This window comes from Hylobates moloch, unplaced genomic scaffold, assembly GCF_009828535.3.
Source record: "Hylobates moloch isolate HMO894 unplaced genomic scaffold, HMol_V3 SCAFFOLD_2, whole genome shotgun sequence".
Classification (NCBI taxonomy): domain Eukaryota; kingdom Metazoa; phylum Chordata; class Mammalia; order Primates; family Hylobatidae; genus Hylobates; species Hylobates moloch.
In genome coordinates this window covers 45031117-45152846 of record NW_026652277.1, presented here as the reverse complement: position 1 = coordinate 45152846, position 121730 = coordinate 45031117, and the positions used below count along the sequence as shown (strand labels likewise).

The 121730-nt window shown below is 39.5% G+C and overlaps 2 protein-coding genes and 1 long non-coding RNA gene across 3 annotated transcripts in view; 2 read left to right on the top strand and 1 right to left on the bottom strand.

Moving 5' to 3' along the window:
• Positions 1-6963, top strand: part of NUDT9 (nudix hydrolase 9) — a 41819-nt gene extending 34856 nt beyond the window's left edge. Inside the window, exons 4-5 of the mRNA XM_032166530.2 lie at positions 2008-2092; positions 5495-6963. Of these exons, the coding sequence (XP_032022421.1) occupies positions 2008-2092; positions 5495-5673 (264 nt within the window). The 3' untranslated portion in view covers positions 5674-6963. The remainder of the gene's footprint in view (positions 1-2007; positions 2093-5494) is intronic.
• Positions 6964-21259: 14296 nt separating this feature from the next.
• Positions 21260-77741, bottom strand: SPARCL1 (SPARC like 1). The gene is made up of 11 exons (XM_032144000.2): positions 77336-77741; positions 47743-47807; positions 43163-43309; positions 41768-42781; positions 39788-39860; positions 38926-39044; positions 38444-38564; positions 30613-30749; positions 28235-28383; positions 27293-27441; positions 21260-21724 (listed from the first exon to the last, which is right to left on the bottom strand). The coding sequence occupies exons 2-11, from the start codon at positions 47794-47796 to the stop codon at positions 21696-21698; spliced, it is 1992 nt and encodes a 663-aa protein (XP_031999891.1). The 5' UTR covers positions 47797-47807; positions 77336-77741; the 3' UTR covers positions 21260-21695.
• LOC131382217 (uncharacterized) lies at positions 56264-76059 on the top strand. Its single transcript, XR_009211492.1, has 3 exons — positions 56264-56838; positions 57724-57781; positions 73675-76059. It is a non-coding gene; the product is annotated as an uncharacterized LOC131382217 (long non-coding RNA).
• Positions 77742-121730: the final 43989 nt, after the last annotated feature.

Here is a 121730-nt window from a genome sequence, read left to right as displayed (position 1 = left end):
CATGAATTCAGCTCTCTCTGAAAGAACATTTACATTTTAAATTATGTCATACAGAGATTTTTCTGGTTGATAATCATTTAAGTCTTGTGTCTATTTTGTCCATATACCCTCTGTGATAGGGTCTTGCTCTGATGTTCGGGCTGGAGTGCAGTGGTGTTATCATGGCTCTGCAGTTTCAACCTCTTGGGCTCCTGTGGTCCTCCCACCTCAGTCTTCTGGGTAGCTGGGACCACAGGCAAACACCACCGCACTGGGCTAATTTTTTGTTTTTTGTTTTATAGAAATGGGGTTTTACCATGTTGTCCAGGCTGGTCTTGAACTCCTGGGCTCAAGGATCCCCCCACCTAGACCTCCCAAAGTGCTAGGATTACAGGCGTGAGCCTGGCCTTCCATGCTTTTAAAAAAATACCTTACAAGGTATATGCACACTAATAATAAGAAAATAATAGAGTTTTTTTTTGTTTGTTTTTTGAGATGAAGTCTCGCCCTTGTCCCCAGGCTGGAGTGCAATGGTGCAGTCTCGGCTCACTGCAGCTTCTGCTTCCCGGGTTCAAGCGATTCTCCTGCCTCAGCCTCCAGAGTAGCTGGGATTATAGGCGTGTGCCACCATGCCTGGCTAATTTTTGTATTTTTAGTAGAGACGGGGTTTCACCATATTGGCCAGGCAGGTCTTGAACTCTTGACCTCAGGTGATCCGCCTGCCTCCGCCTCCCAAAGTCCTGGGATTACAGGCGTGAGCCACCGTGCCCGGCCTTTTTTTTGTCAGTTTTTATTTGGATTGCTTGTTTTCTTTTCAGAATTGGGATTTAGTTATTCATGTTGTCCAGATTTTTTTGAGTTACGTTTGTGCTAGATGAATAGATGCAAATATTTTCATATATTAATAGCTTAAGTAGTAATCATTAGTTTTACTTATAGATCTCCTTTGTTTAACTAGAAGAATCTACCTTTGTATTTCAGAAACTATAATCACAGAAAAATACTTAAGTCATGGACTCTTAAAAAATCATATTGCCCAAATCTGACTATTCTCAGATTCTGAAATTAGAGTTTGAGGTGTTGAGGGTTTCATGATTTATTTATTTATTTTGAAACAGTGTCTGGCTCTGTCACCAGGCTGGAGTGCAGTGACGCAATCTCGGCTCACTGCAACCTCTGCCTCACGGGTTCATGTGATTCTCCTGTCTCAGCCTCCTGAGTAGCTGGGACTACAGGTGTGCTCCACCATGCCCAGCTAATTTTTGTGTTTTTAGTAGAGACGAGGTTTCACCATGTTAGCTAGGATGGTCTTGCTCTCTTGACCTCATGATCCGCCTACCTCCGCCTCCCAAAGTGCTGGGATTACAGGCATGAGCCACCACACCCGGCCTGAGGGTTTCATGATTTTTAAAGTTGCCTCAAAAGAGAATATTGTTCTTTGGGAAATTTGAAACAAGCACATGAAGTACTACATTAAAAGTTTTATGATATTTACATTTCTTTCTTTTTTTCTTTCTTTTTTTTTTTTTTTTGAGACGGAGTCTTGCTCTGTTGCCCAGGCTGGAGTGCAGTGGCATGATCTTGGCTCACTGCTACCTCCACCTCCTGGGTTCAAGTATTTCTCCTGTGTCAGCCTCCTGAGTAGCTGGGACTACAGGCACCTACCACCATGCGTGGCTAATTTTTTTTGTATTTTTAGTAGAGACAGGGTTTCACCTTGTTGGTCAGGCTGGTCTCGAACTCCTGACCTCAGGTGATCCACCCACCTCGGCCTCCCAAAGTGCTGAGATTACAGGCGTGAGCCACCGTGCCCGGCTGATATTTATATTTCTTAAAAAAAATTTTGATAGAAACACATAATGTCAAATTTACCATCTAAACTGTTGAATGTACAGCTCAGTAGCATTAAGTATGTTCATGTTGTTGGGCAACAGGATATTTACATTTCTGATGCTAGTGAAGGTAACATGCTCTGCTGTACTCACTACACCTTGGACTTTTAAAAAATTTGTCTTCTTTTGAAAATAGATATATAAGGGATATGTTGATGATCCTCGAAACACTGATAATGCATGGATGGAGACAGAAGCTGTGAACTACCATGACGAAACAGGTAACTTTATATTTATTAAACTGACTGGGATTAAAGGATCAATTTAAGCCAGTAGCCCACTAAGGCATGATTAAATCTGGACTATTTTAGCATCTTAAACCAATTAACTGTTGATGGTAGGATTGTAGTTATATGAAAGCAAAATTGTTGGTATTAAAGGAATACGTAGAAAAAATCTTCAAAACTGTTATCACCAGTGGCTAAATTTTCTTTAATCCATTGGTAACATTTGAAATTAAGGTTGAAATTATAGGCTAAAATGATATGCTTTAAAGATGTCAGATTATTTATTGAGTATGGTTCCCTTTTTTTGCAAAACAAAAGCAACTTGGATTTGGGTAGGAAGTATGGCAATGATAAAGGAAATGGGATTTATATCTTACTATTTCAAATATTTTTGTAATAATCTTGGATTGTTAATACACAAAACAATAACAAAAAATTCCAAGTACTGAAAAAATTTTAAATGAATGCTGTTTCTGGTCCATGGAATTTAAAATTTTATGAGGAGGGTCAAACCTGTTGTTACAGAAGGAGAAAGGAAAAATCTGCTGTCTTAAAAATTAATTTGATCTTAATGTACACATTGAATGGCTCCCTTGAAACATATTTTATTGCTAAATTTGATTTGTTTTTATTTGTAGCATAAAAGTGGGGGCACCATGCTAGAGAAATGAAATGAATGTTCCACTCATAGTTCTTTCTGAGCTGTGTAACCTTGTACAAATCACTTGTCCTCTTGGACTCAGTTTTTTCACTTACAAAATGGGCTAGAACTAGAAGATCTGTTATTTCCATATCCTGTGCTTTTGCTTGTTGAACTTGGAGGAAACTCCTGGGACCATTCTCCATTCCTTCTGTATTTCCTCTAAGGTGTATTAGAAGAGTTTATCCTCCTAGTTTGAAAACTTAGAAGAAATATGCAGATGTAAATTAGAAGCAGGTCTGTACAACTTTAGTACTGATAAATTTGTTAACTACTTTAAATTTTTGGAGTTAAAAACAATGACTGATCCTCCAGAAGTTGATTATAGAGTTTATGGATTGTTCACTGTTTTTACCCTATCTTTTTCTCTCTTTAAACTTAAAAAATTTTGTTTTGATAATTCCAAAATCTCTGCCATATTTGAGTTTGGTTTTAATATTTGCTTTGTTTCTTTAGGCTATGTTTCTTGCCTTTTAGCATGCTTTTAGTGCTTTTTTTTTTTTTTTTTAACTCCGAGATGGAGTCTTGCTCTGTCGCCCATGCTGGAGTGCAGTGGCATGATCTCGGCTCACTGCAGCCTCTGCCTCTCGGGTTCAAGCGATTCTCCTGCCTCAGACTCCCAAGTAGCTGGTACTACAGGCGTGCACCACCATGCCTGGCTAATTTTTGTATTTTTAGTAGAGATGGGGTTTCACCATATTGGCCAGGCTGGTCTCAAACTCCTTACTTAAGTGATCCACCCACCTTGGCCTCCCAAAGTGCTGAGATTACAGGCATGAGCCACTGCGCCTGGCTGTAGTGCTTTTTTGAAAATTGACCATAATATAGCTTATAAGGGAACTAGGGCAAATAGTTCTTTAGTGTGAGGTTTTGTTTATCTGGCTAGGAGTTAGGCTGTGTTTTTTGTTTGCTGTCATTGTATGTGTCAGAGGCTAAAATTTCCTCTAGTTTTGGGTTTCCCTGGAGACTTCTTAAATAAGGTCTGAAGCATGCCCTTCTTTCAGCTGTCTTCCCCTTTTGTTAAACAGGAGTCCTATTGATAGATATGGTGGTAAATTCTAGAGGAAGGGGAATCATAGGAGAATATATGGTTAGATGTCAGTCTTTTAATGAGCCTGTGGCCCTGGGCTGTGACCCTTCATAAGTTCTTCTCAGCTTCCCTCCTACCTCCCTGATCCTTGGGAAAGACAGGAAATCCAGCGGGGGCTGGAGTTGGGTATTTCCTTTCCCTCAGGTTGCTTAGGGCTTGGTAAAATAGTTTTCCTTGAGGGCAGAGTGATCTGGGTGTATTTGAAAATGGTTACCTTTCCCCTCTCTATGTTGGAAGGGAAAGAGGATTTTTCTCCGGTCTTCACCTGGTGGCTTTCTTGGAGGTAAAGCTCACTAAAATGTAGGCCCCCTCTTCATACTGGTATGGCTGACCCCCTAGGAGATTTTATCTTTCAAGCTAGTCCAAAGGTCAGCTTTCAGCAGTTAGTTACCCTTTAAGTGTTCCTACCAGGTGCCGACTCCAGCGGTAGGCTTCTCTCCCTGGTCAGTTGTGATTCTCTGTATTTGCTTGTCTCTCCAGTTTTTGGTATGGCAGTGTGCTCTCTACTAAGAATACAAAAAAATTAGCTGGGCGTGGTGGCAGGTGCCTGTAATCCCAGGTACTCGGGGGGCTGAGGCAGGAGAATCGCTTGTACTCAGGAGGTGGAGGTTGCAGTGAGCCGTGATTGTGCCACTGCACTTCAGCCTGGTCAACAAGAGCGAGACTCCGTCTAAAAATAAATAAAATAAAATAAAATAAAATAAAATATTTAAGTAATGTTGCCTTGAATACTTTAATAGGCTTGTCTCTATTTCATTAGAATAAATTCTTCAAAGAGGAATTACTGGATTGCTTATTGTATCTTCAGTGCCTAGTACAGAGTCTGGTACACAAGATGCACTCTGGTATTTACAGAATGAGTGCTTGTCAAAGAAAACTTACTTTGTAAAAGTTCTTGATAAACATTGCCAAATTTCCTACAAAAATATGCCATTTATATTCCCAGCAGTGATTGGGAGCACTTATTTTTTATTTTTTTGATAATTTAAATTTAATTTTTTTTTTTTTTTGAGGTGGAGTCTCGCCCTGTCGCCAGGCTGGCGTGCAGTGGTGTGATCTTGGCTCACTGCAACCTCCGCCTCATGGATTCAAACAATTCTCTTGCCTCAGACTCCCAAGTAAGCTGGGACTACAGGCATGTGCCACCACTCCTGGCTAATTTTTGTATTTTTAGTAGAGATGGGGTTTCACCATGTTGGCCAGGCTGGTCTCGAACTCCTGACCACAGGTGATCCACCCGCCTCAGCTTTGTTTTATTTTTTTACATTTAAATCTCTCATCCCTCTTGGATTGATTTTGATGTAAAGTTTCATATTCGTATAATATAATCTCTTTTTTAAGGATAATCTTTTTAGAGAAAAGTCTTTGTATTGTGTGTTTATCTATAATTTAGGGACTTGGTTAAAATTTGGGCATTTTGGAATACTCTATTTTTTTTTTCTTTTATTCATTCTGCTGACCAGGGATGGAATAGTCTAGTTTTTAATTTACTTGGCCAGCTAGTACAATGATGATTTAAGATTATTTTAAATAAGAATACTTGATGATATAGATATGCTAAAACAGAAATGAATTTTTCTTGGTGATGGTTTTTCTTTTCAACCAGGTGAGATAATGGATAATCTTACGCTAGAAGCTGGAGATGATGCTGGAAAAGTGAAATGGGTGGACATCAATGATAAACTGAAGCTTTATGCCAGTCACTCTCAATTCATCAAACTTGTGGCTGAGAAACGAGATGCACACTGGAGCGAGGACTCTGAAGCTGACTGCCATGCGTTGTAGCTGATGGTCTCCGTGTAAGCCAAAGACCCACAGAGGAGCATATACTGAAAAGAAGGCAGTATCACATAATTTATACTATAAAATGGGCAGGGTAGGCCACTTGGCCTATTTACTTTCAAAACGATTTGCATTTAGAGTGTTTCGCATCAGAATAAAAAGAGTAAGATGAACTGGAACACAGAATTTTCAGCTCTTTGGTCAAAAGGAATATAAGTAATCATATTTTGTATGTATTCTATTTAAGCATGGCTTAAATTAAATTTAAACAACTAATGCTCTTTGAAGAATCATAATCAGAATAAAGATAAGTTCTTGATCAGCTGTATCTTCTGTTTTCCATCTAGTTCTTATTTGTCAATGGCCTTCGCTCCCGCTGCCCATCTTCTGAGGCCTGAAGGATGTTCCTGCCACATCAAGCTCCTTTAGGCAGAGTACCACCATTGGATGTATAGTTTAGTGTTTCATCTGATTTTTATTTAAATTATTTCCTTCACATTTTGCTTCACATGATCTTGTTGAAGCTAATTTTGAAAATGGAAACTATGTTTTCTTGACTTTAGAAGCGTTAGTTTTAAGAGGAAATTTCAGCCACTAGTCAATAGAGATCGGAATCAGTGAACAAGAGCTGATATTCTCATTTTCAAAAATTCTGAATTAAAAAAAGTCCAGGAAGTTAGTAATTTAAATCAATATGTTCATTAAATCAATATGTTCATTTCACTCTAGTGAAACTATTATATGTTGTAAATCAGTTAAAAATGGATGTTCAGAAAAGAATTGAAATCAGGACAAAAAATTACAGATGCTGGTGAGGTTGTAGAGAAAAAGGAATGCTTATACGCTATTAGTGGGAGTATAAATTGGTCCAACCATTGTGGAAGAGAGTGTAGAGAGTCCTCAAATATTTAAAGATATTTGACCCAGTAATCCATTACTGGATATATACCCGAAGGAATACAGATTGTTCTATTATAAACACTTATTCATGTGTATGTTCATTGCTGCACTTTTCACAATAGCAAAGACATGAAATCAACTTAAGTGCTCATCAGTGATAGACTGGATAAAGACAATGTGGTATATATACACTATGGAATACTATGCAGCCGTAAAACAGAATAAGATCATGTCCTCTGAAAAGACATGGGTGGAGCTGGAGGCCATTATCCTTAGCAAACTAAAACAAGAACAGAAAACCAAACACTGCATGTTCTCTTATAAGTGAGAGCTAAATGGTGAGAACACATGGACACGGGAACAACACATTCTGGGGTCTATTGGAGGGTGGGAGGAGGGAGAGGATCAGGAAAAATAACTAATGAGTACCAGGCTTAATACCTGGGTGATGAAATAATCTGTACAACAAAGCCTCATGACACAAGTTTACCTATATAACAAACCTGCACATGTACCCCTGTACTTAACAACAAAACAAACACAAAGGAAAATGTTAGCCATGTGTGAATTTTAAACTTGGTAGTCGCATTAAAAATAATAAGTAAAATGGTTTGTAATTATTTAATCCATTATATCCAAAATAATATGTGATCAATATATAATTATTAAGTAATTATTTTGGTTCTATAAAAACAGGAACGGAGGTGGAGGTTTCTGTGGGTTAGTGTTTTTTGTTAGGAAAGAAATGTTAAAGATTGAAATAGGTTTTTGAGAAAAGCATGGTTAATGTTATAAATCCCAGAGGAAAGGAGGGGTTGGTGCTTTGGGGGTTTTTGGAAGCAAGGAAGAGGAAAGAAAAGTAGTACTGCCTTGTCTTAGTGGACGTGTTTATCTCATTCTGGCTAAGGATCTCAGTTGGAAAGCCCTGTGATAGGAACTCCTATCCACCTAAGTAGGGTTGGGCTATAGCTGGAGCGTCTCAAGAAAAGCTTTAGGGGAGAGAGACATGATTGTTTTCTTTCCTTCAGATGTTTGAAAAAGATATTAGGCTTACTCTGTAGCTAGAGAGCAGAATTAGGGTTAAGGTAAAACAAAGTGTTTTTCTGTTTTTTGTTTCGTTTATTTGATGTCAGAACTTTTGGTGGTAAACCTGAGTTGAACTGACAGGAGGCTTTTTTCCCCTTAGTTATGACTGTAGGTTTTCCTGAAAAGCATTAGAATGTTTGATTTCAGGATACCTGGAACCCTTCTGGAATAGTTATAAATAGGGCTTATGTATGTATCAACTTCTAAAAATCCATAAAATCCTGGTCCCTACGGTGAGTAATAAGGGATTGATACTTGATGAGGATGACCTGCTCAAGAGGTTAGATGGCCTTCCTGCATGGAAGAGTCGGCTTCTACTTTCACCATTTGGCAGGAGGAAATTGCTTCTTCCTATCACTGAATGGAGTTCTCCAAAATTAAAGCTACTTGTTTACAGAAGCTCTTTTAACAGTTTGAGCAATTTTCTGAAAATTTTGCCATTTACTTGTGTTTCATAGTATTTTGAGACAGGGTCTCATTCTGTTGCCCGTGATAGCACCACTGAAGTGCAATGGTGCTCTTATGGCTCACTGCAGCCTCAGCCTCCTGGGCTCAAGCAATCCTCCCACCTCAGCCTCCTAATTAGTTGGGACCACATGTATGCACCACCACTACCTAGCTAATTTTTTAATTTTTTTTTTGTAGAGACGGGAATTTCCCTATGTTGCCCAGGCTGGTCTTGGACTCCTGGGCTCAAGAGATCCTCCCACCTCAGCCTCCCAAAGTGTTGGGATTACAGGTGTGAGCCACCATGCCCAGCCTGTTTAATAGTTTTGATACATTTGAACTGCCATTAATAAAGACATTTGGTTATATTAAAGGTTTATTTAAAGTATGACTAAAGCCCATGGTCTAGATAAATTCTTTATGGTTTTTTGGAGTTTTCACTGGAACATGTACAGAGTATGCAAAATTATAAAACTACCATCCACTATAGATAGAAGTAGATAATCTTCTGATAACTGTAAATATCCAGTACCATCTATAATAGGGAAAAAACAAAATGTTAGTTTCAGATATTCCTAGAGGAAGATCTATCTGCTATATCACTAGGTAATGCTCCCTTCATACTTATTTTCCTTATGTCATGTAAAATGAATGTTTTTTATTTTAGAGACATTAAGTAAAATAAGTAATATTTGCCATTTACTGAGTATCTGTATTATATTACTTAATTCTCAGCACATCCTGTTAGGTAGTAGTATTCCCATTTCACAAATGAATACATTGATATTTAGAAAGGTTGCCCTCGGTTTTATTTGCTAGTGGAGTTGGGATTTGAATCACGGTCTGACTGGGTTGCAAACCTATTGTGTCTATTGTATTCCCTACTAAGGTTAAGAGTCTTTTATGATACATTATTTAACTATGCAGCTTGGAAGATTATATGTTACATAAATAGTACTCATGTTATTCATAGTATTGCAGTTATGATTTGTGAGTTGAAATTTAAGGGCCACACCTGATTCGGCTAGCATTGTTGAAGTTGTTTGTTTAATTTTGGCCCAAAGATAGTTTATTTGATGATAATCTAAGGATAAAGGGCCACAGTCAGTATTTGTTTTGTCAGCAGGTGTTCTTGAGCTTTTGAAAGCATTTCAAACTCAAATAGAAGGATATGCAAAGTTTCCTTAAGATCATAACTACTTTAAAAACTATATTTGGTGGCTAAAGGGGGAACTTGAGAATTCTGAGCACTTCGAGAGGCTATTCTTATTTAACAGTACGTTTACTTATGCTTAGGACTTCTGGTGGTGGTTATTTTCTAAAATATTTCTGGAGTTTTAATAAATAAACTGACTTTAAAATACATCCTTTGAAGAAAGCATTTGTAATTAATTGGTCTTGTTTATACCTGTTTTCATCATATTATTAATTTACCATTGTGGACACAATCAGAGGCAATTAAACTCATGATAAAAATATTTAAAAGGATATAAATGCTTGAAAGAATTTGGAGATTTTACTAACCATATGTAACTTCTGGCATAGTAGTGGGAGAATTATTTCTGTCAAAATAGATCATACAGATTATAGTTATAATTTATTATATGAAGATATTTTCACCACAATTCCATCTTCACCCATGCCTCCCATTTTATGGTTATTTTATTGCTGATGTGTTAATATTGGTATAATTATGTATGCTGGAGGTGGAAAATAATGTGGAACCGTTAAATGCTGATAAATTGAATCCTTAACTGTTTATAGCATAGAGCTTAATCTCTCCCACTTGGCCTCAGATAGTCTGATACAAGTATTTGAAATGGTAAAAGGTACTAAATAAGCACTTCAGGGCAATGAAACTTGTTAGGAGAGAAGTGGTTGGGTGGAAATCCAGTTTTTTTCTCCAAGGCTGTAGTACACTATGATTGGGCCCGTGAATAGCCTCTGCAGTCCAGCCAGGACAACGTAGCAAGATCCTGTTTCTTAAAAATATTAAAACAACAAAAGGGATATATACCTTTTTGGCCTCCACATTTTTCTTTCTTTCTTTCTTTTTTTTTTGGTATGTATTTTATATGAAAGCAAACTGCAGTGAAAGTCAAAGTAGAAGTCAAAGTTTGTAGCCTTTGTATCCAGCAAGTTAATGCTTTTTGTTAAGATGTGTTACCTTGCCTTGAGATCAGTCCATTTCTAGGTGTGGCAGTTTTACAGTAGGCTTTTCTCATTATTTACTATGAATTGCCTATAAGACAAAAATAAGCCTGAAAGCCTGGGCACAGTGGCTCACGCCTGTAATCCCAGCACTTTGGGAGGCTGAAGCGGGTGGATCTCTTGAGGTCAGGAGTTCAAGACCAGCCTGGCTAACATGGTGAAACCCCGTCTCTACTAAAAATGTAAAAATTAGCCGGGTGTGGTGGCACATGCTCGTAATCCCAGCTACTAGGAAGGCTGAGGCAGGAGAATCGCTTGAGCCCGGGAGGCAGAGGTTGCAGTGAGCCGAGATCATGCCACTGCACTCCAGCCTGGGTGACAGAGCAAGACTCCTCCAAAAAAAAAAAAAAGCCTGAAGCAAACTTTGTTGTTTGAAATTTCATACTGCATATATGCCTGTAAATTTAAATTTTGTGAAATATCAAGGACATTATTTAAAAATACCTTTTTAGATTGGCAAAAATTTTGATGTAAAGATTTTGGAGGAAACGAGTTTATAACTCATGAGTTATAGTTCGGTAGATCAGTTGAGGTTGACTCTCATATATTTTTATAGTTACAAAGAGTTTTTCTTACCTTTCCTGGCATTGAATATAACTTACTTTTATCAATTTAGTCATGGAAATAAAATCTTACCCCAAAGAAGTTCCAAAAATAAAAAAAAAAAAAAGAGAAAAAATTTAGTAAGATGTTATCTTTAGTCTATTAAGTAAATGTGTAGTTTATTATAGCATAAAAATAGAGCCTTACCCCTAGTTGGTTCAAAATAGCAATGAGTAACTGTGAAGGAAGAAAAATTGATGATCAGTGCTGTCAATAGGTTTATTTTTAAACCTACATTTAACTTATTACATATGCAAGTTAGTATACTTTGTATACAAAAATCTATTTTATTGAAAAATTCCATTTTATTGCTTAGTATATTATTTATATGATACAAGATTTTAAAATGACACAATATCTGGATTTAAATACCTTTAATTCACAGAAATATTTTCTTTCTACAGCTTTGTAATGATATTTACCATATTTGAAAGTTAGAGAATTGATTTGAATGGTTAAGAAACCCTCTGTGTACACTTCCATAGTCCCATCTTTCATAAATGATTCAGATTCCCTGTGTGAATGATACTTGAACTAAAATTTTAAGACAACTATGAATACTTTGTTTTCAGAACTTGCTTATACAAGCAGTTTTACTGGAAAATTGCTTTGTAGCATCCACATGGTCCTGTTTTAAGATTCTGGCAGCTTGCTCAAGAAATTGACCAACTCCTTCTAAAAGGTGAATCTCTTTACTTGTTGAGCTGTCTGTCTCAGAGTGTATGCAGTAATATTTAAGCTAAACACTGTCCCAACTGTGACAGATCTTAGGCACGAACAATGCCCTCAGGTAGTGTTTGTTCTGTTAGGGTGCCTTTCCCTGCTCCCTACCTTAATTAAGAACATTGAGAGCTGTTGAATGTAGGATTTATATGGACTTTATAGAGTAACAGGGCAGAATATATTTACCGCGATAAGATCATTAGGTGTGAGGACCTAGAATAAAGGAAACAGTCAAAATAAGGTGTTGTAATTCAGCATTTCATCTACTTTTGTAACTTATATATTTTATATTAGCTTGGTAAATGAGAGCATGCTTTTTAGAATTCTCATCATTTCTAAAGTTCAATTATTAAGATTAAAATTCACTAGTATTTTAAGTACCCCCCCCAAACCTATCTCTGGAAACATATAGTCTGTATTTTCTGTTGTGGGCTCCAGACATAGCAGGGACTTCTTGGAAAGATTATTAAACCTATGCTTATTTGGTTTGAAAAAGACTGTATTTTGGGATCACCTCTTTCTGAAAGAAAACTTTAATAATGTTACTTCCTATAATCGTAATAAGAGTGCTGGGCATGGTGGCTCATGCCTGTAATACAGCACTTTCAGAGGCCAAGGCAGGAGGATCACTTGAGTCCAGGAGTTCGAGACCAGCCTGGGCAACATGGTGAAACCTCATCTCTACAGAAAATACAAAAATTAGCCCAGCATGGTAGTGCGTCCCTGTAGTCCCAGCTACTCAGGAGGCTGAGGCTGGAGAATCACTTGTACCTGGGAGGTGGAGGTTGCAGTGAGCTGCGATTGCACCACTGCACTCCAGCTTGGGGGACAGAGCGAGACTCAGTCTCAAAAAACAACAACAGAAAATCATAATAGGAGTATTATTACTTGGAGTTAATATGATGAAATATACATAACTTTTTTGTATGTTACTGAATCTGCCTCATCTTATGTATTTATCACTAATTCAGTAAAATCTTTTCAAAAGTAAAATTTAAGCAATTCCTTTATACCATGACTGTAACCTTAAATCTATTTCAAATGCTTCTAGGATAGATTACATTTCAATAAGATTGCATTTTATCCCCACTAATGACAAATGTAAGCATAAACTTTTAGAGGTGAAATGGACTTTTTTTTTTTTTTTGAGACAGAGTCTCGCTCTGTCGCCCAGGCTGGAGTGCAGTGGCGCAATCTCGGCTCACTGCAAGCTCCGCCTCCCGGGTTCACGCCATTCTCCTGCCTCAGCCTCTCCGAGTAGCTGGGACTACAGGCGCCCGCCACCACGCCCGGCTAATTTTTTGTATTTTTGGTAGAGACGGGGTTTCACCGTGGTCTCGATCTCCTGACCTCGTGATCCGCCCGCCTCGGCCTCCCAAAGTGCTGGGATTACAAGCGTGAGCCACTGTGCCCGGCCAAAATGGACTTGTTAAATCATCTGTTGTCACTGTTTTATATTCTAGAAGAGGATAAGGGTCACAGGAGTTAAAGATAATTCCAAAGTATTAAAGGGCAGACATGGCGCTTACATCTCCAGATCATTTAACTTCAAATTAAATGCTTTTTCTACTGGTTGGTCCCTGGGTTTATTCCACACAAAGAAGGAAAGTTTCAGGTCTTAGGTAGTTCAGTTTTCAACGATATGTGAAATTTGTACATTAAATTACTCAAATCAAACAAAATATCAATAACTAATGGTCCTCCAAAGAGAATGTTAGCCAGTAATTATTGGTATCAAATTCTCCCCAATTAAATGTAAAGGATTTTCAAGTTTTTGTTTTGTATTAGTTTAAGTATTTCCTAAGGAAGCTTTAAGTATAACTACCTGATTTGGATTGTAAGGAAAAGGAAAAGGAATAGAAATCTACCAAAAAAAAAAAAAAAAAAAGTAAATTGTGAACGAAACCGTGAACACTTTCTCTTGCTTTTTCTCATTTATTCATACATTCACTCATCCTTCCGTCCATCTATCCATCCATCCCTACAATATTTACTGAGCAATTATTCTATATCTAGGGTTTAGGGATAGCAGTAAATGGCACTTAGAGAGCTCACCTTCTATTTGGTGGAGATTAGAATCTAGTGGGTTCAATATAATATTTTCTTTCAAGAGGTATGGTTGTTTTTCTTAATTTGTCTAACTTAAAGCCCAGGAATCTGTCTTAATGTGTTGATAGTTTTTACAAATCTACCACTTTCCCTACAGTAAGGGTTACTTTCTTTGCTTGCTTTTAAGATACTAGTCTGCCATCTGGTGGTAGGAAGAGTTTCCATTTCACAGAAGAGTGATTCTTTTAATTGTCACATAGATTTAAATGAATTTAAATTTAAATTTAAATGTTAACAGCGATTCCTAAGTTCTAACTATAAACCAAGACTCCAAGATTTTGCATCAGTTTAAAATAAATCTTGCCAGGGCGCAGTCGCTCATGCCTGTAATCCTAGCACTTTGGGAGGCTGAGGCAGGCAGATCACTTGAGGTCAGGAGTGAGTTCGCCCAGCCCAACTAACATGGTGAAACCCATCTCTACTAAAAACACAAAAATTAGCCAGGCATGGTGGCTACACGGGAGGCTGAGGCAGGAGAATTGCTTGAACCTGGGAGGCGGAGGTTGCAGTGAGCTGAGATTGCACCACTGTACTCCAGCCTAGGCAACAGATCGAGACTGTCTCAAGAAACAAAAACAAAAACAAAAATAAAAAAAACAAATTCTAGCAAACAATAGGAAAACAATGCACCTAGTCCTGACTAGAACCAAAATAATTAGCAATTAATTATAAGTGCAAGTATAGTATTTAGAATTTAACAACTGGGATTCAATCAGAACAAGTAAAAACATTAAAAAGGAGAAGAAATGTTCTATTGAGGACTAAGTTTAGTGACAAATTTCTAAAAGTTGAGAGAAACAGTTTGAAATTAAATGCAAGCAAAGGGAAGATGTTTATTACATTTAGATATAAAAACAGTTACGCAAAATCATGTTTGTATATTTAAAAATATTTAGGGGATCAGACAATATTAAGCAAGATGCAGTTTTAAAATGTTTGTGAGCTGGGCATGGTGGTGTGCACCTGTAATCCCAGCTACTGGGGAGCCTGTGGGAGGTGGGAGGATCACTTGAGCCCAGGAGTTTGAGACTAGCCTGGGTAACATAGTGAGGCCCTTGTCTGTAAATAAGGGGTATGTGAAGTTTTAAAATGTATGTGATTTTTAAAGAAAAAAATCATTGCTTAAATACTTATCCAAATTTAACAAGACCCCAATCTGTGTTGCAGCATCATTATTTTAGACTAAAATAATTTTCCACCCCCAAATTGCCTTGTGCTTTCCAAGTCTGCACCCATGCACTTGCTGTTCCTCTGCCTGAAATGTTTCATCCATTTGTCTTCCTTCAAGACCTGGTTCAGATACTGTCTTCTCTGAAGTCTTTGATCCATAGCTTTGTATTTGTGTCTCGAAATACTTATCAAATTACATTGTAGTTTCCCTTTATGAGTCTCTCTTCCTCATCAGACCTGAACTTATACTGTTTGTACCTCAAGCACTCACTGTTGACTCTATAATGTAGTTGACTTACAAAAGTGTTATGTATAGAATAAAGGCAACTCTACTGTGTATTTAGCATTGTTCCAAACTTTATTGAAAAAATGTTTTAAGAATTCAGATATTAGGAGAGACTGGAGAGAGTCCAAACAGAAAAGCAAAATAACTATTTTGCTTGAACTTGGGAAAAAGTTATAGAAAGCTGGGGAAAAATCTTTTTAGAGAAAGAAAGCAACAAGGTGAATTAGAAAAAGCAAAAGAATGGATATTACAGAAAGAAGTATTCTCTTCATAAAGAATAAGCTCATAACAGTCAAAGTAATTCAGCACAAACAAATAGTAAGTGCAGAGAAACACTGGGAGAGGGCACTGAAGATTTGGACGGAAATTTGCTAGCCCCTTGTCACATTCCACTGTAAGCTATATGGGAGAGAAGTTTGAATAGCTGATCCTGGGGACTGCCTAAAGCCTCATATTTCAATATCAAAATTTGGAAAGTTTCATAACCACCATCCAACTAATAAATCCCTTTAGCTATTTCAGATTCCCCAAACCCATGCTTACCAGGGGTGGTTGTGGAGGTAGGGGAAACGGGACCTGAGGGAAAAATGGTGGTACTTGTGGTGGGTAAAAGATAAATCTCTGTAAAAAGAAACATGATGTCAGTCATTTCAGACAACGGCAAACTTTTAAAATGATGAATGCATTATTTAAACATACAATTAGAAGTTTACCTGTTCACTGGAACTTTCAGCATATTGTTCAAGCTTGCAAAACAATAATAGCAACAAGGTAAAGCAGCATATGGAAATACATTATCCACTAAAGAGGGGTTTTGTTCTAAAGGAGAATAGGTAATAAGCCACTATGGAGCATTATAGCCATCAGTAATGTAACTTCACTTCTGAAATAAAAAGCAGCTGGATATCTAATGGGGAAAAGTTTAATTAATTTTGTGCAATGATTTGGAAAACCAAGTGCTTTTTGCTTTTAAATTTATATCCAAAGAATGCTTTTATTTACATTTCTTAAGATTAATTCCATATTACATGAATATCTCCTTTTGCAAATCTTTGAATGAATAGTGTTCTTGATTTAGTTCTCAGTAGTTATAGACTCAAAGTGAAGGGAGCGTGGAAATGTACATTTAAGTTCTGCACCCCAAACACAAATTTTGAAAGCTCCCTCACTTCTTCAAAAGCTCCTTTGTTACAAAGAGTGCAGGGGAGAGTTTCTTGCCTACTTGGTGCCCTCATATTCAGACTAGTAAACCCAGATCAGACTCAGTGAATCTCATTTGTATATAGTCAGTTGATGACAAAATGTCTGTATACATGAAGTTAATGATGTTCTGGGATTACAGTATTTCATATATTCTTAGATGCTATCATTGTCAAAAGCACCATTATTTCATAAATTACCAAAAAAGAAAAGCACTGCTGTTAAGCTGCCGTGACACTTTATCAAACTGTGTTTGTAAGACACAGCTCAATTTCAGAGCTGCTAAAATATCAAAAAGTACATATTAGAATTAATGAGATATGTATACTGCAACATTCCCATCAGCCTAAAGAAACAGGCAATACAAATTGTTTGGAATTTTAGACCACGATACTTGTCAGCTTTGACAAAAAGGATTGTGGTCTAAAGAAACAAATTAGGTTTGTTATCAAGGGCACTATAGATGAATGTAGCTTTTTATCCAAATCTTGTTTTCAAAAAGCTGCATCTGTATGATCATGCAAATATAATTCAGGCATAAGTTGTTTTTACATTCATAATTTAGTAATCAATGTAAGTTATCTTAAATATTTCCTTCTTTAAAATCAAATCTACAATGAAGTAGATAGTCCTTTGGTGTCAGAGCATTTCCATGTAACAGCCTTTTAAGAAAACATGAGATGGTTTGGGGCAAGGGCATTACAAATGAAACTCAATTCAAACTGCTTAATTTAGACCTGGGTCACTGCAGAATATTTGTTCTATATCACTGAGTTTATTGAGAACACCCTGTCTTTCAGATAGGACCCTTCTCTGCTTTAGATGCATTAAAAAAAATCATCTCCATGCAACTCTGAGGTGTTCCTAGGACTCATTTTATAGACAAGGAAACAATGGGTTAGTTCAAAGTCACACAGCTAGCACATGGCATATGGAGCTGGGATTTGTACTGGGCAGAGTGTTGGGCTGACAAAGAGTGGTGAACTCCTAGTTGTATGACTTTCCTGGATTCCACTTTCCTCTTTTGTGAAATGAAAAGACCTGTTTTCTAGCCCAGAAATGCGATGACTCTAAATCTGAAATTGAGTCAGCAGCTGAGGAGGGTGTACTCACGGGGATGGGCAGAGCGGTGGCAGTGCTCAAAAGGCCAGCCAAGATGAGTAATTTCATTCTAAAGGTCGAGCCTGGAATTGAAGGGGCGGGAGATCATTTCGAGTTTTTTTCTGTATAAGTCCTATTCCTATCGTAAATAGTTTAGAGGTGTTGAAATAGTGGTCAAGATAAATCCTGCCACCAAACATAGGTTTTGTAAGCCTACAAGAGTGTTTTTAAAAGCTTTGAATTCCTTAGACAAGACATGCACTGTTTAGCTCCCAACATAGCCCATTACTTTCTACTTTCTTATAAAGTTACAGTTCGGCCTATACACTGTACATGTTTGGTCCCTGAAGTTGAGTTTGTGATCTCTACATACAAATCATTTTTTTTTTTTTTGAGACAGGGTCTCGCTCTGTCACCCAGGCTGGAGTGCAGTGGCACAATCGTAGCCTCCTGTACCCTCGAACTGCTGGGCTCAAGTGATCCTTCTGCCTCAGTCTCCCAAGGAGCTAAGACTACAGGAGTGTGCCACCACACTTGGCTAATTTTTAAAAAATTTTCTTAGAGATGGGGTCTTGCTATGTTGCCCCCCACTGTTGCAAGGCTGGTCTTGAACTTCTGGCCTCAAGCAACCTTCCTGCCACAGCCTTCCAAAGTGCTGGGATTACAGGTGTGAGCCACTGTGCTCAATTCTACTCACAAATCTTTAAACACCAGTGTTGCATCATGCTTATTATTAGGAATTGATCACTACTGGCTAAAATGAGAGGAAAGTTTTTATGTAATACACAAAATAAATCCATCTGAAGCTGGTACCTCTGTGAGACTTACCAGGCCTTCATATAGTCTGGTTTCTGTTATTCCCAGTTACAGCTCTCAGGAAGGAAATTGTATGGGAAAAATTTTGTAAGATGTAATGGGTTGGTAGAAAATCAGCAGAATATGAGTAAATTCAGATTCAATAAAGCAAATCAACTGGCCTTTTATTGGTCCGTTGGTTCCGAAAGGAGACATTTTTATGTTTTAAAAATCGCATTTAATTCAAATTAACTTACCTTGTGAGTTTCAAACCAAATCACCGTATTCTGGAATTGGATTTTGAAAGAAAAACAACTTTATCATATTCTTATTAGGACTTATCTCCAGCATTTGAGGCAAGTTATATCTATAAATCACACTTCATCTGTTATATATATTTAAAACTCAACTCTGATTTCAATCTTAGTGCTACTTTGCCTGAATTTAGGCAATTTATTTCCCTTCTTTTCCTTTTTCATGTTTTTTTCTTTGTATTTTTCTTCTTTCTGGATTCAAACACTTTAATTTCTTTCTTCTTATTAGAAGTGGACCTATTAGAAATCATTAAATTACCCAATACAAGAATATGTTAAATTCCTTTATCTAGTGCAATAGAATCAGTCTAAATTTTACTATATATCTCTTCAATTACCTTTGCTTCAGTGGCCCTTGGAGCAACAAATTCAAGGAGCAGTGTGATCACCTAGAATCTCTATGCCCATCTAGTATTTAAGCCTTGTTACTAATGCCTTTATGGTTATGGGCAATATGAGTCACAAAATTCAAAGCTAAACTGAATAATTGCTTTCACACCAGGAGCTCCAACTTCCAAAATATCTCAATTACGCAGAGGTAGACTTACAGACTGATTACTGAGAAAATAACTTCATCTCTCAGGTTAGGATTAGAGTATGTCTTTATCACAAACAACCCACAATTAAAAATTGTGACCACCAAGAATATTAACGTGCCTCTATAATAGATGAGCTAGCTGTACATATAAGAGCCTTAAATGATACAGAAATTTAAATTTTAAATTTTCTCTTACTAAATATTTTTCATTTCAAAATGAGTATTATTTTCAAATAAAATTTTTTAGTAGATATTGAGGTGGTATCCTTACCTCGGTGTTAAAATCACTTTTCACTATTCTAAAATATTTTTGAAAGTTGTCTGAGGGTAAAAGATAATTTAGGCCTAATTTATATCTCTGAATACAACTTCACTGTTCCCAACAACCTAGTTTGTAATTAGCTAAGACCTTTTCAGCTTCATATAAAAGCGTTCTGAAATTTGGAATAGTTTCTAAAATTATTTCTGTAGTTGGAAAAAATTACAAATAATACTTAATTAGATTTTGATTAATCAAATTGAACTTGATTATTTAGAAAGGACATAGTATGATATGGTTCTAGTTAAGAATAAGGTAGTTGGCCGGGTGCGGTGGCTCACGCCTGTAATCCCAGCACTTTGGGAGGCTGAGGTGGGCGGATCATGAGAGACCAGCCTGACCAACATGGTGAAACCCTGTCTCTACTAAAAATACAAAAATTAGCCGGGTGTGGTGGCGCACGCCTGTAATCCCAGCTACTCAGGAGGTTGAGGCAGGAGAATCACTTGAACCGGGGAGGCGGAGGTTGCAGTGAGCTGAGATTATGCCACTGCACTCCAGCCTGGGTGACAGAAAAGAGATAATGAATAAAATTTTGAAATACTCAGAGAAGATTATTCTGATAAAAAATAAACTATTCTGTAAGTATCTTTCAGATAAAATTCCTAGGGGCATATTCTCTCAGTGACTATCACAGATAAGGTTTGTAACAATAATAACAACAACAAATTTGTGATTATTTGAAAAAATAATAAAAGATAATTGTATTGATATCTTTCGTTTCAGCTAGAAAAATATTTTCTAAATAAAATATTTTTAAAAATTTTAAAATATTTTTCTAAATAAAAAGAAAATAAAAAACCATTTTCTTTCAAATAGTCAAAGTGGGCGACATGCCCTTTTATTGCCTTACTTCAGAACTTGGAAAACTATATTATGATGTCATGTTTTTGTGATCTAGCTTTTACTGTAATAGTTACCAAAGAAGAGCTCAAATAAAAACACAAATTTTTGCTCATGACAGGTTTTTTGCTATCAATTTATATAATAATATTTAATCTCTTTCTACGTTGGACATCAAGACGCTTTATGGCTCTCTACCTGTTTTACCCTTACATTTTCTTTATTTTAAGGCAATGAATATGTAGAAATTTTTGCAGGGCTGCCCTCTTCCCCAGCACACATGCTCAACTGCACAAAAAGTTAGAATTAGTTGGATCAAGCAGTGCATAATCTTTCACATTTTATTTTCATTTATTTATTTTTTGAGACAGGGCCTTGCCCTGTCACCCAGGCTGGAGTGCAGTGGCACAATAGCTCACTGCAGCCTCGACCTACTGGGCTCAAGTAATTCTCCTACCTAAGTCCACCAAGTCCCACCAAGTAGCTGGGACCACAGGTGCATGCCACCATGCCTGGCTATTTTTTTACGTTTTCATAGAGACAGGGTCTCTCCATGTTGCCTAGGCTGGTCTTGAACTCCTGACCTCAAGGAATCCTCTCACCTTGGCCTCCCAAAGTGTTGAGATTATAGGTGTGAGCCTCTGCACCCAGCTTGTTCTACGTTTTAAATCAAATTTGGTAAAAAAGCACTTGAATTTATTTTTTTTTCTGTTTAAACTTATATAATGATGAAGGACATTAATGAGCAGCTCTTATCTTACCACTGAGTATTTGTTTCCTCTAAGAGATGTCTCACACTTTTTCCTCAACCACACACACACAAACACACTTAAGGTAGTAGGGTTTAGGAAGCACAATTATAATTTGACATAAAGTGTGAGTCTTGGGTTGATCTTTCACATTTGATTGTCTAAATAATAACCGGAAATACACTTGAATAAGCATTTGGATTTTTATGGACTCTTTATTAGGGTATTAAGATATTGAAAATAATACACATAAACCACAGAAGAGTAGCATTCCATTTTCTTGAAGTGCACATGATATTATGAACAACACAAACGCATTATTTTTATCATTAATAGTTTTATCATTAATTATCTCATAAGTAGATGCAGAGAGGGAAATTACTATGAATTAAACTTCTGTTCACAATGTACAGTATTTTGCATATGTTGACTTTACTTAATTTTACATTTTTATTTCCAAAGTTAATGTTAAATACCTGGTGTATAGGCTGTTATCAAGCAATTACTCTCATTGTCATACATGCAAACATTTTGCTAAATATAAATCTACAAGTATCAACAGCTGCATATATTTCTGAAGTGGTTAGAACAGAGGAGGATGCAGGAAAGTTGAGTTCTTTAAAATCTTCATTCAAAACAAGAGATTCTCATCTATGTCCTCTATAAAAAACAAGAAGCAAAACAACACTTTTAGAAAGTAGCCAGAGTAGTAGCACAAACAATATTAGAGTTGGGGGATTAGAGAAACCATCTAATAAGGCAGTATAATGGTGATCCTCAACTCCGGTAGGGCATCAACATCACTCATGAACTTTTACAAATATATATTTTTAGGCCTCACCTCTGGACTCTACAATCAGAATCCCTAGGGGTGGACTAATGGCATGTAGACATTGAGAAAACTCTGCAGGTAATTTGGCTGCAGGATTGAGAACCACTGATAGAGGAAGAGCAGGTTAATGGGAGGTCCAGCCAAGAAGTGCCAAGTATACTAATCTAGAAGGTGAGCTGAAATATAATGGAAATAAATAGAAGTGTTGTGCTAGGTAAATCCAGTTTTTAATTGAGTAGCTTGTGAAAGAAATTGTTGCCATACCTGTGGAAGAAGACAGCAGCCTCTAGCAAATAGAAGACCACTCCTTACCAACATGGCCCACCCTAACAAACTGTTATACTACTCTGTGTGGGCACTAGGTAATTTTCCTGCTAATAATCTTTATCTAGCCCAGAGAATGGGAAAGATTATGGACTTTGATATTTTTTTGAGTACTGGCTTCATATGAAAAATGGAGATAATAGCTTCATTACTTACACATTTACTTATATTTGCACCCATAGCCTTTGTCTTCTTTCTGTTGCTCAGATAAGAGATTGTCCTTTTTCTTGACGTTAAGGCTAATTCCTCTACCTATGCTCAAGATCTCTTCTGACCTTCACAAGATTCTCCTTTTACTTTCCTCTTTTTTTCTTACATCCTTCTTCCACCTTTCCTTTTTTACTAGACCCTTCCATTAGCATTTAAATATGTTTCATATTTAGCCTCTAGAACAGTGCCTGCGTTTATGTAGACCATCTGTAAAGATTTCTTTTTTTTTTTTTCAACGGAGTCTCGCTCTTTGACCCAGGCCGGACTGAAGTGGCGCTATCTTGGCTCACTGCGAGCTCTGCCTCCCAGGTTCACGCCATTCTCCTGCCTCAGCCTCCCGAGTGGCTGGGACTACAGGTGCCCGCCACCGCGCCCGGCTAATTTTTTGTATTTTTAGTAGAGACGGGGTTTCACTGTGTTAGCCAAGATGGTCTGGATCTCCTGAACTCGTGATCCGCCCGCCTCGGCCTCCCAAAGTGCTGGGATTACAGGTGTGAGCCACTGCGCCCGGCCTGTAAAGATTTCTTGAGCAAATGAATGAATAAATGAAAGGAGTGCTCAAATCTCTTTTATTCTAAAAAATGCTCCCCTTACTCTGTATCTTTTCTAGGTCTTTGCTGCACTCAAACATTCATCCTTACCCTTTCTCACCTCCCTTTTCTTCTCAACCTATAGAATGTGACTTCCATCTCTACCATTCCACCAAAACTAACCAAGGCCACCCAGGATATTCTTATTTCTTTCGTCTTCTTTGACATCTCAGTTGCATTTGGCACTGTTAATCTCTTCCTCCTCTTTGAAACACCTCCTTTGCATGGCACTATCCTGGTTTTCTTCCTTCATTTCAGGAGAAACTTCATTCTCCTTACTGAATTCTTTCGTCCTCCCCTATCCATCATCTAGATGTTGTTGTTTCTCAGTGCAGTATTCAATCCTAGATCCCTTTTCATGTAAATCAATGCGTTTTCCTTGGGAGAATTAATTCCCTTCCCTGGTGTCAATTATTCTTTGTATGCTTATAATCCTCAAATATGCATTTCAGTTCCAAAACCCTGTCTTGAGATATAAGCGGCCAACAAATATATATAAAGTTCCATGTTACTAATCATCAGGAAAATTTAAATCAAAACCATCTCACAATGAGATGCCATTTCACACCAGTCAGAATGGCTATAATTAAAAAGTCTAAAAACAACATGCTGGTGAAGCTGCAGAGAAAAAGGAATGCTTAGACACCGGTAATGTAAATTAGTTGAGCCACTGTGGAAAGCAGTTTGAAGATTTCTCAAAGAACTTAAAACAGATCTATTCAACCTAGCAGTCTCACTACTGGGTATATTTATAAAAAAATCATTTTACTAAAAAGACACATGCACTCATGCTCGCTGCAGCACTATTCACAATAGGAAAGACATAAAATCAATGTAGGTGCCCATCAGTGGTGGGCATGGTAGGGATAATGGTAGTTTTGATGGAGTGGTAGAGATAATGGCCAAACCACAATTACTTTTGCATGAAACTAACACTTAGGAGACAACCTAATACTTTACAATTCAACGTATCTGAAATGGAATTTGTCATTTACTCCAAATCCACTTCTGTTCTTGTGTTTTCTCAGTGGAAGGTGCCTCTATTTACCTCTATTTACCCTGCCTGTTCTGAGCCAGGGACCTAGGCATTGCACTTCTCTTTTCAATCTCTCACCTGTCTGCTCTCTGCTCCCACATATTTCCTATCAAATATTGTCTTATTTCCACATGCTATACATTTGAGTATGCTTATATCTTAAAATATATCTTGAATATGTTTACTTCTCTTTTTTTTTTTACCTTTGGTCACTCCCCTAGTTCAAGTTCTCATCAGCTCTTGCCTGGGTTTACCACAATATTCTCTCAACAGTTCTTTGGCCCCACCACAATGTAACCAGGGGAATCCGTCTTAAATACAAACCCAGGGAAATCACTGGCTTGTTTGAAACACTTTGGTGACCCCCCAGTACTCTTAGGATAACGTCTTTAAATGGCTTAGGGGAACTTGCGTCATCTGAGTTGTTTACCCTGTTAGTCTCACTTGGAGGGTTTTCTGACGATTAGCATGGGTATGTGTCATTGCATGGTATGCATGGGCGCAAAATAAATGAGGACTCCTGCACCTGTTACCTGACCCATTTTTACAGATAAGGAAAATGAGACTCACTGAGGATAAGCAACATGCCCTAATTCACACAGCTAGTTAATAACAGCTATGTGAGGAATATATGAGCACATCTATCACAGGCAGTTAAAATTCAGGAAAACATTGGCTAAACTTTATCTTCTCCTTCTGTAGATTTCTCAGCCTTGAAGGAAAGAAGGGTATACTTACAAATAGATTTGTTTTTCTTTAGCTACATTCCAAAGCAGTAAGTTGTTTACATGTTCTGACTGAATATTTAATATCTGCTTTATTGGTTTGTTATGTGATAATTTTTTCCTTTCTTCAAAATAAGGCAATGATGGCCAAACCACAGTGCACAAACAAGATCATTAGCAGCTTTGTAAATGACTGGACTTTAAGTCCTTCCTGCTCCTCCCAGACAACCGCCCAGTGGAGCCTGGGTGAGCTTACACACTGAAGAGCTGCCAGAAGCTTTGCAAAAGGAAGAATGAGATGCAACTGGTTTTCTTAAGTAAAATGGCCTCTGTTTAAATTCGCCTTTTTATCAGTCCTTTAAAATCACATGTCATAAACAGGCATCCATAAATACATCCCATGCCAGCTGACTTTTCCCCTCTAGATAATGGTGGGCAGGGCAGGACAGAAGGATATATTTGAATTTTTATAAGTACTCTGCTTGTATCATAGATGTTAGAAAGACAATTGATATCCAACCCCCGTGGTCTCCTTCTCCTCCTCCTGCTGTAGCAGGATTGGTCAGTGTGACCAATAGGATGAGGCAGAAGTCATGATATGTAACTTCTGAGGTTAGGTTATAAAAGACATTGGGGCCTCAGTCTTGGCTTTTTTCTCTCTTTCTGCCTGGTCACTCGCTCTGGAGGAAACTAGATACCATGCTGTGGGCAGCCCTGTGGACGAGAGGCCTACACGATGGGATACTGAAGGCTCCTGCAAAGAGCCATGGGAGTGAGCTTAGAAGTAGACCCTTAGCCGCAGTCAAGCCATCAGTTAACTGCCGCACTGCATGACCCCTTGACCACAACCTAATGAGAGATCCTAATCCAGAGCCATCCAGGTTAGTGACTGTGACATTCCTGACCCTTGGAAACCGTGAGAAAGAATTTAACCTGTTAAGTTGTGGGATGATTCACTATGCAGCATAGACAACTAATACACAGAACTAGGTACTTACAAAAATACACGTCCTTTCACAGAATGTTTATTTCACAGAATGATATTGCGAGGAAAAGGACTGACCCTCTCTGCTTACCTATTTATTAATAAGTAAATCCTCATACTTTCACCTCTTCCTCTCTAATTTCAAGGCCTTCTACATATGCATGGGGGAAGTTTGCACAAGTTATTTCTTTTTGGGAACTTTCGACGTTTGATGAACTGACTTTCTTTAACGGCTTAGCTGCATGTTTATCCCAAGGGTATATTGTAAACATGAATGAAATCTCTGTTTCAGAGATTTGATGTTCACTGTTAATTTATGTTCTGTGAGTGGTATTTTTCTTATTTATTTATTTTAATTGACAAATAAAAATGGTATGTATTTATCATGTAAAACATGACCTTTTAAAATATATATACATTGTGGAATGGCTAAATTGATCTGATTAACGAATGCATTACCTCACATACTATCATTTTTGTGTGTGTGTGGTGAGAATTGCGAGTAGATTCGAATGCTCATTGTTTGAACATCTTTCATTTTTTTTTTTTTTTTGAGACCAAGTCTCACTCCATCACCCAGGCTGTAGTGCAGTGTTGGGATCTTGGCTCACTGCAACCTCTGCCTCCTGGGTTCAAGCAATTCTCCTGCCTCAGCCTCCCAAGTAGCTGGGATTACAGCACGTGCCACCAAGCCCGCCTAATTTTTGTATTTTTGGTAGAGGCGGGGTTTCACCATGTTGGCCAGGCTAGTCTCTAACTCCTGACCTCATGTGATCCACCCACCTCGGCCTCCCAAAGTGCTGGGATTACAGGCATGAGCCACGGTGCCCAGCCTTTCATATCTTAATTATTGAAAACATACCTGCTCATAAAATTCAAGTCTAACTTAAGGAAAGAAAAGGAAACATATTAAGACATAACCCAGCAAAACAAGCATCTAAATTTAATTTCCTCCACTGCAGGAGTAAAGAAAGAATACTCTGATCTACCCTCCCACAGCTCCCATTCATTGAGGATGAAGCCATGGGTGAGTTTTGGGTTAAAGGATTATCCTGGCACTAATTGTGATGTAAAATCCAGTCTTTAGTGTGTTGGTAATGGATTCTGAGATGTTCTGACATCTCCCATTGTCAGAAATGGGCTTGCTTTTTTATTCTTTATGTGTAATTTTGAAAAGTTTGGCCCAAGGCCCAGGTTAAGGTAGGATATGAAATAAGGAAGGACACAAAGCCTGCTGAGATTTGGCCCAACTCTGGATTCACACATCTTTTTAGGCTTAGCTGACTGTTGAGACCTCAATGCATGTTCACCCTTGCTACCCTTTGAAAACAGTGCCATAAAGGTAGTAAGAAGTGACTTCGCAATGACAGCATGTACACCAAGGGAGTCCTATCTGGGAAGCTGCCACCTTTTTGTTTCTAGCTTCCAATTTGAACATGTGGCAGGCCTCTCTATGAAGCATGCAGGGCTTAGGGCTTGTCTGGGGGAAGAAGACATCCCTCTTCTTTGGCTGGTGATGAATTTACCTTCTTTAATTCCAAAGCAGTGGCCCCACTCCTTCAGGGTGATGTGCTTATCCTTGTTGGGGTCACACTCCTCAAAGAAACGGGTTATGCAGTGTTCCATGGGCACCAGAGATGCTCGCAGAGGAGCAAGTTCAGAATGTGTCAAGACTCTGCAATGAAATACATGGCATCCTATTAACTGAGTAGCTTGTGCATGAAGATTTAACCCTGAGGCTCACCAAGGACATTTTTCTCCCATAAGATTGCTGCATATGTGATATAAATAGAATACCGATAAAAACTGCCAACGAAATAAACTGTTTGTGGGTCAGGTTGACAGCTTTTGGGATGTCGATTCACAAGGTTTCTGTCTTCACAGGAATGTCCTTCCCCCACCCTAAATCTATAGGGGTGTACCCAGCAGTCATGTTGGTACAACCTGGTTCTCATCCACTGGCCATACCTGATTGTTTTAGATGTAGTCACTTGACCCACATTGGGCCAATCTTGGGAATTTAGGATCAAGAATGAGAAAGTTGAAGGAGTCTCTGTGGGAAGCTGGACCTTAACATGTAAACTTGGGAGCTGTGGTGTAGCCATATTCTGCTATCTTCATAGCAGCTTTTTTTTTTAAATGAATATTACATAGCTTTGATGATTGCGATAAGGGGACTTCAAAAAGTTCATTGAGAAATGGAATTAAAAGATAAAATTATAAAACATAAACTTTATCAACATAAGCTCTATCAAGTTCCAGACTTTTTTTTTTATTATTATTATACCTTGAGTTCTAGGGTGAATCATACACAGCAGCTTTGTGTTTAGACTCCTAACCAGGCATTTCAGTATTCTAAAATGGAACTGGGAAATGTCCTAAATCTGTTTAGATTTTCCTTTTGCATAGATATGCAGATATTTTATCAGAGAGATAAATCTAGAAATGGAAAGGTAAACAGTTCTTACCTATCCATAGGGTGTTGGTCAAGTTCACTAAACTGCCAGTGCACAGGATACACATACATGTGGTAGTTTTTCTTAAAGTCCCTTAAGAGAAGGTCAATGGGATGGTCCCCAGCCAAGAGCCTCTTTTCATCCAGGTAAATTTTCTTGACCTGGGATTAGGAAAGCAGAAGACTGTCAGAGAATCAGACAAATGTAATGGACTTGTCACTTGCTAAACTTTACGTGAAGAGTGACAGTAACATGATAGGAGAAAACAAGCTCAGGACATCATGTGCAACCAAATGAAATTCCTTCCAACCAATACTACAGGCCTTTCTCATGTCTACACAGAATAGCACCTGATGTAAGAATCCTCTGGTTTTTAGAAGAAATTTAAATCTTTTTTAAACTTTTAAATATTGTAAGTATTTTTTGCCTCTTTCTTTTAACCAAGTAATGTTCACTGCATTTCTTTTTAAAACTATGAGGTTTTAATGAAAAGGCCTGAATTGACTTGGGTGATTAGTTAGTGAAAAGTGCTGCTCCTTCCCCCAATGACAGAGTCCATTCTTAGTCTTCTAGGTCATCCATCCAGTGCCCACTCAGTCTTGCTTTTGCCCTGGTGTGTTACTGCTTGGCCAGCCCCATTGAAATTTCCCTGTTTCATAGCTAATACCCTCAAGGCTCTCTGTGACAAGGTATTCAAGACGGGGGCTAGAAATTATTGTTGAGCAGTGAATGTGAAACTTCAGCTTGTGAAGTTGACTCTTATTTCACTGAGTAATTGGAAGCAAACAGAACCTCCACCTGCTCCCAGAACCACAACTTTGCTCCCTGTGACCTTCCTGTGCTCCTAACCTAAGTCCAATCCCTCTCATCTGGGTGGGACATGTATCGAAGAACGCCCTCTGGCAGTTGTGCGCATTCTCTGCTGCCCACTAATATTTCCTTCTTGGCTGGGTTATTTCCAGAAGCATACAAACATCCTCTACCATATCCCACTGCTAGGTGGGACTCCTTTTTTTTTTTTTTTTTTTTTTTTGACAGAGTCTTGCTGTCTCCCAGGCTGGAGTGCAGTGGAGCGATCTCGGCTCACTGCAGGCTCCGCCCCCCGGAGTTCATGCCATTCTCCTGCCTCAGCCTCCTAAGTAGCTGGGACTACAGGCTCCCGCCACCACGCCTGGCTAATTTTTTGTATTTTTAGTAGAGATGGGGTTTCACTGTGTTAACCAGGATGGTCTCGATCTCCTTACCTCGTGATCTGCCCACCTCGGCCTCCCAAAGTGCTGGGATTACAGGCGTGAGCCACTGCGCCCGGCCTAGGTGGGACTCTTGAACTCACTTTCCCCTCCAGCTGCCACCCCATTTCTCTTTATTAATTCATAGCAAAACTCCTTGAAAGGATTGTCTATACTTGCTGCATCCACATCCTTCCTCCTAGTCTCTGTTGAACTCTGTCCACTGGAGCTTCCCTCCTGAAACATGCTCCCACCCCAGGAACAGCTCCTATCTAGGTCAACTGTGACCTTGACATGCTAAATCTCTGGCCAATTCTCAGTCCTCAGCTCACAACCTATGAACAGCATCTGACACAGTTAATGCACACCCTCCTTCTTGTTTTATTTGTCTTCACACCATGTTTAATCCCAACTGACATACTTATACATATATTTGCTGATTTGGTTATATTTACATAAATGCTCATTTTACTATATATAATTGCATATATGCATATATGTGTATATATACGCATATATGCGTATATATACACATATATGCATATACAAACATTACATACACACATACATATATACTTGTTTAGAGTCTGTCTCTTCACCCAGAATGTAAACTCATAAAGGCAGAGATTTTCTTTTTGTTGCTGTATCTCCAGTATTTAGGTCAATTTCTGGCACCCAGGATGCGCTCAATAACTATCTGGTGAATGAATTTTCTCTGGAAGCTTCTGTAATCAATGTTCTGTGCTTTTTAATCTTGATATATTACTGATATTTTGAGTAATGGATTTACTTTATATCATACATCTATGTCTGGCCTATGAGAACAAAACAAACTCTTAGATTTAAATAAAATGTTTGGACTGACTATATCAATGCTAAATTTATATTAACTTTGCTCAGCCAGAGCTTGCTCTACGTAGGAACTGAAGAGCCCTAATTCAGGCCACTGACCATTGGGAAGAATGGGGCGGTATGGTGGTGTCTGAAACCTTGTGGCATGAATGGTGGCATCTATTATTTTGTTAAGCCACATGGGCTAACCGGGTGCGGGGAAGCACAGTGGGCTTTTGCCAGTATGCAGAGGTAGGTAGCCCCCACCACATCTTTCTTCCTCATGCCCTGTAGACAGAAATTGAAGAAGCTAAACTGTGGATAACTTACTTTATTTCTCTGCTTCTCATTTAAATAGCCAGCGTGTTCAGAGTTGGCTTCATAAAGCTGCATGAGGATATTCTTGAGCCAGTCTCTCATCCGTAGAGGAAACTGAATCACTTCAAAGTCCGTACAGGTAGGAATAGCTGTTACAAGCAGAAAACGTACTGTAATCTTTGGGCTTTTTCGTGTCCTATGGCAAGTCCTCATAATAGGAAGCTTAACAACTTCTGGCAACTGACAGAGCTTTCTCAGGGCCCCATTATTATGACAGTGGTCCTCAGCCCTGGCAGCAGCACAACAGAATTGCCTGGGGTTTTAAAAAACATACCAAATGCCAGCTTCCAATCAAGTAAATTCTGATGTGATTGGTCTGGTGTGAAGTCTGGGCATCAGGATGTTTTTAAAGCTCCAAGATCTATTTGGATGTGCAGCTAGGCCCCAGAATCACTGCTGTAGAATCAGAGTTGAAATTTGTAGGTGGATGGCACAAGTGCTATTGAATAGAGAAAAAGGTAGATATTAGCTGATACTACGGTAAGAAATTATGCTAAATCTCAGTGACTTAAAGAAACAAAAGTCAATTTTGCAATCCTGCTACAAGTCCAATACAAGTTGGCAGGAGGGCTCTGCTCATTGCAGTCTCCCCGGAGCTCAGGATCACTGCCGTTTTTTTTTTTTTCTTAATTATACTTTAAGTTCTGAGATATATGTGCAGAATGTGCAGGTTTGTTACATAGGTATACACGTGCCATGGTGGTTTGCTGCACCCATCAACCCATCATCTACATTAGGTATTTCTCCTAATGCTGTCCCTCCCCTAGTCCCCCAGCCCCTGACAGGCCCTGGTGTATGATGTTCCCCTCCCTGTGTCCATGTGTTTTCACTGTTCAACTCCCACTTATAAGTGAGAACATGCAGTGTTTGGTTTTCTGTTCCTGTGTTAGTTTGCTGAGAATGATGGTTTCCAGCTTCATCCATGTCCCTGCAAAGGACATGAATTCATCCTTTTTTATGGCTGCATAGTATTCCATGGTGTATGTGTGTCATATTTTCTTTATCCAGTCTACCACTGATGGGCATTTTGGTTGGTTCCAAGTCTTTGCTATTGTGAACAGTGCTATAATAAACATATGTGTGAATGCGTCTTTATAGTAGAATGATTTATAATCCTTTGGGTATATACCCAGTAATGGGATTGCTGTATCAAATGGTATTTCTAGTTCTAGATCCTTGAGGAATTGCCACACTGTCTTCCACAATGATTGAACTAATTTACTCCCACCAACAGTATGAAAGCGTTCCTATTTCTCCACATCCTCTCTAGTATCTGTTGTTTCCTGACTTTTTAATGATCACCACTCTAACTGGCAAGAGATGGTATCTCATTGTGGTTTTGATTTGTGTTTCTCTAATGACCAGTGATTATGAGCTTTTTTTTTTGTATGTTTTTTGGCCACATAAATGTCTTCTTTTGAGAAGTGTCTGTTCATATCCTTCACCCACTTTTTGATGGGGTTGTTTTTTTCTTGTAAATTTGTATCAGTTCCTTGTAGATTCTGGGTATAAGCCCTTAGTTAGATGGACAGATTGCAAAAATTTTCTCCCGTTCTGTAGGTTGCCTGTTTACTCTGATGATAGTTTCTTTTGCTGTGCAGAAGCTCTTTAGTTTAATTAGATCCCATTAGTCAATTTTGGCTTTTGTTGTCATTGCTTTTGGTGTTTTAGTCATGAAGTCTTCGCCCATGCCTATGTCCTGAATGGTATTGCCTAAGTTTTCTTCTAGGGTTTTTATGGTTTTAGGTCTTATGTTTAAGTCTTTAATCCATCTTGAGTTAATTTTTGTATTAAGTGTAAGGAAGGGATCCAGTTTCAGTTTTCTGCATATGGCTAGCCAGTTTTCCCAACACCATTTATTAAATAAGGAATCCTTTCCCCATTGCTTATTTTTGTCGGGTTTGTCAAATATCAGGTGGTTGCAGATGTGTGGCATTATTTCTGAGCCATCTTCTCTGTTCCATTGGTCTATATATCTGTTTTGATACCAGTATCATGCTGTTTTAGTTGCTGTAGCCTTGTAGTATAGTTTGAAGTTAGGTAGCATGATGCCTCCAGCTTTGTTCTTTTTGCTTAGGATTGTCTTGGATATGTGGGCTCTTTTTTGGTTCCATATGAAATTTAAAGTAGTTTTTTTCTAATTCTGTGAAGAAAGTCAGTGGTAGCTTGATGGGGATAGGATTGAATCTATAAATTATTTTGGGCAGTACAACCATTTTCACGATATTGATTCTTCCTATCCGTGAGCATTTGTTTGTGTCCTCTCTTATTTCCTTCAGCAATGGTTTGTAGTTCTCCTTGAAGAGGTCCTTCACATCCATTGTAAGTTGTATTCTTAGGTATTTTATTCTCTTTGTAGCAATTGCGAATGGGCATTCACTCATGATTTGGCTCTCTGCTTGTCTGTTATTGGTATATAGGAATGCTTGTGATTTTCATACATTGATTTTGTATCCTGAGACTTTGCTGAAGTTGCTTATCAGCTTTAGGAGATTTTGGACTGAGACGATGGGGTTTTCTAAATATACAATCATGTCATCTGCAAACAGGGACAATTCGACTTCCTCTCTTCCTATTTGAATGCCCTTTATTTCTTTCTCTTGCCTGACTGCCCTGGCCAGAACTTCCAATACTATGTTGAATAGGAGTGGTGAGAGAGGGCATCCTTGTGCTGGTTTTCAAAGGGAATGCTTCCAGCTTCTGCCCATTCAGTATGATATTGGCTATGGGTTTGTCATAAATAGCTGTTATTATTTTGAGATATGTTCCATCAATACCTAGTTTATTGAGAGTTTTTAGCATGAAGGGGTATTGAATTTTGTTGAAGACCTTTTCTCATCTATTGAGATAATCATGTGGTTTTTGTCATTAGTTCTGTTTATGTGATGGATTACATTTATTGATTTGTGTATGTTGAACCATCCTTGCATCCCAGGGATGAAGGTGACTTGATTGTGGTAGATAAGATTTTTGATGTGCTCCTGGATTCAGTTTGCCAATATTTTATTGAGGATTTTCGCATCTATGTTCATCAGTGATATTGGCCTGAAATTTTCTTCTTTTGTTGTGACTCTGTCAGGTTTTGGTATCAGGATGATGCTGGCCTCATAAAATGAGCTAGGGAGAAGTCCCTCTTTTTCTGTTGTTTGGAATACTTTCTGAAGGAATGGTACCAGCTCCTCTTTGTACCTCTGACAGAATTCAGAATCTGTCTGGTCCTCAGCTTTTTTTGGTTGGTAAGCTATTAATTACTGCCTCAATTTCAGAACTTGTTATTGGTCTATTCAGGGATTCAATTTCTTCCTGATTTAGTCTTGGGAGGGTATATGTGTCCAGGAATTTATCTATTTCTTCTAGATTTTCTAGTTTATCTGTATAGAGGGGTTTATAATATTCTCTGATGGTAGTTTGTATTTCTGTGGGATGGTGGTGATATCCCCTTTATCATTTTTTATTGTATCTATTTGATTCTTCTCTCTTTTCTCCTCTATTAGTCTGGCTAGCAGTCTATCTATTTTGTTAATCTTTTAAAAAAACCAGCTCCTAGATTCATTGATTTTTTGAAGGGTTTTTCACGTCTCTATCTCTTTCAGTTATGCTCTGATCTTAGTTATTTTTTGTCTTCTGCTAGCTTTTGAATTTGTTTGCTCTTGCTTCTCTAGTTCTTTTAATTGTGATGCTAGGGTGTCAATTTTAGATCTTTCCTGCTTTCTCTTATGGGCATTTAGTGGTATATATTTCCCTCTAAACACTGTTTTGGCTGTGTCCCAGAGATTCTGGCCCGTTTTGTCTTCATTCTCATTGGTTTCAAAGAACTTCCTTATTTCTACCTTAGTTTCATTATTTACCCAGTAGTCATTCAGGAGCGGGTTGTTTCCATGTATTTGTGCAGTTTTGAGTGAGTTTCTTTATCTTAATCTTGAGTTCTAATTTGATTGCAGTATGGTCTGAGAGACTGTTATTATTTCCATTCTTTTTCATTTGCTGAGGAGTTTTTACTTTCAATTATTTGGTGAATTTTAGAATAGGTACAATGTGGTTCTGAGAAGAATGTATATTCTGTCGATTTGGGGTGGAGAGTTCTGTAGATGTCTGTTAGGTCTGCTTGGTCCAGAGCTGAGTTCAAGTCCTGAATATACTTGGTAATTTCTGTCTTGTTGATCTGTCTAATATTGACAGTGGGGTTTTAAAGTCTTCCACTATTATTGTGTGGGAGTCTAAGTCTCTTTGTAGGTCTCTAAGAACTTGCTTTATATATCTGGGTGCTCCTATATTGGGTGCATATATGTTTAGGATAGTTAGCTCTTCTTGTTGCATTTATCTCTTTACCATTATGTAATGCCCTTCTTTGTGTTTTTTGATCTTTGCTGGTTTAAAGCCTGTTTTATCAGAGGCTAAGATTGCAACTCCTGCTTTTTTTTTTTTTTGCTTTCAAATTCTTGGTAAATAGTCCTCCATCCCTTTATTTTGAGCCTATGTGTGTCTTTGCATGTGAGCTGGGTCTCCTGAATACAGCACACTGATGGGTCTTGACTTTTTATCCAATTTGCCAGTCTGTGTCTTTTAATTGGGGCATTTAGCCCATTTACATTTAAAATTAATATTGTTATGTGTGAATTTGATCCTGTCATTATGATGCTAGCTGGTTATTTTGCCCATTAGTTGATGCAGTTTCTTCATAGTGTTGATGGTCTTTACAATTTGATATGTTTTTGCAGTGGCTGGTACTGGTTTTCCCTTTCCATATTTAGTGCTTCCTTCAGGAGCTCTTGTAAAGCAGGCCTGGTGGTGAAAAAATCTCTCAGCATTTGCTTATCTGTAAAGTATTTTATTTCTCCTTCACTTATGAAGCTTAGTTTGACTGGTTATGAAATTCTAGGTTGAAAATTCTTTTCTTTAAGTATATTGAATATTGGCCCCCACTCTCTTCTGGCTTGTAGGATTTCTGCAGAGAGTTCCACTGCTAGTCTGATGGGCTTCCCTTTATGGGTATTCCGACCTTTCTGTCTGGCTGCCCTTAACTTTTTTTCCTTCATTTCAACCTTGGTGAATCTGATGATTATGTGTCTTGGAGTTGCTCTTCTTGAGGATTATCTTTGTGGTGTTCTCTGTATTTGCTGAATTTCAATGTTGGTCTGTCTTGCTAGGTTGGGGAAGTTCTCCTGGATAATATCCTGAAGAGTGTTTTCCAACTTGGTTCCATTCTTCTCATTACTTTCAGGTACACAAATTAAATGTAGGTTTGGTCTTTTCACATAGTCCCACATTTCTTGGAGGCTTTGTTTATTCTGTTTCATTCTTTTTTCTCTAATCTTGTGTTCACGCTTTATTTCATTAAGTTGATCTTCAATCTCTGATATCCTTTCTTCCACTTAATTGATTTGGCTATTGATACTTGTGTATGCTTCACAAAGTCCTCGTGCTGTGTTTTTCAGCTCCAGCAGGTCATTTATGTTCTTCTCTAAACTGGTTATTCTGGTTAGCAATTCCTCTAACCTTTTTTCAAGGTTCTTAGCTTCCTTGCATTGAGTTATAACATGTTCCTTTAACTCAGAGGAGTTTGTTATTACCCACATTCTGAAGCCTACTTCTGTCACTTCCTCAAACTCATTCTTCATCCACTTTTGTTCCCTTGCTGGCAAGGAGTTGTGATCCTTTGGAGGAGAAGAGGCATTCCCATTTTTGGAATTTTCAGCCTTTTTGTGTTGTATTTTCCTCGTCTTCGTGGATTTTCTGCCTTTGGTCTTTGATGTTAGTGACCTTCAGATGGGGTTTTTGTGTGGATATCTTTTTTGTTGATGTTGATGTTATTCCTTTCTGTTCATTAGTTTTCCTTCTAACAGGCCCCTCTGCTGCAGGTCTGCGGGAGTTCACTCAAGTTCCATTCTAGACCTTATTTGCCTGGGTATCACCAGCAGAGGCTGCAGAACAGCAAACATTGCTGCCTGTTCCTTCCTCTGGAAGCTTCGTCTCAGAGGGGTACCTGCCAGATGCCAGCCAGAGCTCTCCTGTATTCAATGTCTGTTGACCCCTGCTGAGAGGTTTCTCCCAGTCAGGAGGCACGGGGGTCAGGGACCCACTTGAGGAGGCAGTCTGTCCCTTAGCAGAGCTTGAGTGCTGTACTGGGAGATCTGCTGCTGTCTTCAGAGCCATCAGGCAGGAACATTTAAGTCTGCTGAAGCTGTGCCCACAGCCGCCCCTTCCTCCAGGTGCTCTGTCCCAAGGAGACGGGAGCTTTATCTATAAACCCCTGACTGGGGCTGCTGCCATACTTTCAGATATGCCCTTAGAGATGCCTTCAGAGAGGAAGAACCTAGAGAGGCAGTCTAGCTACAGTGGCTTTATGTTGCTGCCATGGGCTCCACCCAGTCCGAACTTCCTAGTGGCTTTGTTTACACTGTGAAGGGAAAACCGCCAACTCAAGCCTCAGTAACGGTGGATGCCCCTCCCCTCACCAAACTCAAGCATCCCAGGTCAACTTCAGACTGCTGTGCTGGCAGCGAGAATTTCAAGCCAGTGGATCTTAGCTTGCTGGGCTCTGTGGGGGTAGGATCCACTGAGCTAGACCATTTGGCTCCCTGGCTTCAGCCACATTTCCAGGGAAGTGAACAGTTCTGTCTTGCTGGCATTCCAGGTGCCACTGGGGTATGAAAAAAAACTCCTGCAGCTAGCTCGGTGTCTGCCCAAACGGTGGCCCAGTTTTGTGCTTGAAACCCAGGGTCCTGGTGGTGTAGGCACCCGAGGGAATCTCCTGGTCTGTGGATTGCGAAGACTGTGAGAAAAGCGTAGTATCTGGGCCAGAATGCACTGTCTTTCGCAGCACAGTCCCTCACAGCTTCCCTTGGCTAGGGGAGGGAGTTCCCCAATCCCTTGCAGTTCCCGGGTGAGGCAACACCCATTGCTGCTTTGGCTCCCCCTCTGTGAGCTGCACCCACTGTCTAACCAGTCCCAATGAGCTAGGTACCTCAGTTGGAAATGCAGAAATCACCCTCTTTCTGCATTGATCTCACTGGGAGCGCAAACCAGAGCGGTCCCTATTTGGCCATCTTGCCAGCCACCAATGACATTGCCATTTTTTGAGGCCACTATCTCAAAGAGAGTTTGTGGTGGCAAAGGAGCAGAGGATGGAGAACCATACCCCAGCTCTTCAATGCTTCTGCCCAGAACTTGCATAGATGATTTTTTTCACATTTCATTGGACAAAGCAAGATATATGGTCATACCTAACATCCAGGATGCTGACATGTTTCATCCTTTCCTGTGTCTGGAAGGGGAGGAGACCCGGGAATATTAGTGAGCACTGCTAATGTGGAGAATCACTTAGCAGTAAGGGGAGCCAAACACAATTGAGAGTATCCTGGGGAAGGAAGGCAGCCTTAAAAAACTTCTGGAAAAATGTGTTGTCGGAAGACTTCTTGGCAAAGGCTTAACTTAAGTTGGGAAGAGGGCAAATAATGTAGCAAAATTCCAGTGATTCAACTCTGTGATTAAGTGGATAACATTATCATAGTGGTTCTGAGCCCTGGCTGCACATTAGAATTGTCTAGGTTACTTTAAAAACAAATAAAAAAACAATATCAGGGTTCCAACCTAGTTCGGTTAAATCAGAATCTCCTACGGTTAAGGCCTAAGAGTTCTTATTTTTTAAGTTTCTCCAGTTGATGATTTTTGTGTTCAGAACTACATCAGCTTTTCCCTGTTTGCATATAGATAACTCAGGCATGTCCAGATTCACCCCAAGCCCTCTCAGAGATGATGGTTGACAGGAGGGACATAATCTTACATTTGCAGGCTCCAAAATAATCCAGCTGGAGTTGATGCCCCTTTTTGGTCCCCTCCAGTCTGCATTTAGTAGCGAATAGATGACAGGAACTGGCATAGGTCTGATTGTCAGTACCACAAACCTATGGAAGATAAGTAGGAGAAAAAGCTGATAGAGCCAAATGCCCACTGGAAGACACTCTGCTCCTTAAAGCTCCTATGCTGATAACAGTGCTGTGCCAAAGATGTGGTCAGGTAGGTGAGACTATTAAAATCGTAATTGTTCCATTTGGCATCAAAAAAATCAACTAAACTGTACCAAAGGTGATGACAATTTAGCTCTAGATAAGCTCAGTAGAATGACAACTGCAGATGTTCCAAATATCCCAAATATCCAAATGATAACCTAAGTATCTTTTTTAAGCAAAAATTCCAATTGCAAATATTTTTATTCAGTCACTAATCTTTTGGAGCCACTTAAAGACTATTCTGCAGAATACTTACTTGATCAAGGAGTTTTGTTGGAGGACAAGTCACTGGATCCTGGCAGACACAGTGAGGTTTTCCCTGTTGGTCTGCCTTACAGATGTGGCCCCTTTTACACTGGAAGCTCATGCAAGAATCTAACAGAAAAGATTGGGCAGGAAGCATGGACAAAGTTAAATTGAGTATGTAAATACAAATTCACTCAACTAGTTTCATTTTCACTAATGAGGGGGAAATTTTGAAGTCCTTGAAATTTGCAAATTTGGAAGTGGGAAGACGTTGGAATCCTCTTTAATTGATGTGTTAATTTCCAGATGGAACCTTCTATTTTACATGATAATTTTACAGATTATTTTACATGATAATCTAGATTTCCTCTTGTAGCAGTTTGGATTGGAGATGTGCAAAGAACAGACAGCTCTTCTATGCCTGAGATGGTCATAGTCTGAAGTCCTTAGTGCAATGTTGTGCAAGCTGGTCAGAAGTGAAATAAGGCTGAAATTCAAAATGTTTGTGATAGGGGGAGGAATAAGTTCCCTTATCAAGTATGGGATATAAATTCACCAGCAAGTTACAGATTTGAGAATAAATAAGATAGAATTAATTCTTTTCGGAAGCAAAAGGATTTAAGGAAGAAGAACTCTAGCCCTTTCACTAATATCTCAACAGGGCTTCCAGTCTGTAAACACATTTACCCATAGTTGTATGTCAAGTATGCACAAGAAAATGTCAACAATTTATGGGAGCATTTCCTTGAGGAGGACTGGGGAGAGAAAAAATTCTGCGCAGTAATCACAAAGGATGGAGGGGCAAGCCCAAAGTGGCAGATTCCATTTCTTCTTTGATATAGTCACAAACAGCTTTCTTCATGCATACTCACCCACACCACGCACCCTCATGTTGCCTTCACTTGACATTTCCTCATCATTTGATGAGTTCTCTGCTTTCTTGGCCTTTAGAATAACAATAGCAAAAGTTAAAATCTGCTAAGAGGAGAACTATTACTTAATTTATATTTCCACTGTGCATACTTTCACAGAGTATTTTTCATGCTCAAATCGTTTCAAATCTCAGAAAGGGAAACCAGGCTGGGTGTGGTGTCTCACACATGTAATCCCAGTACTTTGGGAGGCCAGGGTGGGAGGATCACTTGAGCCCAGGAGTTTTAAGACCAACCTGGGCAACATAGGGAAACTCTATCTCTACCCCCGCCCCCCCCCCAAAAAAAAATCAGCTGGGTGTGATGGTGCATGCCTGTGGTCCCAGTTACTCAGGAGGCTAAGGTGGGAGGACTGCTACAGCCCAGGAGGTTGAGCCTGCAGTAATCTGTGATTGCATCACTGCACTCCAGCCTGGGAGATAGAGCAAGACTCTATCTCTAAAAACAAAACAAAACAGAAAAAAAGAAAGAAATGGAGCCTGTAATCCCAGCACTTTGGGAGGCTGAGGTGGGTGGATCACCTGAGGTCAGGAGTTAGAGACCAGCCTGACCAACAAAGTGAAACCCTGTCTCTACTAAAAATACAAAAATTAGCTGGGCATAGTGGCAGGTGCCTATAGTCCCACTTACTTGAGAGGCTGAGACAGGAGAATTGCTTGAATCTGGGAGGCAGAGGTTGCAGTGAGCCGAGATTGCACCACTGCACTCCAGCCTGAGTGAAGGAGTGAGACTCCGTCTCAAAAACAAAAACAAAAACAAAACAAAAAAAAGAAAAAAGAAAAAAGAAAAGGAAATCAGTCACAACTGTGGAGGTAGACAGTAACCCTTGGAGAACAGGACCCATTTCTATCTTTATCAATGAGATTTAGTGCGGTATCTCTGGGGATTACTCAATAAGACTTGGAGTCCCCTCTTTGGATTTGAGAAAACACTAGAAATATAGTATTGTCTTGTGATTTTGTAGTTAAGCCAGAGTTACATTGGAAATCTCTTTGAATTTGTTGGTAAAGCTTTCATACCAGGCTTTTAAGGTATAAGAAAACTCCTACGTTACAGTAGCAGCAGAGTTCTCAGTAATTGAAGTTACCATTGACCTTGTGTACCAAAATCTGTGCCAAGTCCTGCTGGTGGGTGGCTGCCAGGATTTTGAATGAAAGCTCCAAATATGCTTCCTCCCTGCCCCGATCTTGCTGTAGTTTCCAGATTGTCATTTTGGTATGTGTTTGCTTAATAAAGTAGGACATTAATCTTTATAACTAATTCAACAAACATTGTTGGCTCTTTTGTTATGTCAGAGACATTTTGTTGGACACTGGTGATTCAACTCAAAGACAATATGGCATCTGCTTTCAAGGCATTAGAGCAGCAGCTGTCAGTGTCTCCTATCCTTCAGATCTGTCATAATTTATCATTCCAGCTAGTTCCAGGGACTTTCAGTGGCCAATATCTGCATTTCTGTGCCTGAAAAATCATGGAAATTGACCTGGCTCACTCAAGGGACAGACTGGAAATGCTGGGAAATTAATACCCCCCAGCAATCCTCAGCCAAAAGAAGTACCCCAGCTCCTTCAGTCGCCAAATGGAATAATTCTGAGAAGATGTCTTTCCATGGCTTCAATGATGTTCCTTTTATTATCTTCCTTTCCTTCTTGTGTTACTTCTGCACTCCTCTATGTCTGTTCCCTGTGCTTCTCAAATAAACAACACTCAGATCCAAGATCTGCATTGACGGGAACCCAAATAAAACAGGCATTCTCAGCCTAATGATAGAGATGGACCTAAAAAGAAATAACTGTAATGTATTTTAGTAATGTACTAGTAGACATCCATACAGGACACTGTGAGAGCACAGAGAAAGGTCATGAGTGTTTATTGATAATGCTGGCTTTATTGGACAAGGACCATTTAAAATAATCTTACCTCTTGGTGCTCTCCAGGCTCACTGGTATCTATATTTTCATTTTCATGTGCTTTTTCTCTTTGCTCCTCAATTTTGAGGTGATAGGCAATGGATTGTGCTCTCTCGGCCTCCAGAAAGGCCTGGCTTGGGATGAAGTAGTCATCACTTGCACTGTGCCTGGGGCCATCATCGCCATCATCGCCATCATCACCGCCATCATCATCAGCTCCATGATTTCTGGGCGTGGTGTTACCATCATCAGTAGGTTCCATGAGCAGAGCCTCAGAAACAGTCTTTTCATCTATCTCTTTGTGGTTGCTGATAGCTTCCAGGCCAGTTTTACCCTCTTGACTCTGCCATTCAGTTTCTTGAATGTGCTTATTGACGTTCGACGCATTTTCCTCTTCCATTTCTGCATTGGAGTTATCTTCTTGTTCTTGGTTACCCTGATCAAATTCATCCTCTTGCATCTTGCTTACTTGAGTTGGTTGATCAGACTCTTCCAAAATATCATCGGATTGGGTATTGTCTTCCTCCTGCTTGCTGTTAGCATGATCCCTGGGCAATTCTGTCTTTCTTTCTTGGTTATCATTGTGGGTATCAACTTCACCTGGCTCTTTTTCTTCTTCCTCTTCTCCATTGGAAATATTTGGATCCTGCTCTTGGTTTCCTTGATCCCTTAGGCCTTGGCTATGTTTATTGCTCCTGTTCAGCTGATGATGTGAATAATTTCTAGGTTGTTCTTGGTTTTCCTCTCTCTTTGTGATACTTTCTTGTTGGTTAGAATCTATGAAGGAACTAACACCAGGAGCCAAAAAATCAGTGTTCTCTGAGAGTTTTTTCTCCTGAGGCTCACTCATATCTTCTTTGATGTCCAATGTACCTTCAGTTGGTGCATACTCCAAATTCACTCTTAAGTCACCATCACTGTCCTCTTGATCCTTCAATCCCAGCTCTTGGCTAGAACTCTTGCCCTGTTCTGCTGACTGTTCATGGCTTTCCTCTTTTGACTTTAGTACTGATGATTTTTCAGCCTTAAAAGAAAAAAAGTTCATTCTTCAAACAAATGATAATGTAACCATATTTATGCCTAAGGTAACGTTTAATATTCATTATTCTTGTTCTTCACACACTATCACGTACACATGTTTATAATATTCCTCACACTCTGTAGCCACAGGTTTAAACTGAATTTGGATTTTATAAAATGAAACAAGTATACAGCAGCTCAGCCCAAGTAGTAAAACTCATTAATCCTCATGATTCTTCTAGTGATTGGAGGCAGTTGAGGTGATCATCATGCTTAAAAAAAATTAAACTGAGACATAAATAACATAATCTCTTTTACCATGCTTTGAAACTAAGACCTTTGGAGAATTAAAAAATTATATTAATATAAATGATGTTACTTTTACCTTATGGTGGGAATGGTCTTCTGTGGATACTGCTGTTTCTTTTTCATTTTCTTCATCTTCAGCCCTCAAACTGGGGATTGCAGTGTTGTCAGGTGCTACCGTTTCAGCAGTTGGTTTGGAATGATCAGATAATAATCTTGCATTTGTCTGAAAAAATTAAAAACTAGTTTTTGTTATTCATGTCTGGATGCTAATTTACAAATTTGCTAGTTACTCTTGTTGTCATCATTATTAGTAGCAATATACTTCATTTATACCAACAATTTAAAAATATTCTCTAGAGTTTTTCAGGATATAAGCAAATGCCTAGAACAGAATGTTAAGTGGAAGCAGAATCTCAATTGTGTTTAAGAAAAAGTTATTTATGCAGAGACTGGGTGAAAATAAAGCAAAATGCATTTAAATAGTGGTAGCTTTGAGTTTTGAAATTATTTTCTGTGTTTTTTAAACTTTTGCAAAGCATTTGTACTTTACAATTTTGGAAAGTGTTGTTTAGCAGAAAGTTGAAGTCAAATAAAATTAACCATAGTGTATAGTATTGTACATTTGCCTAATTTAAGTACTCACTGATAATTAGCAGAAAAATTTATAAACTTTTTATCAATATTTATTTGATTTCTTAACGCCATTGGCCTTAACGTTGATCAGGAAATCTTAATAAAAAACAATTTAAGGGTTGGGCGCGGTGGCTCACGCCTGTAATCCCAGGTCTTTGGGAGGCCGAGGTGATCCGCCCACCTCGGGCGGATCACCTGAGGTCAAGGGCAGGAGTTCAAGACCAGCCTGGACAACATGGTGAAACCCCGTCTCTACTAAAAATACAAAAAATTAGCTGGGCGTGGTGGTGGGTGCCTGTAATTGCAGCTACTCGGGAGGCTGAGGCAGGAGAATCGCTTGAACCCTGGAGGCGGAGGTTGCAGTGAGCTGAGATTGTGCCATTGCACTCCAGCCTGGTCAACAAGAGTAAAACTCCATCTCAAAAAAAAAAAAAAATTAGAATTAACTCAGACTGTGTGAGACAGGGCACTAAGCCTAAGTAGAAAAGGGCATGTCTGGAGTATTAATTTCTATTAGAGGGATGGTCCTATTTCTAGCAAGATTGGAGACTTGGATAAAGAGCTGGGCAGTGATGCATGATGGGGAAGTTGAACAACTGAAGTTGGAGGTAAGAGGGCCCCATTCAAGTCTTGCCTCTGCTATTTACTTTCTATCTGTGGTTTGACAGATCGTTAATATATTTTTATTAATTAAAAAATATCAATAAAATTAATTAATTATATTAACTTATTAATTAATTAACTCCAGCCTCTTGCCCAGGGTGGAGTTCGGTGGTGTAGTCTCAGCTCACTGCAACCTCTGCCTCCCAGGCTCAAGCCACCCTTCCACTTCAGCCTCCCCAGTAGCTGGGACTACAGGCACCACCATGCCTGGGTAATTTTTGTATTTTTTGTAGAGATGGAATTTCACTATGGTGCCCAGTCTGGCCTCAAACTTCTGAACTCAAGCAATCTTCCTGTCTTGGCCTCCCAAAGTGCTGGGATTACAGGCGTGAGCCACCACGACCGGCCAAGGTCATTAATTTCTACCCTGCCATCTCTCAAGGTGGCAAGAAATATCAAGTGAGCAGAAATATCAAAATAAAGTTATGTATAAAAAATATGTTATAAATTTTAAGGAGTTGCCCAACTGAAAATTACTATTGCTAATACTAATGTCACATGGTGTTAATAATATAAACTGCCCAGTATCTGAGGCAGATATTCACCGTGGATCTTTGTTAGAGAGATACTCTGGACACTCAGATGGCATATCCAGGTATAAGTATGAAACTGAGATTCTATTTGGATTAACTTATTTTTATTCCATTAGCAGGTCCTGTAGTGCTGACTGTGTAATATAAAGAAAACCATGGAGTACAGGGTTTATTGTTTATTTTTAAATTTTTTTTGAGACAGAGTCTTGCTCTGTTGCCCAGGCTGAAGTACAGTGGCGTGATCTCGGCTCACTGTAACCTCCACCTGCTGGGTTCAAGCAATTCTCATGCCTCAGCCTCCTGAGTAGCTGGGATTGCAGGTGCCTGCTACCATGCCCTGCTAATTTTTGTATTTATTTATGTTTTTAGTAGAGACAGGATTTCACCATGTTGGCCAGGCTGGTCTCGAACTCCTGGCCTCAAGTGATCTGCCCACCTCAGCCTCCCAAAATGCTGGGATTACAAATGTGAGCCATGGCTTCTGGCCAAAGTACAGGATTCATATTAGGTTTGGTTTGCTCTTTTGCTTCTTATCTCCTTTTCACCTAAGATGGGTAATGAATTTGAAAAAGTTTATAAAGAAGCCTTAAAGAAGGGGGAAAAGGAGAAAGAATGGTGGCCACTTTGGTAAGCTGCCAACAGGGGACATCATAGAAGGCAATGAATGGGGGAGATTTTAGGCTTATTAGTGGAGAAGTGGTCACTCTCCCTCCCCCTCCACCCGCCTGCTGCCCAAGCAGGAAGAAATGCACACAAAAAATGGCAGCTCTTTTACTTTCAGAAATATTCTGTAATTGAAATTATGTTTATCATTATGGACATATTTCTATTTATTTAACATGCCCTCTGGAAATCTATTTGGAATCTCCCAACTACACAGAATCCATTTACATCTGGAGAATTCAGGCAGGCAGGGAAAATGATACAAAGTTTTAATAGGTCAGTTCTATGAGAGGATACTTAGCTTTCTAGCAGTTTGGCTAGGTTTACATGCTATCAAATTGTCCCAGAAAGGAAACATCTGGAATGTGTCTAAATGCAAGTGTGTCATTCAAACATTTGGTTCAAACACTTTTTTTGTTTTTTGAGACAGAGTCTTGCTCTGTCACCCAGGCTGGAGTGCTGTGTGCGATCTTGGCTCAATGCAGCCTCGACTCCCCTGGCTTAAGGGATCCTCCCTCCTGTGCCTCCCGAGTAGCTGGGACTACAGGCACATGCCATGGCACCTGGCTAATTTTTTATTTATTTTTTTTGTAGAGGCGAGGCCTCACTGTGTTACCCAGGCTGGTCTTGAACTCCTGGGCTCAAGTGATCCTCTAGCCTTGACCTCCCAAAGTGCTGGGATTACAGGTAGGAGCCACTGTGCCTGGCCCAAAGACACTTTTTGATGTTTATTTACGTAACGGCAACAGCCACAAGGACAAAGGACATTTTCCGGAGAAAACAATGGTTTTGTGGGAACTCCTTTCAGTGTTGAACGCTAACTTGTCCCGCTTTTGTAATTTCAATGTGTAATGTACAATTTCAGCTAGAGTAGCTCCATACTACTCAAGCATGATTCCTGATGGTGGGTATAAACTCTGTCTTCCAAGAACAGCTTGGTCTGGGTGCCATGGAGTTTGTTTTTGCTGACACATTTGTCAACCAGAAGCTAGCCAACAACTTATCCAAAAAGCGAGGACAGAATTTTAGACCTAGAGAACAAGGGAGGAAAGGGACAATTGAGAAATTGTTTTTTCTATTTAAAAGAGGCTGATTCCTCCATTTGGTGAAAAAGAAAAAAAAATGGCACGAATCCTTTGGTTTAATGAAGGATTACATGAATCATTTGTGGAACATCTCCGGTGGTCATCGATGCTATAGTGTCATTTGTTTTTTAACTTTCGGTTTGTTTTGAGGCCACTGACACGGTTTCAAATGATCTGATTTGTGTACAGCTGCTTTATTGCTGTGCAAATGGGGCCAATATATCTGACCATGAAGAAGAGAATATTCTAGTCCTGCCTACTTTCAGCATACTTGCTTGGACAGCCTCCCAAGGATGAGTTAGGAGCTGATTTATGATTACCATATCGTTTCCTGCCTAACCCATTGGTTTCTATTTTCATTATAGACTCAAAATTTCTCAGCCAGCATCTATTTGATATTGAAGAAAATGCTGCTGGAGACTGTGGATATGCACCCTAAGTATTTTTTTTTTCAGATGGAGTCTCGCTGTGTTGCCCAGGCTGGAGTGCAGTGGAGTGATCTCATCTCACTGCAACCTCTGCCTCCTGGGTTCAATTGATTCTCCTTGCCTCAGCCTCCCGAGTAGCTGGGATTACAGGTGCCCGCCACCATGCCCGGCTAATTTTTGTGTTTTTTAGTAGAGACGGGGTTTTGCCATGTTGGCCAGGCTGGTCTTGAGCTCCTGACCTCAGGTGATCTGCCCATCTCAGCTTCCCAAAGTGCTGGGATTACAGGCGTGAGCCACCGCACCTGGCCTAAAATCTTGGGTTTATAATGACAATGTGATGAGCTTCCCTGGGAGAATTTATTTCTTCCTGTCTCTTGTGTATTTGGGCTGATTCTATGGCTAATAAACTGATAGCCCAAACTTTCTGCAGCATATTTATTGCATCCTATAGAAACTGATAGTTCTAAAATTTTTTTAAGTACCTTATCTTGAGTTTTCCAGTTATTTGTTTATTACTTGGACAATAAAGAATATAATTAAAATAAAAAGAGAATTTCAAACCATTATATAAGAACATTTTCTTTTAAATGGAGGATTTCTACATTAAATGTCAGGAGAAAGAGATGTAATAACAGAAGAAAGGAAATTTACCGGGATTGCAGCTGCAGTTCCCAAGATACATAGGAAAAAAAGCCCAGTCTTCATGCTTTCCAGATCTGTGAACCAAGAAGATAATTATCAGTCGCAGGGAAAAGTTTCCTCATGAAAAACTGAAAGATAATCTTAGCAAATACTGAGGTTGATATTGTCCTTGGCATATAAAAGTGATTTCTATCTTTGTGGATTAATATGTCTGAAAAGACAGATTGATAGCAGTTCTTAACTCAGTTGTGTACCTGTGAAAATTACTCCCCGATTTTTTGGTCCAGCCATGTTCGGCAGAACCTATCTCTGTTTATGACAGTACTTCTTCAAGTAAAGACTCTGTGCAGATCTCAGGTCTTAAGATCTATGAGTATTCATAATGAAAAAAAAGTAATGAAATGAAGTAACACGGTATGTCAAGTTTGAGTAAAAACACACTGCCTGTTTAGTGGTAAAGAAACACGTTCATTCAGTGAAGATTTTTAGTCAAACAACACTGCACTGCCACAGAGTCATAGACCTAGAGGGTATTAATGTTCATCTAATTTAGAGGTCTTTACTGGCAATCTGTGAGTTGGGGGTGGCCTGAAGATAGGTTTGGTCTGGTAGGCACTGTGCATTTTAAACCAGTATTTTAAATTCCAGAGGTTTCATGTCAAAATCCAAATTTCCAGTTTCTCTTGAACCATCTGACCTCTTAGCAACAACAGGCCTTCATGACAGCAGTTGGCTGCATCTGAGTTGAGACTGTCCTCTGTAAGGGATGCTGGCATTTGTGCTTGATCTGTCTCACTTTTGGTATTTGCCTTTCATTTGAGTTTAGTTAGTTCCAAACGAACTCTTTAAGTTTAGAAATGCGACAAGTGAGGCTCAGAGAGGTTAAGTAAGTTGTCTCCAGATGAACTCTGGGTCTAAGGCTTTTCCCACACCCAGTTATATTATCGTGGTTCTTGAAAGTAGTGGGCAGCCTACATTTTTTTGCAGGGTATCCCTAAGTCTGGTAGTCTGATCTCTAACTGGGATTAGGGCTACAGTTTTTAGTATTTAATAGAGGTTTTATGGATCACCCAGAAATACTAAATGACTCCTTTAAATTATTTTTTGCAAACATAAACACATCCACAGAGTTTTAAATAAGACTTTGAGGTTTATAAAGAAACTGAGCAGTTTCTTCTGCTACTTATCCCAATATTTCTAAATAATATGCTTAAATGGATATTTTAAAATATATTAAATATTACTCTAGGGATTTAATATTGGAACAACTATCACTTCACACACACGCACGCATGCACGCACATACGCGCACACACACACACTTCTCTTCCTCCTTTCTCTTCCTAAAATAATTTTACCATAATTCTTGTTTAAATTTTTATTTCACATTCACGACAATGTAAATATTCTTCACAGCTGAACCAAGTAGTAATTTCATGTGTTGAACCACACTGACATTTCTTTTCTTGAACGATATTTTGGTTTTGTTTTGATTTAGAAACTGCCTTCCTTTTGAAGCCTTTTACATACTTTTTTGTGCACCCATCACTTATTCTTCCTGAATTTTCCAACAAAATTTAAAATTTCCTCTTAATATAACAACAATAACAACAACAGAGCGACATCAACAACCCCCTAAGGAAATCCCTCATGTCCATTTCCCCCCTTGGAAGTGGCACTCCCAGAGCCTCGCAGTTCTTGCTTCCTTTGGACTGGTGTATCCCTGGCTGCTGTGCAGCTTTTCTCCCGGGGTCCATACCTGGGGTCACCACACCCTGGTAATCCCCTTTGTCTTTTTTCTTCTGTGTGATTTCTTTCTTCCTAAGTCCCATATAGTTTTCTTTCTTAGTTTTCTCCCTCATTTTCATGAAGCACATAGTCCATAAGTTTCTTGAGAAACCATACACAGGAGACAGACTTTTTAAGGTATTGCATATTAGAAAAATATCTGTATTTTACCCTTTATTTGATACATAGTTTGAATAGATATAGAATTCTAGATTGGAATTTTTTTTAAAGCATTGGTCTATTTTCTTATAATTTCCAGTGTTGCTAGTAAGAACTCCGATGTGAGTTTTTCCCCAGTGTTTTTATGAACACAGTATTTTTTTCTTCTTTATGGATGCTTTTATGTTTTTACATTTGGCCCTAGTCTTCTGAAATATTACCATCTCTGCCTTAGTTCGGATACTTTTACATTTACTTTAGGAACTCATTAGGCCCTTTGAATTTAGAAATTTATATATTTCAGTTCTGGGGAGCATTTTATGTGTTAGTTCCTTAATGATTTTTGCCCTTCTATTTTTTGTCTTTTCTTTCTGGAATTTATATTAGTTAATTATCAGAATTCTGGGGTTGATTCTCTGATTTGCCAATCATTTTTGCTCTTCTCTTCAACAGTGTGTCTATCATCCTGGGAAACTTTCTCAATTTTACCTTACATCTCTCCTACTGATTTTTTTTTTTTCCCTAGAGATAGGGTTTCGCCATGATACCCAGGCTGGTATCAAACTCCTGAGCTCAAAGTGATCTGCCCACCTCAGCCCCCTAAAGTGCTAGGACTACAGGGATGAGCCACTGTGCCTGTCCTCTGTTATGGATTAAAAAAAATTATACTCTTATACTTCATTTTCTTTTTTAATTTTATTTTTAAATTGACAAATAATAATTATACATATTCATGGGGTACATAGTGATGTTTCACTACATATAATGTATAGTGATCAGATAAGGATAATTTGCGTATCCGTCACCTCAAACAGTTATTATTTCTTTGTATTGGGAACAGTGTCTTCTTTCTAGCTATTTGAAATATATAATATCCTATAGTGGTATAGAGCACTAGAACTTATTATTCCTATTAGCTATAGTTTTATGTCCTTTAACAAATAGCTCCCTATTCCTTTCTTCTCCTCACCCTTCCCAGCCTCAAGTATACTCTGTTCTACCTCTTACTTCTATGAGATCAACTTTTTTCGCTTCCATATGAGTGAGAATATGCTTATATACTGTTAATTTTTTATTTCCCGAAGGCTTCTTTTTAATATTGTCCTGTTCTTTATTAGTATGACATATATTCTTGTCTCCTTGAGGATATTAATCAAATATTTTGAAAATTTCCTCTGCACTCTGCATTTTCTGTTTCCTTCTTGTTCCTTTTATTTTCCCGGTTAGTTTGTTTTGATCTTTGTTTTTCATGTTGAAGGCTTTTCTCTAATGTCTGATGTATTTGGCTGTCCATTAATACTTAGCAGTGAGTCACTAGAAAGCCAATTAGAACTTTATTGACAGGGCTTGGAGGGCTTCCAAAGAACAGTTCTATGGAGCACTGGAGGGCTTCCAAGGAGCAGTAACCTGACAGTCTTGATGGGGCACCCCAAATGTCATTGTCAGATATTATAGGGAGATTTTCTTTTCTCTAGAGGAGAAATTCATACCTCTTACCTTGGGAAGCAAATATAAACCTGGTTGCTAGCATTCTGTGAAATGAGTGAAGAGACTGGAGTTCTCTCAGTGTGCACACTGATTTTTAACTTAGTCCCTAGGTTTCTGTATGGCTCCACCTCCCACCTGACATTGTGCTTACCCCAAGTGCAGAGCCAGAGGATAAGCTTTTTCCTGTTTGTGTTGAAACATGGAAGTCCCCTGGCTGTGCAGGCAGGAGGAAGGATCTTGAATCTAAGAGTTAATCTGATAGGCTTTCAACCAATACTTCAGATTTCAGCTTCTATCCTCACCCTGCCTTCCAAATCACCTGGTGCCTCCAATTCTGGAAAGTTGCATGGGTTCTTCAGTGTGAATGGCTTCCTTCTTTGTCTATGGCATCCTTCTCTGCAGACTTTTAGGTTTAAGCTTTCCCTGTCCTAAGTCAGTCTTCCATCTTCTAAAGATGTGTTGACACTTGTCTTCTTTGTCTCCTCTTCTTTTATCTTAGTCACTGTGAGTCTATATTATTACTATTCTTTTCCTGTCATTATTCTGGAATTTTAGCAGGGAGTGGCAACATATGTATATGTTTCATCTCCATTTAACAACAGATGACTTCCATTTCATATTTTCTTCGTATTTTCCTCCATCATTATCATCATCATTTTTAGTGTGACACATAGGAATTCCTATGAGTCTTTGGTTCTAACTCAGCAAATGAAGTTTTTTTTCTCCTTTTTTTTTTTTTTTTTTTTTTTTAGACAGAGTCTTGCTCTGTTGCCCAGGCTGGAGTGCAATGGCGCAATCTTGGTTCACTATAACCTCTGCCTCCTAGGCTCAAGTGATTCTCCTTTCTCATGCCTCAGCCTCCCAAGTAGCTGGAATAACAGGCATGTGCCACTATGCCTGGCTAATTTTTGTATTTTTAGTAGAGACAGGGGTTTCACCCTGTTGCTCAGGCTGGTCTCGAACTCCTGGCCTCAAGTGATCCATGTGCCTCGGCCTCTCAAAGTAGCAGCAAATGAAGTTTTTATTGAAGAAAACAGGGCTATAGCATAGACTTCCTCATCATGTTAGGAACAAGAACACATTTTTACCTATCTCACTATTCAAATCACACAGAGTGGGCCACCTGGACCAGGGAACAGTGAGTTGGAAGAATGGAGAGTAAAGCTGCACATAGAAAGTGATTTGGTATTTTGTGTGTGTGTGTGTGTGTGTGTGTGTGTGTGTGGTGGGGGTGGGAGGGTTGAATCAGGGGTGTGGGGAGAAACTTAAATCATTTATAACCTTACTAGTCTAGACTAATCAATTCCCAGTTTTAATGAAAATGACATGTACTTGGAGACTCAAGTATAATTCTTCTAAGTGATCCTTCTGAAAATGACTACATATAACAAGGAGAAATTTAGAATATTAACAATGGAATGCATGTTTACTTTATTTAGAGTGAGTAATGGCATATAAAATATACTTGACATTTCTATTGCCATAGTGCTTTGGGTTTACCAAATAAATTTACAAATGAGATATTACCTTATTTGATCTTTACAACAACCCCAGGATGTGGCAGATGAAGAACAGGCCTAGAAAGCCTACAGTGTGACATGCTGGAGGTTACTGAGCCCTGTAGAAGGGGAGCTGGGATTGAAGCTAGATTTCCAGGTGCCTACTCCAGCTTTTTTCTAGCTATTTTGCAAATTCTCCATTTTACCTCTTACACAAAGGTGTAAGGAAGGGGGACAAAAACTAAAAAAAAATCCCAGAGCAAACAAAAAACCCACCATTGTGACAAATTGAGATTTCACCTTGAGTTTGAGTTTTTAAACAAAAAGTTCCAAACATTTTAAGGAGTAAGATGGTACGTGCTTGGCAAAATGCACTTCTTTGTGTTGAAGGAAAAGGCTTATCTTAGAAGGTTGGTTGGATTACTTGATATTGAAAGTTTCTTTCAATAAAACATCTTATGGCCTAAACAAGGCAAAAAGCATAGGAATTCAATTTTCCATGAAAGAAAAATGTATTTAAGTAAAAACATGGAGCAACCTCCCCCCGCTGCCCCAAACCTCTAATACATTGAAAAATACCTTACAACGAGAAAAGCATTAAACTGTCAGGAGAGCTGGATTCTGGCTCCAGCAGTGTCCCTGACTGCCAGGAGACCTTGGGAAAGTCACTTGCCGTTTCTTAGATACAGTTTTCTCAAGTGATGAACAATGAAGAGTGAGACCTAGATGATCCTCTAGCCCTAATATTTTAGGGTTCTAAAATTGAAAATAATTCCATTAATTGTATGAACCTTAAATTGCTCCGATCTTTTCCCCTTAAACTACTAAACCCACTAAAATATATTCCATGATTTTTATTGTATTAAAATAAAATATTTTATATATAGTAATTCATGCTTAAAGTAAGTATGTGGACTCTATTAGCGAAGATAATTTAAAACATTCTATCCTCTTAGTGAATGCTAATTGTAAAGAATCATTGAAAAATGCATTTTCTTTCCTCTATATTTTAAATTCAATGTTTACTTATTTATTCATTTATTCCACAAATATTTATTAGATTTATGGAACTATAGTCACTTGTATTTTATTTTATTTATTTATTTTTATTTTTGAGACAGGGTCTTGCTCTGTTGCTCAGGCTGGAGTGTAATTGCAATCATAGCTCACTGCAGCCTCCAACTCTTGGGCTCAGGTGATTCTCCTGCCTCAGGCTCTCAAGTAGCTGGGGATATAGGTGCACACGACTAAGCCCAGCTAATTGTCTGTTGTTGTTTTTTTTTTTTGTAGAGATGGGGTCTTGCCATGTTGCCCAGGCTGGTCTCAAACTTCCGGCTTCAAGCATTCCTCCTACCTCAGCCTCCCAAAGTGCTGGGATTACAGGGATGAGCCACTGTGCGTAGCCTTGTATTTTAGATCAGTATGTTATTACTAGTCTACTGGTTTTGAAAACTATAGAAATACAAAATAGTATGATTTAGTGCAGGGTTTCTTTATCTTGGCACTGTTAAACATTTTGGCTTGATGATTCTTTGTTGCAGGGGGCTGTCCTGTGCATTGTAGGATGCTTAGCAGCATTCCTGGCCTCTGCCCATTAGATGTCAGTAGCGAGCCCCCATCCCCCACCACCTAGGGACAACCAAATATGTCTCCAGACATTGCCAAATGTTCCATGGGGGCAAAATCGCCCTGATTGAGGACCACTGGTTTAGCGGAAGCAGACCGGTGCTTTCAGATTAGAGAGACATGCATTTGAACTCTGGAGCAACATTTGCCATCTGTATGATCTTTGGCAAGGTACTTAGCCCTCTAAGCCTCAGCTTCTCCATCTAAAAATGGGGATAACATCTGTGATGGTTAATTTTATATGTCAAGTTGACTAGACCATGGTATGCCCAGATATCTACTTAGACATTATTCCTGGGTGTGTCTCTGAGGGTGTGTTCTGAAGAAATTAACATTTGAATTAGTAGACAGAATAAAGCAGATTGCTCTACCCAATGTGAGTGGGCATAATTCAATCCACTGGGGACTTGAATAGAACAAAAAGGCAGAGGAAGGGAGAATTCCCTCTCTCTCTCTGCTTATCTGTTTGAATTGGGACATTGATATTCTGCTGTTGGATTGGGACTTAACTCCATCAGCCCTCCAATTCTTAGGCCTTCAGACTTGGACTAGAACTCAACATCATTGGTTCTCAGTTCTTCGGACTTGAACAGGAACTATACAATTGGCTCTCTTGGCTTTCCAATTTGTTGACTGCAGATCTTGGGACTGGCTCCATTAATGTGAACTGAGTCCTCATTATCTCTATTTCTTTCTATCTATCTATCTATCTATCTATCTATCTATCTATCTATCTATCTATCTATCAATCATCTATCTATCTATATCTATCTATCATCTATCTATCTATCTATGATCTATCTACCTACCTATCTCCTATTGGTTCTGTTTCTCTGGAGAACCTTGACTAATAAAACATCTAATTCAGTTTTGTGCGAGTTAGAAGAAATGGTACTTGTAAAAATGCCTGATACCTAGGAGATGCTCAATAAATTTTAATTCTTTTTTCTCTCATCTTCCAGATAAGTTGTGATTCTTGAATAAACAACTTAGATTCTCAGAAAATAATGTAATTTAAGTTTTTGCTGTGAGGTCAGAAAAATTGTCCAGTGGAACATTAAAGTCCATTCTGGCCACACATTTAGGCTCCTTTTAATGCCAGGAGTGTTTCCGACATCTATCACACATAACAATGGAATTAGGCACATGGAATGCTACCCTATTTTCTTACAAATGGTACAACTTAAAGGGGAAGCAAGAATTATCAAAAGCGTTTTGCATCATAAGGCTCATTTCTTTTTGTTTGTTGCAGCAACATGCGTAGTTTATTAAATTTGAGAAAATATTTCCCTTTTAATCCGTCCGCATGATCTCACAGGTTCCCTTCATTTCCCTAAATCTAAATGTAGCTGAATGAATCAAAAGGAAAGAATGTCCAGTTGGCCAGAACTTGCATCACTCATTCATTTTTTAAATTCATTCATTGAGTGCTTACTAGACACTGCCTAAGCACAGGGACACATAGTTTCTGTCTTAAGAGTTTCTGCATGTGGAAAATCTCAAACTGCTTTTCCTGTGGTCTCACACCACGCTACAATCGACACAGAAGACTTCTGTGACCAAATGTGGGAGATTTTTCATCATCAACATGCAAGCAATCAACTCTGCAGCAGGCACCAGCTGAGTGTCCTCCAAATGAGTTCTGACACTGTGTACCTGGAGATAGCGTCAGATCCCACAGGTTGAGGGTTCAGTCTCACAAGACATCTTCCCTTTCCCAGATACCGGTCACAAGATCAGGCCTTCAGAACTTCTGACTGACTGGTTTCAAGTTGGGCTTCCATGACTCCCTCTTTGGGTTCGATTAATTTGCTAGAGTGCATCACAGAACTCAGGGAAACACGTACTTAGGTTTACTGGTTTATAATAAAGGATATTACAAAGGATACAAGTGAAGAGATGCAAAGGGCGAGATATGGGGGAAGGGGCACAGAGCTTCCAAGCCCTCCCCAGAACACACCCTCTAGGAAACCTCCACAGGTTCAGTTATCTTATAATTTCTTCAAACCTCGTCCCCTTGGGCCTTTTATGGAGACTTCATGAAAGGATAGGCACCATTGACAACCACATAGAAATGTGTTTAGACAAAAAAGGGTATGCTTTAGTACTCAAAGGCTGAGTGGGGAAACCCGGCAAGGCCCACCTGTTCAGATTCTTTTTGGCCTCTTTTTTTTTCCTTTGAGGTGAGTCTCACTCTGACTGTGAGGCTGGAGTGCAGTGTTGTGATTTTGACCTCCTGGGCCCAAGTGTGCTCCCACCTCAACCTCCCAAGTAGTTGAGGTTACAGGCGATTGCTACCATACTTGGGTAATTAATTTTTTTTTTTTTTTTCTGTAGAGACAGGATCTCCCTATGTTGCCCAGGCTGGTCTAGAACTCCTGGGCTCAAACGATTATCCCACCTTGGCCTCCAAAAGTGCTGAGATTACAGACATGGATCACTGTGCTGGGCGTCTTCTTGGCCTCTCCATGCAACATTCCTTCCTCCAGAATATGGGGCAGAAGCCCTTCTGAAATGGGGGTCTTATGACCTACAATCACACAAGGTAGGTAAAGGCAGGGGAAGATTAGAGTCCTGCCTTGGGGAGAAAAAGTAGCAGGTAAAAAAATAGAAGATTAGAGAGAGAGAGATCCTGTTATTCTGAGGTCTGCTTATGAGGCCTAAAGTGCGCCAACATTATAACATTGTAACAAGGTCTATGGGAATTATGAGACAGGAACCGTGGATGAAACATGTATGTGTGTGTGTGTGTATAGATACATATATGTTATAATGTATATATGTATACAGATAATATATACATATATAGATACATGTATATAAGTATATAGATACATATATAGTATACATATATGTATATGCTATATAGATACATATATAAACTATATATATATAGTATACATATATGTATATACTATATATGTGTATCTGGAGATAGTGTCAGATCCCACAGGTTGAGGGCTATATGTATACTATATGTGTATATATGTATCTATATACTTATATACATGTATCTATGTATCTATATACTTATATACATGTATCTATATATGTATTATATACACATATCTATATATGTATATACTAATAATGTATCTATAAATATATAATATATTTATATAAAATCATATCGTGTAATGTGATGATTATGTACATAATGCAATGGAAAGAGAGCTAGGAAGCATTTTTAAATTAGGTAGTTGATAATAGCTAACTTTACTACATCCTAAGTACTTAAGTTCTAGGCACTATTCTAAGAGCTTTGCACACACATATTCTTTAAATCTTCTGAACAATTCTATCAGGTAAGCACATTATTGTAATCATTTCACTAGTAAGGAAACTCGGGCATAAAGATTAAGTAACTTGTGCAGGGTTACACAGCTAGGAAGTGGCACAGCAGATATTTAACACTTCTGTTTGATTTCAGGTCTGTGTTCTTAACTACACTGTTCTTAACTACTGTATAGAGATGACCTCCAGAGAAGGTAATTCTTGATCTGAGGTTTGAAAACTAATAAACAGTAGTTAGCTGTATGAAGGATGAGAAGTGTACTCTAGAGGGTGGCAGGCAGCAGCATGGGTGAAGTTACAGAAGCATCGAGTCTCTAGGATGTTAATATTTGGGTCTCTAGGCTGTCAATAGGGGAAGTGGGCTGGGGTAGATAAGGTTCAAAAGTAAGCAGACAGCCATATTGTAAAAGTCATAGTGCATTAAACAAGGAATTAAAAATTCCAGCCATAAAGCTATAGGGACCCAAAGAATTATTTTAAGTGTGTGTGTGTGCGCATGTGTGTGTGTATGTCTGTGTGTGTGTGCACACATGTGTGGACAGGGGTGATGATATAACCAGATTTGCATGTGTGACAGCTGTGTGAAGGACAGACCAGTAGCATGACCTGTGAGAGACGATCGTAACATCAAGGTGAGGTGGTCAGAGCCTTACATTTTGGCTGTGGTCTTAGGAGTGGAGAAAAGAGGGATAGATCCAGCCTGTACTGGTTTGTGAGAGCTGTTTGTTACATTTCAAGACTTTTTTGAGTTGGTTGTTAAAGCCATCAATTAAAAATTAAATTACGTGCATGTATAATTAAATTAATTATATTAAAAACAAAGAAAATAAATAGTAAAAACTCATCACTTCATAATTATTTTACTATTATCTACTCTTTTGAGGTTATTTACATCTATTATATCTGTTGGTGGAAACACTATATAATAAGTGTTCCACATGTCTCTTCCCGATTCTGTTCAGTGGTGTCACGTTGGTAGCTTAAAATGGATAGCAACAGGAGGCAGAGAAACTGTAGGCATACACGGGCGGGTCCCTGGCAAAATCTCGCCTTCAAGCCGAAACGCCTGAAACCCGCAGCCCAAAGTGGGAACTTCCATTCTCTCCCGATTGGTTCTTTCTGAATAATGTCTTTTTACCAATGGAATATTGCCTTTTCCAAAACTACCTGCGGCTGGCCTGCCCCATCCCCGTCCTGTGCCCATAAAGACCCCAGAACTCAGCCAGCAGAGGGAAGAAGCAGCCTGATGTCGAGAAGAAGCGCCTGGACATGGGAGAGAGGTGGCTTGACTTCAGAGGAGAGGGATCTTCCCTTCCCGTTCCCTTTCCAGCTCCCCTCTCCACTGAGAGCCGCTTTCATCACTGAAAAAAAAAATTCTCCACATTCACCATCCTTTAATTCATCTGTGTGACCTCATTCCTCTCAGGCACTGGACAAGAACTCGGACACACTACGTGCAGGTACCCAAAAAGGCGGTCGCACTGGCCCTTTGCCCTTGCTGGAGGAAGGCAGCTGCCCCACGTGATGAGGCAAAGGGCTCACTGAGCTGATAACACACTGCTGTCTGCGGACGGTGGAGCTAAAAGAGCATGGTTACACGCCCTCTGGGGCTTGGCGCGGCCGGTGCCCACACCTGGACACTGGTGAGGGGCCCACATGGAGTTTGCTCCCGCTGGTGCCAAAGTAGCCAGTTCCTGCCTTCGCTCGCTCAGGTTCCTGCAGTCATTCGCTTGCACGCTCCCTCCTGCAAGGGATTGAGCAGGGCGAGCTGAGTGAACAAGGCACCCTGCTGCGAGTTCCGTGAAGGGGTCAAGAAAATATCCTGTATCAAAGTCAGTTGTGGTGGGGGGATCAATCACACCATGAAAACCATCAAGTGTCACCCACCTCTCCCTCTCTCAGAGAATGGGTTGTTCACTTACCAAAACACAACTGGATAGTTCTAAGAAATAATTAAAAAAAGAACAGATAAAACTTAATGACGAATTAGATATTGTAGGAATATGAGAAGGAAAAGTCGTGGGTCACATTTCTAATATGAACCACTTAGTAAATGGTGGTATTAATTACCAAGGTGAAGGATTATAGGCGGAAGGTTTGGTTTTAGAAGAAAGATAGTGAATTAGTTTTGGGCTTGTTGAATTTGAGTAGAGATATCTAGTAGATACTTGGGTAGATAGGTCTAGAGGTAAGCATGGAGTTTGGGGTTACAGATGTAGTTTGCATGCTGTAGCATGAGCAGTTATTCAACCAGTTGAGCAGAGAGCTGGAGCCAGAACCCTGGGGAGTGAAGATCATTAGGCACCATCAGAGGATGGAAGAGCTAAAGATACAAACAGTAAGAGGAATAAGAGTCACATGAGAAAAGGGAAGTGTTAAATGTCATGGAGAGTTCAAAGCAAACAAGGTCAGGAAATTATCCATTGCCTCTGGAAGTGCAGAGGTTATTGAGGAGCTCAGGGAGAGCAGTTTTGTTGCTGTGGTGTCGGTGGATGCCAACCTGCAGTGATTGGAGAGTGAACAGGCAGTGATGAAGTGAGGACAGTGACTGTAGACCACTCTAAAAATGATTGGCTGTGCAAAGGAGAGTAACGTGGTAGCTTAAAGGGAATGTGCAGTTACAGGAAATTTATATTTATATTTGAATGTGATCATTCAGATTCCTTTCCTTTCTTTTCCTCTTTCTTTTTTTTTTTTTTTTTTTTTGAGAAACAGTCTCACTCTGTTTTCCAGGCTAGAGTGCAGTGGCGTGATCTAGGCTCACTGCAACCTCCGCCTCCCGGGTTCAAGCGATTCTCATGCCTCAGCCTCCTGAGTAGCTGGGATTATAGGCATGCGCCACCAAACCCAGCTAATTTTTTGTATTTTTAGTAGAGATGGGGTTTACCATGTTGGTCAGGCTGGTCTCAAACTCCTGACCTCAGGTGATCCACCTGCCTCAGCCCCCTGAAAGTACTGGGATTACAGGCATGAGCCACCATGCCCGGCCCCAGATTTCCCTTCTATGCTGAAGGGAAAAGACAGGTAAATAAGGAAAAATTGAAGATAAAGGGTAAGAGAGGAGATATGGTAAACAGTGATGACCCCCAATAAACTGCAACTTCTGGGCTTCATTTCCCTATGACGTGGGCCTTAACCTTGTGATTTGCTTTGACCAATGTGACATTAGCAAGCATGATGCCAGCAGAAACTTGGTAAACCTTTGCACATTGGAGTTTTTCCTCTTGGTGGAAGCTATCAGCCGTGCTGCACAAAAGCTTGACCCAGACTACTGAATGATCAGAGACCATGTGGCCAGAACCTTGCAGGATAACAGACCCCCCTGGATGATTCAGCCCCAGATGTGTTCCTAGCTCACTGAAGCCAAATGAATTAACTCCAGACAAAATCAGCAGAAGAATCATGCAGTCGAGCCCAATCCAGATTGGAGAATTATGAGCAAATAAAGGGATGTGATTTTAAGCCATTTAATGTGAGAACATACTGTTTTATAGCAACTGATAACCAAAACAAGGAAAAACAAACCAGTTGCCAAAACCATTAGCAAGACAATATTTCATAACAATGAAAGGCATAAGTTCTGAAACACGATGTCATAGGCTCTAATACTTAATTTGCATAAATGAGCAAATTGTGTAGCTTTTGGGGGCTTCAGCTCATTGTCTATAAAATAGTATGAAGATTAAGTGAGACAATACCATCTTAGTAAGTCCTGGATACATATTTACTGGTCTACTATTAAAGCACATGCGAAAAGTTTAACTCCAAAGAGAAGGAGGAACTCTTTATTCTTTAACACAAAAGGGAGGAAAGTTTAACTGTAAGGATGTCTTGAGGCTGGGTTCCAAGGAATATTAACTTATTAAGATGGATTTAGTTATACCTTCCTTGTATTTATTTAGCATTTCACAGTTTATAAAATGTTTTCTTATATACTCTCTCATTTGATTCAATGAAGAAAGGAGGGAAATAATTTTTAAATGTAAAGAAACAGAAATTTGAAGAGTCTAAATTATTTGGCCAAATGTGCAAGGCTTAAGAGGTGGGCAAGAATTAGCAACACTGAGCTTTGGACTCAGTATCCAATATTCTCCCCAAACAGACTAGTGAACAGGCTACAGACTAGAAGCCAGGAGTTCTGGCTTTGGGCCCTGGCTTTGCCAAGTACTAAATACTACCTTGAACAAATTACTTTCTCTCTCCAAACTTCATCTATAGGATGGGAATAACAGTTCTTTCCGATGTCAAAGGTAGCTCTTTGCAAGGTGAGGTGAGGAAGCTCTGTGCAAACTCTGAAGTACCTTACACATGCAAATGATTATTTTCATTGTTCTGCCTGCTGCCTGTCATCAGTAATATCATTAGAGTCATTTATATTTTGTATTAACTACATATGTCTTGTATTAAGTGTGATATAAGGGAAAAGAACCTTAGTGTTTCTCCTCCCCTTTTCCATATCTTCCTCCTCTAGGGGATTTCAAGCTTCCCACGAGCTAGTTCCAGAACATATTTACTTTTAGTTCACTCATTAAACACAAACTCACCTATCCTATATTCTATACTTTTAAATCTTTGTTTTTTGCATGCATCTAAACCATACCGAGGAAATAGGAATATTTCTGAATTAGGGCTGGGCATGGTGGCTCATGCCTGTAATCCCACCACATTGGGAGGCTGAGGCGGGCAGATCACTTGAGCTCAGGAGTTTGAGACCAGCCTGGCCAACATGGTGAAACCCCATCTCTACTGAAAACACAAAAATTAGCTGGGCATGGTGGCATGAGCCTGCAATCCCAGCTACTTGGGAGGCTGAGGCAGGAGAATTGCTTGAACCGAGGAGGTGGAGGTTGCAGTGAGCCAAGATTGAGCCACTGCACTCCAGCCTGGGCAAATAGAGTGAGACTCCATCTCAAAAAAAAAAAAAAGATTATTCCTGAATTAATATATTTCTGTTCTCAGATAAGAGGTATGTTCACATTGTTCTTAACCCAAAAAGAGCTATCGAATGCTGAGAATCCTGGAGTAGCTGTATGGAAGATATTTTAAGGCATAGAACAAGTCTAGGGACTGTCATATAACCTCAGATGGCCACTTGTGCAGGCTTTTTGAGAGCCAACATTTACTGAATGGTCCCTGATTATTACTGAGTCCAAAGATGGAACTATTTTTCAAGAGTGTTTTCCATCCTGTAATTGAAAACAAAATTTAAATGCAGAGCATGGTCATGTCATTTAGAATGATCCAAGCAGGAAACCCCTTCAAGTTTCAATTATAAAGAAGATGCCTGTGTTTTATTTTTGAAGGACCTCGTGGGACAATCCAGTATCTACACTTTAAAACACCTTGTGTTCTTCCGTCGTGTTCCATGTTGTCCTTTAGACTAGTCACTGGGCATTTTTGTCCCACTGAGCTAATTGTATTTGCCACATATTGATAAAAAATAATTTCATGGCCTTTAGCTTCTTATTTTAAGAACTGAGCAAATGTGCTGATTGTATAAATAAGACAGAATGGAGAACTTTCCTGGGAAATGAGAGATATTTTGAAAAACAACTGTCATACTGAAGACTCAGGGAGGCTTAATTAGCTGATGCTTGCAAAGTACTTTGAAAAATCAAAACCATGATGTCTTTGCTAAGTATGATGAATACCATTTATTCTTGGATGAGTAAAAAGTCATTTATTTTGAGACATTCAAGTTTGGTGTGCACTGACTACAAAATACAGATTATTTTTGCAGAAATAGAAAATAAAACTCCAGAGGAAAAATGCAAAAATGAGACAAATTTTGGAATACACAGAGTTATTATTCTCAAAGACTTAAATATGCAGATTGATGTGAAACTAAATAAATATTATTTTGCTCAAATGCGTGAGCTTATTCGAAGGCAGCCACATAGTTTAAAGGACAGTTGGTATGGAACTGGAAGATCTAAGTTCCAGACTTGAACTGCCTTTTACCAGCTAAGAAACTTTGGTCAAGTCACTGGTTTCTTCATCTACAAAACAGGAAAAAAAAAAAAAACGTTTTATCTATCTTCTGGAGTTGTTTTCAGATTCAAATGTGATCCTATATTTATTTGGTAATTTCACCAACTGGAAAAATGAAATGAAAGATGTTATCATATATTGGAAACACTCATAAGGCAGAAAATGGCTTAATAACCCCAATAATGAATAAGTCAGACACTTTAATTCATCCCTTTACTAGAGTCCTTAGGTTATTTCTTTCTTTCCTTCATCCCACTGTTTCTTTTTATGGATTTAGAGAGGTTAAAGATGAGGGATGATAGGTAACTGGAAGGAGAGCCCTTTCCTTCTGTCAGGAACAGGGTGTCTCATTACCAAACTTTCAGGAGAACCTCAGCTGGAATTTTAAAAGATGATAGCTAGACAGCGTTTTATAGGGAACATTCAGCGTTTGAATTTCAAATGCCTAGAGTTTTTCTATTGGCTGACCCATGTACCATTAAAACAAATCTCAAGAGGAATCATTTGTCATGGGAGAAATAGGTCTCCCATTAAGAGCCAAACACCCACAAATGTCAACTCTGTTCTAACTCACATGAGTAGCTGCCTTGAGACAATTTCTTACATTTCTTATTTAATAGGTATAAATATTGTGGTAGAGATTGCTGTAAATTCTTTGCTGTTTCTGCTATTGAGAGGTGGAGTCTAATTCTCCTTGCCTTAAACTGGACTGGGTTTAGTGACTTACTTGGCCAATTGATTGAGATAGAAATGATGTTCCGGGACTTCTGAGGCTAGCTCATAAGAAACCTTGGAACTTTTACCTGGATCTCCTGGAAAACTCATTTTGGGAGCCTTGAGCCATTTTCTGAGTCTGTCATGTCACAGAAGATACTTCAACAGTTCTACCAATCCCAGCTTTGCATCTGTCCTTGCAAATGCGCAGGACACATGAGTGGAGAGATCTTGTGCCACTCCAGATCAACTCACCTCCTAGCTGAGTACCTCTGAGAGGCCTGCCCAAATTTCTGACCCACCAGATCTCGAGACATTATGAAACAGTTGTTTTGAGTCACTAAGTTTTAAGAAGCAATATATAATTGGCTATAAACATTAAATATTTCTGTGCGGAATAGCACTCAAGTGTACTCATTAGTAGTAGAATCACTTATGGTCATCAAAGTATTATTTTATTGAAAAAGTACATTTTTATCTTAGACCATTTAATAGTAGCTCATTCAATGGCATATACATTTCCTGAGATTTTACTATATGCCAGGTTCTATGCTAAGCACTTCACCTGTGTACCACCCATGCACTCCCATCTGTGACCCTCACCTCCATTTCACAGAACTACCCTTCAGTGAGTGCTTCCTGAGCATCCCTCTTTGCCACCGTGCCCAGTCAGCAGTGAGGAGCATGGAAGCCAAAGGGTACCTGGAGGGACAGCTTTTCAGACACATTCTTAAAGGTCTGTTTCTTTCTTGCTCAGGCGAAACTAGTCCATTCCTCCTTTTCTATAATGTGTAATTGAGGGATTACTTTAATTATATTTAGAAGATTCCCCAGGCTTATCTTACCCAAGCTTGTGCAATAGCCACCTTTCACCACCTCTTAATCATGCCTTTCAGAGTTTCTCATCTTATCATACCACTCACTAATCTCACTGTGTCTCATTCCAGAGCTCCAGATGGGATGGATCCATCCAGGGAGACAGTTGCCTGTTCTTTTTCTCAGACATTTGCCAATCCTTCAGAAAGGGTCCACCACCCCCTGCCCTGTGTTATAGTGGGAGAAATTATTTTGGCCATATTTATTTTTCTTTGCTCAAGTCCTATTATGGTATCTGTGCTACTATTTTCTCTTTCTCAGAGAAAGAGAACACAGGATTTTCTCATATTTACATTTATTTATTTTTCTTGACTTTTTGTTGTATTTGGGGTATAGACATTTGAATATGGCCAGGATAGACGTGCCATAAAACTAGGAAGCTTGAGTTTCAAGGCCCCTCACTTGTGCAGGCTCCATACAAAGTTCTAGACTTGATTTTGACTTTCATATTTTTTAAAAAGAAGGTCCCAAACATACGTATAAACTCTTGGCTTCACAAACCCTGAATCTGCTCTTCGGATGGCTCACCTGAAGTCCTGGCATTTGTGACGTTGCAGTAACTTAATAATATCTGAATGATTGGCTTCATGTTGTTAATAGTATGACAATACACCTTTTAAAGCCTAGCCCCTGTAATTATCAGATAGATTAATCCTCTGCTTTTTCTGTCTTTAACTCTTCTCCCTACCCTTTAATTTATTTGTTTCTCTACTACCCCTGTAATTTCTTTCCCCTGAATGCCTAGTTCTTGGCTTTATCCTCTGACTGCTCTTATTTGAATTTCCCTTATTAGTTAAACTCTACCAGTATAATATAAAACTCCTTTGGATTCAGTGGAAATTGTCTCTCTTTTGCTAACAGAGTAAGTCAGTTGTTAAATTCTGCTAGTTGGGAGAGGAATTTCAAGTGCTTTCCGCTCTGTGAATGGACCAAGAATTATTCATTGGGGGGTAGTTCTCTTCCAGGATTAAGAAAAACAACAAATAATACCAAAGAACAGTTCCAAGTAGCCTCATTCTCATGGTGTTGGGATCTTCTGGGGAATAATGGCGTACTTTGATGAGCATTTAGTTCTTGTGTGAACCTCTAATGCAAGCATTCAGTCCCAGCAGAAGTCCCTTTAGGATTCAGATCATGGTCCAAGCTTCTCATGTACCTTGGTGAGGGCCAACACATTTAATATGGGAAACAATTGCTTGCTTACTTCAGTGGTGCAAATTACTTATTATCTACCTTTTCTGAAAGAAGCAGATGTAATAAACTCTAATGGATTTTAAGGCTAGAGTTTGAAAAGTTCTTTGAAAATAGGGTGAAAACCTGGAAGCTTATTTATGCCTTCAGAGAGAAAACGTTAAGAAGATGCCTTCAAGCGACGAAAAGACACAGCTTGCCCACAGCTGGTCCACAGCTGTTAATTCTTCTCCTCCCACCGTGGGAAAAGATTCTTCCCCTCAAGCCGACTTAATGGCTCGTGCCTGTAGTCCCAGCTACTGAGGAGGCTGAGGCAGGAGGATTGCTTGAGCCCAGGAGTTTGAGGCTGCAGTTACCTCAGCCTATTATAACCTTGAATGATCCAATCCAGAGTGTTTTTCAAAGTATAATAAAACATTTGCTTTTGAAATCAATGGCTTCATTTTCAGATTGTAAGAAGTGAGATATTGCTGATACTTCTCTTCCCTTCCTATGCCTATCCAAAAAGCTAATGAATACAAGATCAATACAAGTACCAAGGTTTCGACCAAGCATTTTTCTATTTTATAACAACATCTTCCACTATTTTCTTTTCCCCATATTTTAGGAAATTATTGAAAAGTTTTTCTAGAAAGATATTAACCTGCTTCCCATTATAAAGTCCTTAAAACCCATTAGTTGGAGTTGGGCAACAGGGAAGAAAAAGAGAGAAAAAGAAGACACTTAGGGTTAAGAATTTGTGTTTTGTTTCTTCTGAATTCTAACAGAATACTCCCTTGATTTAGAGAGAATTAGCTGAAAATTGTTTGGTCCCCACTAAAAGGTGGGGAGGATCCACTAAACTAATGGCTTGAAAGTTAAAAATGATTTCAATGAGCTAAGACAGCATGAACATCTGACCAAACACATGATGAAACCATTTACATGTTTTATTTATCCATCATAAAGGTCAATTCTTCTGATTTTTGTACATCTCAGAGTACCTTCCTATCGGGTCCCTATCTTTTTTTTTTTTTCTGAGATGAAGTCTTGCTCTGTTGCCCAGGCGTACAGTGGCCAATCTCTGCTCACTGCAACCTCCGCCTCCCAGGTTCAAGCAATTCTCCTGCCTCAACCTCCTGAGTAGCTGGGACCACAGGCGCACACAACCACACCTGGCTAATTTTTATATTTTTTAGTAGAGACGGGTTTTCACCATGTTGGTCAGGCTGGTCTTGAACTCCTGACCTCAAGAGATCCACCCGACTCAGCCTCCCAAAGTGCTGGGATTATAGGCATGAGCCATTGTGTCCGGCCTGGGTCCCTATCATATTACATAGGCAATTAGATAACTCAAGTTAAATCAAATAATGTAAAAATGCTTTGCTTTCAGAGCTATTTAGGGCCACTTTGAATGGTGGATTCGTTAACTCTGTAGGCATAGCACTTTTATTTGAACCTAGGGTAAAGTTTGTCCTAAGTTTTGAAAAAGATAGCCATTTACCACTCCCCACTCCACTGATCTTCAATTAAAAACCTATTAGTTGACTGCATGATTCTTCTGAAAATTTGCAAGTTTTTTTCCCTATAAGCTGCAAATATGTATTTTACACATATTCAGTTAAGTACAGTGATTATACAGAAGTGACAGAGATTTGAATAGAATGTGGTTAGTAATTTTATTATTAAATATCTCAGCAATTATAGACTTGTGTCAAGTATTTATAAAATATCTATTTTCATAAACTACTGTTTTGAGAACTGTTTCCATTTATCTCAACCAGGTTTTAGGAATTTAGGATGACCCCTCTCCAAGCAGTACTGCAGTCTCACTAACCTCAAGCACATCATGAAACCATTTACATGTTTTATTTATCCGCTGAAAGGGTGACACACAGCTTCGGATATCACAAAGGTATCAGAAACAGGCCAGGCACGGTGGCTCACACCTGTAATCCCAGCACTTTGGGAGGCCGAGGTGGGTGGATCACTTGAGGCCAGAAGTTCAAGACCAGCCTGGCCAACATGGTGAAACCTCGTCTCTACTAAAAATACAAAAAGTAGCCAGGGATGGTGACAGGTGCCTGTAGTCCCAGCTACTCAGGAGGCTGAGGTAGGAGAATCACTTGAGCTGGGTAGGCGGAGGTTGCTGTGAGCCGAGATTGCACCACTGCACACTGTACTCTAGCCTGGGTGACAGAGCCAGACACTGTCTCAAAAAAAAAAAAAAAAAAAAAAGTTGTTGGAAACAGATTATGGGAGGATATTGGCCTAAATAATTCACTAATTTATTTATTGTTTAACACGGCATTCCAAGTTCAATAAGAAAAGCCATCTTGCAGGAAAAAAAGTGTGTGGGAGGGAGCAAGTGTTGGCTCAAAATTTGCTTTGCCTGACTAATGGATCCTTGAGGAAACTCCCCAAACTCCTGGAATCAGATATGAAAACGTTTTTCCTTTTTGTGGGAGTAGGGGGTAGTAGATTATGACTTTTGTTCCTAAGCAAGGCAAGCCAAGGTCATTGCAACCTTCCTGCATAATTGCCAAAGTGAGAAGGCAGAGCACAAGCATATCCCCTGCTTGAAGCCCTTTTGTTTAGTTTCCTTTTGTATCAAAAAGATTGGCTTTCACCATGGAGAGGCTGTAATTGGATTTCACCACGAAAAGAAGTTGTAATTGGATTTCTCAGCACTCTACAAGCTCTGTCTCTGGAAAAGCAAGGAAAAAGGGCCTAAATATCCTTTCTGCTAGCTGGAAAACAGCCCAGCCAAGCCCTTAGAGATTGACCTGAAAGGTATGGGCAGAATGGGCCATGTGTGTGTCAGCTACCTCCCATCTTTGATGAAAAGCTATGTGTGTAATAGCTAAATATCGCTCCTGAAATTTGTATCTCCTAGAAAAGAGGAGGGTGTCTAAAGTTTGGCATACACTAAAACACAAAAACATCATTCTCCGTCTAGATTTATTAGGGAACTTACACAAACGACCAGAATATGTTTTTATTTTCAGTACTATAGTTTATTTTGCATTCTTTTTTTGTAATTGGTTCCACTTCAGTTTCTATGATATTTCCTAGAAACTTAAATTACAGTAAGATTAGGTCAAAGTAGATATTTGTATTTGATTTATTTTCAGTTCCTATAGTTTTTTAGAACATGAATTTACATTTAAATTTTAAAAGATAAATTTTATTTTTGAAGTTCTGTATATTGCCATGCCACTTAAATCAACTTAGCATACCTGTCTCCCCGGGCACTTCTTGCCTTGCTGTACTTCTTTCTATCTTCCTTCTCTTTCCTTTTCTCTTAAGCATTAATAAGCTGTCTGAATACTGAACCAGACTGTAAACGCAGTCATCCATACCTCTGAAAGGAAGAACAGGATTCCTCTTTCATATTGGCCACGTCAGTGACTCCCTGGAAATTTTAGTGCTGGTAGTTATTGCTTCAAGTCTTCCTAACTGAATTTTCCTTGTGTTGCCTATAGCGTTCCCCTGGTTTCTGAACCCTGCAGTCTGAACCCTCCAGTGGTTATAGCTCCTTCTCTGGCAGCCTCAGCAAAATTTACAAGTCTTCTTCCTTCCCTTCTGGGCCTAGGGAACTTGTTTCAATGTTTTTGGGTTTCAAGGCAGATGATAACAACTTGATCTGTTTATCGCTTTGTCTAAAGTTTAATGAACTAAGAAAGACATACCATGTGTACTAGAAAAAGGAGAGATTTGTCCTGTTACTTTCTTTTTCTTATTACTCTTGGCCTATCATTTCCTGGAGTATGTACATCCATGCATCCAAATAAGGCCAGGTATCTTCTGTTGAATTTGTTTATATCAGAGGAAGCCTGTAGACTGCTATTTTTAGCAATTATTACAACTATGGAAAAATTTCCTTTCTGGGAAATGTAGTAAACAAAACAGTTATTATAGGTACTTTATAATCAGACTCAGAACTTTCCTGTTCACCTTGTTTTTACATAATAGTCAAAGGCCTTGTTATCAGAGAGCAAATCTCTTAGTCATATTTTGGCTAACATATACGTGCTGTTACTCGATCCAGTGTTAACACTGATGCTTCAGAGCTTTTAAAGTATTAATGAGTCTCTGGGGAGAGCTCTATCGTTTAGCCCTAAAGTCATCTGAAGGATGAAAAAGACGTTCTTCTATTTTGAGTTCTCTGCTGAGTCACCATCTGACATCAAGGGGTCCCAGCCTTGTGAGTGTATATGATATACTCAGAGTCAATGACTTAAGACTTTTCTGGGCATCTGACCTTCAAATGCCCATCATCCTTCCTAATTGAACCTAGCACCATATGGGTCTGAGCTAGGGATATACATGGTCATGCCTGCTGGGGCTTTGAGACTAACCAGAAAGCCATCCAGACATTAAAGGTATACATTAAACTTGAATCAAGCAGAGGGCACATATATTTAGTGCTCAGGGAAGGGAGTATTATGGAGATTTACATCTTCCACTGCTCTGCCCTTGCTCTCGGGAGCTGGCTGCCTCTCAGTTCCTCAAATAGGCCACGATCCCTCTTGCTCCAGGGTCTTTGCACAAGTGTTCACACTGTCAGAATTCTCTCACCAGCACCCACTCCTCCCAGCCGCCACCACCAAACACACACACACACACACACACACACACACACACACACAGAGTTAACCTCTATTCAGACTTCAGATCATGGAAAACCATTATTGACCCTGAGTGGAGGTCAGGATCCTTATATACTCTCTTAGAACAAAGGTGTTTTGCCTTCATAACACTTATTTCAGTGTATCATTATATATGGCATGTGTTCAAATAAAATGTGTTTTTTTTCACACCCCCAAATCCTGCTGTAAAAAAGAGGGATTTGCCTTATATTCAAGTGCTTCCAAAGTCTCTCACATTAACGGCCACTGTCTCAGTTTCTTCATTTTGAGCAGCAAAGTACTATTCCAAAAAAACAATTAGAAATCATCTCAAGCGGCTGGGCATGGTGGCTCATGCCTGTAATCCCAGCACTCTGGGAGGCCGAGGTGGGTGATCACCTGAGGTAAGGAGTTCAAGACCAGCCTAGCCAACATGACGAAACCCCGTCTCTACTAAAAATACAAAAAATTAGCCAGGCGTGGTGGTGCACACCTGTAATCCTAGCCACTAGGGAGGCTGAGGCAGAAGAATTGCTCCAGCCCAGGAGGTAGAGGTTGCAGGGACCCAAGGTCACACCACTGCACTCCAGCCTGGATGACAGAATGAGACTCTGTCTCAAAAAAAAAAAAAAATCTCAAGCAATGCTTATTTTTGTTCTTAGGAAAATCACCTTGAAAAAATGGATGAAAAAATAGATAAAGATATTTAAAGCAGGTTTAGTCATTATTCCTGAGGTATGACTTCATTATTGTAAGTTGGAATCACACAGTTTTAGAAAGCCACACCTACAGTTTCAAGTGGTTTTTAAATAAGCGCTTTAAAGAGCACTGGAAAAAACAATCTAGTAAGTAATGAAAGTGTGAAGAGCATGACCACGAATGAGGACTAATGCCTGGGGATTAAATTTGCAGCATCAGCAGATGTTTAGCAACTTGCAGAAGGATTGATGATGTGCTCTGTATTAATTACAGCTTGGATCTAGTGAACATACACATTGGTGTTAAAGATGCGTATGAAGAGTTTTAACAAAATTGTTTCATGAAATGTGAGAAAGGAAAAAGTCATGTTAATAAGTATAAAACATTTAAATTAAAATAACGTATTAAATATGTATGTGAACCATAGATTAAATATCCCAAGTGTGCATTACAATATATTACCCATTTGTACATTCTGTTTGGCCAAACACTTTGGTTGAGGATGTTCTCACTAGAAAGATGAAGATGGCGTTGTATTTGAGGGCACCTTATGTTTGGGCCTATGCAGTTTTCATTATTGTGATGGTTTGATTAATGACCATTTTCATAACTACATGGTAAGCACCACAAGGGCTCAGCCCCTCTCTAGTTTTGCTCCCTGCTGCATCTCTGGCATTTTGCATGGGATAGAACACTGAATACATTAGTTGTTTGAGATGTAAGATAAAAATGCTAACTTATTTTCATTATTGCATGACCTAGAAAACACTGGAGGAACTGAAACAGAAACTTAATAAGAAGTTAATGAAAGATAAGATGTTTTAATACTTTTTACCCTAGTGTTAATCAAGATGAGATGAGTCTTTATAAATGTAAAAAGTCACAATTCTTTTTTTTCCCCCTTTAGAAATCAAATGGTTCACATTTATGCAATGATAATTCTGAGGCCTCTATTCATTATATTTAACTCACTGGGAGATTCTAAGTTCAAAAAGGCCATTCATGTCAGAGTTAGATCAAACTGAAACTTACCCAATAGTCCCACAGACAGATCTTTTTGAAAAACATAGAAATTGACCCTCCTGGTCTTCAAGTGTGAAACTTATATTTGTTTTATCTAAGTTCTTTCCTCAGGACAGGACCTTCAGGCTTCTAAAAAAGTATAAAAGAATGGAAACTCACCAGATCACTGCAGCAGATGCCTGACCCCTTATTCACCATGATTGTTTCCTTACCCCTCCCTAGTTCTTATTTTCTTACACATTGTTACATTTCTCCCCTGCTATGTAAACCCCTAGTTTTAGTCAGTTAGTGAGATGGATTTGAGACTGTCCTCCCATCTCCTCAGCTGCAGCACCTGATTAAAGCATTCTTCATTGGCAATACTTGTTGTCTCAGTGATTGGCTTTCTATGAAGTGAGCTGCAGGACCTAGACTGGAACCTTGGTGTTTCAGTAACAAAACCATGAAAAAGAATTGTAATAGCTACTACTTATTAAGCATGTACATTCATTATTTTAGTTAATCATACAATGATCATCTGGGCATGGTGGCTCACACCTGTAATCCCAGCACCTTGGGAGCCTGAGGCAAGCAGATCACTTGAGGCCTGGAGTTTGAGACCAGCCTGGCCAACATGACAAAACCCCATCTCTACTAAAACAACAAAAATCAGCCAGGCATGATAGTACATGCCTGTAGTCCCAGCGACTCAGGAGGCTGAGGCACAAGAATCACTTGAACTCAGGAGGTGGAGGTTGCAGTGAGCTGAGATCATGTCATTGCACTCTAGCCTGGGCAACAGAGCAAGACTCTGTCTCAAAAAAAAAATAGAAAGATCTTATGAATTAGCTGTTATCCACATTTCACAAGTGGGGGAAACTGAGGCTCCTGAGCTTAGCAGCCAACCTTTACCAGGGGTTAGATACTGTAATAAATGCCTTACATGTTCAATCTCATTCAATTCCCATGACAATTTTATGACTGTTATTATATCTATTTCACAGATGAGAAGACAGAGGCACAGAATGGATTAGATTAAAACAACTAGAAGGTATGAGTGCCAGGATTCAAGTCCAGGCAGTCTGCCCCAGAATTCCCCTCCATAACCACTACACCATAGCACATCGTGAAGATGGGAGGAAGCAGTGGGAACTTGAAAAATGGATTTATTGCAGGGTGTGCTGCAGTATGTGTATCATGTGAGGCCATTTCTATTTCTCTTCCTTTGCCTTCCCAGTTGTTTTTCCCCGGTATGCCACAGTAAACTAGCCACTGTTTTAGCAGCTCTCTTGTTGATTTTTAAAATACCTATTCACTAAATCTTTAAAGGAAACATTTAGCTACTGCAATGGGTGTACATAAGTTGGTTGTGTAATAGGAAGGAAACAAGCCAGGACTGGAGACTTCATTTCTAAAGAAGGATTTTAAAGCAGACTAAGAGTTATTTCCCAGAGCGGGTCATGAAGCAGGAGTCTCTCTACACCCTTTCATTGCTATGACGACAGCCTGCTCCTGCTACATGCAGCCAGAAAAAGCAGCTGACATTTCAATACTAGGAACATAGGGGAGAGGTTTACAAAAACGCAAAACAAAGACAAAAAAAAAACAAAAAAAGACTCTTTCACTTGAATTTCAGTTAGAGAGGAAAAAATATCCCCTGGAGCAAGTCAAAAGCCCTATTCTTGCCTTTAGAAGAGATAAGAAAGAAGAAATGTTGGGGGCCTTCCCTCTTGTCCAAGTAGGCCAATAAAACAGAATTGATGGCAAAGCAGCATTTCTTCCCACTCTGTGTAATGGCAAGCTGACATATAACACTTTCTTTGGTTTCCTTTGACTCGGCCATTAAGAAGCTACTAACTGATGCAGCAGTGAAGGCTCATAGTAGTAAATACTTCGTGTTGAGGCCCCCCCACCAGGGGAAAATAGTAATGTCAGATTTACTTTTACATTTCTTTGGATAAAAAAGGCAATTCAAAGGATTTTTCCTTCTTGATCTCCATTGTTACTACCAGAGAAATCATTGCAAGTATGTAACAGAGGCCTCACTGATGTACGAGATTCCTTATAAGCAACCTGTCAACTTTCCTGTGTGTTTACTTCTCTGCCAGGTGCTATACTTGGCATTTAATAAACATCACATTTCATTCCTACAACAACCTCATTTGTGTGTACTATTATCCCCATTTTGCTAAATGGATGGGTAAACTGAGTCATGGAGATGGGCAGTAACTGCCGAAGCTTACACTGATTGTAAGAGGCAGAGTCAGGATTCTAGCCCAGATGCATTGGACTCTGAAGCCCATGCTGTGTCCACTCTGCTGTGCTGCTTCAGAAGCATAGACCCGGCATTCATATTTTATTATAAAGCAAAATGTATAAGTACAAGGAAGAAACCCTGAGAAAATATCTAGAGTCAGTTCCTGTTCTATGGAGTTTCAATAGGGACATATAGTTAGTCCAGTACTTTCATATTATCTACGATTGATTGATTGCTTTAATGTACCAGACATAGCTCTTTTCTTCACTTAATTCTTACAACAAATCTCTGAGGTAGCTACTGATTTTATAATCCCATTTCCATGAATGAAGAGACTGACGCACAAAGAGATTAAGTTGTTTGCCCAAAGTCACAGAGCTATTTTGCGGTAAAGCTTGGATATATCCATGGTCTTATATAAACCAGGTCCATATGGTCAGATATAAACCACAGGTCATGGTCTTATTCGCTTTATTAGATTGCCTCCCCACCTTTGGAAGAATCAGTCAAGACCATGCACTCTGTTTTTCAAAGTTCTATCCATCTTTTGATGACTAAGACAAAAGCCAGGCTAGCCTGGCTAGTAGTGCTATCATTGCTAACTCAGCCTTTGGCAGAAGATGCCCTCTGAGCCGCATGAGAAACAGACCCTGGCCTGGTTGGACATCTCTCAGGCAGTTCTACTGGATTTATTTATGGGGGTCTCCTTCTCCACTGAAGATCATTCTAGAGGGATAAGTGAGGACTACGTGCACTTCAAATCTTCTAACAAGTTGTTTATGCTCTTCTTGGTGGAAAAGTGTTCCCAACCTGTTCTGAATATGGTGCTAAACTTAAGTAAAATAGCAGTGTTTAAGTCAACTGAGTAAAAAGAACAGTCAAGAGGAAATGAAATAAATAATGTTTTCAAGTTGTCCAGATACATCACTATTCATTTTATTTCTGTCATCACTATTATTTTTACTTAGTTGATACGTGAATCTGTGCCATGAGAAGCTATTGGGGATTAAATCTCAAAAGACCTAGGAAGGAAATGCCAGCACTCTAATTGCTCAATGGCTGTGTGAAAATTCTCTGAAAGAAAAAGGCAAGGTTCATAAATAACACGTGCATATTCTTCTCCAAAATGTGGAAAGTGGCACCAGTTGATTGGATGATAAGTAGATGAAATAAACTGCTCTGCTTTGCTAGATCTTGTTAAATGAACAGAAATATAAACTTAAATCTTTCCAAAGAGGGTGTTTTTAATAAAAAAAACATAGTTAACAATAGTCACAACCATCAGGTTTAACTGAGTAAGCTGTGAACTGAAAAAAGCTGGTGTCTACGAGAAAGGAGAGAATAAAAAAAAAAGATTTCTGCTGACTTGGACTGAGTGAACATTTCTATTCAATGTGCTTAGGCCCTGGGCCAGAGGAGAGCTCAGATACAATGCCAAGGTGACATATTTAACCTCTTTGCAGATTAAAGGCAGTGCAAAAGAGATACTCTTTCTGCAGTACCTCTTGGTGTACTGTTTCAACAGTATTGATCTGCAGTTGAAAGCATGTTTTTTTTTTTTCTTTCTTTCTTTCTCTTGCAGAGTGACCTTTAATACCTGGGAAGGACGAATAAGCACAACTTACATTATTGCTTTATTTTAGAAAAGAGAGCCAGAAATGGTAGTACATTATAATATGAGTTATCATAATCTCTTTAGCTCTTTAATTCTCGTCTCCTATTTTTGCTTTTGTAAATAAGACATTATCAAGAATTAGAGAAATTTTAGGTCTATGCGTGAGCATCTTAACAAATGATAGTAGGAGGCAAAAAATAATTAGTTATAAAGCTGTAAAAGGGAACCAAGAAAGGGAAAATAATCACAATAACTTAAAAATAATCAAACAAGAATATAGTATAAAAGGAGAAATTTTCCTACCTTTTGGAAAAGCAAAAAGTTCCGTTTCTACATTGCTGTTAGGCTCAGGAGATTGAATAACTTTAGATAATTTAAACATGGAAAACATACAAATTATTTGATTTGAAAGTTTTTTTAAAAAACTACCTTCTTTATAGTTTATTTCATATATGTAATAAAGTACTTCTACAAAACACATTACAAGATTCAGGCTTCACTAAGATCTGAATGCTACTGAAGCGATCAACAGTTCCACATTTCTATTCTTGGTCTTCACTAAAATCACCATCATTTATTAGTATTTGCTATTTAATTTCTCAGGAAACAAGAAAACATAAATACAAATGGTAAAATTCTCTGTTAAGTATCTTTTCTGTAAATCACACAAAATTTTTTTGGTAAATAAATGGCTTTGTATTATTTAGGCAAAAATATTTGACAGCTTTATCAGATCACACAAATCAGCTTAACAAATGCAATTAGATAATGCCGTAAATTTATTACAACTTACCCTCAAGTAAGGGGCTGGACCCAGAGCCGCTGCAGCAAATTGAAGTTGAATCCCCTCTGCACACAGACAGGGAATAAAAGTTTGACAAACACCCGAGAAAAACTCTTTAAATCCCTTTCCTCGTTAGCTCTGCTTCTTTGCCCAGAGGCACATTCAAGTCTACTGGAGTTGAAATTCTGCTGCTCTGTCAACTAGTGGGGGTCTGAAGTGACAGACGAGAATTTGGAGGTTGGCACCAAAGAGTATTTCAGACTGTCATCGTTTTTGTTGCAGATTCCTGGATTTCCCTAGCAGGCTGGCCTCTCATGCGAGGGCTTTACAGGCAGTGTTTGCAAACCAAAAGGGAAAGAGCTAATTCTGGTGGCGTGGATGGGGTTAACAGTCTTCCCCTCAAGCTCTTGTTCTCAGAGCCTCATAACTTGGCCAGAATATAAGCACTTGGCTCTTTATGCATTTTTTTTTTTCTTTTTCAAACAACTCTGAAAGATTTGATAAGCAGCATCCCTTTTTTGGAGATTTTTATTTTAAGACCTTGAAAAGAAACTCCATGCTGCTGTTTCTTTCTAAAGGAAATTGGGGAGTAGGGATTAAAGGAGGGAAGAAGAGAAATGGCAGCAGACGCATTTTTACATTGCTCAATTGGAAATTGTTCTAGTAAATACAATCTGAATTTTAATAGGAGGGCACTTCAGATACCTTAACCTTTGAATGAACTTTGGAAATGTACATATATAAAAATGATTGCTCCTTATATTACAGATCACTTGTATGCTGATTCAGAAATGTTGCAGTTCTCCCCTCAACACAGCTCCTCACTGTAAATCCACGGTTATAACGGTTGGTCTCTAAGAAGGAGGTTTCCCATGAAAAAGAATGGAGGTGTGCGCTTATTTTTGGCCGGGCATTCTGTTTATCTGTATATGTGTCTAATCTCTTCTACTGCTACTTCTACATTTATCATACATTTATTATGTGTCAGACACTGTGCTTAACAGCTTTTTATGCGTTATTATCAGTTGATCCTCACTATGTGTGGTAAGTTTTACTGTGTTCCCATTTGAGGAGTAGTGTCATACAGTGGTTGAATTGGCAGAATTTGAGGCCAGCCAGCTTGGATTTGCATCCTGTCTTCACCACTTCCTAACTATGACCTGGGACAAGTTATATAACCTCTCTAAAGCATCAGTGCTTTTATCTATAAGACCGGGATATACATATGGAAATGATGATAATATCTATCTCGGCAATTGTTCTGAGTTTTAAGTTAGTTAATACGATAAACTGCATAGAACACCCCTGCCACGTAGCAGACACTCAATAAATGTTAGCTATTATCATTTACATAAGAGGAAACTAAAGCTTAGTAAGGGTGAGTGGTTTTTCCAGGGTCTCCAACTGTAACTTACAGGATGGGATTCCAAATCAGCTACCATGGCTGACAGCCGCACTTGTGTAACTTATCTATAATACCTCTATTATATGATATAGACATATATACATATATATATATATATCATACCTGCTTCTGAGCAAGCTGTAAACTCCTTGAAGGAAGGGGATATGCCCTTTCTGCATTCTCCTGGTGCCTAGCACAGTGCTTTGCATACTGTAAATGTTCCGTTATCATCAGATGAATAATTATAATTTAATTTAATTTAGATTTTCTAAATGCATGCCAATGTCTGGCCAAAAGCAAAAACACTGATAAAAACAAAATAAAACCAAAATAAACCAAAAACCCCCACCTACAATTCTAGGCAAATATGCCCTCAGCCAAATCTCTCAAAACACTTTAGAATCATTTGCCCTATTTATTTTCAGAACACTGCAAGAAAAAGGTAACAAGAATTATCTCTATTTTGCAGTTGGAGAGATTTGGGAGCAGAGGAAACTGGGCACTTTGCCTAGGAGCCAAAAACAAGTCACGGTGCAGCTGGGAACAATCTCACGTCTCTAGAATCAGGATAACTTGTTCCAAACCGCCTTTCCCAGGACAGGATGAAAGGACTTGATGTCTTTTTGCCTCAGACAATAGGATGTTTTTCCTTAGCCAAGGTCTAGGGGTTGAGCAATCTCCTCGGAGGAAGGATAAAGGGGTGGGCAGTGTTTGACCATGCTTCTCCCTGGTGTGCACATCCTTTGTGCACATCTGCTCTGAGAAGTGTGGAAGACACAGACCATTTTTCCAAGTCTCCCGAGGGGCGCGGGAGCAGTGAGACTATTGCAGAATATGTAAGAAAAGCATTTCTGAGGATTTGGCCTTAGTTGGCTAAGGAAAATTTTCTTGGGGACCCAAAATATTAACTTCTTATTCTAACTAGCATTCTCCATTTATTTGAGATGGCTTTGTAAGATTGATTTCAGGTGATTACATCACTTCAACGAGAATGTAGAAAAAAATTTCATTTAGAGGGCTCTGGAGAAAAAGTTGCCCAACTAAAATTTTTTTTTTTCTGCTAAAATTGATATTTTATGCTTCTGTAAAATGATCAAAATAAATTTTCTTATGTAACTCTGTGTTAACCTAAAAAGTAATTACTTAAAGCAAACTGGATTCATCTCTTAAATGTAAATAGGTACCTAGAGAGTTCATTTGTAGGTGGTAAAGCTTGAGAATTTTGACTCTCAGTTTTATTGGAAGTCTTATTAATTTATAACATGATTAATAAAGACCCACTGTATTTCTTATAACAAAACAAGAGAGAAAAATGAACTAAAAAAAGGCCTTTGAATTCGCAGTGCCTTTTGAGTATAGCTTTATTTGGAAATGTTTGTTGGCAGATATTCAAACTCTTACTGTTTCTGAAGCTGTTTTTTCTAAAGTAGTTTACAGTTCGGAAAGCTGAGGACAATAAACCTGCAACAATACTCACCTAACAGATGGGGTTATAGATCAGATTTAGAAAACGTATGAGACGTCCAAATGGGTTGGGAAAAGTTTGACAAAAAGCTCATTATGTTACTGTACATGAAGAGACGTAACATCAGTGTTGGTCAGAGGATGTGACAGATGTCAACATCTAAATGGATTTTCTTTTTCCTTTTTTTTTACCTTTTTGTGTTAGGATTCCCTTTGAGAATCTGATGAAAGCTGTGAGCAAGCTCCTAACACCCATCTATGAAACTCCCCCCCAATATCCTCTCAGGGATTCTATGAAGTTAAGAATCCCTAATTCAGGGGAAGGAGCAGAGAACACGTTAATTAAGCCTCAAGCATATACAGAACTTCTTTGTTACATATAGCAGAAGCCTCTGGGTGATATGAAAGAAATGTAGTTCCTGCCTATTAGGAGTCCAAGAGCCAAGGCATACACTCATTGTTAGAAAGTCACATGATTCTTTTGGAATAGTGGAGATCCCCAGGAAGGAGGTAAGTATGGGTGAGTGAAAAAGCTGCAGTAAAAACAGAGTGTCTGTATTGATCTTGGCCAGGACCTGGCCTGTAGGACCCTCTTCCTTGCTTACCCAATTTATTAGTTTCCTAGGGCTGGCATAACAAAATACCACAAATTGGGTGGCTTAAACAGCAGAAATTAATTTTCTCACTGTTCTGGAGGCTGGAAGTCCAAGATCAAGGTACCAGCAGGGTTGGTTTCTCCTGAGGCCTCTCTCCTTGGCTTGTGGATGGTCACTTTCTCGCTGTGTTCTCACACAGTCCTTCCCCTGGGCATGGGTGCTTCTGGTGTCTCTGCCTCTTTTTATAAGGACGCCAGTGCTGTTGGATTAGATCCTCACTTTTACGTCTTCGTTTAACCTTAATTTACCTCTTTAAAGGCTCTGTCTCTAAATATAGTGACATTGGGGGTTAGAACTTCAATTTATGAATTTTGGGGGAAATAATTCAGCCTATAACACCCCATGACATTTAAAATATTTTCTCCATTATGTTTTTAATACCTTGATATTTAGTTCTCTGTGGGTCTTGCTTCTGGGACCCATTTTGAGGTCTCAATTCCAGCTGAGTTACTGATCTCTGCCTGTGGAATTTCCTTACCCCCACAGTACCATCATAACTTGGCACTGAACCATTTCAGATCTCTCAGCTCTGTGCTGATTATTAACCCTCTGGGTCATTTTCTGACTATGGACTCTTGCAGGAGTTTATTCTAGCTATCCTCTCCCAGGCCAGCCCTTCTATGGGTTTAGTCATACCCTCTATTTGGTCTTAAGCAGAGGCTTGATACACAGAGAGCAATTAACAAATAAGACAGTAGCAAAATATGCACAGTATTTTGTTAAATATAATGTGGACATTATTATGTTACACATTACACATTATGTTTATACATTACACATTATATTTCACAAAATTACATTATGCATTATATATTTAACAAAATTAAATTATAAAAATTATAATGTGTAATTGTAATTATAAAAATTATAATGTGTAATGTAATTAATTGCTTTTTTTAGTAATAAACTTTGAAGCAAAATAAGTGAAACTAAAAGGAGAAAGATAGGTTAGGACTAGTGGATTTTATTTTATCTTTTATTTTTATTTTTTTTGAGACAGAGTCTCACTCTGTCGCCCAGACTGGATTGCAGTGGCCTGATCTCGGCTCACTGCAACCTCTGCCTCCTGGGTTCCAGCGATTCTCCTGCCTTAACCTCCCAATTAGCTGGGATTACAGGCGTGTGCTACCACGCCTGGCTAATTTTTGTATTTTTAGTAATTTTTCACCATGTTGGCCAGGCTGGTCTTGACCTCCTGACCTCAGGTGATCTGCCTCAGCCTCCCAAAGTGCTGGGATTACAGGCATGAGCCATGGTGCCCAGCCAGGACCAGTGGATTTTAGATATCAGGCTAAGCAGTTTGATCTTTATTCATTAGATAAAAGGGAGATCTGGAAAGTCTTCTCATTGAATGTTAGGGAGTGTAAGAAGAACATGGTATGCTGTAGTAACAAATAATCCCCAAATATCAGATGCTTACAACAACAAATTTTTGTTTTGTTTTGTTTTTTCCATTCTTGCCACATGTTTATTGCAGGTCTGCTGCAATTCTGTTACATGTCTTTACTCTGGAGTGTAGGCTGATGGACCAATTCCCTTGGCAGAAGAAAAAGAGACACAGCAAAATATGCTTGGTTTGTGAAGCTTCTGCCTGGCTGTAATACTTATCACTTCTGCCTACATTTCATTGATCAACGTAAGTCATTTGACCACAGCTGACTTCAGTGGGATGGGAGATATATTCCTCCCATCCAGAGGATGGACCCTGTATAGGCAAGAGAACCAGAAAATAGATTTTCATTAGGAATGGAAGGAGACCCTGTTGAGAAAAAAGTATTAGGAAAAAGGAAGAAAAGAAGATAGAAGGGGCAGAACAAAGTTTTAAAAAAAGCATGGTGGGGCCGAGATAAGACATAAAGGGGGGAAGGGAGAGAAAATTAGGGCAAAAATAAGAGGCAGTCCTATAAAGACACAAATAATTGAGACAACTGGGATAACAGAAATATAAGGGGTTAGATTATCTTAGTGCCGTACAATCATGTGGTTCTATAGAGCCGTAAGAGGTTTGCATTAGTTTCCTGGGCTGTCATAACAAATTACCACAAACTGGGCAGCTTAAAACAACAGAAATATATTTTCTTGAAGTTCTAGAGGCTAAAGGTCTGAAATCAAGGTGTCAGCAGGCACCTGCTGCATCCCAATGCCATAGGGAAGAATACTTTCTTGCCTCTTTCTGACTTCCAATGAGTGGCTTCCAGAAACACCTGGTATTTCTTGGCTCGTAGCCGCATCACACCAGTCTCTGCTTCCCTCTTCTCATGGCCTTCTTTTCCTGTGCGTCTCCTGTGAATCTCTGTGTGCCCTCTTCTTGTGAGGACACCAGTCATTGGATTTAGGGTTTACCGTAATCCAGTGTGACCTCATCTTAACTTGATTACATCTGCAAATACCCTATTTTCAAATAAGCTCACATTCACAGGTATGAAGGATGGAGACTTGAACATATCTTTTTGGGGAGCAATTCAACACATTATAGGTCCATTCTCTGCTCCCCCAAAATTCATGTCTTTTCCACATGCAGAATACATCCATCCCATTCTTAACCCATTTCAAATTTCTGAACCTATTCCGGCATTAACTCTAAATTCCAAATCTCATTTAAATATCATCGAGTCAAAAAGTCCCAAATATCATCATCTAAATCATCTAAATCAGGTGTATGTGAGATTCTTGGTATGATTTATCCCAACTCCTCATCTATGAAACTAGAAAACCAGTTATCTCTCCCCAAATACAACGGCATAGTATAAACAGTTTCATTCTGAAATGGAGAAAATGGAAGGAACACATAAATGGACAAGGGTCACTTGTTCCAAGCAAGTTCAAAACAGAGCAGGCCAAATTCCATCATGTTTCAGGCCTCAGAATAATCCTCTGTGGCTCAGTGTGCTGCTCTTTGGCCCACAGAGGCTCTGCCCTTGGGGCCTGCAGGAACCCCACCGGTTCCTGAACTATCTTCTGAGTTGTATTACTTTGCTAGAGCTGCCATAGGAAAATACCACAGGCTGAGTGGCTTAAACAGAAGAAATTTATTTTCCTCCCAGTTCTAGAGGCTGGAAATCCAAGGTCAAGGTGTCAGGAGGGTTGGTTTCTCCCCAGGCCTCTCTCCTTGGCTTGCAGATAACCACCTTGCTGTGCCCTCGCATGGCCCTTCTCCTGTGTGTATCTGTATTCTAATCCCTTCCTATAAGGACACCAGTCATTGTGGATTAGGGACCACTTTATTACTTGGCTTCACCTTAGTTACTTTAAAAGCCCTGTCTCTAAATATAGTCACATTCTGAGGTATTTTAACATATGAATTTTGAGGAGACACAATTCAGCCTATTACAGGAGTTATTTATTCATGTGTGAAAAGAAATTAAATTTTGGGACCTCAAACTCATTTAGCCAAGGGAAAAGTCAAGCTGGGAACTGGGTCACGCAAACCTGCCTCCCCGTTTTGGTTCCTAAATAAGATGGCTATAAGATGAAAAGCTACATGCCCCTCCTATATTTTGCCCACAAGGAAATTCCTAGTGAGCTCTTATAACTTTACCATGGCAATGCAAATTGATAGCTTATCTTTACAGGTGCAGTCGCTCTGGCCCACCAGACACAAATGCTTATCTGACTGTTCCCTGACCCCATTTTGTCCATTTTGTCTGTGTTATCTGATGTAAAATGCAGATTCTCCACATTTTTCCTCTGCCCTTTTTGTTTATGTCATCTTACGTAAAAAATGTAGATTCACGGAGCCAGGAAAAGGCATAAATGACTATTTTTCCCTAACCCCTCTTACATGAAAACTGTGTGCTTCTCAATATCCCACCCTTTCCCCTTTAAATTTGGAGCCCTCAAAATCATCTTCAGAGAAAAGCATAGACCTATCTCCCGGGCGTGTCCTTAACTTTGGTAAATAAATCTCCTAAAATTATTGAGATTTGTCTCATCATTTTCCTCAGCTGACACATTTTTATTTTTATTTATTTATTTATTTAATGAGGCGGGATCTCACTCTGTCACGCAGGCTGGAGTGCAGTGGCATGATCCTGGCTTACTGCAACCTCCGCTTTCCAGGCTCAAGTGATCCTCCCACCTCAGCCTCTGGGGTAGCTGAGACTACAGGTGTGTCCCACGGTACCTGGCGAATTGTTGTGTTTTTAGTAAAGATGGGGTTTCACCATGTTGCCCAGGCTGGTCTCGAACTCCTGGGCTCAAGCAATCTGCCTGCCTTGGCCTCCCAAAGTGCTGGGATTACACATGTGAGCCACTGTGCCCAGTAGGAATCATTTTTTTCTTTTCCTTGATGGATAACACATGTTTGCAGTCATATAGAATTTTGAAAGTCCTACAGCCTTCATTTTGTCCTACCTCTGTTTCGTGAAGCCCAGGTTGGCAGTATTTCTGCTGATATAACATTCTTAAAAACATTATTGGTTTCCTATGCAATTCATGGGGATCTGGGCCATCAGACAAGAAGGTCCTGCACAGATTTTTCCTGGATAAACCCACTTATATTTCCAGCTCCTGCTGAGAAGGTTGAATCCATGGGTCACACTCACATACCTAATCTCTATAACAAAATGCTGTTTAGCCAAATTCTTGATGTTCTCCCCGGTGTATGCTTTCTCACCATTTGCATTCTGGATAGGCTGAGAATTTCCAAAGTCATCAAGTTCTATTTTGCTTAATAGTTTCTTCCTCCAATTGTCTCTTTCCTCTCATTTTCTACTATAAACAGCAAGAGAAAACCAGGCCACATTTTCCACACTGTGTTTGGAAATCTCATCAGTTCAATATCCAAGTTCATCACTTAGGAGTTCTGCTTTCCACCCAACAGTAGAACATAATTCAGTCAAGTTCCTGCTATTTTATAACAAGAATCGCCTTCCTGCCAGTGTCAAATAACATGTTCATCATTTCCTCTGAGTCCTCACCAGAAGCACCTTAACATTTATATTTCTACCAACATTCTGTTTGTGACAATATACATGTTCTCTAAGATGATAGATGATTTATTTACAGTTCTCCTTACTTCTTTCTGAGCCCTTCCTGGAATCTCCTCTAACATCCACGTTTCTACCAACAATCTTTTCAAGGCAATCTAGGCTCTTTAAAACCATGTGTCTAGGTTGGGAGTGGTGGCTCACGCCTATAATCCCAGCATATGGGAGGCTGAGGTGGGTGGATCATTTGAGCTCAGGAGTTCGAGACCAGCCTAGCTAACATGGTGAAAACTGGTCTCTATTAAAAATATGAAAATTAGCCTGGCACAGTGGCATGCACCTGTAATCCCAGCTACTTGGGAGGCTGAGGCATGAGAATCCCTCGAACCTGGGAGGCTGAGGTTGCAGGGAGCCAAGATTGCACCACTGAACTCCAGCATGGGTGACAGAGCCAGACTCAGTCTTGAAAAAATGAAAAAAAAAAAAAAAAGTGTCTAAATATTCTTCCCACTACCACCGTTATCCAATTCCAAATCCACTTCAACATTTTTAGGAATTTGTTATGGCAGTATCCCATTCTCAGTACCAAAATCTGTATTGGTTTCCAAGGGCTGCCATCACAACTTACCATAAACTGTTTGGCTTAAGACAATAGAACTTTATTTTCTCTAAGTTTTGGGGGCCAAAACTCTAAAATCAAGGAAGCAGGGCCATACTCTCTCCAAACTCTGTAGGGAAAAATCCAAAAGAATCTAGCCTGATGGTATTTGCTGTGAACGTGGACTGTCAGGTTTATTGCCAGAGTGCTAGACATGTGCGTCTGAGTTCCAGCCCAAAGAGTTATGTATATCCAGTGCTGTGATTCAGAATTGGTACATTCTAAATTGAAGAACATTTGGAGTTTAAGTTCACTGTCTGTTGTTTTCTTAACCCTTTAATCCTTCATGCTACCTCCCTATCAGGTGCTAGGCTATCATAAGACATAAAAAAGGCCTGGGGGGTTTTGCTAATCACTGATACCACTGAATACTACCAGAAATAAGTTCTATTCCTCAAGCTAAATTACACCAATCAAGCCCTGTAAGGAAGGAGAGTGTATTTAAAATCCTTGCTCTCACTGGAGGAAGTATAGCAGAAAATTGATGAGTCAGAAAGACCTGAATCCAAGTTCCAGCTCTGATGCTTCCTAGCTGTGTGATGTTGGGCAAGTTACTTAACCTCTCTCTCTGTGTCTCATTATCCTCATGTGTCCAATAAGGATGATAATAAAACCTGTCTAATAGGGTAGCTGAGAGGAAAAGAGATGATGTTGGCATAGTGCTTTGCCCAATTCATGACTAGACTGGGGTTCAATATATGATAATAATGGCGATGATGATGAAGGCCAATAAGAAAGCTGAATATTGTTGAAGATTGTGTCAAGGAACCTCTGTAATAGGATATAGAACACCTCCTCTTTTCACATGAACTGCTAATACTCTCTGTGAAGAATGATGATTTTTAGGCAGAGGGGTGAAACATATCCCTTTAGTCAAGCTATGCAAACACAGCAGCTGCTCACATAAATCCCTTGAGTTTTATGCCGTTGTCTTTTCTCAGACAGAGCCCTCATTGAGTTTGGGAGAATTTGGGTTGGCTGGGTAATAGCAGCATGAGCTATGTAGCTATTCTTTCATTTTGACCTCACCTTGGTATAGACACAGAGCCCAATGTATCAAATCGCCTGGTGTACAGATCTCTTGTCCAAGTGAGGTGCAGCTGGACTTTATATTTCTGTGCATTTGACTTGTAGGCTATGTCTTATTCACCAGGACAGAAGTTTATACTTGGGCCTTCTCATGGGTGAGGTCACTTTGCTGTCATTAGCCAAACACCACTCTTCTCCAAATATCTGATGTTTTCTTGGCTGTAGTGTTCAGTTCCCAGAGCAAGATGTTTTAGACTAAGAAGTACTGCTTGTGCGATGACGTAAACCTATTCTGGAAATTTGTTCCAATGGTTGTGTTTTCTTGTTGGTTTTGAGCAACGGTATTTGTATTTTTGTTGATATTTCCCTTGTGAAGGAGCAATGGGTTTGTTAGATTTTGCGTGGTCTGATTGTACAACGTCAGGGATGCAGCTGAGACTTTGTCTCTAGCAAATGTTAGGAGAGCCAAATCCGGACTGTTTAGAGTCTACATTGGCATTAACTGGCTGGCAACTTGAAATGAGACAAAAATGAATGATTTGCACAATGCCTGTCCTCGCTAGCCCAATATTTCTCAAGAATTTCTTTTCATTATCACTCCCCCAAGGAGCTTTTTGAACATTTTTTTCCTAAATGTCTCCTCCCACCATGAAATTTTAATACTCCAGATATGCTGTATGTCTAGTTATATACTATTATCTGTATCTGTGTTTTATATATAAAAGAATAGAATTCTAGCTACCCCTGAACCAATTTTGCCCTTTTACTAACGATCCTTACCAATTGAGTGAAACACATCTCATGCCTGAAAAAAACACAATTTACTATGGGGTAATTCATTGGCAATTACAATTTATAGCTGGAGAAACTGAGTCATGAATGATTTTCTAAGAACTCGATATTTATGACAGCATTCATTACTCTACAAACATTTATAAAAGAACACAGAAGAATAACTTTTTGAATACATTACAGTTACTTTTCTGAGGAAATGCAGTCAAAATCTTTATAATTATAAGCTTTTTGTCCATGTTGTTAGCGCTTCTCATGTTGTGTGCTAAAGTTGTTGAGATCTGTAAAAGCACAGGGCAAATATTTCCTGCACATGCCCTTTTTCATTCCTATGCTCAAATCCCTGATGAAAGCCCCAATCACTTCACATCTGACTGTTTTCCCTACCTCTGGACTCACATTCACAAATGCAAATTGCCCTCAAGGGCCAGGGAGGCCACGGAAATTAACGAAGGGGGCCCGAAGTAAGAAAACAACACTCTCCCAACACAGGCAGGGATGACTGGCAGCTGGCCTTTGTGTTAGGAAGACAAGAGGGGGTGCATGGGACTTGGGAAATGGAAAATATGTAGTCCATCTGAAGGTGGCAGCCACTACTCAATTCTTGTAGCTTTATTGTCACAGGGAAATGGCAGGCCAACATTTTCTGATCATTTTACTGTTTTAGAGAGAAACCAGAAATCTAACATTTTATGGGATTATTAAATATTGACCAACAGTCTTTGTGCCAAATAAAACAGGTCTGTGAGCTGGGCTGGGCCACTGAACACTAAGTTTTGAGCACAGTTCCAGAGACTTGCTTCTCTTTCCAACCCAATCTATCTTAAACACTATTTTAAACAATTTCACCCTCTCAAAGTGTAATTCACATCATGTTCCTCTCCTGCTTAAAAGTTTTCAATAGCTTCCCACTGCCTACCAAGTCAATTCTAAACTTGTGAGCCAGGCATTTTAAAGCCATCTGCCACTTTATGTAATATCTTCCCTTCACTTATGTGAACATCAACTTTTTCTCCTTTCCTTGACTTGCTTTTAATTTTCTGCCTCACTCCTTTGACTAAGGTGGCTTCTTCTGCCTGAAACCTTCATGTTTAAATCTTACCAATCTTTCAAAGTCGAACTTTAGATGTCTCCTTTCTAAGAAGCCTTCTCTGCTATATCTGATAAGAGGTTTTTTTTTTCTCTGAATTTCAATAACGTATTATTTTTGATAAAGTGCTTGGAACACTGAGCAGAGTGCGATAGGACAAGTTGGCTCGGAAGGAGTGGCTCATCACCCTCATTTGCCCTTCACTTCCCATCTCTGGCTCTGTCCTGTGTCGTAGGGGAATAGCATATTCATTTAATTTTTTCTCTGGCATTTTTCACTTTTCATTGTGTAATACAGTTATTTGTATAGAGGTCCTCTATCCCTTACTAGGCAATAGTTTCAAACAGGGATTCTTTCTTTCTTTTCTTTCTTTCTTTGTTTCTTTCTTTTTCTTTCTTTCTTTCTTTCTTTCTTTCTTTCTTTCTTTCTTTCTTTTTCTTTCTCTTTCTTTCCTTCCTCCCTTTCTTTTTCTTTCTTTCTTTCCTTTCTTTTCCTTTCTCGTTCTTTCCTTCCTTCCTTTCTTTTTCTTTCTTTCTTTCCTTTCTTTTCCTTCCTTCCTTCTTTCCTTTATTACTTTTCTTTCCTTTCCTTTCTTTCTTTTCTTTCCTTGCTTTTCTTTTTCTTTCTTCTTTCTTTCTTTATTTCTTTCCCTTCCTTCCTTCCTTCTGTCCTTCCTTTCTTTTCTTTCCTTCTTTCCTTTATTTCACTTTCTTTCTTTTTCTTCTTTCTCTCTCTCTTTCTCTTTCTTTCTCTCTCTCTCTTCCTTCTTTCCTTACCTCCCTCCCGCCCTCCTTTCTTTCCTCCTTCCTTCCTTGCTTGCTTCCTTCCTTCCTTCCCTCCTCAGGGTCTTGCTCTGTCACCCAGGCTGTGGTGCCATGGGCCAATCATGGCTCACTGTAGCCTTGACCTCCCAGGCTCAAGCGATCCTCCTACCTCAGCCTTCTAAGTAGCTGGGACTACAGGCTTAAGCTACCAGGCCCGGCTAATTAAAAATTTTTTTTTTTTCCAGGGATGGGTGTCTCCCTATGTTGGTCAGGCTGGTCTCAAACTCCTGAGCTCAAGTGATCTTCCCACCTGAGCCTCTCAAAGTGCTGGGATTACAGACATGGGCCATTGTGCCCCGCCGGGGATCATTTCTTATATAACCTTGATTCCCCACAGTGGCAAGTACTTAAATATTTGTAAAATGAGCATTTGCAACTCTATTGATTGCTTCATTCACCAGATCATTCCTTCCCACATGCCCCCAAAGTTCCAAATCTATGGATGTATTACTTGAAGGGAACCAAATTGAGAGAAGGCAAACAAACTTCAGGAAGAGTATGTATAAGGAACCATCAGGATTCTCATGCATTTGAGTCATTTGTCTACCCTCTTTGGCCCAAATATTGAGCCTTTTAAACATTTAAAAATATTGACCAATGAAGATTTAATATGTTCTATTGACCCTCATTTTAGCATGCTCTTCAACATCTGCCAATTTTTAAAAACTGGTCTGATATTCTAGAAGGAAAAAAAGAATGAGCAACTTCCAGGTTAACTAACATATATAAAGGAATTTGATATCTCTTTTGCCTTACTGGGCTCCTGGGTACAGGCCACTATACTTGGAAGTGGCCACAAGAGGGGAGTATGAACCACAGTCATCCTTAAATGAATGAGACCAAGGATTCATTCTTTCTCCAGCTGAATGAAGAAAGCCCCATCCTGAACAATAGTCAATTGAATTATCATTCCCTTTCCAGCTGACGATCAAAGACTGAATGTGGATCTGCCCTTTCTGTGTTCACAGAGACTGTAACCTTCACCTCTCAGCTGTCCAATCAGACCATAATCCTGACTGGAAGAAATACTTATGGAGGAAGGCCTGAAGGATGTGCAGTCCCTCTCGCTCAATTTCTCTCACATTATTTTACCTTTGCATGAAACCCTGAGAGAACTGTGTTCCTGGATCATGTTGCTTTGGGTCCTGTAGAATTATTTCTACTGAATTGTGATTTGACCTCCCTCAAAATCTTTGTACTGAGGGAAGCTTTAAGAAGCAGCTGTTTAAAATGTGTTATTAGGCCAGGTGTGGTGGCTCACGCCTGTGATCCTAGCACTTTGGGAGGCCGAGGAGGGTGGATCACCTGAGGTCACGAGTTCAAGATCAGCCTGGCCAACATGATGAAACCCTGTCACTACTAAAAATACAAAAATTAGCTGGTGTGGTGGCAGGCGCCTGTAATCCCAGCTACTCGGGAGGCTGAGGCAGGAGAATCACATGAACCTGGGGGATGGAGGTTGCAGTGAGCCGAGATCACACCACTGCACTCCAGCCTGGGTAACAGAGCGCGACTCCGTCTCAAAAAAAAAAAAAAAGAGTGAAACTCTGTCTCAAAAAATAAAAATAAAAATAAAAAAATTTAAAAATAAAATGTATTATTATATCAACATAAAGATGTTGTCTACAAATTCATACAATGTTCTGTTTTTAAGGATCCATGGGAGAAATTTCTGTTTGTCTTGATATATTGACTTTCTAAATATTTTAACTTATTATGCCTTTCTCTTTCCTTTGACTGCTGGGAGGCTTCATTTATTCAACCAGTATGTACGGAGTGCCCGTATGTGCCAGCTGGTTGCTGGAGATATGATGGGGAGCAAAAGGAGAAGGAATCCTGTCCTCACGAAGCTTCCAGTTTAGAGGAAGAAACAGATATTTATTTATTACTCAGATAAATGCACAAACTGAAAAGTGCTATGAAGGGAAGGGCCCTTGCTATGAGAATATAGCAAGACAGTACTTCATTTGAAGAAGTCCCCTTTGGGCCCGAGGTGGTGTGAAAGTTTCCTAAGGGAAAGGAGGTGGGGTGCTGGCATTCCTGACCTGAAAAGGAACCACCTACTGGGGAGAAGACCTGCATTCTGGCAACTGGAAGAATTCCAGGGAGCTAAAGTGCACTTTACGTGGATGGGGAAGGTGTGGAGCAAGGTTTGTGTGGGGAGTGAAGTTTTGGTGCCCTGTATACGTGTTTCTGCTTGCTAATCTTTTTTTTTTTTTTTAACTTTTATTTTAATTCGGGGGTCCATGTGCAGGTTTGTTATATAGGTAAACTTGTGTCATGGGGGTTTGGTGTACAGATTATTTTGTCACTCAGATGCTAAGCCTACTACCCAGTAGTTATTTTTCCGGATCCTCTTCCTCCTCCCACCCTCCACTCTCAAGTAGGCCCCAGTGTCTGTTGTTCCCCGCTTTGTGTCCATGAGTTCTCATTATGTAGCTCCCACTTATTTTTATTTTTTTGAAACAGAGTCTCCCTCTGGTGCCATCACGGCTCACTGTAAGCTCCGCCTCCCAGGTTCACGCCATTCTCCTGCCTCAGCCTTCCAGAATAGCTGGGACTACAGGCACCCACCACCAGGCCCGGCTATTTTTTTGTATTTTTTACTAGAGACGGGGTTTCACCATGTTAGCCAGGATGGTCTCATCTCCTGACCTCGTGATCTGCCCGCCTCGGCCTCCCAAAATGCTGGGATTACAGGCGTGAGCCACCGTGCCCGGCCTTAGCTCCCACTTATAAGTGAGAACATGCAGTATTAGTTTGCTAAGGATAATGGCCTCCAGCTCCATTCATGTTCCTGTAAAAGACATGCTATCATTCGTTTTTAAGGCTGCATAGTATTCCATACAGAACAAAATAGTGTTCTATGGTGTATATGTACCACACTTTTAAAAATTCTATCTGGCTGGATGTGGTGGCTCACGCCTGTAATCCCAGCACTTTGGGAGGCCGAGGTGGACTGATCGCAAGATCGGGAGATTGAGACCATCCTGGCTAGCACGGTGAAACCCCGTCTCTACTAAAAATACAAAAAATTGCCGAGTACCTGTAATCCCAGCTACTTGGGAGGCTGAGGCAGGAGAAAGGCGTGAACCTGAGAGGTGGAACTTGCAGTGAGCCGAGGTCGCACCACTGCACTCCAGCCTGGGTGACAGAGGGGGACTCTGTCTCAAATAAATAAATAAATAAATAAAAATTAAGGCCGGGCACAGTGGCTCACTCTTGTAATCCCAGCACTTTGGGAGGCCGAGGAGGGCGGATCACGAGGTCAGGAGATCGAGACCACGGTGAAACCCCGTCTCTACTAAAAATACAAAAAATTAGCCGGGCGTGGTGGCGGGCGCCTGTAGTCCCAGCTACTCGGAGAGGCTGAGGCAGGAGAATGGCGTGAACCCAGGAGGCGGAGCTTGCAGTGAGCCAAGATTGCACCACTGCACTCCAGCCTGGGCAACAGAGCAAGACTCCGTCTCAAAAAAAAAAAAAAAAATTAAAAAAATTATATCTGTCCCTGATGGGCATTTAGGTTGATTCCATGTCTTTGCTCTTGCGAATAGTGCTGCAATGAACATATGCATGTATGTGTCTTTATGGTAGAATGATTTCTATTCCTTTGGGTATATACCCAGTATGGGATTGCTGGGTCAAATGATAGTTCTGTTTCTATGTGCATGCTAATCTTACCCAGGCTTTTGTTTTACCCTATATCCCTTGATATGTTATCTTTTCATAAGAAACATATTTTGTAAAATAAGATGGAATAAATAAAAAGTTATTCAAAATTGCACTATAAGCAGACTCCATCTTGAATTAAATAAAAACAGATTTCACCCCATACCACCCATGCCAAGGCTCCCTCACGCCCATGGGTTCTCACTCTTGGACACAAGGTGTACTGTCCCACTCTGGGTGAGCCTGTGGACTTGAGAACATAGGCTGGCTTTGCTCTGCTGGCATCTGAAGGCTCAAGGTATTTTTCCTTCACAGCACATTAGGATCCAGAGTTATAAAGTACTTGCTACTAGATGGATTTACTGACAACTTAGAAATTATAGTCCTGCCTTCTGGTCCTATAAAAAGTTACATCCAGTTCCCTCTGAAAAACACTCCAGGAATAAACAGGCCAAGTGAATAAGGCAGTATCTTATAGTTGCTTTTCTGATCAGAAACCTTCATTCTGCTGGCTTTGCTGAGGATTAGAATGTGTTGGTAAAAGGTTGCTAGAGGAAACCTCTGCGGTTAGGCATTCTTGTCTTCATCTGTCATCTCTGTTCTCAGTATTGATTTGAACCAAGGCCTTAATGGGGACAAAATAGAACATATCAATGTCTATTTCTGAGACCTTACTCATTGTAGTAACACATTTCATTTAACAGAAGGGGGTGGGGTGGAAAGGAAGAAAGAAGAAAATGAATTGTGATACCAGTGAGGTGGTTAGAAATAGGGTTGCCCATCTTTCTGCCTCAGCCAGACAGAGCTCTTTGCTGAGCTCCAAAATGCACTGGACATATTGCTGCCACAGGACTTTTGCACTGGCTGCCCATCAACCTGGAATGCTCTTTCTCTGTATAACCACAAGCTTGACTTGTTCACCTCCTTCTAGTTTTTGATTGAATATATTATCACCTTGATTATCCTGTTTAAAATTGATGACCCTCTTGAACTCCTGATTCCCTTTACCACATCTCAGAGGTTGGCAAATTATGACCTCTAACCACCTGTTTTTGTAAATAAAGTTTTATCGGAACACAGCCAAACTCATTTGTTGTTGTTGTTGTATTTTACACCTTGAGTATGACTGCTTTTGTCCAACAATGGCAGAGTTGAGAGACAATGTGGCCCACAAAGTCTAAACAATTTACTACCTGGCCCTTTCCAGAAAATTTGCCAACACTGTCCCGTTTCATTTTCTGTTTCGTTTCTAATCTTCTAACGGTATACACATATCTATATATCTATATCCATCTATATCTATCTACATATCTATATCTTATTTTTATTTTATTCTATTTTTTGAGATGGAGGCTTGCTCTGTTGCCCAGACTGGAGTGCAGTGGCACAATCTCAGCTCACTACAACCTTCGCCTCCTAGGTTCAAGTGATTCTCCTGCCTCAGCCTCCTGAGTAGCTGGGATTACAGGCATGTGCCACCAAGCTAATTTTTGTATTTTTAGTAGAGATGGGCTTTCACCATGTTGGCCAGGTTGGTCTTGAACTTCTGACCTCAGGTGATCTGCCCACCTTGGCCTCCCAAAGTGCTGGGATTACAGGCGTGAGACACCACGCCCAGTCCATCTTTTTTTTTTTTTTTTTTTTTTTTAGTTTTGAGATGGAGTCTCCCTCCTCTGTGGCCTAGGCTGGAGTGCAGTGGCGTGATCTTGGCTCACTGCAACCTCCGCCTCCTGAGTTCAAGTGATTCTTCTACCTCAGCCTCCCTGAGAAGCTGAGACTACAGGCATGCGCCACCAAGCCCAGCTAATTTTTTTTTTTTTTGTATTTTTAGTAGAGACGAAGTTTCACCATGTTGGCCAGGCTTGTCTCGAACTCTTGACCTTAGGTGATCCGCCTGCCTCAGCCTCCCAAAGTGCTGGGATTACAGGTATGAACCACTGCGTCCGGCCTGCCCATCTTATTTTTAAAAATCTCCACAAGGGCAGAGATTTTTAATTTTTTTTGTTAGTTCACCAATATATTTAAATATCTAGAACATTGCTCAGTAGATTTTGAATAATGATTTGTTGGATGAACAAATGAATAAGTGAATATAAAGTGTCCCACAAAGATTAGACAGTTAGTTTGATCATTATTATTATTTCAATATAACTGCAACTTATGAAAAGGGGAAGATATCCATTACACCAGTGTATATTCTCAACCTAACACGTAGAAAGTTGTGACTATTGCAAGCTCCTCTCAGCTGCTGCAAGAAGCATGCTGTCACAGGCTTGTCTCTGAGCCTTATATACCTGCTTGCTTCTGCTAGGACACCTACACAGTCCTCAAATAAACACTAGAGGGAAAGGCTTTTTTATGAAAGTAAACATTTTTTGTCATTCTAAAAGTTTTGGCTTTTGTTGGGGAAGTGCTATTTTCATGTTCAGACAGAGGAATGCCTATTTTTACACTACAGCCAGACAAGACTCAACTATTGAGCCAAATGGGCAGGTGTGTTTTCAAACTATGTCTTTATTTCACTTAGAAGAAGACGGGAAGAAAGAAACTCACCTCTTGACCAACGAAATAAAAGGTTCAGCCTTCTAGTTCCTTTCAGCAGCTGGTAAAATTTTTCATATGGGTTACATTTCTCGATCACATAAACAAAAACCAACTTACGTAAATTAGTCTCTTGTCAATATGAAATATCTATGTAGTTGCTGCAAAAACATTAAGGTTGGACAGCGTCTAACTAGAATTCTAAAGTTTTTTTTTTATTTCTGCTGACATTTTGATTGCCACTTCAGTGCTAGTTTTCAAAAGTACAGATATGTCAGCCTCCTTATTATTTTTAGGTGGGTTTTGAGGATAAGAATGAGGAAAGAGTTACATATGGCACAAGTAGGTCACACTCTGAGAGCTGCGCTCAGTTGGGGGTGATTTTTCATTTAGCAAAGTCCGGAGACATTTTTGATGGTCACAACTGGGAAGGTGCTATTGGCAGCTTAGTGGGTAGAGGACAGAGAGGTTGTTAAACAGTCTGCAGTGCCCAGGACGGGCTCTCCCCATCCCCACCCTGCCCCAACCTCCCAACAAATAATTATGCTGTCCAAAATGTCAGTAGTGCCGAGGCTGAAAAATCCTGTCCTGTGATCTAGTTAACATGCTGCCTTTTCTTTCTCAGCCTTTTGCTTTCTTGTTGCCTTGGTGATGTCATTCCTTACAACCTGGGGTTAATAATAGATGCCCATTTCTTCCTTCACTGGGAGGAGATAAAGCATGGTGAGCCATTCAAGCACTAAAAACACCTAAGGAAAAGTGTTATTACTATTCATTAAGAGAGAATTTTGTGTCCCCAAATTTCATGGCTGTATTTCTTCATGATTGCTTAAAAAAAGTTTAAATAATAGAAAGGTGCCTATAATCTATGTGTCATCTGTCCCTTTGTGGGGTTGTAGAGAGAGGGTCACAGAACAGAGGCTGCTGAAATCCACTTTAAAAATCTGCAGCTGATGTGTTTGCTCCTTTTGGTCTTCACTCAAGTAGCTTTTTAGCAGTTTTTCTGAAGGAAATGTTCTCCATCTTAATATAAATATAAATATTACCCTTGAATGTTGAAAGTCATGGCTAAATAATAATACAAAATGAGAACCAAAGGAAAGAATCACTTTACTTAAACATTAATTTGGGCTGGAAAGATAACTTTGTGGTTTTAAACCAGATTCCTGATGTTTTAGGCATCTAAATCCCCAAATTTTTGTCAGAATTAATTGTACTTGTCATTTTTAATTTTATGGAAGTCTTGGGTTCTCGAAGTCCTGGTGCTTCAGGACCCAATTGGCAAGCATGAAGGGCTGGAAAATTCTATTGTTAACTGACAACATATCTTTTCACAGGAGTTTATGCAAGCTAAAAGAATATATCTGAAGACAGGATTATGTGCTTTTCTACAAAGTTCTCTTACAGTTTTAAGGGGAGGTTAGTGATTAGGATACGGCACTGGTTTTTTTGTTGTTGTTGTTTGTTGTTTTCTTTTGAGATAGAGTCTCGCTGTCGCCCAGGCTGGAGTGCAGTGGCACGATCTTGGCTCACTGCAATCTCTGCTTCCTGGGTTCAAGCGATTCTCATCCCTCAACCACCCAAATAGCTGGGATTACAGGCGCATGCCACCATGACTGGCTAATTTTGTATTCTTAGTAGAGATGGGGTTTTGGCGTGTTGGCCAGGCTGGTCTTGAACTCCTGACCTCAGGTGATCTGCCCACCTTGGCCTCCTCCCAAAGTGCTGGGATTACAGGCAGGAGCCACCGCACCTGGCCACAGCACTGGGTTTGAAGGAGATCTTAGAGAATAAGTTGTTCCCCTCAGCAAGTTGGAAACACTTTAGATGTAGGAGATTAACTTGGTTAGGTCGTGGTCCTTCCCATTGTGTTATTTCTTAGATTTTTATATGTTTTCTTAAAAGAGGAGAAATATTCTGTCTATATTAATTAAATCGGGAGAAAATGAAATCTACCTTCTATTTGCACCCAGTTTCACTCAGAGTAACACCCCAAGTCCTCACATTGGTCTCCAAGTTCTTGAGGCTATGGTGCAGTAACTATGCTGACCTCATCTTGCTATTGTCCGCCCACTCACTCACCCTGCTGCAGAATGCTGGCCTTCCTGCAGCTCTTCACATCCTTCAGACACACTCTTGCTGGGGAGCCTTTGTGCCTGCTCCTCCTTCTGCCCGGAATGCTCTTCCCTAGTTTACCTACTTGGCTTACTCTCTCACCAACCTCAAGTCTTTGTTCCAGTTTCTCCTCAATGAGACCTCTCTGCCCACACTATTTAATTCTGAAAACCACAGTTTTTCTTTCTTCCCTTAGGTCTTTTAATCCTTTTTCCCTGCCCATTTTTTTTCACCTTTTTTAAAACATAGAGGCCGGGCATGGTGGCTCACGCCTGTAATCCCAGCACTTTGGGAAGACAAGGGAGGTGGATCACAAGGTCAGGAGATAGAGACCATCCTGGCTAACATGGTGAAATCCTGTCTCTATTAAAAATACAAAATATTAGCCAGGCATGGTGGCGGGTGCCTGTAGTCCCAGCTACTCGGGAGGCTGAGGCAGGAGAATGGCTTGAACCCGGGAGGCAGAGCTTGCAGTGAGCCGAGATCGCGCCACTGCACTCCAGCCTGGGGGACAGAACCAGACTCCGTCTCCAAAAAAAAAAATAAAAAAAAACAAACAAACATAGAATAATGATCTTTTAACAAACTATTTACTCATTTATAATGCACTGTGTTTATTTCCTGCCTGCCCTTGCTAGAATGTAAACTTCTCAAGGGCAGAGATTTTTGTCTGTTTTGTTCACTATTGTGTCTCAAGAGCCTAAAACAGTGCCTGGCTCTGTGTGAAGCCGCACATCATTGTTGAATAAGCAAGTGGGTTGGCTAAGCATAAGCAGGGACAGAAAGGTGTAGTCAGGGCAGAGGCTTTTATGAGGAATTTGTAGCTGTCAAAAGAATAGCTTGAAGGCCAGGTGTGGAGGCTCATGCCTGTAATCCCAGCACTTTGGGAGGCTGAGGCGGGTGAATCTCCTGAGGTCAGGAGTTTGAGACCAGCCTGGCCAACATGGCAAAACTCTGTCTCTATTAAAAACACAAAAAATTAGCTGGGCGTGGTGGTGGGCGCCTGTAATCCCAGCTACTTGGGAGGCTGAGGCAGGAGAATTTTGTGAACCTGGGAGGCAGAGGTTGCAGTGAGCCAAGATTGCACCATTGCACTGCAGCCTGGGGTACAGAGCAAGACTCTGTCTCAGAAAAAAAAAAAAAAAAAAAGAATAGCTTGAAGACACCCACAAAAGTAGGACAGAAGGAAGACAAAATGGAGATGGAGGAAACACATACAGATGATCCTTGACTATGATGGCTCAACTCACAATTTTTCAACTTTATGATAATGTAAAAGCTATATACATTCAGCAGAAACCATGCTTTGAGTACACTTACTGTTCTTTTTTTGACTTTCAGTACAGAGTTCAATAAATTACATGAGAAATTCAACACTTTATTACAAAATAAGCTTTGTGTTAGATGATTTTGCTCAACTGTGGGCTAACATAAGTGTTCTGAGTATGTTTAAGGTGGGTTCAGTTTTCTAAGTGCATTTTTGATTTAGGATATTTTCAGCCTTCAATGGGTTTATCAGGAAGTAACTCCATCATAAATCGAGCAGCATCTGTATTGCCCTTACAATTTTTTCTAGGGTTTACCTTGCTGACAGGTATCTGAGGTATAGGAAAATGCCTGGATATAGGTGCTCAGGGGTGGCTGCTGCTAGTGAATTTTAGGGGAGTGTGTATGTGACAGAGACAAGAGGAAGAAGGGAAGGCATTGCAATGAATATAGCTAAGAAACATCCCATCACTCCCTTGATCTTTCATCCTTCCAACCTTCATGCACTCAACTTTTGTGCTTGTACCTGCAGCACACCATTGGTTTTTATAGTCAGACAAAGATGACAAACATAAGGTATCTCTGGATAGAACCTTAAATACCTCTCAGGGCCGTAATGAGACAAAACAACTTCATTTTTACCAGACACAAGACAAAGATGACTGGCTTATCAGACCAAACAATCTACCTGCTCACCCGTGTGGAACTGTTTTAACTCAATATTCTAGTGTGCTCCTGCTGAATTAGAAGAAAGAATGGAAAAGCTATTGGAAGATGAAAAAGTCATGTTAGTTTAAGCTTTCCCCAACAAACAGCAGATGCTGCTAGTAAGCATCTTTTATGTACGCAGCTCGGAGCCTGAGCTCTGTATTTCTTTGGGGGATAGGAATCAGACTGTCTCTGGGTTTAAATCTTGTTTCCACTACTTACTAGCTGTGTGACTTAAAGAAAGTTATCTGATCTTTTAAATCCCATTTTACCATGTGTAAATAGCACCGTGAGATTATTGTGAAGATGTACGTGTGAAGTGCCTAGCACAGCGCCTTCATAAAGAGCATCTATTAGGCCTGCTCTATAATATAGGCAGTTAGGCTGCCTACTTTTTTTTTTTAGGCGGAATCTCACTCCCATTGCTCAGGCTGCAGTGCAGTGGCATGAACTTGGCTCACTGCAACCTCTGCCTCCTGGGTTCAAGCGATTGTCCTGCCTTAGCCCCCTGAGTAACTGGGACTACATTTGCGCCACCACGCCAGGCTACTTTGTGTATTTTTAGTAGAAACGGGGTTTCACCATGTTGGCCAGGCTGGTCTCAAACTCCTGACCTCAAGTGATCCACCTGCCTCAGCCTCCTAAAGTGCTGGGATTACAGGCATGAGCCACCATGCCCGGCCAGGCTGCCTATCTTAAAATTCTGGTGTTATTCTTCACCTCACTTTGCTTCAGCTTCTGCATTTTCTTTTCTTTTTTCTTTCTTTTTTTAAAAAAATATTTTGTAGAGATGGTGTTTCACCACATTGCCCAGGCTGGTCTCAAACTCTGATCTCAAGCGATCTGCCCACTTCGGTCTCCCAGAGTGTTGGGATTCCAGGCGTGAGCCACTGCACCTGGTTTCAGAGTCCTTATTTTCAAAAGAGGCAAATTAATTACTATGCAGAATTGTTATGAGGATCCAATGAAATTATTTAGGAAAATAAGAAAGACTTGGCATGTGCAAGTGTGCAGTAAAAGACAACCTTTATTACTATTTTTTCTCCTTTTTTTTTTTTTTTTTTTTACTTCGTAAAAAAAATACTGTGGTATGTGATATACATAACAGAAAATTTACCAACTTAACCATTTTAAAATGTATAGCTCAGTGGTATTAAATACATTTACAATGTTCAACCATCACTGCCATCCAACTCTAGGACTCTTTCCAACTTGTAAAACTGAAATTCTGTCAGGGCGTGGTGGCTCAGGCCTGTAATCCCAGCACTTTGGGAGGCCGCGGTAGGTGGATCACTTGAGGTCACGAGTTCGAGACCAGCCTGACCAATATGGTGAAACTCTGTCTTTAATAAAAATACAAAAATTAGCCAGGCATGGTGGTGCACGCCTGTAGTCCCAGCTACTCGGGAGAGACAGGAGAACTGTTTGAACTGGGGAGGCGGAGGTTGCAGTGAACCAAGATTGCGCCACTGCACTCCAGCCTGGGTGACAGAGTGAGACTCCCTCTCAAAAAAAAAAAGAACCAAAAAAACGGAAACTCTATACACATTAAACAATAATACCTCATTCCCCACCCTCCTCCCAGTCCCTGGCAACCATCATTCTCCTTTCTGTCTCTCTGATTTGACCACTACTATAAGTATGTCATATGAGTGGAATCAGTGTTTTTTTGTGACTGGCTTATCTCACTTAGCATAATGTCTTCAAGTTTCATTCATGTTGTTGCACATGCTGGCATTTCCTTCATTTTTAAGGCTGAATAATATTCCATTGTATAAATATCCCATGTGCTTATCTATTCAACTGTTGATGTACATTTGGGTTGCCATTGTGAATAATACAGCTATGAACATGGGCATATAAACATCTCTTTGAGACCCTACTTTCAATTATTTTGGGTGTCTACTCAGAAATGGAATTGTAATCATATTGCAATTTTATCTCTAATTTTTCGAGGGACCACCATACTGTTTTCCCTAGTGGATGTACCTTTTTACATGTATTCCCATCAACAATGTATAAGAGTTCCAATTACTCTACGTTCTTCTCAACACTTGTAATTTTCTGGCTTTTTCTTTTTGGATAGTGGCCATCCTAATAGATGTAAGGTGGTAACTCGTCTTACTCTTTTGTTTTTGAGATGGGGTGTCATTCTTTCATCCAGGCTGCAGCGCAGTGGTGCAATCTTGGCTCACTGCAACCTCGGCTCACTGCAACCTCCACCTCTCAAGCTCAAGCGATCCTCCCACCCCAGCCTCCCGAGTAGCTGGGACCACAGGCTTACACCACCATGCCTGGCTAATTTTTTGTATTTTTGGTAGAGATGGGGTTTCGCCATATTGCCCAGGCTGGTCTTGAATTCCTGAGCTCAAGTGATCCACCTGCCTTGGCCTCCCAAAGGCCTGGGATTATAGGTGTGAGCCACCGTGCCTGGTTGGTTAACTTGTCTTACTTTTATCTACAACTCCAATTCCTACTACTATTGCTATTACTACAACCATGGCTGCTGCTTCTACCACATTTATTAAGCAATGTGAGAAAGTTGAAAAAAATTAAAAACATAAATTTTACTCTCAAGGAGACTTCTGTTTGTTATATTTATTTATTTATTTATTTATTTTGAGACAGAGTCTTGCTCTGTCGCCCAGGCTGGAGTGCAGTGGCGCAATCTCGGCTCACTGCAAGCTCTGCCTCCTGGGTTCACGCCATTCTCCTGCCTCAGCCTCTCCGAGTAGCTGGGACTACAGGCGCCCGCCACCACGCCCGGCTAATTTTTTGTATTTTTAGTAGAGACGGGGTTTCACCGTGGTCTCGATCTCCTGACCTCGTGATCCGCCCGCCTCGGCATCCCAAAGTGCTGGGATTACAAGTGTGAGCCACCACGCCTGGCCTGTTATATTTAAAACCAATTTTCCTCATCTTCCTATCCATATTCCTTTGTTTATCCCTGAAGTGCAATCACTTACCAATAGGAACTGGTGAATGCCATCAGCATACCAGTAAGAGGAGGGAATGTATTTCAGACTCTTGCCTCTAGAAGCAGCCATAGAGTTCCTTAATTGCAAATCAGACAGCACCCTGGATTGCAAAAGTTCCTGTTTTCTACTTCATTTCAATTGTGAACTTGGACTTGGTGATATACTGAAAATAATGGAAGGGATGATGAAGAGCTGGCTATAAATGAGAAAGAACTGGTCATTGTGGGAGAGATGGTGAGTTGTCTACCAGTATCTGTTTTGTCCTTTTTTCTTTAGCATCAAAACTCCTGAGTCATAGCTGGGCATGCTGCTTTCCAGCTGGAGTCTATATTTCCCACATTCACTTGCAGTGGCTGTGCCCTTATGACTAAGTTCTTGGCAGTAGAATAGCAGCAGAAGTGATGTGTGCCAGTTTCATATCATGCCCTTGAAATAAATGAGTAACACAAACTTATTTTCTTTCTTCTTACTGCCCGAGAGGTAGATATGATGGAGGGTTCTGGGGCAGCCATTTTAGAGCCAGCAACGGAAGGTGTGTAATGGACATGGCGGAGATGCCCTCCCACTCTCAGATCGTCTATCTATGGACTGTTAGGTGTGAAAGAGCAAAAAAACTTCTACCTTGTATTAGCCACTGAATTTTGAGATGTCTTAGCTTAATCTATAACAAATACAGACAAATTAACTCAATAAAACTGGCATTCTACTCAACCACAATAATAAAGACAATTTCAAATAGTTTGAATGTAATGCAGACATTTTCAGAAAGGAAATACATTAGCCTTTGAAGTAGACCAATTAAAGTTCAAGAAACCACATGAAGTTTTGAGTTTCCAAGTATTTTCCAAATCTTTTTCTCATAGTTCTTTGTCCCATAATGAAGGTCTAGCTCTAGTGATCAGTGGTGATGCACAGTTATATTTGCAATGTTATCAATTATCAAAGCTCTTTGGGTTTTTGGTTAAATGCTATTTTGTATGATTAGAACTCTAACAAGTAGCAATGTGATTATCTACATAGCCTGTACTTAGGGTTTTAAAATACTCTGTCCATGGATAGAGTGGTGTAGACATCAAAGTATTATAGATCCTAAAATTTAGAGTAAAAACTACCTCTGTGGTCAGTGCAATCACATGCTGGGGACTCCTAAGTCTGATTTACTCAGGACATGTATTGCTTTCACATTTCACAACAAGCTTTAAAAAAATTCCATCTAAGGTTGCAATTGGTTATTTACCAGTTTAGAATTATCCTATAATTTAGAGGTAGTTTTCTGCTCTATGAGAGTGGATCCACAGCATCTGTAGGAAGTCAGCATTTTAAAATATAATCAATGAAAATTAATACACTTGGGAATTAGCATGTTAATGGAACTTGAAAGAAGAAGGCTCATGTTGCAATGTTACCTTTAGAAGAAGGTAAGTAACCCTTTTATAGAAAGGGGATTAATAGTGGGTCTTTTTCTATAGCATGGTCAATGGCCAAAGAATGATTTCACCTCATAGACTGTAATTGTGATTCATTAGGGAATACCTAAAATGAAGGGAGCTTTCTATCCAGCCGGCTTAGCTTCATAAATATGCCTGTAAGAACATCCCACGTCCTGTACTTTCCTTCTGTAAATATTTGCTCTGAGGTTTGTGCTCTTGGGTGATCCACCAAGCCAGAGGAAATGAGTATACCCTTCCCCTGGGCAAGCTTTGTCTGATATAGTTATACTTGATATGCTAGCTTGTAGATACATCTCTTGGGAGTTTGGCATGGCTCAATGCCTGTATATTCTTCTATCTCTAGGTCAATGAATAAAATAGCTTCTAGTCCCTAAAGCTGGGAGCAAATCATCGACCTCAGTGTAAGCCATTCACTGAGACTCAGTTTGAAATAGCCATTCCTGAGCTCAAATTATCACATTTACCTTGTACTAACTTTATGTTTAGGAAGCACTATTTTAATTTAAATAGTTCTCAATTTTAAATTGGGCATACAAAGAAAGGAAAGGTAATGCTCTTAAGTAGCATTGGAAAAAATATTGATAATATTAAATGCTGTTGAGAATGCAGAGATACTTAGATCTCTCATAAATTGGGGCAGCTACTCTGGAAAACAGTTTGGCAGTTTCATATAAAATTAAACATTACGTACCATACATTCTAGCATATGCAGTCTTGGGCATTTATCCTAGAGAAATGAAAACTTATGTTCACACAAAAACCTTTACACAAATATTTTCTGCGGCTTTATTTGCAATAACTCTAGGTGGAAACAACCCAAGTGTCCTTCAAAAGGTGGCTGGATAAAGAAACTGACGTAAATCTATACAATGGAATTCTATGCTGAAATATAAAGGGGTGAAGTATTCATATAGCATGTCAGCTTGGATAGATCTTAAGGGTATTATGCTAAGTGAAAAATGCCAGTCTCGGTGGGTTACATAATGTATGATTCCACGTATATCACATTCTCAAAATGGTAACATTTTTAGAGATCAGGTAGTGGAGACAGATCAGTGGTTGCCAAGGATTAAGGATGGGGATGGAGAGAGGGTGCGGCTATAAAGGGGCATCACAACAGAGCTCCTTCGTGGTGATGGAATCTGTATGTGAGACAACATTTCACAGAACTATGCAAGACAATGACTGCATGTGAAAACCAGTGGAATTTGAGTAGTCTATAGTCTAGTTAGTAGTATTCCTGGTTTTGATAATGCATTATACTTAAGTAAGATGTTACCTTTGGGGGAAACTGGGGGAAGGGCCCGCAGGACTTTCTGTACTGTTTTTGCAATTTTTCTTGAGTATAATTATTTCAACAAGTTAAAAATAATGACTACATTAACACGTAAGCCATGACAGATTTCTTTCTTTCTTTACTGGGGAGCAATGCAATAGGAGGGAAAATGCCAAACTGCAAATTAAAAGAGTTCTGCTTTTATCTGTCTGTCCCTCTGGGAATATTTCTTCTGAAGAAAGATTTCCCAGGATAAAGTTTGAAAAAAACCACTTCTTAAAAGATTGTGGAAATTTCTTGAGACAATAAAAATCAAATCATGTGAAATCATTTAGTTTTTAATCAAGAAAAGGAGTTGTATTTTAGAAGGTGATCTGATATATTATTTGTTACAATCAAGGGTTATACCTTCCAAGGGAAGTAATTACAAATAGCCACATAATTTAGACATGGCATTAGAATTCGTTGGTTTGTTATGAAATCACAGATGCTGATTTAACCCTAGCTAATATACTGTTTGCTGCATTGCAGAGAAATGAAATTGTTAGAGGACTCATCCTAGGAGTCACTTAAAACTGGCAGTTAGCTGGTAGAGTCATGAGTTTTTGATCTGAGATCCAGATAGACAAGACACAGGATTTGTTGCCAAAGTAAACTGCATCTCTAGATACTCAAGCACTATTTATTTGCATTCATAAAATTTTGCTCTCATTCAGATATTTTGAACTGCAGAGCAGTTTGTGGTGGTTGTCCATTGCCTTGTGTAGCATGTATACAATGCTTTGTGTAGCATCTGTGGAGGCAAAGCTTTCTTGATAGGCTCTGCACAAATGGGGTTTGGATGGTTCACTGTCTGTGTCCAGCATATCTATCCAGAGCCCCAATTCGTCTCTCCTTCCGGTGACCGATGCCTGATTACTACTGTGGTACCTAGGCAGGTCCTCCGGGTAATTATAGAGTCGGCCCTGTGGTTGTCTTCCAGGAAATGGCAAGTACCAGTTGCCCTAGTGTGTCCCTGCAGACTTCACTCAAGGGACAACAGGAAACAAATGCCATATAAGGGCATCCTGCGGCAGCTGCTGCTTTTTTGAGGACAATTGGAAGGTAGACAGGTTCTCTTTTGCCATTTCCATTACTGCTTTCTAGATCAATTTTAGCTCATTATTAAGAAAAATGTGTGGATATATGATGATCCTCAAAAGGACCTACATGAACTTTTCTTTAATCTTTTCTTTCTTTTTTTTTTCTTTTTTTTTGAGACAGAGTTTTGCTCTTGTCACCCAGGCTGGAGTGCAATGGCACAATCTCGGCTCACTGCAACCTCCACCTCCCCGGTTCAAGTGATTCTCCTGCCTCAGCCTCGTGAGTAGCTGGAATTACAGGCGCCTGCCACCATGCCCGGCTAATTTTTGTATTTTTAGTAGAGATGGGGTTTCACCATGTTGGCCAGGCTAATCTTGAACTCCTGACCTCAGGCGATCTGCCTCCCTCAGCCTCCCAAAGTGCTGAGATTAGAGGCATGAGCCACCACGCCTGGCTACATGAACTCTTGCGCTAGAGTTTTAGATACTTGCTGTTGACTTTCTTCTATTTACAGTGACTCTGAGAATGTACTTGCAGCTTTTTAAATACTATTAGCTTTCTGCTAAGTCTCCTGGAAAGTCCTTAAAAGAGTTTCTCTGTTTTTATCATTTATTTGAGAGAACAGTAGCTTCATTAGCTTGTAGCCAGAAATAGATTTTAAAGTTATAACTCAATTCCCAGAATTAAATTTATCAGTTGTAGAAATTCAGCTCTGAACCGTTAACTTTTGCTGTATGATGTGAAATGAGAGCAGGAGGGGAAGAAGTATGTTATTGGCAGAAGACAAGTCAGACAGGATCTTCTCAGATATCCTCATAGTCAATTACTCTTGGCAACTTGTTCCATTTTCCTACCATCAGAGGAAGTTGACAGGATGTCGTAACTTGAAAGGAGGCCGTTGTAGGAAAAGCTTTGGAATGCCATGGAATATTATGTGGCCATTAAAAATAACGAATTAGAGGGCATCCAAATAATTTGCAGGAATTTCCATAAATTACTGTTGAATGAGGAAAACAAGAGGCCAAAGAGTGTGATACTGTATGGAGCACTCAGCGCTAGTCTCTCTTGTTCGCAGGTCGTACATTTGGCAGGAGTAGCAGCTAAATTAATATTGATGAATGGGAACCTAGGTTGGACATATGCATAGCCTGTCTCCCTGCCATGATGGCTACTTCATCCACTTGGCTATCTGACTGGGGTTGCTGATGACACAGGCTGACTGATGTGAGCTGGCTGAGTCATTTTGTCTATGACTGGCTGTTTGATGTTTCTTCCATGTTGGCACTCTTTGGTGGGTGTTAACATGTCTCATGAAACTCTTCATTCTTCGTGCTTGTTCTTTAATGTCCAACTGCATGTTTATTTCCAAGATCTCCTTTTTCTAGATTTTCCAATCTTTTCCTTTTTTAAGCCCCTGTGGTAGGTTGAACAGTGTCCCCCAAAATTCATGTCCACCTGAAACCTCAGAATGTGACCTTATTTGAAAATAGTGTCTTTGCAGATGCAATTGGTGAAAAATCTTGAGATGAAACATCTTGGAATCGTCCTGAACATATCTTGACTTGTGTTTTTATAAGAAGAGGAGAGCACAAGAGAGATCCATAGGGAAGAAGGTGATATGACAATAGTGGCAGAGATTGGGATGATGAGTCTGCAAGTCAAGGAACACCAAGAATTGCTGGCAATCACCAGAAGCTAGGAGAGAGGCCCGGATGCATTCTTCCTTGGAGCCTCCAGAAGAACGAACCCTGCTGACAACTTGATTTCAGACTTCTGGCCTCCTAAACCATGAAGGAGTAAATTATTTTTATTTTTTTGTAGACACAGTCTTGCTACATTGCCCAGGCTGATCTTGAACTCCTGGCCTCAAGTGATCCTCCTGTCTTGGCCTCCCAAAGCTCTGGGATTATAGGAGTGAATCACTGTACCCAGCCAAGAGGGAGTAAACTGAAGCTGCTCAATTTGTGGTCATTTCCATGGCAGCTCAATGAAACTAGTATAGTCCCTCACCAGCTGGCCATGAGTTGGCCACTGTCCATAAGTCCATGTATATTCTAATCTTGGATCACTTCCTTTTTTTTACAAAGTGGGTGATCAGGTACCCAGCTTGAAGCTCTAATTATTTGGAAAATTTCTCTTATCACCACCCTTCAAGGCCATCTCTTAAACTTCTATGACAGCAGACGTCTCTGACAATAAATTTAATATATTAAAACTAAAAAGGTCTGAATATTAAAAGATATTTTTAAGGAAGTGGAAAAATAAACTGAGACAAAATATTCATGACACCCTGGCAAAGAATTGATAGCAGTAATATCTAAAGGACCTAAAGGACATCTATAAGCTAATAAAGAATGGCCATACCAGTGATTTAAAAATGGACAAAACCATGAATAGGAAGCTCACAGAAGAGATAAAACATATGGCCAATAAACCTATGAAGAGATACTCAAGTTCATTAGTGATCAGTGAAATGGATAACCAAAAATCAAGATGACGATGAGATACTATTTTAAACATGGTAAATTGGCAAGTTAAAAAAGTCTAATAACACAAAATATTGGGAAGGTTGTGGATCAGTAGATTAGTTTATAGTTTGCTGGTGGGAGTGTACATTGGTTCAACCACTTTAGCAAGCAATTTGACATTATCTCTTAAAGTTGGAGACTCATATATCTATGATGAGTAATTCTACACTGGGCATATACTCAAAAGAAATAATTGCAGGTGTACATTAGGAGACATCTACAAGAATGTCCATGGAAGCATTTCTGTTTGAAATAGCAAAAACTTTGAAAAAAACTTACATGCCTCATGACAGAAGAAGAGATAAATTGTGGTACCTTCATACGATAAAATATCTTACTGGAAAGAAAATGAATATAAATGATGCTAGAAATATAATTTGAATAAAAATTAAGCTCTCAAAAGGTTACATATACTACAAAACTCGTTTTAAAAAGTTACAAACAACTAAAACTACCCAATATGCTTTTAAAGAAATATTTATATTATGGTAAAACTGTAGTTCTAAAAAGCAAAGGGAAGACTATTACAAGTTGCAAGATAGTGGTTACCTCTGGCGGAGGGAGGCAGGGTATGAGATAGGGAAGATAATATTGGAGGATGTTAGAAATTATGAATGTTTTCATTGTCATGCAGGGTGGTGTGTACACAGGTATTTATTGCATAACAAACAAATTGTTCAACAAACAAATAGGTAAATAAATAAATAAATAAAAAGAAGGCCATGCCTGAACCAAGGATGAGACCATGTCATGAACCAAATTTTATGATTAATTAAATTTTAGGCATCCAGCATTAGAAACACAACCACTGGATTTTTGACTGGGCAGAGATGTTTCTGGTTGAACCAGCAATGGAAGCAGGAAGAGCCCTAAACCCGGGGCAGGGGGAGAGACAGGATGGGGTGTGAAAGAGAAAGGAAAGAATCCCCAAGAAAGTCACACAAGTGGCCTAAAGGGAAAGGTTTGTGAGAAATCCCCTGTAGGGGATGGTCCAGGAGCTTGGAAAAGAGAGCTGTCTAGGGGTCCATTTGAAGTTGTTTCCTGTTCTGAGCCTTGGTATAAGTAATCTCCAGTATCCAAAGCCCACAGTAAAACTCTACTACATAGTTAAAATACATAACAAATAGCAAACTCTCTTCATTCAATCACTCGTTCATTATATGCTTATTTATTGGGTTCCTACAGCATGAGGCACGGCATTTAGCAGCAAACAAAACAGACCAAGTCTTTGTTCTCATGGAGTTAATACGTCATTTTCCAGATGACACTAAATGCAATGGCAAACAATTAAGCCGTGTGACAGATTTAGGGAGAGCCGGGAGTGGAGGTGATTTATATCAGTGGTGTTTGGCATGAATGAAGAGAAAGCAAGTGCAGGGATGGCTACCCGTACAGTGGAGTGGGGACAGAGGAAGGGCGATAGATAGTGAGTGGGGATTTGGAATTCTGCGGGAGCAGGGATTTGGCATCTAGGAGAACATAAGTCCTCTTTAGAGCAAACCGTGGGAACATTGGAGAAGGCTCTGAATTTCCCACCATATGCAGAATTTGGCTTGTATTACTTAGTTTGTAAGTTAAAGGCAAAGTTAATTCTAAAAATTGGAGAACTTGGGGCCTTTGCCATTATACTTCTGTTTTTCTACTGTCTTTTGTATCAGTGGTTCTTAATCTAAAGGAGCAGTAGAGAGGAGCATGGGCATTTGTGCTTTGGAAGAGCTTTCCCAGTAATTCTGATATACCTCCTCTTCCTGCTTCCTCCCTGCCCCACGTAACTCATGCCTCCATTGGTAAACATTGCTTATTTACAATAGTCATTCCTGGCTTAATTATCCTACGGTAGCTCAAATAATCGCAGGCTATAATTTTTCCTTAACAAAGTAATAAATAAAATCATTGACAACATATTTAATTAAATATTTAGATTTTTAATTTAAATTTAAACATTTCAAAAGATTGATAACATGTTTAAATTAAAAGCAAACTAGCAGAATATTTATTAGAAAACAGTAGAATTTTTAAATGAAATGCCAGGTTCCTCAATGCCCCACCTTAAGAATCATCGTGTTAGAGTTTGTTTTAAAACCATTTTCTTGATCCTCTTTAACAATGGCTTCATTTTTTATGACAATGTTTGTTTCCAGTATGTTGGAAATGAAACTGGACAAAAACAGTTAGATGAATGCTGAATTAGCATAAAGGTCTCTTTTTTTATTTCATCTGTGTGTTAAGTTAATGTGTTGAATGCTTAGTACATGCCAGGAAATATTTTAAGCATTTTGTGTGTATTATTTAATGTTCACAATATCTCCATGAATTGTATTCATTAATATCCCCACATACAAACAGGGAAACTAAGGTCCAGCTTCCTGAAGCTGGTGAGTACAGTGCTAGACTGTCATCCAGTCCGGCTGTTTCCTGAGCTTGTGGCTTTAACTCATTTGCAATACTATCTCCAGTAAATACCAATGCAAGTAATAGAACAATGTCTCAATATTATCCACCCCATGCATTTCACTTATCTCACTTGTTAAAATGCTTTGAAAAATTTGCTACCTTGAATTTTCAAAGTCTTCGAAGTTCATGATTATCAGCTCATGAATGCTAGAAGAAAAGATGATTCACTGCTGTCCAAATTAAAATGCAGCAGGTTCTAGCTGAAAACAGTCCAGGGTTAGCTGATGACTAAATCTAAATGTCACATAGAATATGCTATTTTATTTTTAGGAGCTCCAGGAAACAAAGATATCCAGGTACAAGCACATTACAAACTCAGTGGGCTTTGCCAGACAGCATAACTTAAGCATTTTATTTTGAGTAGAAAGAACTCACTTTGTGCCCTACAAACGGTCACACAGTTTTCTTTCATACCGTGTTCCTTCGTCTGCGGTTATTATTTCCTTCTAAAGTACACAGATAGAAACCTTTGCTTGCATGAAGAAAACTTTTCCACACTCCTATTTTCTTTCCCCACCACATTCCATAGTAAAATAATATATATTTTTTACATCTCAAGTTACTTGTATCCTTCTATAACTATTTTAGTATTTCCAGGATTTAAAAAACCACACATACACACCCCCCCCACACACATCCCAATCAGTATCTCTTCAAAAAAAGAAAGTTTGTGAGCTCTTAATTTCTCTATTTTGAAGTTGTTTTCCTCAGCTCCGATAACAAAGTTATCCTTAGGGCATAGGGAAGTAGGCTGTTTACAATTAGTTAACACCAGGTCATCCTTTTTTTGACTTAAACCAGTTTTGGGGCATCAGGTATTCTTAACATTGATGCTGTGAAACTTCTAATGACCACAGGATTCAGAATTGGGTTACCCAAGGCAATGTATAAGTTATATATATTGTAGATATTGAAACAAAAGTGGGACGAACACACCAACCTTATGATGCATGGTAACGTACTCCATTCTATTAAAACAATGCTAATTGGGACCTGTTAAGATGATTTCACAACTCAGAATGAGTGATGGCCCACCATCTGAGAAGCACGGGCCCCAAGCACAGCATCTGTGGATGGTGGATGGCGGTTTTCAACCCAGGCTGAATATTAGAATTACTTGTGAAACTTTTTAGTAGTACAGATCTCATAGAGGCCCTATTAGTTAAGAATATCCAGGGAGTCATAAGGAACATTTCTGAAACTTTTCACTTGAGAGATTTGGGAGTACAGTCGGACCCGGGGAGTGACAAGAACAGCAGGTTCATTTGTCACCATGAAGCGAGATAAATGAAATCTGAGGGTGGATCCCGGTTTTGTGGGGCCTGAAGCTCATAAGATTTTGGAGTTCTTTGTAAGAAAAATGATACAAAATTAGGCAAGAAGAGAAATATTTTTTGGTGAATGAGAAAGTAAACCACTACAAATTACAAATTTTAAAAAGCGGACAAATCCAACAAATACAAAAAATTCACAAAAATAAGATTTTTATTAATTGGTTACCTACACAGCTCGTTAAAACTTTCTACTTTACATTTATTAGATTCATGCTTATTTGATTTATATTTAGAGATAATAGAAATAACAGAATGACTATCTGGTCTTTCGTTTAGTATGGTTGATGGAAGCTTATTGTTTATTGATGATAGCTGAGAAATTTCTTCCAGCTTCACAACTTGTTATTGGAAATGTCAAGTGAATTTCTGGACTGTTGTCTGAATTCGTTTGTTAGTGCTCCCATTACAAAATACCACAGACTGGGTGACTTATACAACATGAATTTATTCTCACAAATTCTGGAGTCTGGATGTTCATGATCAAGGTGTCGGCAGGTTTGGTTTTTTCTGAGGACTCTCTCCTTGGCTCACAGAAGGACGTCTTCTTGCTGTGTCTTCACATGGCTGTCCCTCTGTGTGTGTTTGTGTCCTAATCTCCTCTTCTTATAATGACATCTGTTATACTCCATCAGGGCCCATCTTAATGACTCCATTTTAACTTAATTACCTCTTTAAAGATATTTTCTCCAAATACAGTCACATTCTAAAGTACTGAGAAAGGGTTTTATGAATTTTGGGGGGGACACAAATCAGCTTATAACATTGTTAAACTTGGAAAAACATCTTTCAGATACTTTCATATTAAAATTTTTCCTGTGCAGTGATTGATCCTAAATACTCTGAACTATTGACATTTTTACTAATTTGATGGCTAGGTCCTCATTATATTAGTTTATTGCTATCTCTTTGTAGACATCAAAGCAGCAAAAAAGGAACACATTTTCCAATAATTTATTTTCCTTTATTATTTAGATTTTCTTTTTTTTCCCTTTCTTTTGAGATAAAGTTGACGAGGCTGAAGTGCAGTGGTATGATCATGCCTCACTGCAGTCTTGACCTCCTGGGCTCCAGTGATCCTCCCACCTCAGCCTCCTGAGTAGCTGGAACTACAGGTGTGCACCACCAAGCCGGGCTAATTTTTAGTATGTTTTGTAGAGAGAGGGTTTAGCCACGTTGCCTAGGCTGGTCTTGAACTCCTGGACTCAAGTGATCTGCCTGTCTCAGCCTCCCAAATTCCTGGGATTACAGGCATGAATCACCGTGCCTGGCCCATTGTTTAAATTTTCAAAAAATCCAAGCATTTACTTGTTACTTCTATTTGAAATTTGTTACTTTATCTTAATGAATTACTGCTTTTGGTATAATCTAAAAAAAAATTTACAGTTTGTTTCCACAACATTAATTTCAGTTTATTTCATTTTTAATCTTTATTGGTTTTGTTTTATATGTAATTAATTTTTATTTAAAAACTTTCTGCTACTTAATAAATATTTAAATTATAAAAGAAGCTATGCTTTATATAAGACCAAATCAGAAGCTTGTAATTTGTCCCTGTTTTTTAAAGAAAACATTCCTAAACTTCTTGCCAAATTGCAGTTGAGCTTTATTATAATAAGTATGCCATTTTTTATGAGAAAAAAACTTTTTTAACTGTATTTTTTTAATAACTGTATATCCTGACTTATTGGGTATATAATCCTGACAGGACAGAACTTCAGTTTGGACAGGGAAGAGATGAGAACTGAATCTTCACTACATTTCACATGGCTGATGTGGGAAGCATTTGTACAGACTCACTTCTGTTTCCATACATTTCAAACTTTGTTTCTCATTGATTATCCACATGCTTCCAGTGCCAGTTGCCATATGAGATGTTCATTTCTTGAACTGGCTCTGTCCTTGCAACTTCAGGATGCCTGGTGAGTTGACACAGTGGGGGGTAGAAGTATTCCTGGAAGCCGTTTCTACACTGGGACGGTTAACAATGACTTTACTATACATGGAAACGACTGTGAACCACAGAAATATATCTCACTCAACTCAAACTGAAAATGTCCCCATGTCACCTTTCACTTTTGCTATTTTCCAAAAGTGCCTGTGGTTACTCCAGCATCAGTGGACACAGGGGAAGTCAGAGTGGAAAGGGAGAGAGGACTGAATCAATTGTGGCTAAAATAGCCTGCTTTTGAAGATCTCATAAAAACATGACTATCTGAATATACTGCTAGGGCCCTCCCAGAGTTCTGGAAGGGGCCGTACAAGTTGGGGCACGGGGTGCTCTGCATCTTAGCCATTTATGCCTAGTGTTCCATTTTTGGAACGCTAAGCATGTGGGAGTTATTTACATCCTACTGCTCAAGATAATCGCCAGGTCTGATTTTTTCACACACAAAAAATTGCAACCTCCAGCATAGATGGGTTACAGTTCATTATCTTTATGAAAACCTGACCCTGGCGAAATGTCAGGGAGCGCTGTTGTCCCCATACCATAAGTGGTTATTTGAGGTTTCTCTCTAGTACAGTGGTTCCCCAAAGTGTGTCTCCAAATTAGTCCATGATGATTTCAATAATGGAAGAAAAAACAAAATGAAAAAGATAAGGACAGTGTGATACATATGTATCGCATGGGGTTGACAACGGTTCTCCTTGAGAGGGACTGTCATTTCTGAAGGAGAGAATACCCTTCCTATTAATTTGGTGTCAACATATCCTTCCTTATTTGAAATAGTGACACCAGTGGAGAGTAAACTGACAAGCTGGCAACCTTATGCTGGTCTCTCCCCCTTCTGCTTTTACAATCATAGATTCCATTCAGCCTGTTAGTCCCTTTAGGCTGCTATGGCAAAGTACCATAGAGTAGGTGGCTTCTAAGAACAGACATTTCTTTCTTTCTTTTTAAATATTTTTAATTTATTTTATTTTTATTTTCTATTTCCATAGGTTTTTGGGGAACAGGTGGTGCTTTGTTACTTGAGTAAGTTCTTTAGTGGTGATTTCTGAGATTTTGGTGCACCCATCACCCAAGCAGTGTACATTGTACCCAATGTGTAGTCTTATATCCCTCACCCCCACTCACCCTTTCCTCAGAGTCCCCAAAGTCCATCGTGTCATTCTTATGCCTTTGCATCCTCATAGCTTAGCTCCCACTTATGAGTGAGAACATACACTGTTTGTTTTTCTATTCCTGAGTTACTTCACTTAGAACAATGGTCTCCAATTTCATCCAGGTCACTGCGAATGCCATTATTTCAATTACAGACATTTATTTCTCACAGTCCTGGAGGCTAGTAGTCCAAAATCAGGGTGTCAGCACTGTCGGGTTCTGGCGAGGGCCCTTTTCCTGGGTTCTGGCAAGGCCCCATTTCCATTGTTGTGGACTTCTAGCTGTATTCTAACATGGTGGAAGGAGAGGATAAGAGAGATCTCCAGGGTCCCTTTTGTAATCCCATTCACGAAGCCTCCACTCCCATGACCTAGTCACCTCCTAAAGGTCCCACCTCCAGATACCATCACATCAGTGGTTAGGATTTCAACATAGGAATTTTGGGGGAACAAACATTCAGCCCCTAACAAGGAAGAGAGAGAAAATGGAAGATTGCTTGGGACAATTTCTGGCCAGACCCAGAAGTGCATTCATCTCTTTTTTTTTTTTTTTTTTTTTGAGACAGAGTCTTGCTCTGTTGCCCAGGCTGGAGTGTGGTGGCACGATCTCGGCTCACTGCCACCTCTGCCTCCCAGGTTAAAGCAATTCTCTGCCTCAGCCTCCCGAGTAGCTGGGATTACAGATGCCCGCCACCATACTCGGCTAATTTTTTGTATTTTCAGTAGAGACAGGGTTTCACCATGTTGGCCAGGCTGGTCTTGAACTCCTGACCTCATGATCCACCTGACTAGGCCTCCCAAATTGCTGGGATTACAGGTGTGAGCCACCACGCCCAGCCTGTGCGTTCATCTCTTTTGCCTACATTTCTTTGACCAGAACTCAGCCCCATTGTTCCACCCTAGTTGTGTGAACAGCTGAGACATGTGTTCCCAGCAGGAGAATTCATTGGCAAACCACAGCATTACCTCTACCATCTGGACTTTTTCTGGATCCTGATAATGTTTTAAGCAGTAGGAGTAGAATATGATTATTATTTTAGGCCTCTAGTCTATTTTATTACTTTTTACCACATAAAGTGACAACCTCAATACCTAAATTTAGTATTTGCTTTGTATTGTTGTGTAACAAATTATCACAAATGTACACCACCACCCAATTATTATCTCATAGTTCTGTATGTCAGAAGACTGGCATGGTATAGCTGTATTCTCTGCTCAGAGTCTTACGAGTCAGAATCAAGGCATGCTTTTCTGGAGCATCGGGGGAGGAATTCACATCCAAGCTCATTCAGCTTATTGCAGGATTCTGTTCCTTGCTGTGAACCTGGGACTGAGGTTCTGAATTATTTGGCTGTGGCTCTTTCCATCTTCAAGCCAGCAATGGTGTATCAAACCCTTCTCACCTTTGAATCTCTCTGACTTTGTCTTCTGCTTTTAACGGCTCACGTGGTTACCTCGGGCCCACCAAGTACTCCAGGATAATCTTCCTGTTTTAAGGTTTAACTGAGTCATAACCTTAATTACAACTGCAAAGTCCCTTTCACTATGTAAAGTAGCATATTCATGGGTTGTAACGCCAGGTCTAATGTCACTGGGACCAAAATTCTGCCTACTACACCAGGAGTATCTCACGGAGACAGCCTTCCTTCTCTTTTCACTCATTTTCCAACTCTGTCAAGGACCCAATTCTCTAACCTCTTCCAAATGCAGCCAGAAGTACCAAATGTTACCAGTTTTGCTTCTCTGTTTGATTACAGGTGTGTGTGGAAGAGTGGGCTGCTCTGTCTCACCACTGGCTGGGTGGGTGAAGAGGGGACGGGAGCACTGGGGAGGGGTCTGGCACTGTAGGTTGTGGTGGTGAGACACTACTGTGGTTAAGTCTTCCTTCTTTTAAAAATCAACTGTATTATACTATGGGGCTGACACACGTTCTTTAATGCCACTCTCGCTCATATTCTAACCCATTGGACCAAGAAATTAAACAAAAAAGATCTAAAAAGAAAAGCACTCTTTTGCTAACACTAGATAAAAACTGTTTCAGGAATTCTCTCTTTAAAACTCACTTGCTACATACATTCAGATCCCAAGAAGTCTCCAGTAACTTGCAAACCTCACAGTTCAAAGTATTGGATATCATTGGTTTTTCTCCTCTACCCAAATGCAGATATCTGAGAGGGTGCATTGGGGACACGTATCTGACATATTTTGAGGAGAGCTGATTAACAAAATTACAGTGCTCATAGGCAAGAGTAATGTGTTACATGCTTCTTTATAACTCTAAAAAGAAACTGTCATCAGAGTGAGCAGGCAACCTACAGAATGGGAGAAAATTTTTGTAATCTATCCATCTGACAAAGGGCTAATATCCAGAATCTACAAATAACTTAAACACATTTACAAGGAAAAAAAAACCATCAAAAAGTGGGCAAAGGATATGAACAGACACTTCTCAAAAGAAGACATTTATGCAGCCAATAAACATATGAAAAAATGCTCATTGTCACTGGTCATCAGAGAAATGCAAATCAAAACCACAATGAGATACCATCTCACACCGGTTATAATGGTGATCCTATGCAGCCATAAAAAAAGGATGAGTTCATATCCCGTGCAGGGACATGGATGAAGCTAGAAACCATCATTCTCAGCAAACTATCACAAGAACAGAAAACCAAACACTGTATGCTCTCACTCACAAGTGGGAGTTAAACAAGGAGAACACATGGACCTAGGGAGGGAAACATCACATACCAGGACTTGTCAGGGGCTGGGGGGCTAGAGGAGGGATAGCATTAGGAGAAATACCTAATGTAGGTGACGGGTTGATGGGTACAGCAAACCACCATGGCATACGTATAGCTATGTAACAAACCTGCACATCCTGCACATGTACCTCAGAACTTAAAGTATAATAATAATAACAAAAGAGATTTCCAAGTTGCTATAAACTGTAGGGGTGACAAAACTCCACTTCTATTTTCTTAGGGTCTCAACTGGGCTTGAGAATTAAATTGACATAAGACAGATTAACAGGAGAAAAACATACAAATGTATTTAGTACAAACTTTTTGTGGCATTGGAGTCCTCATAAGTAAATAAAAACTTGAAGAAGCAGAGCCAAACACTTACATACTGAATTGGACAAAGAGTAGTAAATTTCAACAATGTGGTAAGGCAAAGGGGCTTGGGCTAGGGTAGTTAGTTGGGTAGAGAAGTGGCTGGGAAGATAAGGATTTGTGTAACAGGGTTTGTTTTGTACAGAGTTCCTTGGCTTCAACTTCCCATCCTTGACCATAAGAATGTTGCTTTCTTTTCTAGTATAGGGAGGACTTTTTTACATGAGAATTTCATCCCTGTTTTTAAGAAATAGCATGAAGGCTAGAGTGATCTTGCATCTGCTGTTTTTTTCTTAAGTGCCTTTAACTTCAATATGTCAGAGCAGCATATTTTGGGGTGGCATATTTTTAACACCTTCAGAACATATTAGCAATTGGCTAAATTCTTGCTGAATGAAAGGATGAATGAATGAATAAAACCTGAAGTGTAGTTCAACCGTTGCAACATTATAAGCAAATGAAATTGAAAAAGACAGACTATGTAATGAGATCAATGTGTGTAAGGAAAGCTATTCATGTCAGAAGAAAGAGCAGGTTCACATCACATATTGCGACTGTGGTTTCAATTGTTATGTCTAAACTCCAGAATGACTTGTTATAAAACTCTGTTTTTTGTGTTCTATGCCTCTAGTTTATGTTTTAAGATGGCATCACACTAACTGCTTCCCATAAAAATAGTATTCTCATAGAAAAACAGTGTTTTCATAGATAGATAATTATAATTGTTTGCATTGTCTTTCAAAACTAGACACACCATTTGAGTCAAAGTTAGAAATTTATGTTAAGAGGTAAATACGGAAAACTAAATCTAACTTTCTGTTACTTTATGTGGCAGGGAGTCTGCTTCTATGCCCTATTGATCAATTCAGTAGAAAAACTTTTGCTGACATAGTGTTGAGTGGCAATGTAACTAACTACCTGAGTTTTTTGTTTTCCACCAAATGGTTTTAAGATTCTAGCAATACAATGAAGATATTTCTATTTTAAAATGGTACACAGGTATTTTGAAACAATTTGAATTTACATAACAGTTGCCAGAACAGGTAAAATAATGCTATACAAATAAATAATAAAAACAAATGAATATTAAAATAATAAATAAATAATAAAAATAAATAAATGGAAGACTGCTATATCTCTTTCACCCAGGTTCCTCAAATGTTAACATTTTATTGCATTTGCTTCGTCATCTACACTCCATTAATCATCAGTCTCTTTCTGAACCTTTGCAGAGTAAGTTGCAGAAATGACGTTCTATGACCCCTGCATATTCCAGTGTGTCATAAAGGTAATGACACTGTCACATAATAGAGCCTATAACTTGTCAAATAAACATGTCAGCATTGATACAACACAACTATCTAATCCAAAGATCCTGTTCAAATCTCACTAAATAGCCCTACAATGTCTCTTTTTCCTTTTTGATTCAGGAGTCTATTCAGGAAAAAGTGTTGCATTTAGTTGTCTTCTCTGTTAAGACACCTCCAAGTTGGAATAGTTCCCACTCTTTATTTGCCTTTCATATGCCCGACAATTTTAAAAAATAGAAGCCTTAGATTCTATAGGATGATCCTCAGCTTTGGTCCATCTGGTGTGTTCTCATGATCAGCCTCAAGAGACTCATTGTTGGCAGGGATACCATGGAAATGATGCTGAACTGTTCTCAGTGCATCATGTCAGGAGGCAGGTGATGCTAACCTATCCTATTGCTAGTGCTGGTAACCTGGATCACTTGCTCACGTTGCTCTCTGCCAGAATTCTCCATCTTAAAGTCACCATTTTTCCCTTTATAATTGAATAGTATTTGGGAGATGTATGGGGGTAGTTATTCTGATACCTCATCTAATCGCCACTCACCAGCTATGGCATCCATTAACAGTTTCTGTCTTGATCAGCCTCCTCTATAGTGGTTGCAGAATGGTTGTTCTCTATTTTTC

Bases quoted from the DNA above. Each gene is read 5' to 3' on its own strand.
- SPARCL1 (XM_032144000.2), bottom strand. From the start codon at position 47,796: ATGAAGACTGGGCTTTTTTTCCTATGTATCTTGGGAACTGCAGCTGCA. The intron at 39,861-41,767 runs GTAAGATTATTT...GTTATTCTAAAG, and splicing joins AGCCTGGAGAGCACCAAGAG to GCCAAGAAAGCAGAGAACTC. The intron at 39,045-39,787 runs GTGAGTATGCAT...CTTTTCTGTTAG, and splicing joins CATGAGGGTGCGTGGTGTGG to ATTCTTGCATGAGCTTCCAG.